This window comes from Callorhinchus milii, unplaced genomic scaffold, assembly GCF_018977255.1.
Source record: "Callorhinchus milii isolate IMCB2004 unplaced genomic scaffold, IMCB_Cmil_1.0 Scaffold10, whole genome shotgun sequence".
Lineage (NCBI taxonomy): Eukaryota > Metazoa > Chordata > Chondrichthyes > Chimaeriformes > Callorhinchidae > Callorhinchus > Callorhinchus milii.
In genome coordinates, this window is record NW_024704751.1 from 13,978,871 (window position 1) to 14,106,370 (window position 127,500).

General features: G+C 45.8%; 6 protein-coding genes, 2 long non-coding RNA genes and 4 other non-coding genes across 25 annotated transcripts; 8 read left to right on the plus strand and 4 right to left on the minus strand.

The window, feature by feature from the left end:
• Positions 1-16,056: 16,056 nt before the first annotated feature.
• LOC121849790 lies at positions 16,057-16,883 on the minus strand. Its single transcript, XR_006085352.1, has 2 exons — positions 16,800-16,883; positions 16,057-16,247 (listed from the first exon to the last, which is right to left on the minus strand). It is a non-coding gene; the product is annotated as an uncharacterized LOC121849790 (long non-coding RNA).
• Positions 16,884-38,404: 21,521 nt separating this feature from the next.
• Positions 38,405-46,356, minus strand: ptafr (platelet-activating factor receptor). Of its 6 annotated transcripts, none has more exons than XM_007894779.2 (3): positions 45,556-45,605; positions 44,016-44,151; positions 38,405-39,922 (listed from the first exon to the last, which is right to left on the minus strand). In XM_007894779.2, the coding sequence occupies exon 3, from the start codon at positions 39,899-39,901 to the stop codon at positions 38,834-38,836; it is 1,068 nt and encodes a 355-aa protein (XP_007892970.1). In that variant the 5' UTR covers positions 39,902-39,922; positions 44,016-44,151; positions 45,556-45,605; the 3' UTR covers positions 38,405-38,833. The 6 variants fall into 6 exon arrangements, with proteins under 6 accessions (XP_007892970.1, XP_042194771.1, XP_007892968.1 ...); XM_042338837.1 differs by lacking the exon at positions 45,556-45,605 and adding an exon at positions 44,684-45,177; XM_007894777.2 differs by lacking the exon at positions 45,556-45,605 and adding an exon at positions 44,711-44,780.
• A 5,513-nt stretch (positions 46,357-51,869) lies between these two features.
• On the minus strand, positions 51,870-64,587 carry dnajc8 (DnaJ (Hsp40) homolog, subfamily C, member 8). Of its 2 annotated transcripts, none has more exons than XM_042338814.1 (9): positions 64,453-64,587; positions 61,727-61,828; positions 60,591-60,647; positions 59,037-59,103; positions 58,329-58,423; positions 55,037-55,108; positions 53,171-53,262; positions 52,774-52,849; positions 51,870-52,415 (listed from the first exon to the last, which is right to left on the minus strand). In XM_042338814.1, the coding sequence occupies exons 1-9, from the start codon at positions 64,531-64,533 to the stop codon at positions 52,296-52,298; spliced, it is 762 nt and encodes a 253-aa protein (XP_042194748.1). In that variant the 5' UTR covers positions 64,534-64,587; the 3' UTR covers positions 51,870-52,295. The 2 variants fall into 2 exon arrangements, with proteins under 2 accessions (XP_042194748.1, XP_042194749.1); XM_042338815.1 differs by having other exon boundaries at positions 52,348-52,415; positions 55,015-55,108.
• A 2,134-nt stretch (positions 64,588-66,721) lies between these two features.
• atp5if1b (ATP synthase inhibitory factor subunit 1b) lies at positions 66,722-70,387 on the plus strand. Its single transcript, NM_001293154.1, has 3 exons — positions 66,722-66,814; positions 69,560-69,672; positions 70,052-70,387. Exons 1-3 carry the CDS (start codon positions 66,749-66,751, stop codon positions 70,191-70,193), a joined length of 321 nt encoding a protein of 106 aa, NP_001280083.1. The 5' UTR covers positions 66,722-66,748; the 3' UTR covers positions 70,194-70,387.
• Positions 70,388-73,029: 2,642 nt separating this feature from the next.
• On the minus strand, positions 73,030-73,101 carry trnaw-cca. The gene has a single exon. It is a non-coding gene; the product is annotated as a tRNA-Trp (tRNA).
• A 178-nt stretch (positions 73,102-73,279) lies between these two features.
• Positions 73,280-77,535, plus strand: rpl13a (ribosomal protein L13a). Its single transcript, NM_001292870.1, is given in 8 exon segments — positions 73,280-73,313; positions 73,833-73,905; positions 74,310-74,375; positions 74,862-74,963; positions 76,251-76,336; positions 76,526-76,585; positions 77,028-77,150; positions 77,406-77,535. Coding segments are annotated over 8 exon segments (618 nt in total). The 5' UTR covers positions 73,280-73,292; the 3' UTR covers positions 77,493-77,535.
• LOC121849802 lies at positions 74,502-74,576 on the plus strand. The gene has a single exon (XR_006085361.1). It is a non-coding gene; the product is annotated as a small nucleolar RNA Z195/SNORD33/SNORD32 family (small nucleolar RNA).
• LOC121849801 lies at positions 75,080-75,153 on the plus strand. The gene has a single exon (XR_006085360.1). It is a non-coding gene; the product is annotated as a small nucleolar RNA Z195/SNORD33/SNORD32 family (small nucleolar RNA).
• On the plus strand, positions 76,379-76,454 carry LOC121849803. The gene has a single exon (XR_006085362.1). It is a non-coding gene; the product is annotated as a small nucleolar RNA SNORD34 (small nucleolar RNA).
• Positions 77,536-81,426: 3,891 nt separating the features above from the next.
• Positions 81,427-94,441, plus strand: LOC103179472 (heterogeneous nuclear ribonucleoprotein R). 8 transcript variants are annotated; one of them, XM_042338421.1, is made up of 11 exons: positions 81,427-81,457; positions 86,005-86,176; positions 87,675-87,793; positions 88,156-88,263; positions 89,332-89,445; positions 89,652-89,828; positions 90,094-90,229; positions 91,733-91,938; positions 92,265-92,414; positions 92,922-93,043; positions 93,136-94,441. In XM_042338421.1, the coding sequence occupies exons 2-11, from the start codon at positions 86,017-86,019 to the stop codon at positions 93,749-93,751; spliced, it is 1,908 nt and encodes a 635-aa protein (XP_042194355.1). In that variant the 5' UTR covers positions 81,427-81,457; positions 86,005-86,016; the 3' UTR covers positions 93,752-94,441. The 8 variants fall into 8 exon arrangements, with proteins under 8 accessions (XP_042194355.1, XP_042194360.1, XP_042194356.1 ...); XM_042338422.1 differs by lacking the exon at positions 81,427-81,457 and adding an exon at positions 82,398-82,451; XM_042338423.1 differs by lacking the exon at positions 81,427-81,457 and adding an exon at positions 82,596-82,713.
• A 6,201-nt stretch (positions 94,442-100,642) lies between these two features.
• LOC103179473 lies at positions 100,643-104,963 on the plus strand. The gene is made up of 2 exons (XR_487979.2): positions 100,643-100,802; positions 103,297-104,963. It is a non-coding gene; the product is annotated as an uncharacterized LOC103179473 (long non-coding RNA).
• A 5,176-nt stretch (positions 104,964-110,139) lies between these two features.
• On the plus strand, positions 110,140-111,215 carry LOC103179607 (5-hydroxytryptamine receptor 1D). The gene is given in 2 exon segments (XM_007894982.2): positions 110,140-110,320; positions 110,323-111,215. Coding segments are annotated over 2 exon segments (1,074 nt in total).
• Positions 111,216-127,500: the final 16,285 nt, after the last annotated feature.

Consider the following 127,500-nt stretch of genomic DNA (forward strand, 5'->3'; position numbering starts at 1 on the left):
GCTACTTGAAGAGCTTTGAGGCAGCTCAATGATGCGCTACAGCAACAACAATTGCATTTTTGTAGCGCCCCTTCATGCAGGATAGCGTCCCAGAGCGCTTGACAGTGGCAGAGCACGACGCTGAGCCAGGGGGAGGAGAGAAGTGACCGTAGCCACGGTCAAAGCGGAAGGTCTTCAGGTGCTATATCTTTTCGAGGGCACTATAGCAATTGCAAGGATTATTTTTAATGCAGGGCTTCTGCCCCCCACCGCCCGACACACACACACACACACACATACACACACACGTGTTGCACTTGTACCGGAGCATCAACTTGAACTGTGAGCTCAAAGTCCTTGTGTGGAGTTTCAAACCACAAGAGTTTGACCCAGAGGCGAGAATGCTAACAATTCGACGGATCTGACAACTTAACCTTAACCCAGTGCATTATGCTGACTGCTCTTGTATAAGGGTGAGTTGTCGCAAGTGCAAGGTCAGATTTCGTGTAGGGAAAGAAGCGGATGTGAATTTCCTTCTAAGCAGCAAATGTTTTCAACACTAATAGTCTGGCCGGCTCCCATCTTCACCCTGTTATTTCTAGTTTGTTGGCGTTCGTCAAGCACAGGGTAAGTTCCGAGCTGGTATAAACGGCTCAACAGATTCCTGTGTCGCTGTGTTTACACCGAGTCTCATTCAGTAAACAAATCCATATCAGCAGTTCCCATTTAAAACAAATCCAAATCTGGTCGGGCTGTTTCGTTTCAAGTCTGTCCCATGTTAATGCTCTTTGAGGATTGCAACAGAACGGATTACAGAGCTGGGATGCTGTGCACAGCTGTGTGGTTTAGACAATAACACATCGGTCGTGCTACTTAAACCAGCTGAAATCGTGTGTGTACTGGAGTAGAGAGTTGGCAAGCTGCGTCTGTCACACCTGCCGCAGATGTCAACCCACAACCGACACAGTCACTACACTTTGCACTGAATCCTGTGAAGCGCAATGAAAGACGCCAAGTCACGCCTGCCGTTTCCCTCAGGGCAATCAAATCCAATTGCCCTCTGCCTCACTCTCACCCTTGTCTCCTGCACAGAAGACCAGTCTCCAAGGGATGGGTTGCTTTCCCAATCAATCAATCAATCAATCAATCAATCAATCAATCAATCAGTCAGTCAGTCAATCAGTCAATCGATTGACCGATTGACTGATTGACTGATCAATCTATTGATGATAATAATAAACCTTGAATTTGATCTAGCATCTTATCACGTCTTCGAGACGTCTCAAAACGCTTCGCAGGATATACTTTAAGTGGATTGAATGTGTATTTTGTGGGCGAAATGCGGCTGCCAATTAGGCGCAGCAGTGTCCGTCCCAGAAACAGCCATGATTAACTTTATTTGGGGGAGAGAGAAAAACTACTTTCTCTTTTTGATTAGCGCCATGGGATCTTTAAGATCCACCTGAACAGGCAGACAGGACCTCAGTTTAACGTCTCATCCGAAGGACGGCACTTCTGACAATGCAACCCCCACCCCCCCAGCACTGCATTGGAGCGTCATCTTAGACGATGTGAGTCCAAGTCCCGATGTGGGGGTTTGAACCCACAACCTTCTGACTAAGAGACGACAGAGAGAGAGAGAGAGAGAGAGTCCTATCACTGCGCCAGGCTGGCACATAATTGCAGTGCTCTAAGGGATGTCTGCCATGATGGAGGGCTGACTGTAGTGCTTGCGATGTAACAGCTAATCTCGAGGCTGGAAGGTAGATCGCCTGTAATGTTACTCCAAAAAAAAACCTGGTGTGATCTAATTCCTCTGCTGCTTGCCACATCTTTGTGGCATTTGGCATTTTGCATGCGATTGAATTTATACGTTGCTGCAAAATTTATGAGGATATTTATAACCGTGTATTGCACAGGCAGAAAACGATCACCTATTTTCCATTGATAGCAGCACACAATTCATCATCCTCCTACACGGCGATATTAACTCTCGGAATCTTAAATGAGCTGAGCGCACGTCGTTGCATTAGTTTGCGGAATAAACTATTTGCAAAATTAAACAGCTTAAATTGTCACTTAGGCCAATATTGTCAGCGAGTGAATGATACCAACTGCACAACTGCACATTGCTGGGACATCATCATCATAATAATAATAATAATAATAATCCTTGCATTTGATATAGCGCCTTATCACGTCGTCAAAGCGTTTCACAGAATATACTGCTAAGTGGATTGACTGCGTATTTTGTGGGCGAAAATCAATTGGTAACGGGAGATTATTCCACCGCTGAAAGCCACCACTCTGCTACTGCTCTGGAAGCTGGTACCTTGTCTCTATTTACTCTGACAAACACCCCTCGAGTCCATTCTTGTGCCTGCAAAGTCGAGACGTCTCAAACCGCTTCACAGGGAGTTGTCGGCAAGTGATCGTGACTGTGATTTTGTGGGCATTGCAGTGGCCAATTTGCACATAGCAACGTCCCCACAAACAGCCAGTAACGATTATTCTTACCCGGAGGATTGTTGGCCGGGACACCTGAGATTTGAATCACGTTGCTGGATCTTTGACGTCCACCCGAATAGAGCGCAGACCTGACGGGGAGCTCAGTTTAATGGCCCATCTCATCCGAAGGACGGCGCCTCCGACAACACTGGGTTCCCCCCAGCACTGTGCTGATGGTCAGTCTGGACTGCGAGCTCAAAGTCCCTGACGTATGTGTGTGTGTGTGTGTGTGTGTGCGTGTGACTCAGAGGTGAGAGAGCGCCACTGACTGAACAAGTTATCCTTTATCGCATTTGAGGACGATTTAATGCAATTTTAAAGCACAATTTCATATCTGATTCCAGACTATTTATCCAGTTAAATAGATAACAATGAAAGGAATTCTAGGTCAGTAGCTTTGCTGGATCTTTCTTGCAAGGCTGATTGCCAGCTTAGCCTGATCTGCTTTGATCTGTGCTTGTAGCTCGCAAAACACAAATCTCAGGGACGAGCGGGCAAGTTTAGAACAATAATTTGTAATAAATCCGTACAATGGGATAATAAGTGTTTATCAAATACCAGGGCCCGTTACTCCACACGCTTCTGTTCATCTAGCGGAGAGGAGGAACACGGTTGTTAGTCAATTGGCGGATCTCTTTTCGGGGCGCTGGGGTGGGGGTGGGGTAATAATAATCACTTTTAAATAAAATGTGGTCACTCAATCCATGACTGTTTGTGAGATGTTGCTGTGCCTCATTTCGCTCGCACCGTGTAAAGTCAATCCACTTTACCGTCTATTCTGCGAAGCGCTTTGAGACGTCTCAACAACGTGATAAGGCGTTGTATCGAAAGCAAGGATTATTCTTATAATTTTCAGTTTTATTGCTGGTCCTGAGAACGTGTGTAAGTGCATCTCTCTCTCTCTCTGTGTGTGATGCCTTCTCTCAGGACCACGTTTTTCGGATGATGTTTTTGGAATTCCTCTCGGACAAGCTGACGAGCTGGAGCCACAAAAACAAACTTTGGGGAGGACGTTCCTGCTGGAGCTGTCGCCATCGGTGTTCTGGTTGCCGAGAGTTCCTCTGGGGAGCTGCGTGGACATGATAAATGCAGGCGCCAGAAGAATATCACTGTGGATGGTCACAGGGGAGCGTCAAGGGGGGCAAAAGAATCAAGAACTGTCGTCCCGTTCTGAAAAATCTTAAGATGGATTGCTTCCCCAGCGTCTCGGCCCCAGCGCTCCTGTAATTGTCCCCAACAGTGTGTTAGAAATAACAAACAACGGAAGATCGAAGTGACAAGTTCCATTAAAGGGGAACCTCGCTGCATCCGCCCACGAAACACACACAGTCACTGCACTTTACTGTAAATCTTGGGAAGCGCTTTGAGACATCCTTCCGATCGGTGTGAAAGGCCCAGAACCAAAATGTAAGGCTTGGTATTATAATTATCATAAATATTCTTATTATTAGGGTTCGGAAATCGCTCCCCGATTACCCTTCCTTCGGTTCATGAGATCCACATTGAATTGCCCTGAGACACCAACCCACGTAAAGGCGCTGTGTAAATAATAATAATAATCCTTGCGTTTGATATAACGCCATATCACGCCTTTGAGACGTCTCAAAGACCTTCACAGAATATACTGTAAAGTGAATTGACTGTGTATTTTGTGGACGAAACTCGGCAGCCAATTGTGCACAGCCGTTGTGGATTGCGGGACCAATTTATTATTTATTTATTTTTGAAGGAATTATTACCCCCGGAAAAAGCCATCCGCGAATCGACTAACCACCAGGTTCCTACTTACCGAGAGTTAACCTGAGGTGTGTAGAGTAAGGAAACTGGCCCAACATTTCGCCCAATTCAATCCAGATCTCTCGATTGAGAGGCGAGTGCTCTAACCACCGAGCTACAGGACCGCAATGTAAATATAAGTGCGTGTTGTTGTTGTTGTTCTTGTTGTAACGCTTTCGGTAAGAACTCCAGAAAGTTCAATGAGAAGTGCCGCGATGATAGACCCATCTATCGACCGAGCAGCGGGAACAAATCCTTTCCCTCAGTGGCTGAACCCACACAATGGAGGGATTTAAAGGTGACAAAATGCGGGCGAGCAGCGGTTTGTGCAAGAGAAGACACGGAACAATTCTGAATGTGCGTGGATACAGTTTAGCCATTGAGAGAGTGAGAGAGATTAAGAGCGAGAGAGCGAGAGAGGCATCTAAAACGAGAGACTCCGGTCGAACGTACTCAAAGTGAAAGGGAAGGGCGCAGCGACTGAGCCGTGTTGGTTTCAAACGTCTTAATTATTCTTTCAAATGACTTTCGAAGCGAGTCGATTTTTTAACAAAATTGATGGGGCAGTTTAGCACAACAAGTAATGAATATGCAAAAACCCGCTGAAATGGTAATGGGCGCAAAACTGTTAAAACAAACTCAGTCTGGTGCTGCATGAATATTCAATTGCTCTTCAATTATTAAGTCACCGCTCAAGCAGCCGATGTTTAAACTTTCGCTTCTGTTTGTCTTCCCAGTCTCACTACACTTCCCCACTGAGCATAGTAATAATATAATAACGTGATATAGTAATCCTTGCATTCGATACGGCACCTTTATATACAAGGGAGTTTCTCTGCCGGTGTCCTGGCTGACAATATCCCAAATAAAATTGGTCATTAATAACAATCCCTCCAAAGAAATTGGCCACTCAATTCACGACTGTTTGTGGGAAACCGCTATGCGCAATTGGCTGCCGTGTTTCGCCCACAAAATACACTTGGCGATATATTCTGTGAAGCGCTTTGAGACGTCTCTGCGCCCTGATAGAGCGCTACCTCAAATGCGGGGATTATTATTATTATTATGAAAGCTGGTTTCAAGGAGGCAGCTGAAAAGTAAGAGTCTACTTGAGGGTAGGTGGGGGGAGAAGAGGGAGAGACGGAGAGTGCGAGAGAGAGAGAGAGAGAGAGAGAGAGAGGCGTTGGGGAATGGGAATAAAGGAAAGGGGTAGTTTAATTACATTCCACCCACGTCTCCAAGATCACTACAAGGCAGCCAGGAGCAAGAGAAAAAAAACTCACACAAGATCCCAGGAGAAATCAAGTTACTGTCCATAAATATTAAAAATTATTGATTGTCAACAACCAGCAATGATGTGCACGGAGTGTGGAAGTGTGTGGTGGGGGGTAGGAGTGAGCGGGAGAGCGGGGGGGGTGGGGTGGGGGGGTGGGGAAGGGCACCTGATACTAACTTTATAATCATCACGCTGCAGGGTGCAGATATTTACAAACGCACAGAGAGATTTTTTAAGGGGTCAAAGTAACGGACTGTGGATTTGGTATTTAATACGATGCCGTTCACGTCAGGAGAACGTCTCAAAGAACTGCACGACGCACGGGAATTTAGAGTGACTGTGTTGGTGGGCCAATGTGGAACGCAATTCGCACGATGATCCTATTCCACCCGATACATGAAGTCGACTCTTTCACAGAGAATCGTTGCCAAGTGTAGTGACTGTGTGTTAGGGGGCGGATGGGGAGGTCAGTTTTTGCACAGGCAGGTCACACTCGCGCGCGCACGCGCACACGCACACACACACACTCACACACACACCTCCCCACCCAGAGCGAAATTTAATTTATCGCTTAATATTAAATTATTCGTGAAAACTTTTCGAGACATTCACAAGGAGCTACAAAAATGCTGGCACTTTATTAGAAACGTAGCAACTCCCTCGGCCTTGTAACGCTTCTGCTCTCTGCTGATGGAATAACGCCAGCACATAACTGACATTGCGACCTGCAATGTTTGCTTTAGAGCCACTGGAGGTGACACAACCCCGAGAGCAGCCACAGAGATTCTGTGGCGATATCAACAGGTGAACTTTGAGCCAATCTATCTCACGTCACAACGCAGCCCACGCGCACTCTTACGCCTCAGCCTGGGCGCAATGGGAGGTCTCTCGCCTCGAGTCAGAAGGCTGTGGGTCCAAGTCCTCCGTCAGGACTCGGAATCACACAGTCCAAGCTGACACTCCAGTGTAAAACTGGGGTGGTGCTGCGTTGTTGGAGGTGTCGTCCTTTGGACGTTAAACCGAGGCCATGTCTGCCTGTTCAGGTGGATGTTAACAATTCCGGGGCGCTGTTCGAAAGGAGAAGGGAGAGTTTCTCTCTCTCCCGGTCTCCTGGCCAACAATTCCCCCAAATAAAATGAATCACTCGCTCCGTGGCTGTTTGTGGGACGCTGCTGTGTGCAAACTAGCTGCCGCGTTTTGCCGCCATCGAAAGCGATCGATCGGGCAGGGAGGGTGGGTGGGTGGGGAGAAGAAATAACGATTCCAGCTGAACACTCGGAAAAAAATATATATATTTTTTGGCAGGAACTCCTTTCAGCCGAGTTGCAGGATAACGCTAAGTGTTATAAAGGGAGCTATCTGGACATTTAATGGTGACTCGGCAGGTCTCCCAGTGTTCCTGTGTTTTTATGCCCTGAAATTGCTTGTTAGCAGCAGCTCAGAACGGATGATCATCTCAGCTCCCGATGAGGCTGTTGAGTCCTGATCCAACAACATTGACCGAAGCTCCTGTCCTTGGCTCCCCCTGAGCCAAAGGGATCGGACACACGGCGTGGTATTGTGGTCAGAATTACACCAAGAAAGGAACAAAAAAACTCCCAGGTTATATATTCCGCGAGTTTGCCACGTCTATAAATCTGTTGGATTTTTCTTTATTAAAAAAGACACCAAGAAACAGAAATTTCTGGTTATTCTGGGCTTTATGTGAGATCAGTTGCCGAGGTGAAGAGGGATATTAAGGCGTGGACTTTATTGCTTGCGTATGATGTAGCGTCTTATCACGTCGTTGAGAATTTTCAAAACACTTCACGTGATAGACTGTAAAGTGGATTGACTGTGTATTTTGGGGGAGAAATGTGGCAGCCGCTTAAGCACAACAGTGTCGCACAATCATGGAGTGAGTGAGTGGCCAATTTAATTCGGGGTGGTTTGTTGCTCAGGACAGCAGGAGAGAGAAACTCCCTTACAGGAGATTCCCTGAAGGGTTTCCACGCATGACTGGCTGACACCCAGCTGATCAGAAAACAAAAATGGATTATTTTTAATATAACTGTGACGATTGTGAAATTCGTTCCAACAGGAAAGTCAGTGAGGGAGAACGTCTCTCCTCATTAGCCTGACTGAGTATTAAATTACCGGTTAATGGACCGCTCAGACCAGCTCTTGTGGCATCAGTACGTCTTTCACGACGTCTCGAGACATCTCATAGGAACAGGAGGAGGCTATTCAGCCCCCTCTTGCCTGTTCCACCATTCTGTCGGATCATGGCTGATGTGTACCTCAACTCCGATTACTTGCCGTGCTCCTTGACCTAACAAAAACCTATCCACGTCAGTCTTGAAAATTTCAATGGATTCACAGCCTTTGGGGGAGCGATTGCCGCTACTCTCAGCTTCTTAAGACATTTCTGGCTAAAACGAATGCTCCTTTCCACCAAGTTAGGAGTTTGAGATCCCAGCAATCGTTCAACCTCCACCACCCGCCAGGAAAGGTGGTTGAGGCCAGGAAACTGGGACTTGTTTCACAATGCACCCAACAGATGTGGAATTGCACTGAGCGTCAAGAAGTACAGCATTATAGTAGTAATAATAATCTTTACATTTGACGCCTTTCCTATTAGGAGGCTGTCTCAAAGGCGCTTCACAGGATTTCACCGAAAAATGCAGTGCCCGTGTGTTGAACGTGGCGGCGAATTTGCACACAGTGACGTCCTGCAGTGAACAATGTAAAGAAAACAAAAACAGAAGTCGCTGGGAAACAAGAAGGGAAACAGAGAGAAACACAGACCGTAAAGAAAAGACCGGTTAATCCCTTTCCCGTGACATATTCCGTGCAGGGGGAGGCGTGGAGCAAGCGATAATATGTGATAACAATCAAAGGTGATAAAAATGAATCCTAGTCCCTCCCATTGTTTTTTTCCTCTCCTTCACGCTCTCTCCTCTCTCTCTCTCTTTCTCCTTCTGTCACTGCATAACTCGGAGCCGGTGTGAAGTGACCTGTTCCAGCTCTCCGCTGAATACGTCCACTAATGTGCCGGAGAATAGGACCGCTCGGAACCCGGCAGCCTCGGCACTCTCATTTGTGAGCACCAACCCTGATTAAGCACTCTCATTACACTCGCTCATCTCTGTAATTAGCCGTAATCACAGTCATCCTGGAAACAGAACACTTCCACATGGCTTCCTGCTCCAGCTCCCAACCAACCTCCTCGGGTAATGGAACGAAACCAAACGAAACGGCCTCGGGTTAGCTCTTCCTCTGAGCCACACGGCTTTGCTCGCTTCCTTCGCGCCAGCACCGTGTGGGTCCCTTTCACGCATGCATACATGTACGCATACATATACACGGAGAGACACACGCGCGCGCACACATACGGAGAGAGAGAGATATTCACACACGTACACACGTATAAAGAGACATACGTACACTCACACACACACGCACACAAGCACACAGAGAGGCGTGCACATACAGAGACACATACACACGCATATACACACGCGTGCATATATACACACAAGCATATATACACACACACGCATATATACACACACGCATACATACACACACACACATACATACATATATACACACACGCGCATACATACACACATGCGCATACATACACACACACGCATATATACACACACACGCATATATATACACAAACACACATATATATACACACACACGCATATATACACACACACACATATATACACAGACACAGATGAGCCACACTGTGCGCTGATTTACTGGGGTAGATATCCTGTGCACCCGGTGACCCACGATTTGATATCGAGCTGCTCTTAACAGTGACACAGAAACACTTTTATTCGGGGAAAAAAAAAGTCACAGGAAAGAACAGCAAAAGGCCTTCTGGCAAATCGCAACGGTGATAAAAGCGTTATCATGTCAGGCTGCTCAGTAAATCTATTCACTTGTTTGCGAGCGAGATAGCGGGGAGTCTTTAACCCGCGTGCTCCTCACAATCCATCACCTGTCCGATGAGGAAGAATGCAAAGTGGATCCTGCACGTGCCGCTGGCAGGCTCCGTTACCCGCGAGACACTTGCTCCGACACTCATTACATCTCACACCGCGCCCTGTCATGCCTGAAGGATGCTTTAGAGCGCTTCCCAGGATTTTACCATAATAATAATAATAATAATAATAATAACAAACCTTGGATTTGATATAGGGCCTTATCACGTCTTCCAGACGTCTCAAAGCGCTTCACAGGATATACTGTCGAGTGAATTGACTGTATATTTTGTGGGCCAAACGCGGCAGCCAATTGTGCACAGCAGCGTCCCCCCGCACAGTTGAGCGACCAAATTATTATTTGGGAATTATTGCCTCCGGAAAGCGATCCGCCAATCGACTAACAACCGGGTTCCTCCTTCCTGCTAGATAAACAGAGCGCGCGTGTGTGTGTGTGTGTGTGTGTGTGTGTGTGCAGTAAGAAAACTTGCTCAAGGTTTGGCCCCTGCCCGGGAATCAAACCCGGGTCCTCTCGATCGCCATACAACCACACAGTGACCACGGGTTTGGCAGGCGAACACGGCAGACGATTTGCAATGTCCCGGCAAAATAAAATCTGCGATTCAATTTTTAGTTTCAATGTAATAAATTGACGCTGGATGTGATATAAAACCTTGCCCCCAGCCCGACCCAGCCCAGCCCGGCCCGGCCCGGCCCAGCCCGGCCCAGCCCGGCCCGGCCCAGCCCAGCCCGGCCCGGCCCGACCTGGCCTTCAGCAAACGGCTCGGTGAAATTACCGTGCAGTTTGTTTCACGGAAAAACTAATATACAGTCAATTTACTTTACATTGTGTTCCGTGAATGTAACGTCCTCCCGACGTGAAAAGCGCTATATCAAATGCAAGGATTATTATTATTATTATTATTATAACTGCTTGAGACAACTCTAGGCATAAATTCGAGACGGGGTATATCAAAGCCCCGGGATCATTCGCTGCGGACATTTGTCATCCAGTTTTCAAAGGTCATTAAGTTAGTCTAAACGTGAGTTATTTCTCATACACAATGAGAGTGTATATGAGGGAGGAAGTGTTTAGCAATGCTCCGGCATCGCAAAGCAATATATTTTTCTAACACTGAATGAAGGCTAATGCAATATGTACAGGATTTGCATGCAGAGTGGCTTTACCGGCAGAATGGACCAGCAGTGTCGGATTATAATGAACTGCCTTGTCAATTCCTCACAACGTCAAGTGAAGCGGAGAATATTTTTTCGTTCGTTTTGTGGGGTGGGGGGTGTTTGGGGGAGAGGGGAGAGTTTGGTGAATTTTCCCACTCGGTTTTTCCGCAGCTCCATTTTTTTTAAACGGGCGGAGAGAAGGGGAAGAGGAGAATCTTTTTGTTTCGGGGTGGGGTGGGGAGGAGGGAAGGGAGATATTGGCGAATTTTCCAATCGTTTTTTGGGGGGAATCGAACCCGTTTTTGTTTTTTTGTGGGGGGGGGGGGGGGTGGGGAGGAGAGGGGGGAAATCGCTTACGAGGTGAACCCTCTCTAAGGTTCCCCGTTCGGAGGCAAACTCTACCCTTTGCCTCCGCGCGGCACGGCTGAAAACTTCCATCGAGTCTCAAGAGAGTGTTTGTCGGATGTAAATCGTTCCGCGGTCACAGGGTATTATTAAAATGTAAATGAGAGTTTTTTGGGGGAGAAACTCAGAAAAATTAATTACCGTATTATGGCCGTTTGACTAAACGGTGCTTTGAGAAATGTTGACCATTTCGGAGCTGTGCAAATGTAACACTCTGGAAACAGCAGAGTTGTCTGAATGTCGTTTTTAACATTTATTTGGTGGCCGTTAAATAAATGAATCTGAATTATTAACCATTCCAGTCCGTCGTGCTGTCAGCCTGGCTCAAAGCACAGCGCTCTCATTGCCCAGTCGAAAGGTTGTAGGTTCAAGACACATGTCAAGGGAGTTTCTCTCGACCCGTGGCCTGGCTGACAATCCCCCCCCCCCAACCACCACCCCCGCCCCTCAAAAAAGTTGTCTAACCAGGACGTCGCTGTGCGAAAATTGTCCGCCGCATTCGCCTGCAAAAACGCACAGTCACCACACTTCACTGTGAAGCGCTTTGAGACGTTCAGGAGTGTGAAAGTCTCGCGATTATTATCGGGATTATTATTAATAAGGAAAAATCCTTACCTTAATCTGATGGAGACGGCTTGCCATTTATTACTCTTGCCTCTGTAATAAAAAAATCCTTTTTGTTTTATACCGTTCGATAAGATTTATTAGCAATTTCATCCGAATGTGTAAAGTGTTCAGCACTCGGATGCATCTAAAAGCCTCCGCGGCAATTATCTTTAATTATCTGATTGTCTCACATCTCTCCCCGGCCCCACCCCACCCCCCCCCCCCCCCACCAGGCATTCGATGAATAAGAAAAAGGAATTTCTCCCTTTTATAGTGACAATGATCCTTGCATTTGATATGGCGCCTGATCACGGTCGTCGCAATGCTTCTGAGCGCTTCACAGAACATACCGTAAAATGAATTGACTGCATATATTGTGGGCGAAATGGGAAGAGGGGAGTGGGAGAGCGGGTTCTTGGTTCTTGCTTAGTTTGCATTCTGGGCTTGGCTACAAGACTGCAAACACCCCTGACCTCAGCTATTTAGCTAATTAAAGGGTTTGACTCACAGACTCGGGGGCCCAGTGGCTGAGAATGAAGTGATAACAGTAGCCCGACAAGCTGTGGGCAGCCATGTCTGTTATCAAAGCCGGGCTTGGACACAAGGTTTGAAATAAGTCCTCATAAAAATGGAAATGGATGGTTGGCGAGAAAGCTTTCTCGGGAGCATTGCTCTGACCCTTTCATCTCGGCAGAGCGCATAATTTAATCATTAGCTCGGGAAAGCGAGGCAGTCCCCCTGGGTAATGTTTATTGCGCTGTATTACTAAAATACTCAATCAAATTAATTGATGAGCCCAATCGTTTCTGTGCTGGCAGGAGATGGAGCTTTCTGTATGAGACCCGGGTTAATAGGGTCTAATGGGCGGCGTTCCTTAGCGGATTTCTTGTTAAGAAAATGCGTGATTATCGAGTTGCTCAAAGGCAATTCGTGTTCGTCGGCACGTGCGATGTTTTGTGCGTCAGCCTGGCTCAGACGCTCACACGCTCGCCTCTAATCGCAAGGTGGGTGGAGACGTGGAATCCACACAGTCTAAGCTGAGCCTCCAATGCAGTGCCCGGGGGTGTTGCACTGTCGGAGATGCTGGACGTTTAATGGTATTATTCGAAAAGAGAAGGAGGTTTCTTTCTCCCGCTATCCTGACCGACAATCCCCCAAAGAAACTCAGTCGCTCACTCCATGGCTGTTTGTGTGACGTCACTGTGCGCAATTGGCTGCTGTGTTTCGCCCGCAAAATACACCCTCTCTCCACTTCCCAATGCATTCCGTAAAGGGCGTTGAGGTGTCTCAACGAAATGATAGGGAGTTACACGAGGATTATTTATAAACACGACCACGCACATCGCGAGCCTGAGCTGGTTCGGAATTCCTTAAATTATATTTCGTGCTTTCAATGTATCGCGTTAATCTCTCGGTCGCTGTAAAAATAATAACGGTGGTCGTCATTATCATTTTATCGCTCTGTGTGGGTACTTGATATTTTGCTTACTTTATAACAAAGCGCGTTTGATTAATTAAATCACCTGGCCTCGGTGATAATGAATATGTCAGGCTTCCCAGAGCTGCCTCAAATCATTGCTACTCTCTCCTGTAATTAAACTCAGAGAAATCAATAATGCTCCCAATCGCTTGGTCTATCTGTGGAGCTGAACTGCTGGGCTTGGGACTTTTATATGATGTGTAAGTCAACACTTCGTTACGATTCAATATCCCCCCCGTCAACAGAAATCGCCAGGCAACTTTGTTTCGCCCATAAAATGTGTTTCGGAGAAAGAAACAGCTGTGCGCTATTTGGCTGCCGCCGTGTTTCGCCCACGAGATATACAGTCAATCGACGTTACAGTATATTCTGTGAAGCGCTTTGAGACATCTCAACAACGTGATAAGGCGCTGCAGCGAATGCAAGGATTATTATATAGCGTAAAAGGTGCTATATGAATGCAAGCTGCTGTTCTATGTCAAAGACAGGATTATTAATCTAATTTTTCTGAAGTGTAGTGACTGAGTGATTTTCCAGACGAGCGCGGCAGCCAATGTGTGTCCTCAACAACCAACCCCAGCTGAGTGTGAAAATCCCAAACGTTATTTATGTCAGACACTGAAGGCAAAAGGAAATAGATAAACAAAGGTGGATAATAAAATGAAATGAAAGATGAAGATTGGGAACATAAAATCATTTCCAGTCATTTACTGAAAAAAAAAGTTTGATCTTCCGTAAGTGCTGATCAATATCAGTTGGATATTGGTCTCCAAGGAAATATGCTCCTAAATTTGTTTCTGTCTTAATATATAAAACTGCCCGTCAGTGTCCAAGTATCATCGAAAAAATAGAGCACTTGCCTGGTAAGTGAGAGGACCTGGGTTCGATTCCCGGAGGGCAAAACGTTGGACAAGTTTCCTTACTCTACACGCCTCTGTTTACCCAACATTAAGTTGTTAGTTACTTGGTACTTGGTTGTTAGTCGATTGGCGGATCGCTTTTCCGGGGGGTAATAATTCCTTCAAAAAATAAAAATAATTCGATCGCTCAATCCACGACTGTTTGTGGGACGCTGTTGCGCGCAATCGTATCGCCCACAAAATATCCAGTCAATTCACTTTACAGTACATGCTGTGAAGCGCTTTGAGACATCGTGAAGACGGGATAAGGCACTCACTGTATCAAATGCAAAGGTTATTGATATCGCAAGCCCAGAGATGGGTCCTCTTATTATAAATACAGATGTGAAATGGACAGTCACGGCGTTGCTGAACATCTGCAACAGAAACCCTCCGTTATCAGTTCAGTCCTCCCAAAAATAGTGACAAGTTTGGCGTGTATGTTTAATATGATGCATCTTGAGTCAAAGTATCAGACAAAGGAGGTTTGGAGAGTGTTTGACAGCTACATTACTCAAACTATAGCACAGCATGAATACTTTACCAGCTAATCTATTATTCTACTCCTGGTGGGAAAGGGAGGGGTGGCAAGGCCAAAGTGGGAGAGACGGATCAGGGACCAGGAGAAGAATAGAAACTCAGTAACCTCCAGGATTCGGTCGATTAGTTTATCTCATAAACGTCCTACAAAGGGCGAGTCCAACGGAAATACTCCCGGGACTTTAGCTGGGATACCTTTAAAGGTCCCGCGACACTGTTCGAAAAGAGAAGGGAGTGCTTTGAGATGTGTCGGTCACTCGACAGGCGCTGTATTAAATCTGAGATTTGTTATTATTATTATATGACTGCATTCAGCACTGCAATATTTACAGGTTGCTCAACAGCAACAGGAACAAATTACATTTGTTATCGCGCCTTTCACATCAGGAGGACGTCCCAAAGCGCTGAAAACCATCGTGTAATTTGACTTTTAGGCTAAAAGCGCCGGGAATTTCAGGGTTGAGAGAGAGAGAGAGAGAGAGGGATCCTTGTCCCAAACTTAAGTATCGTATCCACAGAGCTTTCGATGCTCTCACAGAAGGTAAATACCTTCAGTCGTGTTGTCAGAGATTATTCTAATTGATTGTCCACAAATTGGATTTCCCTGGATTTGTCAATTTGAGTTAAGCGAAGGGCTGCAGATTGCTCGATCAATAAAAACTCGCATCTGGTCAGCAATCGGCCTATCTGCAAGGCGACTCCTGTGATGTATGTCTTGGGACGTCCTCCCGATGTGAGAGGCGCTACACAAATGTCATTTTGTTGTTGTGCAACGCAGCCGGTAACGGGGGCGCAGGGGGTGGTGGGGTTGGGAGGGGGCGAGGTGGGGGTAGGCATCAACAACGAGCGAGGGAGCAGTCAGGTAACAAGAATAATGATATCACCGGCATTGGATACAACGCCTTGATCGACGCGTCTCAAAGCGCTTGAGAGGATTTGTAGGCAAAATGGGGGGGGGGGGGGCAGCCAATTTGCGCACAGCGACGTACCACAAGGGAAGGGCGGGGGTTGTTGGGATGGGGGTGGGGGGGGGGTGGCGGGAGGGGGTAGGTGGTGGGGGGTGGGGGTGGGAGGGGGGGGCGGTTGCAGAACAGAATGAACTGTTTTGCACCGGGGCTGCGTAAACGAAACCCATTCGCTCAAGTGTAATCGACAAAACCGCTTCACGGACCAGACGGAAGAAACCCAGCCTCTCTTAAACAAAAAAAAACCTTTCCATTCGCAGCTAATTAAACGCGACACTTTCTAAAAGGTAAAGAGAGAGAGAGAGAGAGAGAGAGCGAAAGCTTTTGTTCGAAATGAAATTATGCCTGATTTCATTTCAAATCCGATAAATTAAAAATGATCTTTTTTTCTACACGCGCGCGTACATCGTTTTCACGAGAATAGCTCCGCGAGAACAAAGTGCTTACGGCACATGACGTCTGTGAACAGCAAACGGGTTTTTATTTCACGCGCACCCCCTCCGTGTGCTCCTCCCTCGCCTAATTACCTCCGAAAAAAAACCTCAGACGTTTAATTTGACACATGCCGTTTTCGAAACCTCTTTTCCCATTTGCTTCCTCTGGAGATGTGGAAATTGCAGTGTTCCGAAGCAGCGGGAATTCTGCCATTAACTGTAACAGGGAGAGGATTAAAAATAAATATTTCATGCCCGTGGTTCGACTGCGGCGATTTTCTTTTCTCTCCGGGAAGAAAAGCGTGATTTTACTAAACAAAATATAAATGAATGATGGCGGACCGGCTTTTTTGTCAATTTATCTCATTCACCGGATAGGGTGATGGTGCTCGGCAGTTGCACTGAGATGCCGTTCGAAGCGCTTTGAGACGTCTAACGATGTGATAAGGCGCTATGTCAAATGCAAGGATTATTACTATTATTATTCAAAGCAGTGGGTCATAGATACAGACGAGCCTGAGTACCCTATCTCCCCCAAGACAGAGTGTCAGCCCGGCCTCAAGCGCTCGCGCCTACGAGCCAGAAGGTTGTGAGTTCAAGCCCCGTGTCGTGGAGTTTGAGCCCACAGTCTACGCTGACCCTCCAATGCGTTTCCTACATGAAGGCGACCCCACAAACAAATACAAGTTGTGGTGGTTGATTTTTAACCTATTCTGGTCAGTTCTGCTCTCACAGTCTTAGGCAATGATCCACTTGCATCTCCGCGTACCACACGTCAATGTAACAACATGATTACTGTCCTCTTGCCTCAACCTCCTGCCCGCTCCTTTCCCTCACCGACTCCAGCTCTGAGCGTCCCTTCCTATTAATAACAACAACAACTTTAGGGCCAGCGTCTCGTCTTATCATGAGTAAGACACATTGCCGTACGATTTTGGCAGCTCAGTCTATTTTCCAAACACTAATCTGCCTCAAAAAGGTCAAACTGCAGAGTAATTGCTTACATCTCTTTGCCTGGACTGGAGGCCTGTGGACACAGAGAACGATACAGTAAATGATAACGCGTTAAACTTTCTGCAAATGTCAGGGCAGCTGCTGAATGCCGAGCTAATTAATTGGGAGCCATTGGCCCGAAAGAGGAAGTGAGCCCAAGTGGCTGAACTCTTCACTGGGAGGAAGGTTTGTTGCCACTAAATTGATTCTGTTTGCTGTTGTCTGACGTGTGATTTGATCGTGGAGTCCTGTAGCTCAGTGGTTAGAGCACTCGCTTTGCAAGCGAGAGACCTGAGTTCAATTCCAGGCAGAGGGCGAAACCTTGGGCAAGTTTCCTTACTCCACACAGAGCCTAATAATAATCCCTCCAAAACCAAAAACAATAATAAATTGGTCATTTTCAATCTACGACTGTTTGTGGGACATTGCTGTGCGCAATTGGCTGCCGCGTTTGCCCACAAATATGCAGTCAATTCACTTTACAGTGTGTTCTGTGAAGCGCTTTGGGACGTCCTCCCGACGTAAAAAGCGCTATATCAAATGCGAGTATTATTATTATTATTATTATTATTATCGTCCCGGCCAACTCCTGTTGGACGCCGTATTTCCTGGAGATGTGAGTCTCAATCACACAGAGTAACAATGTCACAGGATCTCTAACGTCTTCCCGCACACACGCTCACACAGACGCGCACAAGCACGCAGACGCGGGCGCGCATCACACGCGAGCGCATACGCACACGGACAGGTCGGTAACCCGAAAAAAAAAATCATTCGGAGGGTGAATAGCGAAAAGGAAAGAGCATTTGCAAACGAGAGACGTGATTTCAGTTCCTCAACGGCTGCTGTTTATGTTCAATCTTTACATAGATGGTCTCAAAGCAAATGTTAGACATAAAAAAGATGATTGGCATTTTACACCCGCCATTTAGACAATGATTTCATTTGCACCAAATGGCAATTTATGCTGAATATATAAGAGGCACTGTAAAGCCAAGACTAATTTAACATGTAACTCAGTTCCACTGTGAAATGAAAGGGGAATGATGGATGAAAATGGCAAGAGACAATTTAAATCAAACAGTTATTACTAGTGCGGTGATTCAGCAAAGTCATTTTTACAGATGAAAAGAGAGCTTTGCTTTTCACATGGAAATTACTCCAGATTCTTGGGCAATTGAGAGAGAGAGAGAGAGAGAGAGAGAGAGAGAGGGAGGGAGAGAGGGAGATGAAACATGTGCTTTCTTAATTGGAACATTTTTAATAGAGGCAAACGGTTATGGGTGACGTTAAATTCCTCAAATCGTTTGGGTTTTGTGGCTGGCGATTTCTTCTATCAACCCTTGCGAGTGTCCGGAGCAATTGTCCCGGCCCTTTTGGTCCATTCAGTCACTGAGCCGCCTCCATCCTTTGATTCATTCACCTCCGCTCTCTTACATTTCTAATCCCACTTCCCCGCTTTTTCTCCCTCTCCCCGTCTGCGCCCTGTTCAGGTGGACGTTTAAAGGTGGGTGTTTCGCCCACAGAATACGCAGTCGCTTCACTTTACGGTAAACTCAGTGAAGCTCTTTGAGACGTCTCAATGATGTGATAAGGCGCTATATTAAATGCAAAGGTTCTTCTTCTTATTAATAAACTTCCCGCGGTGCTGCTCGAAAAGAGAAGAGAGTTTCCCTCTCCAGGTGTCCTGGCTGACAATTGCGTGTTCTCTCCATGGCTATTTGCTGGACTTAGCTGTGCGCAAGTTGGCCGTTGTGTTCGCCTACAAAACACTCAGTCGCTAGACTTTACAGTCTATCATGTGAAGCGCATTGAGCTGCCCTCTCAACACAAAAGGCTCTGTATCAAATGTAAGGATTATTATTCTGATTATAGTCTTCCTTCCTCAGGACCTAGCCACCTCCCAGCTGAATGGATAAAACTCACAACCATTTATTTGAAGAGATAAATTTGGAGATCGTTTCAAATCTGCTTAAGTCCCTGTCTCCCAATCCCCTACTACTTTGTCTCTGTCCATTTCCCTCTCGTCACGTGAAAGAACCTCCAACCTCAGATAGGCCACTTTTCCTGAAGATCAGGAATATCAGGGAATATCAGCCTTTTGTCACCGCTAAATCTCTGGACTCGTGCAGTAGATCCCGAGGAAGGGAGGGAAGGGAATAGGAGTGGGAAGAAGGAGAGAGAGTGAACGAAAGGAAGAAATGAATGAGAGAGAGAGAGAGAGAGAGAAAAATACAAAGGAACGCATGGAAAGAATTTTGTTTCGACTGAAACAATCCTGTGTTTGTGGTCCTGGGATGCAGCTGTTCATCTGGAGCGTAAAATCACAGAACAGGGGCGGGGAGTGGACACACTGCAAACCATGTTCGAGACACAAAGACGTAGCGTCCAACCTCCCACTCGATTCCTTGGCGATGGGGAGTTTGCACGGTTCTGAAGAAATGAAGCCAAACGAAGACAATTATACATTTTGCATTCCACCCCGCATCTGACGTCTCCGCTTACATACCGTACATTCCAGCAGTAACAATGCCCTTTCTGTGTGTCCGTGTCTTTGTTAACGTGCCATACGGGCAGCAAATCTCGCTGGAAAAGGGCAGACTTCAGAATTACGGGAAAAAATATCCCACTGGGAGCAGGGATTCTTCCCGCACTCGGTTCCTGTTAACCCTGCAAGCCAAAGCCCTAACGGACTGTCACCGAAGCTTTCCCGCTGCCTGTCCTAGCAGGAGGAGCAGCGGGAAAGCTTTGCAGACAGTGATATCAATGGCAAGCTATGCTGTTGTAGCTGGTTAGACTCCAGCAGTTATCCCTACGCACACTCTGGAGTCCCCAAGCCTTGGCTCTTGCCGACTTGTGCCTGATGCTCTCTGGAATTAGGTGAACAAGATGCGTCCATCCAGGGAGAGAGAGAGAGAGAGAGAGAGCGCATTCCATTTCAAACACAGGGAACTTTCCATGTGTGTAAGGTGGGAGGCATGGAATTCCCAGCCTGGCTTGGAGACTCTGAGACACGGTGATGGGTTTCCACGCGTAGCAGACGAATAAAAAAAATTACAGAAAGTGCGTGTTTGTGATGAACGCTCATTGGGATTTGTTCACGGTGATTAGGGCGCTGAGTAATTAATCACAGCCACGGAGAAGCTCTGCGGGTGGTGAGAGACGGTGACTCGATGGTGGAGTCTCGCCCGAGTCTGAAGGACTCGGAGATTTTGGTTCGAAGTCCGGAGCGTGAAATAGGGTGCTCACTGCACCGGTCGTTCATCAACTGACACCAGTTCTCTTCAATTAATAAGAAAAGAACACACAGGCTGATAGAACATCGAACATGGGGTGTTTAGACACCCAACCACACCCACCCACTCATCCCACCTACAGTAAACCTCACATAAGTCATATCAGTTGGGACAAGACACTTACACCCTGCGAGCGTAGCTTATCGGTAATAAAACTGCTCTGACCTTGCAATGCTCCTCTCCTCCCACCCCACCCACACCCCCACCCTGGAGCATCAGCTTAATATAATAATAATAATCCTTGCATTTGATATAGCGCTTTTCACGTCGGGAGGACGTCCCAAAGCGCTTCGCAGAACACACTGTAAAGTGAACTGACTGTATATTTGTGGGTGAACGCGGCAGCCAATTGCGCACAGCAATGTCCCACAAACAGTCGTAGATTGAAAATGACCAATTTATTATTCTTTGTGGTTTTGGAGGGATTATTATTAGGGCTCTGTGTGGAGTAAGGAAACTTGCCCGAGGTTTCGCCCTCTGCCTGGAATTGAACCCGGGTCTCTCGCTTGCAAAGCGAGTGCTCTAACCACTGAGCTACAGGACTCCACAGCTGCAGCTTGGACCGTGAGCTCGAAGCCCCATCGAAACAAGGGCTTGACCTCACAACCTGTTGAGCAGGAAGCCAGAGCGCGAACGGCTGAGCCCGGCTGACACTTTTCATTCACGACCGATGAAAAAAAAACACAAGCAAGTTCCACTTTTAGAGCAGTCGCTGAGGGCAGATACACGTCTGAAAACTGAAAAATCGCCACAGTGAGAGGGAACTACAGCGAATGTAATTTATAATTGGAGTTCAGACACGTTTCTGCAGTGTTTGGATGAGTGTGAAATTAACATGGGTTATATACAATCATTTATTATACCACGCCTGATTTATGATTTATAGGCTTTTGACTCAGACAATAACTCAAGCGCTGGGGAAAAAAAAATGTTTCGCCCCATTTCTCTCGCTCCGTCTGTGTCTGTGTATTTCTCTGTGTGTGTGTGTCTCTCTCTCTCTGTTTCTGTGTGTGCCTCTGCGCATGTGTGTGTTTGTCACTGTATGTGTGGATTTGTCTCTCTCCGTTTTTCTCTCTCTCTGTGTCTCTATGCGTGGGTATGTGGGTACGCACGTCTCCGTGTGTATGTGTTTGTGTCTCTGTATACATGTGTCTGTGTGTGTAGTGACTGTGTATTTCAGAGGCGATCACCAATATATAGGCAGCTGATTTGCCCACAGTATCTTCCCTGCAAACAGCCGTGAAATGAATGACCAGTTTTATTGGGGAATTGTTGGTCAGGACAGCGGGAGAGAGAGAAACCCCCTCTACTCTTCCAATTGGCAAAAGGTTTTATTTGGAAACGAGTGGAGGGGGCGGTGGGGGGGAGGTTTGTGGGGGGAGGGAAGAGGGGCTCACAATTCCTGGTATCTACCTTTTGGACCTTCAGAACATCACTGGGATAAAAGAAAAGATTCCTTTCTGTTTGGCCCTGAAGCTGGACGGAGTTTTAAGATCCTTCAACAGGAGGAGCTGGAGGTGACCTTGCAGCAAATGGGAACCTGGGATGCAATCAAACTCTCAAAGGAGAATCATCATTAAGCCATAAATTACAATTAATAAAGTAACTGAACTAATCATTCTTCATGAAGTGCGTGGCTGGCAATCGCTGCCGAGATCAATGCTCTTCGGCAGGAAGCGGGAAGGTGACTCGGGAGCAGAGCTGCAGATGTACGCAACCCGATAAACACAAGCACTTTGGATAATCGGAATCAAAGCCGTGATAACCATCAAACCTGTGGAAACCTCAAAGCCGTCACCGTTTGAAAGCATTCATGAGGGGATGGTGGGGAGTTGGGGAGGATTAATTGAGGTCGGGACGCAGGGACGAATTTTGCCGTCCAGACTTAATATAGACTAATAATAATAATAATAATCCTTGCATTTGATACAGCGCCTTATCACGTCGTCGAGACGGTTCAAATTCTCAAAGAGCTTCACAGGATACACTGTGTATTTTGTGGGTGAAAGTCAGCAGCCGATTGCTTGTATCAGCTCCTTTGGGACGTCCTCCCGACGTGAAATGCGCTACACAAATGTAATTTCGTTGTTGTTGCTGTCGTCACTTTAAAAGTCGACGGGATCAGGAGATTCTGTGCCACAGGAACATGGTTAATGCTTGACGAACAAAGACCAAGGTCCATCCAGTTCACCTTCCACCATCCGAGCAGTCTCTTGCACATGTCATGTCCTGTGCTATTCATCTACTGTACACCCGAATTATTTCCTAAAAGAAATCTGTCTCAATTGCCGTTGAAAGAATCCACCGTTTATCTCCCTAGGGAGCCTTGTTCCGTTGATTTACCACCCACTCACTGAATTAGTGTTTTTGCAGACCACCCCCCACACCCCCCCACACCCTCTCTTTCAATCGCAGAGATAGAGACAGGGCAAAGTTTCAAGTTGCCCTCTGGTTCTACTGTTCTGAATAAGTTGAAACAGCTTGTCATGGTCGACGTTATCTCGTCCCTCAAAAATAATAATAATTTGGTCATTTAATCCAAGACTGTTTGTGGGACGCTGCTGTGCCCAATTTGCTGCCGTGTTCTCGGCCACAAAATGTACCAATTCACTTCACAGTATATTCTGTGAAGGGCTTTGAGACGTCTCGAAGACGTGATAAGGCACTTTATCAAATGCCAGGATCATTATTATCTCGTCCCTCGAGAACCTTGAAAACAGCAATCATATCACCTCTCAATCTGCTCTTTTCCAGCGAGTGAGACCATGCCTCAGTTTACTTAATCGATCCTCATGTCGTGGAGGGGGTGTGTGGGGGGGGGGGGGGGGGTGGGGGTAATGATTGGAGCATTCTGTAGGCTTTTTGTATCATTCAAACTGACCTTCAATCACAATAATGTAACGATGGCTGAATGCTTCGCATTGTTTGTGAAGGAAGAGACTCTGAGAGTGGGCAGTGAGGGAGCAAAGCAACAGATCAGCATGATTATACAGATTGAGCTCCGAACACGTTCAGCCTTCACTCTGCCAGAGTTAGTCAGTGTGACAGAATTATCATCGGCCGTTGGGAAAATGGCCTCACCCTCAGCACACTCTGCTGATGTTCGAAATGAAGACAGACGTCGCTGGGAACACTCAGCAGGTCAGGGAGCGTCCGTGAAGAGTTCTGACAAAAGGCCATCGGCCTGAATCGCTAACTCGCTTTCCTCTCTCCATAGACGCTGCCTGATCTGCTGAGCGTTCCCAGCGACGTCTGTTTTTATTTCAGATTTCCAGCACCTGCAGTATTTTGCCTGCTGCTAATATTAGACTCTGATCAGTCAGCGTCGGTGCGAGAGGAGAGAGGGAGGGAGAGAGATTGAGAGGAGGGGAGTGTGCGAGTGAGCGAGATAGAGAGCGAGAGTGAGGGGGAGCGTGAGGGAGCGAGGGAGGAGTGTGGAAGAGAGTTGGAGAAAGAGAGGAGAGGGAGAAGAACTGTGTGTGAGTGTGTGAGAGAGAGAAAGAGGGAGGGATGGGAGTGTGAGAGAGGGAGGAAGAGAGTGAGAGCGCCGGAATGCCTGAGCTGTTGGCGGTATGTTTCACGGTTGAGGGAAAATGGTATAAAGTATAAAAGCCCTGTTCCTTGTTGCCCCCCCACCCCCACACCCCCACATCAGTGTAATGTAGGCCATCTAATCTCTGACAGACAGACAAACAGCTGAGCCGGGAAGTGACTTTCAATGACAAAGCCTCGAGGGCTGTAATTAGTCCAGTTTCTCCGACAGCTGAAATCCAGACCAGGTCAGACAGGACATGAGTTTGGATCCACTGTGCCCACAGCGTCAACACACACTGATATCTCAGGATTCAGAAGCCCCTCTCTCTCTCTCTCTCTCTCTTTTTCTCACTCACTAATTCAATCAATCACTCTCTCTCTCTCTCTCACATGCCTCTCACTCTTTCTTTCTTTCTCTCTCACTCACTCTCACTCCCTCACTCAATCATTCGCTCGCTCAAATTCCCTCACCCCCCCTCTCTCTCTCACACATTTCTTTTCACCCGCTCACTCTCTCGTTTTCGCTCCCACACTCCCTATCTCTGTCTCTGAATCCCTCGCGCACACCCTCGCGCTCTCTCACTGCTCCCACCCCCCAACTCCCAACCACCCCCAGCGCCAATCTCTCTAGATCTTGAGGAGTTTCATTCGGGGGATTGTCAGCCAGGACACCAGGAGAGAGAGAGGACCTCCCTTCCCTTTTCCAATAGGGCCGCGAGACCTTTAACATCCACCTAAGCAAACAGGGCCATCGTTGAACGTGTCATCCAAAGGACGACACCTCTGACAATTCAGCGCTCCCCCAGCACTGCGCTGGAGAAAAGACAGCCTTCTCGCTGGGCTGTGGGCAATCAGGACTGTACTGTTGATGCGGGCGTGATGTGACATCTCTGTCACAGAGCAGAGATAGAGACAGGGCAATGTTTAACAGCAAACGACAGCTGAATTTGCTTCAGATATCGAAGCCCGAACAAGGGTCTACTCAATCTCCTGCAGCTTCACATTTTTATGACAAGTCCTCGCAAGTCTTGCGTTCAATATCCTCTGGGTGGTATGCCTGGAAAACAGCCCCTACTTCCCCCCCCCCCCGCCCCCACCACCACCACTTCCCCACCCACCACCGCCCTCAGCTCCCGCGTTTTCAATCGCTATCAGGTTTTAAGATAACACGATGTGTCAGTGTGACAGGTGAGGTGATACGGGGGCGCTCTGTTTCTCTCTCTTTTTATTTGGGTTTTATTCATCAGCCTGGCTCGGTCTGCAGCCCTCTCGCCTCCGAGTCACAAGGTTGTGGGTTCAAGCCCCCACATTGGGGACTTTGAGCTCACAATCCAGGCTGATGTTCCAGGTTCCAGGGCTCGGGGGGGGGGAGGGTGGGGGGGGGGGAGGTGGGAATGCACTGCTTTTGGTGGAGTGCCGTTCTTTGGATGAGAAAAGCGAGCTCAGATCCCGTGGAAAAGAGGAAGGAGTTTCTCTCTCCTGACCGACAACCTCCTTGATAGAATCACTCACTCACTTCACGGCTATCGGCAGGATATTTGCAAATGGCGTGCAAGTGGGCTGCCGGGTTGGCCAACAGAGCAAATGCACACAGTCACTACGCTCTCCAGTGAAACCGCGTGAAGCACTTCGAGACATCTCAACGAGGTGATAAATGCGAGAATTATTATTGCTGTTATTATTATTATGATAGTTAGTGTTGTTATTTATCTCCGTTACAGAAATATACATCTTTTTCTCGCATACATTACGGCCGAGAAGTGAAGGAACAAATTCATCATTGAGAAAGAATTTTACGTGGGAAAGGAATAATGCAGAGAGGAGGGGTGGGGGGGGGGAGAGTGGGGGTGGGGAAAAGGGGTGGGTGTTGGTGGGGGGTGTGTGGAAGTAACACAATCCTGAAGTATAAGCCTATACAGAATGACATCTGATAAGAGCCTTTGTTCCGATGCATTTTTTTTCTAATAAAGACAAAACAGCATTCTTGTAATTCCAGAGTTTGGGGGTCAATGAATTATTCATGTGTGGGGCTCATTAAATATTCATGTTCATTTGCAGTAAACTTGACCGAAAAGATTAAAATGATGACAAAGAGCTTCGCATTAATTGAAACGGTGGCGACACCGACCGATGAATCATTGCCACAGCCACGCAGTTTGGAAAACGAGACCGCACCCGCCGCGCCTCCTCTCCTTGCCTTGTCGGCGCGGGCTCAGCGCCAATCTCGTCGGGTTGAACCCCTTGTGGCAAATCAACAGCAAGCAGCAGCGACTTATTATTAATAACGACGATGGTCCTCGCGTTTGAGGCGGAGCCCCCCCCCGTCGCGTCGTTGAGACGTCTCGAAGCGCTTCGCGGAATAAACCGTAAAGTGGATGGACTGCCTTGTGTGGGCGAAACACCCGGGCAGAGTCTTGGAGCGCTTAGCAATGGTATAATTTGACAGCGAACCGGGTGGGGGTGTGGTGGGGAGAGGGGGGGAGGTGATCGTAGGCACGGTCAAAGAGGCTAATCTTCTGGTGCGATCTGAGGAGAGGGCGAGAGACTGTGACCAGTGACAATGCACCTTTTTTCTAATATAATTGTAAGAGTAATCGGCGCATTCGACACGTCACTTTTCACGTGGGGAGGACGTGTCAAAGTGCTTCGCCGTAGAACATTTTTTGTGTATTTTTTGTGACGGTATTTTTACATTCAAGCCCTCCGATCAGTCAGCGGAGGTTGATTTGAAAAGAAATGGCTCAAAACCTTATTAAAAGGCTCCTTGGAAGTTTGGCGTGGCCCTACAAGACACACAGTCACTACACTCTGCAGTAAAGCGCTTCGAGATGTCCTCCCGACGTGACAGGCGCTGGGTCAGATTGCAGGGATTTTTACGTGCAGTAATTGTGGTAAAGCTGATAATTGTTCTCATTGTTATTTCTTCAGTAGATGAATAAGGAAAAAAAAAACTACCCACAGTAACCCTCGGGTTAATAGATTAACCGCATTAAAAACAGCCATGAATAATGGATAACAATTTGTACATTGTTGGATTTCATCCAACCTCCGTGACAACATTGAAGAGGACGTGAAAAGGCCACTAACACACAGAACGTCAGTTGCGATGCTTTTCAAAGAGGGAGATTGTGGTTCGCAGCGGAGAACGAACTGTGCTAAATGTGCTATGTGATCGCAGTCGCTGACTGCCGAGCCCGAGATGGTGACAATGATTTGGTGGTTTAAATCCTCGGTTTGGTTCTCCCTCCCCCGCCCCCACCCCCACCACCGCCGCGGAATTTCACAGCACCGAAGGAGGCCATTCAGCCCACCGAGACTGTGCGGGTTCCCAGGTCCTGGCTCTTTCCCCCTTTCCCCCCCTCCCCACTGCGCTCTCGACACGAATCCTCCACCGCCCTGCTTCCCGGCACCTAGAAAGGCACAATCACTACACTCCCCATTAAAACTCCGTGAAAAATAATAATAATCTTTGCATTTGATATAGCGCCTAACCACTTGGTTGAGACGTCTCAAAGCCCTTCACAGGATACGCTGTAAATTGGATCGACCCTGTGGATTTTTTTTTTTTGGTCGAAGTCTGTCCGAGAAGTTTGGCCGCCGCGTGGCCAAACTGACTGTAAATTATTACCGTTATTATCTTTGAAAGGGAGAGCGATGCCGTGAGTCACCTGAAACAAGCTGCGGACGCGGTGACAGCTGGGCACGGCGTTTTGTTGGGCTAAATACGCGGCAATCAGTGTTTACATGGATGTAGGTGATACTTAATTGAATCTGAATTGGAATAATGTTGATTTATGTCTCGTTGGCAAAGCCCCGGTCGCAACGGGACCTGAACCATCGAACAACCGACCAACAGCAACAAGCGATTTTATACGGCGCCCTTCGTGTGGGTCGGGGTCTCGGAGCGCTGGGAGCGAAGGCAAACAGGAGCGGACAGGTAACCGAGTGAGCTCGACGATATACTTGATCGGGAATGTGCGACGTTCCAGCAGCAGGGATGGACGTGGAGGGGTTGGGGGTAGAGGGGGGCGGGGAAGGCAGGAGATCGATGAACGTTCACTTCACGCACGAAGGACCCCCTCCTCCAGTGCCGTGAGGTCGGGTAGGATGTGGGGGATGGGGAGGGGTGGTCTGTGCGGTGAAACCATTGCAGTTTAACAAACAGATTGTCCAGCCTCTAGTAACAAGCCCTTCCTCTCTCTCTCTCTCTCTCTCTCTCTCTATTCCCCCTTTACCAGACTCCGCTTCCCAGCGCCAGGCTGCCCGCCTTTTTAACATTAGCCGCCATCTGTCCAAGGTCCGCTACCAGCCTGCGTTACCACTTGCGCTCAATGAGCCAACAAATTAGATCGTTATTGATCCACGCAGGCAGAAAGGGAGCGTGTCGGCCCGGCTCCTCTAGCCCCGGACACGTCTTTGCTCGGCGGACGTGCTCTGGTTCGAGGGCGGATCGATTTGAGCGTTTCCCCTGAAGACTGACTTGTTTCGCCGAGCACAGAGCAAAGCTCGTCCTTAATCAAACAAACAAACGGGAACAACTCGAGGTCTGCGATCCTCGAAATCCTGGCCTTCGATACAGGGCCTTATCACGTCATCGAGACAGCTCGAAGCGCTTCGCGGGTTACGCCGCTCAGTGGAGTGACTGTGTGTTTTGTGGGCACAACGAGTCAGCCAATTGCGCATGCAATGCCCCACAAGCAGCCGTGGAGTGAACGACCGACTTTATTTGGGAGATTGTCGGCCCGGACACAGGAAGAGCGAAACTCCTATCTCTTTTCGAAGCACAGCACCTTCGGAGGACGGGGAAGCGAAAATTCCCAAAGTATTTTCTACCTACTGTGATCCGCGGAGAAGCTGAGAACAGGTTTGGAGGGGCTGACTGGCCTCTTCCTGCTCCTTCGCCAAATATACATACATAATAAAAAACGCTCACATCCTTCCTCGGGTCAACACATCTGTCAGCAACTGGACAGACCGATTTCCTCTCGCACCCGCTGGCTACCAGTAAAGAATCAGACTCATTGCTCTTATCTGCCTCGAACCAAACGGGAAGCTCAAGCTGTTCAGCTAAATCCACATCCTGTTGTCGAGGTTCCTCTCGTTCCATTGTCAAAGCCCCCGGGACAGTCGAGGAGGTCTTTTTTTTTGTGGGGGGGGGCGGTGGGAAACACACAGTCACCACATGTCACAGCGTATCCTGTCAAGCGCTTTGAGCCGCCCTCCTGAAGTGAAAGGCCCTGCGTCGAACGCGAGGATCGTTATTAAGTGCAGTGACTGTGCATCTTGTTGGAGAACGTGGCAGCCGATTTGCGCACAGTAATCCTTCTCCCCCCCCACCCCCCCGTTGCGCACAGCGGTGTCCCAGCTTTACACCTTAAACAGCCATGGAGTGAGTGACCGATTTTATTTGTTGGCTTGGAAAGCGAAAGAGAGAAACTCCCTCCTCTTTCGGAAATAGTGGCACAGCCATCGTTAATGTCCACCTGAACCGGCAGATGGGACAGAAATATTTCTGATTTGTTTATATTTTCTGCTCTGTAATATACATCATTTGGCCCCGGGGCACAGACTGACATTAACGCTGCGGCCAAGGGCGATGGAGGGGAATAATGAGGTGTGAATCTGACCTGCCTTAGATGCACCCTGAATGGATTAACAGTTAGGATAGTAAAAAATAGAGTAGAGCAATTAATTTGCAACTTAAGCACTGGTGTGTGGAGACCGGAAACTCTGGGCAATTAAGATGAAAACTGATCTTATTTCACATCTACCTCTGATGCTGCAAACTCCCATCAATACTCATTAGAAGTGTAAGAATACAATCCATTGAAACCACGGCACAGTTTTACAATATGACGGAGTCTTCATTCGCCGTCATGTTGTGTCAGCCTGGCTCAGTCGGTAGCGCTCTCTCTCTCTCTCTCTCTCTCTCTCGCCTCTGAGTCAAAAGATTGTGGGTTTAAGCCCCCACGTCAGAACTTGGAACCACATAGTCTAAACTGACGCTCCAGTGCAGCACTGGGGGGGTGGGGGGGGGAGTGTTGCATTGTCGGAGGTGCCATCCTTCGGATGAGACGTTAAACCGAGGTCCCATCTGCCTGTGGACATTAAAGATCCCACAGCACAGAGGGAGGCCATTCAGCCCACCGAGACTGTGCGGGTTCCCAGGTCCTGGCTCTTCCCCCCCCCCATTCCCCCATTGCCCCTCCCCACTGCGATCACCACCCGGAAAAGAGAAATGAGTTTCTCTCTTCCCTGTGTCCTGGCCAACAATCCCCTGAGTAAAATTGGCCGTTCTCTCCGTGGCTGTTTGTGGCACATTGCTGTGTGCAATTGGCTGCCCCATTACACCCACACAATACACTGTCAATTCACTTTACAATTCATCCTGTGAAGCCTTGTCACATTGCCAATGAAGCCTGCCTGCAATGACCCTCTCATATTCTACAGTGTGAAGGCCCGAGCTTGTCCTGAGTTTTAAGTTGGCAAAATGGCAATGGGCTACTAATTCTGAGCTTGTCTCTGCGTCACCTGCCTTACAAACCTATTCCCGTCGGTGTCGACCTCTTCTAACCAGAGCTTTGCTGCTGCAACCGCACTTTCCTCTTCAATAATTCAACGCGATTAGATGACAAATGCTTTTAGAAAGGTGTGAGAGTGTTCTCCTGTCCAGACATCAGTTAGGCGGTGTTCACAGCCCGAGCTGAGTGAGCGCACAGAGATTACAGCTCTGTAGTCTCCCATTCCATCTCCAGCTGTTTGCTCAGTGACATGTTCTGCAAACAGCTGGTTTTTTTATATATATATCCTGGCGGGATCAGAAAAGAAGCAACGTTGCATTTTTATCACCAGCGCCTTGGGATGTCCTCCCGACATGAAAGGCGCGATACAAATGTCATTTTGTTGCTGTTGTTGTTGTTGAATACATCTCAAAGCGCTTGAAGGCAAACAAGGCAGCCATTTACAAGTTAATGTGGCCATCTCTGTTTCTGTCTCTCTTTCTCTCTCTGTGTGTGTGGAGCCCACTCTTCCCACTCAGCTCCTGTTAACCCAGCAAAAGAAAGCCCAAAAGTTGTTGTCCAGCCTGGTTTGGAGACTCTTAAACACTGTGCTGGGTTTCCGCGCGTGTCACACACCCTCTCAAAAAACACAGCAGTAACAAACAGGGGTCCTGTAGCTCAGTGGTTAGAGCACTCGCTTCGCAAGTGAGAGACCTGAGCTCAATTCCCAGCAGGTCAGGGTGAAACCTTGGGCAAGTTTCCTTACTCCACACACCTAATAATAATCCCTCCAAAACCAAAAACAATAATAAATTGGTCATTTTCAATCTACAACTGTTTGTGGGACATTGCTGTGCGCAATTGACTGCCGCGTTGGCCCACAAATATACAGTCAATTCACTTTACAGTGTGTTCTGTGAAGCGCTTTGGGACGTCCTCCCGACGTGAAAAGCGCTATATCAAATGCAAGGATTATTATTATTATTATATTCTGCGAAGCGCTTTGAGACGTCGAGAAGATGTGAAAAGCGCTGTATCAAACGCAAGAATTATTACAATTATTAGATACAAACCACTCACACGCCTATTCCTGTGGGGAGGAAATGATGCTTGAAACAACTGACACAAAGTCTAATGACTAAACTAATAATAGTTCATTCAATTTTTTTAAAAAAAAACACTTGGTATAAATTCAACAAAGAGCCCCGAGTAGATTCAAGGGAACACGGACAGACCCATCGCCACACTCGTGCCTTCCCCTCTCTCCTGGATTTAGGTGTGTGTTTTAATTCTGCATTGCAATGGAGCATTAAATTAGATTTTAAAATAGAATTTTTTCCTCCTGGTCATGATGAAGGGGAACGAGGACCAGCACAGACACAATGGGGAGAGAGCAGGAGAATGGGGTTAGAGCAGAGAGCTCCAGTGGGGGAGCGAGCACACACTACACAACAATTACTATCGTAACTTATTATTAAAAGCTTAGTTTCAATGCTCATAAGGTGAGCGTATATGTACCTCTGGCATGCGGAGGGAGGCGGGGAAGAGGGAATGAACAGCCACTAGCCTGCTAGAACTGGGCAACAGTTGCCCAGATAAAAAGCTGTAGTGCGGGTTATTTTCTCCCTATTCTTTAATCAGGATTAAATGGACAAGAGATAGATGTTAGTTACCGTTGAGCCTTAACGCGATAATGCTGTGAATTGCAATGAAACGGCTCTCAGTGAAGGGTATTGGAATGCGGTTTAGTTGTTTGATTGGATTCTGGCGCTGTATTTCTGTGCTCGAAGATTAACAGATTACAGGCAGATCCCTGATGTACACTAGAAGCTATTACACTGTCTTTCCATGTGGGATTTCTCTGACCTCTGTTGGCCAGGCAGATGGTGAGAGCTTTTCTCTGGATAGATACACACGCGCGCGCACGTACACACACACACGCACGTACACACACACACACACACACACGTGTACACGTACATGTGTGTACACATACACACAGGTACAAACATATGTGTACGCACTTACAGCCAAACACGTACACACACATACACACTCGCACACACACATACACACACGCTTGCGACACACAAACATGTACACACACACCAGGACTGTCTCACTCCCTGTGGTGCACAAACCAGTTGATTGAGGTCAGACGGTATATTTTGAAACTGTCCAGATTTAGTCTATTTGGGGTGTTTCAAAGCAGCTCAGGATATTTTTTCTCTGGGGGTGGTGGTGGAAAGTGGTGGGGGGGGTGCTGGTGGGGGGCGGAGAGTTGGCGGGGTGGTTGGGGGGGGTAGAGAGTGTGGCGCGGGGCGGTGAATGGGGAGAGGGGGGGTGGAGAGTGGGAGAGCATCTATTTGAAGATGGGTTGTAACTCTTATAACGCAATAGGAACTTACAGCGCCTTTCGTGTTGGGAAAATAAACCGTCCCAAAGCACTTGGACCCAAATTCTAATTGAACAGCAACAACAACGTGCATTTTTTTATAGAGCCTGTGGCGCAGCCTAGCGTCTCGGAGTGCTTTGATAATAAAACGTCAGCACTTTACATTGGTGCGGGACACTCACTTCGCAAATAAATAAATAAACCTGAGAAGCGCTTTGAGACGTCTCGTCTCACGGTAAGGCGCTGTAGCAAATGCGGGAGGTTACTTTAGCCGTATCCAGTTCACATCCACGCAAATCAAATTGCATCGAGTCTCAGACCAAGAACTGGAGGAAAATAATCAGTAGGACAGAGACAGACGGAGACAGCCCTGGGGCTCACCCAATGCAAATAGATTGCAGCAGAAGTAAATCACGGCTTGCATTTCTAAGCTGTATCGCTCATAAATCCGCCCTGCGTTCTAAGTGAGACACTCATAAGCAGTTTATGGAAGCATTGGAATAATCCCGGCAGCCGGTAATTCTATTCGGATGAGTTAAATGGGATTGAGCGAGCTTTTGAAATGTATCAGAGCAGAATCGAGTTACAGAATATTGCAGACGGGGAAATGCTCTCCTTTGGGCTTCTTTGCGAAAGGATTAAATATAATAAACAAGAAGAAGAATAAGACCGAAATAACAATATTCCTCGCATTTGGGCAAGCGTGGCTCTTGTAGCCTCCAAACATCTCCGAAGAGTTTCACGGGGGAAGCGATTGGAGTGAGACGTTCGACATTAAAGGCTCAGTTATCGTTCTTAATAATCGTAATAATAATCCTTGCATTTAATATAGCCCCTTATCCCATCACCGAAACATCTCAGAGACAGAATATACTGTAAAGTGGATTGACTCTATTTTGTGGGCAAAACAATTGCGCACAGCAGTGTCCCACAAAGAGTCGTTGATTGAGTGACCATTTTTTTTTGTTAGTCAATCGCACGTGAACCCAGTGTTACGAGCGATGTCAGTGAGACGGTGACTGGGTGTAACGTGCCTCTCAAGAGCGAGAGATGCGACGAGACATGTTAATGATGTGCGTTAATCAAGGGGTTGGTATTAGCTGTGACAAGTTGTGAAACGTCGAGGAGGCTCAGAGATCCCCTTGGCATCGTCTCCGCTGAGCCGAGTGGCTCAATCTACGATTGGCGATGAGATTATATCATTTACGCTGCTCACAATATCATAATCCCATTAGGGCCCTGATGTTCCCAGTTAAAGCTCCTGTCCAGGCCTCGGGGTCTGTCGCAGACGCTGGAGGAAATCAGGAGTGAAGTTTTAATTAACTGACAAATACTCGCGTATCCTCGCAGTTAAACAAGTGGAAACGATGTTCTGTCTGAACCGTCGTTCTGAAGGTCCTGCGCCATCACTCACTCTGGTTTTACCCGAAACTCCACATCTGTTCAAAAAGCCGTGTGTCTGTTGCATACACATGGAAAACCATCGCCGTGATCAGCCGGGTGTCTGACGCACCCACACTTGGAAATCCACCACCGTGATCAGCCGGGTGTCTTGTCTGTCTCTCACTCTCTCAACACACACACACACACACACACATACTCCCCCCCCCACCCCCCAACGCACATCCCCACCAACCCCAAAAAGCGCTGTGATGGAGCGTCAGCCTGGACTGTGAGCTCAAAGTCTTGACGTGAGGGGAAGGTGGGATATATAATAATAATAATCCTTGCATTTGATATCGCGACGTCTCAAAGCGCTTCACAGGATATGAATCAACTGTGTATTTTGTGGGCGAAACATACAAAAATACATATTATATATATATATATATATAGAAGGAAAAAAAAGTATATGGAGGTATTTTGGGTGTTGATTCACCATCTTCCTGCCACCTGCTCAGTCTCTCTCTCTCACAACTGCTATGTAATATTTACTTGTTGTAAATCTCCTCTCGTTGATCTGTTGCAGCTGTAATCCCCGCAACTCTCAAAGTGTTTTGCTAATTTATTTTTGACCCGGCGTCTCTCTGACGGAATCTCTCCCCACCCCCTCCCCTCCCCAACATCTGGCTCAGATGTGTTTCTTATGAGGGGGAGTGGAGAGCATCGGATCATCATATCTTTGATATGAGACATTAAAAAATAAGCTCCCCATCTGTGCCTATTCATATCCTAATCCCTGCTCAAGGAGTATTACTATTCCCCTTCCCTCTCCCCGCCTGCACCCCACTTTCCAACTGTTACGTAACACCTGCCCCGACCCCCCCCCACCACCCCACACACACACACTCTCGCTCTCCCCCTCTCTGTCCTGACACAGAGATTCATTTTGCGTCTAAAGATCAGTCAGCGTCACAACCCGCCATGAAACTAACGGCCAATTACAAGGAGGAGATTGATGGCTGGGGTGGGCAGGGAGACCATATTTTGTAAACCAAATCAGGGGACACGTAGATAATAATCCCCCACACACCCCCCAGCACCGCACTGGGGAGTCAGCCTGGACTGTGAGGCTTGTTCTTTGGTGGTTTATTTATCGCCTGGTCTGTAATGAGTCTTTAACTCGATTCCAACCGTCCCAGTACCAGTGACAAGGGCCTGTCAGGAACACAGAGCTCTGAGTTAGCCGAGGCTGGGCAAGGGTGGGCTGATGAACTGATTGATTGTCAGGCTGAGCTGGTGTTCGGAGGCAGTCTGATTTAAAAGGCTGTTGCTTTTACTCATTATATTAACTCACTGTTTTACTCAGCTCAGCAAATAGCTGTGTCAGTCATTCCCGCAACAGCCTACCCCCCCCACACCCCAAACAGCGAGCTCCGCAACACTAAGGTTAGAGACATTTCCACACAATTAGCCGCGGAACGGTGAAACACATCGGAGCGGAACACGTCGAGAGCTTCTGCAGAAGGACCCAGGGGTTCGATCCCAGCCCAAAACAGATGGGGTTTGAAAAAGCTTCTTCTCGCTGTCAGAAATGAACGGTTTCAATCGAGCTCCACTGGATGCGAAGCCCAGTGATACAAATCTCTCCTCAAATTGGCACAAATCGGGTCCAATTCATCAATCGCAGCCGGAGAGAGAGGGGGGGAGGGAGAGAGAGAGAGCGAGAGAGAAAGCACGCAAAGATAGGTCCTAATAAATAGAAATGTCAGTGTTACTGTTACAGTGGAGGATTTGGAAGCACAAACGTGTGTGCGGTGGTGGGCGAGAATGGGAAGTGTGGGGGGGGAATATAGAGAGAACATCACACACGAGCATTTATAGATTTATAGAACGTACAGCTCAGAATGTCACAAGCCGACAATGATAGATTGTGTTGAACCAAAGCTCGGGGTCAACCGTTAAAATGAACAGGGACAGAAAGAGGGAGAAAGGGAGAGAGGGAGAAAATAAAGTGGTTAACAACACAGAACATTCATTGTTTCGTGGTAGCGGAGTTAAGAAGGCTGAGTCTTTGCTGAAGCTGGCTGTGTGCCTTGAGGGGGGGAGCTAGGGAGGGGAGCTCGACCATTAAAACCACACCAGGCTCCACAGCCCTTTTATTTACTCTTTTGGTTTGTAGCTGGCTGCCTGAGGGCATCAGGCAAGGCGTTGACTGTGGAAGGATCACCCCCGTGTGTGCATTGCCGTTCACTGCAGCTGAGAGGATACAGCAACAACAATAATAATAATAATAGCCCTTTCCATCTGATACAGCGCCTGGTCACGTTGTTGAGACGTCTCAAGGTGCTTCACGGGACATATCGCGTTGCAAAGTGGGTTGACTGTATATTTTTTTTTTGGTGGGTGAAACACAGCAGCCCAGGTTGCACACGGCAGTGTCCCCACAAAGAGTCATGGAGTGAGTGACCAATTTTATTTGAGGAGATTGTTGGCCAGGACACCGCGAGAGAGAAACTCCTCTTTTCTTTTCGAATGGAGCAGTGGGGTCTTTAACGTCCACCTGAACAGGCAGACAGGAGCAATAAAGAGCTTTGAGATGTGGACACGGTGAGGTACATGACATGAGAATTGCTAGACGGAAAAAGACCAAGGTCCATCTAGTTCGCCTTCTACCATCCTGGGAGTCGCAGGCTACGGTAATGGAGATGTTGATAGCAATTCATTCCGTATGGATTAGTCTACAGCGGAGTGGAAAGTGTTGGGAACCTTAGATCCAAAATAGACACAAGTCGTTGTTTCAGCAAACAAACAGCCTCGGCTCGAGCTGTAAAGAAAGCGACTCACCCGCAAGACAGGAGCTCGATTCTCCTCAAACCCGTGGCTGGGAGTCCTTTGGTTTCAGTCCTCGCCCACGAAAAAAATATAATTTGCAACAGTCACCTGTGCTGAATGGCAGAGCTCATTGAGTCCTAACCTGATGTGGTTAACGAGGGACATGTGTGTCTTTGTGGGTGTCAGTGTGTGTCTGTCGGTGTGGACTCCCTGTTAAGTGACTAATGAGTTGCAGGTTCAATACAGAGTCAATCCTGTTCAAGCCCAACATCCCCCCACCCACTCCCCGCCCCCCCCCCCTCATTCAGCAACCACCCGCTGTCAATAACCACCCTGGAACAGCTCCGGAACGATTTCCCACAATAAACGACCTCTGTTCAGCAACCACCTGTCCAACGCAACCAGCAGCCGATGCTTTTTTTTTTAAGCCTCGTCACGGGTCCGGATTGGAACCTGTGAAGTATCTTTCTGGCCTGACATGACCACATCTGTCCACCAGGAGGCACTTTTTCCCGCAGGGCTTTCAGAGCCCCAACGAAGCAATGGAACCATCATCAACAACAACAACAACAACAACAACAAGATTACATTTGTATAGCGCCTTTCACGTCGGGAGGACCTCCGAACCGCGGGGCAGAGTGCAGCATTTCATCACCTGTTGGAAAGGGGGAGAAGGGAGTGTCTCTGTATCTTGGCCACGGTTAGTTGCTTCATGGCTGTTTGCAGGACCTGGTTGGGTACAGTATAACCGCTGCTGTCGCCTTGAACGGGCAGAGGTTTGTTCCGAGACAAATTAGATTGAAGGTGACAAAGATTGTTCCTTAAATTATCAGCCATCAGAGTGGGACCAATTAATCGGAGACCGATTACCTTCCCCGAGAGTAGAGTCAACATTGTTTTGCATCAGAGGCTGATTGACGGGTCAGTCGTTTGACGGCTCGTTAGGGATCAATCAGGAGGTCTGATTGTACAATCTTCATTGACGTTGGGGAGGGGGCTTCGGGGAGATAATTGATATGCCGTAATTTCCCATTAAGTCTCCCGCTCTCGATGGGGGCGGTGAATCAGCAATCAGCGCGGATTGCACAATCAGGTGTAAGTGGGACAAATCAGGTCCCTTCGGAATCGGTGGGGATGCAAATCGCAATCACCCCTCGTGCACGTGGACGGGCAAATGGTCGGAGCATTTGGCTGGTCAGAGATCCGATGAGCGTAAATTGAGAGCTTACTACAATCACCTCGCGCTGTGAGTTGCGACCACGCGCCGTAGGGGTCGATAGAACCCTAGACGTGTACAGCAGAGAAGGCCCTTTGGCTGGTTGTGTCTGAGCCGCTCTATTAAGAGCAATGCTTTCAGTCCCGAGCGCTCCGGGACACTACCCCGCACGAGGGGCGCTATATAAAGGCAGGTTGTTGTTGCTGTTGTTAGTGTACTTGCTGGTGGTATTGTCGGAGTTGCCGTCCTTCAGACGGAGACTGTGAGCTCAACTGTCCTGACCCGGGGTTCTGCTCGATATCCCTCGGCTTCCACTAAGTTCAGTTCTCATCGAAATCGAAGCGATTTGTGATTAAAAAGTAACAGTATTCGCCGGGTGCGTTTATAATAAGAAAAATAAATTTATTTCGGCCAAAAAACATATTACAAACAAAAACGCGGGCGATGCAGGTCGTAAAGCGAACAGAAACCTTCCAGCAGTTTGGTACTTTTAAGCTTCAAGCATGTAAATGACAGCTCAATAAAAAAAATAGCATTTGAGGTCCACTGTGCAAATTGACTGCGGTAAACGTTAAAAGTTCTAACACACACACACACACACACACACACACAAAAACAAGTGGCATGGAATGAAAGAGAGCGCAGTTCCTGGTCTCAATGCTGAAGTGTTCCAGTGGGGTTAAGGCCCTGGAAGATCATATCCCCTTCATTGTTGGTGGTCACGGTGAAGGACTTTCGTGAGGTTCTCCATGTGCTCAAGCGTTTGGTGAGGAACCTCCTGAACTTCTTGGTCAGGAAGCAGTAGATAATGGGGTCCAGAGCGCAGTTCAAGCTCATCAGACACAGCGTGACCTGGTGTGCGTCATTGACCGCCTGGCGGAATTGACAATCGTCAACCCTCCACTGCTCCAGCACCGTGAGGGTCCAGGGTCCCTGCACCACGTGGTGGGGCAGGAAGCACAGGCTGAACACTACCATCACAGCACACACCATGCGGAACGCTTGCTGCTTGACCGAGTGGTTGGTGTTGCCGGGCTGGATGGTCTGGGTGGACAACAGCCGGAGGATGTGCAGGTTGCACACGACGATGACCAGGAAGGCGAAGAAGAAGGCGGTGATCAAGACAAAATTGCTGATCATCACTGCCATCGATGAGTCCTTGTCGTACCCTTCGAAGCAGTGGGTCTGAGTCCCCACCTGATTGGTACTCTTCATGAAGAGGAACGGGCTGGCGCTGCACAGGATGATGAACCAAATGGCGAAGGACACGATCATGCCCCTCTTCCTGCCGCTCTGCTGGATGCTCTCGATGGGTCGGGCCACGGCGCAGTAACGGTTGTAGCTGATGGCGGCCAGGAAGGCGATGGAGCAGTAGGTGTTGATGAAGAACAGGCAACCGACCATTCGGCAGAAGAACTCCGGGAAGACCCAGTTTCCGAGACCGCAGTAGTAGACGATCCAGAACGGCAAGGTCAGGATGAAGAGCAGGTCGGCAATGCTCAGGTTCACCATGAAGATCTTGACCTCGTTGATGTTTCTGGACATTGACAAGTGCTTGAAGACCCAGAGCACATAGCAATTGCCCATCAGCCCCAACAGGAAGATGATACTGTACACGACCGGGAAGAGGATGTATCTGAACTCAGTGTCCACAGTGCAGTTGCTCTTGCGCTCGCTGGAGTTGCTGAGAGAGACGTTACTTGGGGAATACATGGCATCCATGAGGATCAGGCACCCCACCACCTTAGAAGAAGAACTCCGTTAAGGCTCAAGGACCACGTGCGGGGAGGGAGGAAAGGGGAGCTGGAAACTAACACTCACGAAGCTCGGAGGAAACTCCCCCACCCCCCACCCTCAGGGAATACGAGGAATCTAGCAAAAGAAACAAGAAGAATTTGAAAATCAGCGCCTTTCAATAAAATAAAATTGTGAGAGTCTAATTTAATTTACTAATTTATCAATTCAGCCACCACGCCCCGAAACTCTGAAACTCTCTCCCTCAATCCCTCCGCCTTGCCCCCTCCCTCCTTCCCCATCTTCAGGAGGGGTTTGAAGAACTTCCTCTTCGACCGTGCTTATAGTCACCTCCCGACCTCCCCCTCCAGAACGGCTGGGCTGGGCTCCCTGCTGTCTAAGTTCAACTGCGCACGGTTTTAGGAAATAAGGCTTTCTCTTACTCAACAACTACTTGTAATCAGTCGTGTTCCTCGCACTCGTTATCATGTTGTCGAGGGAGTCACATAATGCATTTCGTTGCTGTGCGCAATTGGCTGCCACATTCCGCCCACAAATATACAGTCAATTCACTTTACAGTGTGTTCTGTGAAGCGCTTTGGGACGTCCTCCCGACGTGAAAAGCGCTATATCAAATGCAAGGATTATCATTATTATTATTATATTATCATGTCTCAAAAGCAGAATAAGGCGCTGTATCAAATGCAAGGATTATTATTATTATTACTACTAATGCCCCTTCCCTTTATCAAGCTACCGGCCCATCTCCAACCTCCCCTTTCTCTCCAAGGTCCTGGAAAGAGTTGTCGCCTCCCAACTGCGCTCTTTCCTTTCCACCCATTCTCTTTTCGAACCCCTTCAGTCAGGTTTCCGTGCTGCCCATAGCACAGAAACTGCCCTGGTCAAGGTCACCAATGATATCCTGACCATCTGTGACCAGGGCTCCCTCTGCCTCCTCGTCCTCCTCGACCTATCGGCAGCATTCGATACGGTCGACCACGCTATCCTACTCCACCGCTTGTCCTCCCACCTCAACCTTCAAGGCACTGTCCTTGAGTGGTTTAGGTCGTACCTTTCTCACCGTCTTCACTTTGTCTCGACGAATGGCTTCTCCTCCACCCCCCGTACTGTCTCATGTGGTGTCCCTCAGGGCTCTGTCCTCGGTCCCCTCCTCTTCACCCTCTATATGCTCCCCCTGTGGTGACATCATCCGCAGACATGGGTTAACTTCCACATGTATGCGGATGACACCCAACTCTACCTTTCCTCCTCTACTCTCAACTCCACGACCCCCGATGTCCTGACAGCTGCCTGTCCGACATCGAGTCCTGGACGAGAGACAACTTTCTTCAGCTCAACGTGCGAAAAACCGAGGCCCTCCTGATTGGCTCACGTCAGCGCCTCCGCACCTCAGGCGCCATCAGCATCCAAGGCCGCACTCTCCACCTCTCAAAGCCAGTCAGGAACCTCGGGGTTCTGTCCGACCCTGAGCTGTCCTTTCTCCCTCATATCCGCACCACAACTGGCACCGCCTTCCATCACCTCCGGAACATCGCCAGACTACGGCACTACCTCACCCCTCACGCTGCTGAAACTCTGGTCCACACCTTTATCACCTCAAGGCTGGACTATGGGAACTCTCTCCTCGCCGGCCTTCCCGGCACCTCCCTCCACACTGCAGGTCATTCAGAACTCTGCAGCTCGTGCACTGTCGCGCACCAGACACCGCGACCACATCACTCCCACCCTCGCCCTCACCCTCGCTCGCCTCCACTGGCTCCCCATCCCCCAGAGGATCGAATTCAAGATCCTCATCCTCACCTACAAGGCCATTCACGGCCTCGCTCCCTCCTACCTCTCCAACCTACTATCCCCCTACCTACCTGCCCGTACCCTCCGTTCCTGCGGCTCCGGTCTGCTCCACGTCCCCCGCCCCAACCGCCCTACTATCGGTGGTCGGGCCTTCAGCCTCTCAGCCCCGAGGCTCTGGAACTCCATCCCCCAGTGCCTTCGCCGCTTCCTCCCTTTCCTCCTTCAAGGCCGGTCTCAAAACCTTTCTCTTTGACCGAGCCTTCAGCTCCCCTCTCGACTCTCTACCCCCTCCTCGCTCCCTCCCTTCCCTCCCCTCACCCTGACCATTTCCCCCCTCCTCGCTCCCTCCCTTCCCTCCCCTCACCCTGACCATTTCCCCCCAATGCTCGGGTCATGACTCAACTGTGCAGCGCCTTGGGACGTCCTCCTGACGTGAAAGGCGCTTTATAAATGGAATCTTGTTGTTGTTGTTGTTGTTGTTGTTCACGCAGGAGAGCGTCTCGCAGCTCAATGCATTCAGAGTCTCGAAGATTACAGGAGTAAGTGTGCAAGCCAGATCTTTTCGTCGCTTGGATAAATCATACACATGTGCCTGTTTCCAGGCATTGTTGATCCAAACAATGCTTTGGAAAATGGTTATGAGAGCCTCTGTCAAAATTAGCAAATGAATGCCAAAACAAACCCTGGCAGGTTTAAGAGCGGTTTCTGATTTAACAGTGAAAGAGATAGGATTCAGAGCTCGTGTTAGTTCGTTAAATGTAACTTGGGAAACATGATGTTCTTCTCAAAATGCCTCTTAAATCTCATCTGCCTGACCATGCCTCCGGCCAATGCTGTTATTAAGTCCCTTTCCCGCTCCTCACCCTGCCTCTGCCTCATTCCTCGCTTTCCTTGCTATTGAAGTGCTTCAAGAGGTCCTTTAACACTTGAAAGGCGCTGTGTTAAACGTAGGTTATCATTATCGTACCGGACAGTACAGACATCGGAAAGCAAAGAATGACCAGACAACAATATTCGTTATAACAAAAATTTGTGTGTTTTGTAAGCCGATACAGCTTAGCATTGAGAGCACTGTCCGTCAAGCTTCCCGTTGCTCATCCAGCTCGGAGAACCTCTGTCCCTTTAAGCCGTTGACTTTGGCTGGCAGACTTAACAGGGAAGAATTCCTCCTCCCAGGGTGACACGGAATCTGTTATGGGACAGCGCACACTCCCAGGCAGGAGGTGGGTCACCATACTCAGATTTCCCAGGAAACACTTACTCAACAGATTAAACAAAAGGCTTAAGCGGAAAAGCACTCCTGCCTTAGAAATGTGTCTGTTAGACACGCAGCCCCAACGTGTGGGAGCTCTGCTTTGCTTTGAAACCAGCCCGAAATTGCTTGTAGCTACAGGTATCCATCAGATCATCACAACCCGTACAACAAAGACAAGAATCAAGCTGAGACAAGTCTCAGTACACACAATGTATGTCAGCAGGCACCCGGCACTCAGATATGTCTGAGTTCCCGCCCGATCTCAGCCTGAGAGACAATTTTGCCTGTTCTCTCTGGCACGACACACGTCGAGACCGCAATAGTAGATTCCACGTTTCGGAGACCTCCAGACCAGACTGCGAGTTTCGCGCATTGGATGCTATTTCACCTTAAAATTTAAGAGCGAGCAGAATCTTTGCTCGTTTCCGCAGTTAATAATAATAATAATAATCTTTACGATTGGCACAGCTCCTTTCACGCTGAGAAGACAACAACAACATACAGTGCCTTTCAAGCACGGTAGCATCTCAGAGCGTTTACGTCCCAAAGCACAAATATATACTATAAATAATAATGGGCCTTATCGCTTCTTCGAGACGTCTCAAAGCACTTCACAGAATACGCTGACTCCATATTTTGTTTCCCGGGCAGGGCCATATCTTAGGCAAGTTTCCTTACTCCAGACGCAGCTGTTTACTGAGCGGTAAGTAGGAACCTGGTTGTTGGTCGATTAGCGGATCGCTTTTCCGGGGATAATAATCCCTTTTAAAAAATAATAATGATACTAACTTGGTCACTCGAACCACAACTGGGACACTGCTGTGTGTAATTGACTGCCGCATTTTTACCACAAAATATCCAGTCAATTCACTTCACAGTATATCCAGTGTAGTTCCTTGAGATACCCAGAAGACGTGATAAGGCGCTGTATCAAAGGTCTACATTATTATAACTCAATATCTCCGACGGCAATAACACACAGGGAAAAAATCCTCACCTGAGTATTGTCAAAGGATCTTAAATTAGTTGATTCACCTCTATCCTGTGAACTGGGAGTTTCCGAGGACTCAGAGCTAGAAGAGTTTCTCTGTGCTGTCTCACCGCTCGGGAACTCTCTCTGATCTCTTCGTCTCCTTTGGTTGAAACTCTGAATTTCCGCTCTATCACAATACTGAGCAGGTGGTTGAGCAACGATGAGTCAGAGAAATTGTCAGGAGGAAATAATGCAAAAGTTTCTTTCAAACTGAAGCTTTTTTTTCCCCCCTAAGTACAAGCTGGCTAGAACGAGGGGCCAAGAAAAAAACCGCAAGCAATGAAGAGACAGCGAAGGTTAGCTTTGTGAAACCTGTATGTTTAACACCTGCGTGTTACCCCAGGAAGCAGCGAAACGGGTTTGTAAAGATCGTAAGTAAGGACAATAATCCTCTGAAATTACAAAACTGCCTCAGTTATTCCCCGCCTCGCTTTCACCCCCTCTTCCCCTCTCTCTCTCTCTCTCTCTCTCCCACCCACCCACACAGGACCTTGCATTCCATTGCACAATCAGCGAATTCTTACGCAATATAATTCAGGAAGACACAGGACATCACTTCACACAGCTGGCTAACCCAGGGAAAAGAGAGAGAGAGAGAGAGAGAGCGCAGGAGGGTGTGGGATGGGTCGGAATAAGGGCTGGAAGCACTCACTGATCACAGTTCACTCACTAAACAAACATGAAGTAAATCTCTTACAACAGGTTCGAAGCGACACAGGGCACCGCGTGCAAGTGGGACTTCTTTCTCTTTTCGAAAAGTGCCGTGGGTCTTTAATGTCCACCACTCTTCAAAGCAAAGGCGCCTCTGCCAAAACAGCCCCCGTTCTTCCAGCACCGTTCTGGAAGATCAAACTAGATTGCGTGAAATCATCACTGCCCACAGCTCATTTGCGCTCCACCACTTCCTTTGCTGCTGCAAACTCTTTTAGCTGTACCCACAAGCCTCCTGACGACATCTGGAGTCAAGCCCATTACCGTCCTTGTCCATCTCAGGGCCCAATAACTAAACAAGAAATTTATTTTCCCCCCTTCCTCTTATGTCAAGCACATGCCAGATGCCCCCTCCGCTCTCTCTCTCTCTCTCCCCTTCCCCAATTCTCAATTCCCCACTCAATTTAATCACTGCTGCCCCACCCATGCTCACCAGTGCCATAATCTTGCCATCCCCAAACCCTACTCTTTATAATAATAATTATAATCCTTTCATTTGATTGATATAGATATATATATATACAAATAAAGTGAATTGACTATATACTTTGTGAGCAAAAAGTGGCAGCCGATTGCAGTGTCCCACAAACAATCGTGGATTGAGTGACCAAATTATCTATTTGTTTGTTTGAAGGGATTATTACCCACCGCAAAGCGACCCTGCTAATCGACTAACAACCAGGTTCCTACTTACTACTAAGTAAACAGAGGCGCGTGGAGTAAGGAAATTTGACTACGGTTTCGCCCTTTTAGAGTACAATAGAGGCTGAGAATAAAATTGGAAATCACCTTTGTGTATGAACTCGGAAAAAACTTACAACAATTTCTTACCCTTCGGTGCGTGGACAGTCGGCGTCTGAACACGACACTGCTGAATGGACTTTGTCAGATTAATTAATTACTCGGAGAGGTAAACTTCCTGTAAAACGATTCCCATAATCTTCCCGCAAACAGACCTCCTCTGTAATTATCGAATTGGTTCTACTAAACCGCAGGACAGTTTAGCATTTCTCATTCGGAAAAAAAAAAAAACCCTGTTTCTTTCAAAAGCGAACGTGATAGGTTTCTTTTAGGAAATAATATCTAAATGCAATATTTACACAACATGTGCACGTGCGACTGCCAGGTCGGTGGAAGGCAAGCTGGATGGACATTTGTCCTCTTTCATCTAGCAAATCGTACGTTCTAAAGAGCATTACCAAACTTACCAGCCTGGCTCCTCGCACTGTCAGTGGGGCACAAACTCAACTCAAGTTGGTATAACAGGCCTCATTGATCAAGGATTACAATCACAATATACAACCACATATGTTTCTTCTACAGAAGTCTTTCCTCGCTTCTAATCTGTCCACGTCTCAAAAGCACGAGTAGCAACTGCATAAAACATTCTCAAGACCTTTACCCACATAATGCCTTTCATCTCGGTCTTCTAAACCATTTCTCTTTTCACCAGTCGTCCTGCGATTGAAGGCGGGTAAATTCAGAGCGAATCTACGCAAACCCTATTTCCGGGAGCGAATACTAAACCTGTGGAATAGGTTCCCTAACGAGACATCTGAAGCAGGAAATGTTGATTCTTTCCAACACAGATCTGATAGTTTCCAGATCTGATAGCATCATGGGATACAGTACATAGGTAGTTCGGGATATATGTGCAGGCGATCGCCAGGAAGGTGGAAGCCGAACTAGACGGACTTTGGTCTTTTTCTCGTCTAGCATTTCTTATGTTCTTTATGAAAGGGAGAAGGAGTCAAATTTGGGCAAGCAAGTGAAATTCCACATGAGCGAGGTCCCGCGTTTAGGAAGTGAGAATAGGAAACACGTGCATTGCAACGAGGAAGCCGAGAGAGGCTCAAGGGTTGACTCATTGGCTGCTGTGTTGAAATAGTCTGAACGAGACAGATAGAATGCTGGGCTTTGTTGCCTAATCAGTTGAATTTATGTCCACAGAAGCATAGGATTCTGGTAATGACACATGTGGAGTACTGGATACTGTTTTAGTCCCATTTCTACAAATAAGAAATGTGTATAATAATTTACACTACAATAAAATAACCTAGTAATAATTTGGTCACTTAATCCACGACTGTCTGTGGCGCACTGTTGTGCAATTGGTTGCCACATTTCGCCCATAAAGTCAATTCACTTGTGACCCAGAAAAAAAAATCTGACACACCAAGTACTGGAGGATGTGAAGAGCAAATTTGAAGCTCACAGGAAATATTTATTTACACAAAGGAGAATTAATGACTGGAAGGGGGTTACCATCAGTCAGGTCGCTGGACACATTCAAGAAACAAAAAACAAATTACATTTACACAGCGCCTTTCACATCAGGAGGACGTTCCGAGGCGCTGGACAGTCAGGGAACCACATCCAAGCTGGTGGAAAGAAAGGAGGGGTAGGAAGGTGACCAAAGGTGTGAGCGAAGAGGAGGGTCTTGCGACAGGCCTTGAAGGAGGTAAGGGAGGGGGTGAGGAGGAGGGACTGTGGGATGGAGGATAAGGGTCTTCTTTATCCCATCCTCACTCGTGATGAACTTGTGAGAAGAGGAGTTAGTGTGGAGTCAATAGTTGTCTCTTCTTTTATCCAACAACTTGAGAGCCAACCTTCACCACCTCTTTGTTTTCAGAGCTGGAAATTCCCTGGTTGTGGGGGGCGGGCAGGTGGTGAGGGTGAGGTAAGGTTGAATGACGCAATGCAATCAGGCAACACTATGAATGTCAAATTTTTCATGGTCGATTCGAGTTATTGCACAATACGTCAGTTCAATCCCATTGATAGACATTTTCCTCCGCGTTATTGCGTTGCAATGGGAAAGGTGCATCGATGTTGATCATTTGTTCTGCTCTGGATTGGAAGAATGATGAAGGAGACTCGATAATAATCCTTGCATTATTAATGCACTCCTTGCATTATTCATACTTATTAATTCTTATCCTCCATCCCACAGTCCCTCCGCCTCACCACCTCCTTTGCCTAATACACTGCTGTGCACAATTGGCTGCCACGTTTCGTCCACAAAACATAAGGTCAATTCACAGTACAGTATATTCTGTGTGGCGCTTTTGAGACGTCGCGAAGACGTGATAAGGCGCGATATGAAATGTGAGGGTTGTTATCCCAGCTTCTGTACGACGCGCTTCGAGAGGGCTCGGCGAATATCGAGGGCTCAATCGTTCCTTACTCTCTTAAAAGTGTTTCCAACTTTCTCCGCTTACAACTGAAACAAACAGCTTCACACTTTTCTCTCTACTCATGTTATTTCATGAAAAATGTGACAGTAGCAGTAACAAGTAACACGTTTAAGACTCTCTTCTGAACAAGGGGACTGGAAATGAGGTGGTGGCACTGCTTACAACTGAAGCAAATGCTCTTACATATTTCTCTGTGCTTGTGTTATTTTTAGGAAATGTGGCAGAATTGTACTTGTTCAATTTAAAGGGTTTCAACAGAGAAGTGTGATGTGTCCTTCAATTCTAAAGCGCTCATTCCCAGTAAACGTGGTTAGGAAAAAAAGCGGATTGCGCACGCACACACAGGACAAGGGGCATCTCGGAAAAAATCCATAAGAGCTTTTAAAATGGAATTATAATAAATAATAATAATAATAATAATCCTTGCATTTGATATACTGCCTTTTCACACCTTCTCAAAGCCACTTCGAAGAATATACTCTAAAGTGAATGGACTTGTTTTTGTGGTGGGGCGAAAAGTAAGTCGGTGACAAATATGGGCACGACCACGTTCTATTTTGAAGTAGAAATCGGAAGCTGATGAAACAGCTGAAGCTGAACCATGATCCAGTTACTTTGACCACAAGCTGCGTTTACAGAGCCCCAGTGTAACATTTCAAAGTGCTTTCTCACCCAGCAGGAAGGAAAGGGGGTGTGGGGCGGGGGGGGGAGCGGGGGTTGTAATGTTATTGAAAGTAGTCAAAAAGATAAGGCTTTGAGGCCGGCTTTGAAAGTGGACAAGGAGGGAGCTCGAGAATGGCGTTCCAGAGAGGTGCGGGTGGTGGAGGGAGAAGTGGGGCCGCACTATTTGTAAACTAGTTACCAACTCCTAAGCAACTGTTGGATGTTCCTCATACAGACTTCGGCAATGACTGAGCAGCTCAGTTTAAAACCACATCCGGTCAATCAGCCAGCCAGCCAGTATCGAACCAGTTATGTATAATATAAAATTTCTACACCTAGGGTCTTGCAGACAAGTTCCGAATCGAATTATAAAAACATTTTCCAAATCATCCATATGTATAAACGGTTGTTATTAACTCACAGAGGTCAGTAATAAGATTATTTAAATTTACCCAGAGTCGGAGAGTACAGGGAGGGTGGTGAAAGAAAGCAGAGTGTGTTATTGGGAGCAAAGTACATTAAAGCCGACACTAACTTAATATCATCCTTTCTCATTTACGTTTCCCAAACTTTTTATCTGCTCTCAGGGTACTCCAGGCTGTTGTTGAGCTCCACGGAGTTCTGGACGAGCAGATTATTGCCGAACGCTGCCAGAGGGAGAAAGCACAAGTCAACAAACAAAGCAATGGGCAAGTGGGGTTGTCAGAATCTGATTGAGAAGCTAATTATTCATTAGTTTTCATTGCATTTCTCTGCATGTTGATGGCTGGCCACAGGTTACATGTTGCACTTGTATGAGGCATAGCGTTCATTTTCCTCGCTAAAGTCTTAAAGGATACTTGGGAGTCTTATCTTAGTCTTATGCCCCCACACACCTGTGCCTAAACTTCCCGAGCACCAGGTGTGGGAGAACACGATTCAACAAGAGTTTGAAAGCCGAACTTCCATCAACGGGAATCGATCTTTCAACAAATGTCTCAGCCTGAGGGTACGCACAGCCTTTGTCTGATCCACTTGCCCCACCCCTTACCCCCAAATCTCCCTGGATCATGTCCTAAACTGCCTGACCCCTGCCCCATTGATGGAGATAAGCAGGTTTTGAAGTACAAAACGTAATATTATATTAAATGAGCAGAATTGGTGAAGGAGGTCACTGTCAACAAAGGGAGATCGGAAGGGCAGATACAGGAAAGCTCCCAACTTCCTATCGGTTAGAAATTAAGCCCATTCAAATGGACTACATAGTCTTTAATTATTGGTGGTGTACATGTGGTTCTTTCAAAATATCAGATGCAGTCTCTCCTCGTTCAATCCCACAAAATAGCAAGTGCTGAGAATCAATATGTACTTTTTCAGAGGAAGAAGAAGCCAGGAACGGCGGCAGACAACAACAGCAAAATTACATTTATAGAGTGCCTCTCACGTCAAGAGGACGTCCCAAGGTGTTGGACAGTCAAGGGTCGGGACCCGAACACGAGGGAACGGTGGGGTAGGGGTGAGGGAAAGCAGAGAGGTGGGAGGACAACTGAAGGCACGATCGAAGAGGAGGGTCTTGAGACCGACCTTGAAGGAGGCAAGTGAGACGAAGGGACTGTGGGATGGAGTTCCAGAGTGTGGGGGCAGAGAGGCTGAAATCCCGGCCGCCAATGGTAAGGTGGGTCGGGCAGGAGACATGAAGCAGGCCGAAGCCCGCTGAACGGAAGTGGTGGTAGGCAGTGCTGGTCATGGCGCGTATGTGGGGGAGAAAGGATAGTTCAGGGTCAAACAAGTTTCTGACTGGCTTAGTGAAGTTGAGTGATGCTGCCAGGGCCCGAGGTGCGGAGGCGCTGGCGCGAGTCAATCAGGAAGGCCTCAGTCTTGCTGACGTTCAGTTAGAGAAAGTTGTCCCTCGTCCGGGACTTGATGTTGGACAGGCAGTCGGTCAGGACGCCAGTAATCCTGGAGTTGAAGGTGAAGGCAGAGAGAAAGAGAAATTTACCCCACGACTGCGGATGTCACCAAGGGGGAGCATGTAATAGTAATAATAATCCTTGCATTTGATATAGCGCTTTTCAAGTCTTCTCGATGTCTCAAAGGGCTTCACAGAATAGACTGTAAAGTGAATTGACCGTATATTTGTGGGCGAAACACGGCAGCCAATTATAGAGGGTGAAGAGGAGGGGACCGAGGACAGAGCCAGGAGAGGGGTGGGGATGGGGTCCAGGGAGCAGGTGGTGAGCTTCATGGAGGAGATATGGTGGTGATGACAGAGAAGGGGGTGATGGGTTCAAAAGTGTGGAAGGAAGGGATGGGTAGTGTTCGGAGTGTAGGTGGGGGGTAGGGAGGGGGTGGAAGTTGGAAGGGCAGTGACAGCTGAGAATAATTCTCTCGATTTTGGACTCGAGGAAATCCAGCCTTTCCTCGCAGTGGGAGTCGGAGGAAAGAATATGCGAGGCGTGGCGAGGAGAGCGAAGGAGCCGGTTGGTAGTGGAGAACAGGAGCCTGGGATTGCCCTTCGCCTCCAGGATTAACCTCGAGTAGAAGGATGATTTGGCCAAGGCGAGAGCGGAGCGGTAGGTCTTGATGAGGTCCAGCCAGATGTGCTGGTGGAACGTTAGGCCGGATTTGAGCCAAGTGCATTGAGGGGCCCGCACCTGACCCTTGAGCGAGCGGAGATGGCTGGTGAACCAAGATGAGGATCGGGAATAGGAGGCAGTTCGAGAGGTAAGGGGTGGGGGGGTACTGTGGATGAGAGTAAACGCAGAAGATGGGTTGGTGCAGGAGGTGGGCCAGAGGAGTTCAGAGAACTCCAGAGCAGCGGAGAGGGATTGCGGGGAGATCTTCTTCCACGGGCAGTAGAAGATGGTGGTAGGTTTGGAGGCAGTGGGGAGAAGGATGTAGGGGTTGAGGAAGATTAAATGGTGGTCAGACAGAGAGCAAACGCAGTTTAAAACAGAGAAACAGGAGCTGTGAGATTAAGCAGAAGTGGTGTGGTTGACCTGAACATCCTAGAGATCTAAAAACAAGAGAGTGGTGGACAGAGCGATAAAACTATAAACACAGTGATCCCGGGTACAGTTAAGAAGGAACAAAGTATTAGAATGGTTAGCCAACGACTAACCTTCAAGACGATAGAGGCGACTTTAAATTGCGTCTACATACAAATCACCTCGAACGGGCATAACAATGTAAATTGCAGTGACTGGGTATTTTGTGGGCGAATATTGCATGCGTACAACACACACAGAATCTGAATCCACTCACACAGCCTGCAACGATAAAAGTACTCACAACTAAACTCTCCAATATTTCCAAACACTATTTTAATGATCACTTCTGATGACCAAAGATAGACAAATTGTTCATCACAATACAAAAAGGGTACAAAATGTGAAATTACAGGGCTTAAAAATTAAAGGTTTTCAAAAGATACAAGGTCGTACTCAACCTCTTATACTGTACATTTACATCATATTGTCTCAGAATTGATAAGCAGTAAAGCCCTGCTGTGGGTGTATGTGTGTTTGTGTTTCCTTCGGGATAAAATTAAAAATAGCAACAGCAAGAACATGTACGAGTCAGTAGAATGGTCAGGAAAATAAACATTTCTGCCACCATATTGCAAACACTAGCCTAAGTGAAGAATTCTTTCCTGGGATAAAGACTGCTTTGAAGTTCTTTTGTGTTTATCATTTTACCATCGTGTGTAAGATTCTCTCCAGATTTCCCCTTCTATCGCTGCTCCATTTTCACTTTGGGAGGTTTCAGAAAACTTCTCTGTTTTTTCTCTTTTTTGCCCTTTTTGTTAGCCTGGAAGTTTCTCCAGCTGTCGACCCGCCCGTCTCTGCTCTCCTGCGGTAGGTAGCGAAAGGCACAGGGTTAATCAGTCTGCGATCGGTAACTTTTCAAAAAAATGTGTAATTAAATCAACATCTCTGGGTTTCCTGTTATTCCTCCAGGACATGAGCCTCGAGTTTGTGGACTGGCCACGATGTTGGAAAGTGGTGGGATAGACTTGAAGACTCCACACCAGTCTCCACCCATTCCTTACTCCCTCCCACACCCTTCTATTCCCATCTCCCTCAAGTGAAAGTCTAGCTTCCGCTTGAATGCATGACAAACAAGAGTAGGAATTTCTCTCTCCCCTCTCCCCCCACCCCCCACCCCCACACAAACTCTGTAAAAGTATTTAAAAACGACTTCTACAAACCTCAAAATTTTTCTGCCACTCTTTATCCCGTTTGGCTTTTTCTTCTGCTTCGATCTCCTCTTCTCTTTGTCGTTTCCTACAGTCAAGGTGTAAAATATAAACAAATAAGATTTCTTTTTCTCCGCTTGGTTAACGTTCAGGTTAATATTGGGACACCCAGATTTGCCTTCATCGCAGCTTTGGGGGCACAAAGTTTGAACAACAACAATAATAATAATTAATCCTTGCATTTGACATAACGCCTTACCACGTCTTTGAGATGTCTCAAAGGGTATCATAGAATACATTGTAAAGTGGATTGCCTGTGTATTTTGTGGGCAAAACGCGGCAGCCAGCAGTGTCCCAGAAACAGTCGTGGATTGAGTGCCCAAATTTAGCATCAATAAAAATGTCTGACCTCTCGTGCATCTCTCTGGCTTCCCGCTCCTTCCTCTTGATTTCCAGCTCTGCAAACAGCTTCATTGTTTGTTTGTGTACAGATTGTTTGAACTGAAAGATTGAAGTGATCATTAGATCTTATCATCGATTGAACTGCAAAACACAGAGCTGAGCTGGCATGCAACTCATTGTGCATTAAAGCAAAGCAAAACCTGTTTTTGTTGTTCAGTCTGCCTAAAGCAAGACAATTCATGGGATTCATGAAACCCTCCCCAAATATTCGTCCAAAGTGCTGCACAACGTTCTGATTGCAATCCGTAGAGATCAACCACCACCATTACAAAAAACTTGCATTTATATAGCGCTTCTGACGCAGGGTAATGTCCCAAAACCATAGGCCTGGCTTTACAAAGATTATCTCTGGGCTGGTTGAGCCCCAGGGCGTGCTCTCCCACACCCACACCCTCAACCCCCCACCTCAACTCTCTCTCTTCTGAGCGACACGATTCGAGTGGACTCCTAAACGTTTTATGTACATGAACAGATCTCGCTCCTAAAAAAAAATTTTCCAAGCTCATATCTCTGCCTCTCCCATTCTTGTCTCTTCTCTACTCAACACCCGCCCTCCTTATCTGCCAGCAAACTGGCACAAACTAAAAACAATTCAAACTTTCAGTAGTAAGGGGGGGAAAAAAAACACCCATTTCCCTTTCCAGTCTCTGAACTTCCCAATAAGAAAGTTGAGCAAAGGCAAACTAGATTTTAAGAAAATGAAAAGTGTTACAGGGGTTTGCCATACTACTTTCTCCCCCCTCTCACCCCCCGCCCCCCACCCTCCCAACCTCAAATGCGTTGGAATCTAGACTGAGAACGAAGGATTCAGCATATGATTGTCTGAAAGCACACTATACAACAGCCTCAATGCACTTTCCAGTGGTTGAACCTTGGGACGTCCTCCTGACCTGAAAGGTGCTATACAAATCTAATCGTGTTGTTGTTGAACCACCTACGGCAAAATAAACTTTTCTTAGAAAAAACATACAGTTGCAAGTTCAGAAGATTACTGCACACAGTGAAAGGGGGCGAATTACCACCCTGGCAGTCACTTGACATGTCATGTCCTAAACTATACCCCGTATACTGAGATACTATTTTCTAGCAGAAATCTAATTTGTTAATTTTCTTGAAAATAGACGACAAGAAGAGTGTGAGCATTACTGAATTGGCAGAACAAAACAATAACAAAATTGTATTTATACAGCATCCTTCTGATGTGAAAGGCGCTAACTATATCAATGTAATTCTTTTGTTGTTTTTGCCAAGTATAGACACACTCGGCAGTTTCCCTAATTTTATTATGACACGACAAAAAGCATCTTATCCTCCTTCAAATGCAAAGACTACATAAACACCGGCATGGACCAGTTTAATAATACAACAATAATCCTTGCATTTGATACAGCGCCTTATCACGTCTTCGAGACATCTCAAAATGCTTCACAGAGTATACTGTAAAGAGAATGGACTGTATATTTTGTGGGAGAAACGAGGCAGATAATTGTGCACAGCAGCTTCCCACGAACAGTGGTGGATTGACTGACTACTTTTTTTATATAAAAGGGATTATTACTCCCAGAAAAGCGATCTGCCAATCAACTAACAACTGAGTTTCTACTTACTGCTAGGTAAAGAGGCATCTGGAGTAAGGAAATTTGCCCAACATTTCGCCCTGCCCGGGAATCGAACCCAGGTCCTATCGTTTGCGAAGCGAGAGCACTGACCACTAAACTACAAGGCAATAGGTGATGGCTTATTTCCATGCCCACGATTCCAAGTAATTCTGTGCAAAAAAGGTTCCTTTACCATAAACTTCTCCCTCTCTTACCACATCCTCATCGTCCTCCTCCACGAGTATTGGCTTGCCTTCCTTCTTTAGTAACTTCCTTTTTTCTTTCATCTTCAAAAAGGAATAAAAGAAGATTTCAAAGGGTTGAACTCATTTATTCTGTTTTTTTATTTTAAAAAGAGGTAAATGCTGAAAGCAAGAAGAATTTAAACGATTACTCGGGGACATACTGCATGAGATTAAACAGGACATTTGACTCAATATCTGATTAAGAAGTTCAGGAATCGGAAAAAAAATTTCACACTAGGGGATCCAAAGGCAAAAACTGAACAAACGAATCGCAAACTTAGCTTTCCAGATCCATTTGTTTAATCCGAAATAATGTTTTTGGAATAAATAATTCTTTTTAAGAGATACGAACAAGATAAGAGTATATTCGCACAATATAATAATAATCCTTGCATCTGATATGGCACCTTATCACGTCGTCACGACGTCTCAAAGTGCTTCTACTGCAGAAGAAGAAAGAACAAGTCGTTACAAATTGCCCAATCTTTAGCAACTGGGATCCTGATTAACTCACAGTGGTGGCCCATTAGAACGTGCTCGGTCGGAGCCCGTTAAAAAAAAAACTTGTCTTAAGTGGACATGTTAAAAAATGGCCGCAAACAGGTTATACTGACATCACTTCTTGTGCATGGACGTTACGTGTGACTGTGCTTCTAGCAGACCATCGCTTTTTCCAGCCTGTGATAACTGAGTCCAAGTGTATCGCATTATCTTCCAGCAATGTCATGACATCATGTGAAGTTATATATAACAAAAAAAATTCCATGATCAACTTTTCTAAAATCATTCCATTCTCTAGCTCTTTCCACACATTTCTCAATGTTTTTAACTGTTCAGCTGCTTAATCCAGTTCCCCATTAGAATGACTGTATTGATTCAGCCTCAAATCACTTCTTGTGGTGATGAACTCCACACCCCAACAACCTTCTGAGTGAAGAAATTCCATCTAACCTCTCCCCTGAGTCTTCTGCCCCAAATCTCATGACCGTGACCCGTTCATTCCGCCACTGAAGGAAATGGAATTTTCTTATTTAACCTGGTTACGTCCCCTTCCGGACCTTCAGCATCTCTGCCAGATTCTCACTGCAACTGGGGTCAGACATTTAAGTCACCAACAATATGTGGGCCAAGTTTCAGTTCCCATTTCGGTCATATTTGTGTCACAGAGATTAAAATCAGGTTGCCACAGGAAGAAGTGAAACTCTTCCTCTTCCCCCTGGCTCGGTCCCGGGACCTGTTACTGTAAAGCGCTCTGAGACCCCGTCCAGCGTGGAGGGCGCTATAGAAATCCAAGTTGTTGTTGAACAAAGTTGCATGAGGAAGCAGGAAGTGTTTCCTTGACGGTTTAACACTAAATGCATCATCCATGGAGGAGCAAAACTCTACTTCTGGGCAATGTTCAGGTCGGCTAAGTTCATCCAGGGTGCTGGGAGAGACGCTAATACAGGTCTCAGTGGCCTAGATAATAAATAATAACAATGCATAGGCCTTTCACGCCTGCAGGAGGTCTCAAAGCGCTACACGAGATATACTGTAAAGCGGAGCGTCAGTACACTTTGTGGGCTAAAGTCAGACAAGGTTCCTACTGGACAGTGATTCCTGCTCGAAAGTGAACAAATGCATGTTTTTTTCGGTTAAGACAGTTGTCTGGCATATGCAGAAACACATCACCATGTTTATGCGGATCCAAACCAAACTGAGAGTTTCACGCATCCTACCTATACATGGAAATTCCAGAGATAGTTGGTGGAATGGAATGTGCACTCTCTCCCTGGAGGGACACATCCTGCTTACCTAATTTAGGGAAGTATTAGCTGCAGGTTGACAAAAAAACAAGGCTGGGGAAACCAGCCCGTATGCTGGGGTACTGCTGGAGTGTAACCAGCTAAAACCACATAACTTGCCACGTGGTTTGGCTTGCAGGATTAATGGGGGCTGAGTGGGAAGAGTCCCAGCCACTGGTGACTGGTCTGCCCTTCAAAGTCCTGCCGATGAGTCAGGCTGGTCTGTGCTGAAATCAGCAGTGCGCTGGAATAATGTGGACCCACTTAGCTCAGGAGCCAGACCACAGAGACCGCCACAGAGCGCTCGACGATTCTGACACTCCATTGCCAAACATGTCACCTTGGAGCCAGTTCAGTGGAGCTTAAGCAGCAGCTGTACGAACGTGCGTTCACAAACTCGGAACTTATCAATTGGAGGCCAGGGTCGGGTTCAGTTCAGCTATTAGAGGTCTCACCTCGGAGGCAGGAGCTGTGGCTTAAAGAAAGAGAACGCAGAGCAAATCCTCTGGATTCTGAGAAGGCGTTGTTGAAACGCCGATTTTGTTTATTGTGCAGTGCAACAGAGTTACCTAGCGGCAAAGCACTGCACTGCAAGGACAGACGCTTTTGAAGGAGGTACCAAAGATTGCTTCTTGTCTCTGCTTGTTGATCTAGTACAAGGGTTTGGTCACGTAGCTCTGTTAATTGCACGTCTGTGCTTTGAAGTGTGCATTCAGCCACTCAGTGGCATTGTTGAAACCAGCTGAACAGAGTTGTCAAGCAAACAGAAACAATACAATTTACACGTGCGCGGCGCCACTCACGTCACGAGGATGTCTCGAAGCGCTTGACACTGCTGGATGGGCAACCGAGCTGGGGGCGGGTGACGAGGGGACTGGGGAGGGAGGGGGAAAGGATGCTTAAAAACAAGGTTGAAAAGGTACGCTTTGAGGCATGGCTTGAACGAGGTGGGGGGAGAGCAAGTGACTCAGGTAACGGCCCAGTAAGATGCATTTCAACACACCAACTCGGGAGGGAATTTTGCCACAGTGCCCTCCAATGGCAAGAATAAGTTACTGAGTCGAGCACACCAAATTCTCAAAAATATATCCTATAAAACCCCAATTTGTGTGCCAAATAATTTAAATGAGCAAGCAGGTACAATAATAATACAATAGCGCCGTTCACAGCGGGAGGGTGTCTCAAAGCACTTGGATACATTTAACTCCAACCGTCCATAAACAGTGATCTCAAAACACTCGCGATATTTTTGGCTTAATGATCGGGGCAGTGTCAAACCCAAAAGTGCTGACCGCAGCTATGTACAGACTGTAACTTGAGCTGGGTCAGCAAATCAGCGGGGAAATCCACACTGTAATCAAGTGTCCATTTTAAATCGGACGTGCTCTTGAGCAGATGTCATCACTGATAAAAGTTACCAACCGAGTCTGGTGTTCAAGATTATGTCCTAAAAATCGTTTACTTTCTCGGCCACTTACATTATGTTCTATGGTCTCCCTCGCCGCTTGGATCACATCGATAGCCCGCTTTTTCTGGTCTCCCTCCAGCAGCATTTTGTAGGCTTTGTCAACAGCTATTGCAGAAGCAAAAATAACCAGACGATTAATGTGCGTAGAAATGTCATATGCGACAATGAATAGAGCGAACGGTTACCAAAGAGGTTCAATTCTTCCTAGTCAAATAATAATCCGTGCATTTGATATAGCGCCTTATCACGTCTTTGTGACGTCTCAAAGTGCTTCACAGAATATACCGTAAAGTGAATTGACTGTGTATTTTGTGGGCGAAACAAACCTTAGTTTAACGTCTCATCCGAAGGACGGCACCTTCGACAATGCAGCACCCCCCACCACCCACCAGCTTAGTGGGAGTGTCAGCTTAGGCTATGTGATTCCAAGTCATGCTGTGGAGTTTGAACCTACAACCTTCTGACTCAAGAGGCGAGAATGCTACCACTGAGCCAAGCTGACGAAACATAAACCCTTTCTTTCCAGCCACACTTTTGGTTTCCCTCAGTCAGTTCTGTGAAACGCTTTTTGTTGGACTGTACAAGTATCATTTGTGGTGTTTTTCGATGAAAGGTTCATCTGGAAAGATTTGTAAATCGCTGTGTGTTCGTTGTTTTTTTCAAAAGAATTGTCACATAGAAATTGTAAAAAAGCTTACAAAACCCATCACACACTTACCTTCGAAAGCCTTCTGTGCTCTTTCAGGATCATCCTGATTCTTGTCTGGATGCACCAGGATGGACAGCTGAAAGTGTACAGAACACAATTGTGGCACTCGCACAATTCAACAAAGAAAGAACTTCAATAGAATTAAGTTCCAACAACATCAAGCCGAGCAGCAATTTTCATGTGAAGGTTTTCAAGTTAAGAGGATATTTGGGGCATTATTTCCCCTCTCCCACCCCTCCTCCTCAAGAATAGAGCTTTTTCCTCTTCCAGGATAGATGCTCTCCATTTGATAACTCACACAATGTTAGTAGTAATCCTTGCATTTGATATAACGCCTTAAAGCTTTCCTACTGCTTGTCCAGCTAGGACCACCCGACTGCTAGGACTTTGGCTTGCAGGGTTAACAGGAGCTGAGTGGCATGATTCCTTGCCCTCAGTGACTGGTCTGCCCTTCCAAGTCCACCCGATGAGACAGGCTGGCTGTGCGGACCCTACTGCGGACGAGCCTGGCTCAGGAAACAGACTGCCAAGGCAGCCACGTAGGGTTGACTCGATTCCGACATTTCGTTGCCAAACATGTCAACTTGGGAGCCAGTTTAGTTAACTTAAACTGAAATAAAGCTACAGAGATCTCAGGTGTGCTGTACCAAACTAAGACTGATGAACACCCCCTCATCCAGTACTATAAATGGAAATATGCAGTTAGTTCAGGAAACAAGTGTTCATATGCCCTTGGAGACTAAAAAGCTACTCCTTGATCTCAAAGTCAAAGCACCTGGGCAAGTACAGAAACAGTAATGATCATGAAAATGTTAAGATGCAACTATAACATATTTAAGTGCATAATTACAATAGCTTCACATCATGCACAGAACAGCTAAAGCTTACAACCAAGCTTACACAAGTGCATTTTAATACTTACACAAGAGTAAAACAGCAAGTTTGCTTTTTTCCTTTTACTAAAAACATGAGCAATTCACTCTTGTATCACTATAAGCACAGAAAACATTGGAGGAAAAAGGCTTACAACTAAAAGCAACTTGTTTCCAGCCACCATCAGTAATGTCAATTCCTGTTAAATGAACAATCTGTTTTCATTCCTCCCCCACATTTCACTGACCAACAATTCAGTGAAAGATTGGTAACATTTGGTAATAATTTTCTGTTGGGACGTTTCATTGTAATTTAAGATTTTTTTTCTCCTCCCATCTCACCGCCCCCACACCCAGTTTCATGCAATTAATTAGCTGCAACCACATGGTAGACCGAGGAGATAGCAAACATTGGTGATGCTCTACACAGAAGGCAATTGACCATGTGGAAGTTGAGAAACTGAACGTGGCAATTTATACCATCTGAAACGAAGGAGTCGTTTCAGCATTTAAAAAAAAATAAAATTCAGTTAACATGGATGAATATAATGAGTGTAGACTGAAAATGGTTTGGATTTTTTTTCCAATTTCTATTTATTTACAGCAGAAAATTTTCACTTAAGTGGAGTCGACTGTACCTAAGATTTTCTGCTACCTTAGCCTGTAGCATGTCAAACAGAGATGTTTCTACCTGTCTGAACCTCTTTTTCAGTTCTTCATCTGTTGCTTCAGGATCAATCTGTAATACCTGTGCAATAAATAAAAACCCACGTCAACTCTTACAATGCGTCAAGAAGACAGTGTTGTTAGGAAATGACCACATCTTTTAAAAGACGACTTCCAATTGACGGGAATAGTGGCGCTTTCTCATCCATTATTCTCTGCATAGAAATTACCTCATGTGCCTCTATGGTGGGAGTTTTGAAATAAGCAATCCCTCGCCCCACCCCCACAGGTCTCCCTCCTGGATCCCATTTCATTCTAAGAAAGCACATCTAGTGTGGATTCATTCCAATAACTTTGGAAATAGAATATGCCTGCTAACCAGAACTAAGACTGGAAGAGATCCTGGTTTATATAAGCCGTTATCTTCTGTAGTGTATTAATAATAAACCTTGCATTTGATATAGCGCTTTTCACGTCTTTTAGACGTCTCAAAGCGCTTCACAGAATATACTGTAAAGTGAATTGACTGTATATTTGTGGGCGAAAGGCAGCAGCCAAATGCGCACGGCAGCGTCCCACAAACAGTCGTGGATTGAGTGACCAAATTGTTATTGCTTTTTTTTCTTGAGGGATTATCATCAGGTGTGTAGAGTAAGGAAACGTGCCCAAGGTTTCACCCTGCCGGGAAACGAACCCAGGCCTCTCGCTTGCAAGCAGGCCAAGGTCAAATTCCTCTAACATGGGACTGGCATTCAACCAGTCGGCCTGGTTAACTTGGTAGCACTTGCTTCCCTGCTTCAGAAGACTGTGGGTTGGAGACCCCACTTTGAGCCCAGAATTCTCTAAGATGCCCCAGTATGTTGGTGAGAAGCGATTCATTTTCAGTTGGTGCCGTCCATCAAACATGACGTGAAACCAAGCTCTCATCTGCCTGTTCTGGTGGACGTTAACAATCCCGTGACATTATTTAAAAAGAGAAGGGAGTTTCTCCCGGCATTCTGGCCAATAATTTCCCAGATAAATTGGTCTTTCACTCTGCCAGTCAGTGGGTTGGGGTAGTTTATGTGCAGAATGAGTCATTGCCTCTAGGAGAGAAAACAGTTACCTCCTCGTTTCCTTCAGGAGAATACGTTGCAGACTATTACTCCACTTGTCACTTACTTCGAACGGATTTAAATTGATGTAGGAGGATCCTGGTCTCGTCAATCTCTCGATTTGCTGTATTGGAGTTAGTACAGAGTCCCTCTTCTCAATTTGCTTAACCTGCAGGAACACAACACAATGTTGTAACTAAGGGCACTGCTTATTAAACTTTACTTGTCACATTACAGACCGACCCTCTTGCACGGCAGTGGCTTAGTTCCATAAACTCAGACTCTATGTTGTAATGGAGTGTGTTGAAAAATGGCCATCGGTAAGCATTTCCAGATTGTCAGGTTGTCTGAGGTGAGTGTGGGGTAAAACAGCTTACACTCAATTGCACAGGAAAACAAATACCGGAGGAAGAGAACAGCGTGACATTTTGTTTCACTGGAGTACGTGAAAGCATTGAAGAAAGGAAAAAGAATTACAAAGATTCAACAAATATAATAGATAAGAGCTATACACTGTAAATGTACATTATAACTATGTAGCAGAATTAAATCAAAATATCAAGAGTAATTAGAATTCTAGTTTAGAATAGATTACAATCTAAGATTGCGAGGCTATGTTAAACTGCTGAGATTCACTTACTGCCAGAATAGAACAGTGGACAGATGCCCATAATAATAATAACCTTTGCATTTGATATAACTCTTTTGCACGTCTTCGAGACGCCTCAAAGCGCTTCACAGAATATACTGTAAAGTGAATTCAAGATCGAATTCAAGATCCTCATCCTCACCTACAAGGCCATTCACGGCCTCGCTCCCTCCTACCTCTCTGACCTACCTACCTGCCCGTACCCTCCGTTCTTCTGGCTCCGGTCTGCTCCACATCCCCCGCCCCAACCGCCCTACCATCGGTGGCCGGGCCTTCAGCCTCTCAGCCTCGAGGCTCTGGAACTCCATCCCCAGTGCCTTCGCCGCCTCCTCTCTTTCCTCCTTCAAGGCCGGTCTCAAGACCTTTCGCTTTGACCTTCAGCCTTCAGCTCCCCTCTCGACTCTCTTCCCCCTCCTCGCTCCCTCCCTTCCCTCCCCTCACCCTGACCATTTCCCCCCAATGCTCGGGTCCTGACCCAACTGTACAGCGCCTCGGGACGTCCTCCCGACGTGAAAGGCGCTCTATAAATGGAATCTTGTTGTTGTTGTTGTTGAATTGACTGTATATTTGTGGGCGAAACGCGGCAGCCAATTGCGCACAGCAGTGTCCCACAAACAGTCGTGGATTGAAGTGACCAATTTATTATTGTTTTTTTTGAGGGACTATTATCAGGCGTGTGGAGTAAGGAAACTACGCTCAACCCGAATACCACCCAATAGAACTTGCACAATTGTTCAGTACAGTCCCAGTATAACATGCTTTATTACAGCACAAATTTAGCTGGACTGTGGACCCCGGTCATTGTGCACGTGTGTGTCTGTCCCGCTTACGTCTTCAAGATGTCTCAAAACGCTTCACAGGACTGCGGAACGTACTGACTGTTTATTTTCGTAACTGAATACTAGCAATATTCTCGCGAAGGGATCAAGCCGAGGAATTAATGCCATTGTCCTATGGTCATTGTCCTGTGTCCCGTTTATTGAACAACAATAAATAATAACAATAATAATCCTTGTATTTGATACTGCGCCTTTCACATCGGGATGATGTCTCAAAGTGCTTCGCAGAGCTTACTTTAAAGTGATGCGACTTGTGTATTTTGTGGGTGAACGCGGCAGACCATTCGCGCACAGCAACTGCCATGAAGTCAGTGACCGATTTTATTGGGGGGGGGGGGGGGGTGGTGGGGGGGGAGATTGTCGGCCAGGAGCACCGGAAGAGAGAAAAAAAAACCCTTTCTCTTTTCAAATAGCGCCGCGGGGACCTTTAACATCCACAGGCGCGGACGGGGACTCGGTTTAGGGCCTCACCCCGAGGTACGGCGTCTCCGACAATGCGGCGCTGAGCCCCCCCCCCCCCCACCGCCGCCGCTCATCGCCACCCACCCCCCACCCGGCACCGCACTGGGTCCTCAACGGCCTGGACGGTCAGTTCGAGGTGCTGACGCGGGGCTTGAACCCAACGACCTCCCGGCTCCGGGAGGCCGGAGCACCTGCGGCAGGGCTCCCTTCAGTCCATCTTCACCCCCACCATCCCCAACCCCCATCCCCCCCCCCCCCTGAGTATCCAGGTCAGTTTGCAGACCAGCTCTTGCTCCTCGGGGCAGGGGGCGGTGGTGGTGGGGGGGGACACGGGTGTCAAGGAGCAAAAAAGCTCCAGCAAAGAAAAAAAACTGCCCCCCCACACCCCACCCCCACCCCCACCCCCCACCCCCCACCCCCCACCAGCTGAAGCTCTGAAAGTCCCCCCAACAGCCCAACCCCTCCAAACCCCTCTCAATGGTCCCTCCGCGGTTACTCAGCGCTTTGGGGCCACATTTGGCGGCACAGCCCCCCAGTGCCCAGTGCCCAGTGCCCGTGAAGCAGCCCCTGACCCCCCCTCACCCCCCCCCCACCCCTCCCCCTCCCCCACTGACAGGAGGGCTTCTCCCACACACTCAAGAGGCCGAGTCACTCTCTCTCTCACTCTCTCTCCAGCCCCGGGGCCTACCCCTCAGGCTCTCCCCCCGGGGGACACTTTCCCCACCAAACCCGCTGGGGGTGCCCTGGGAGTGGGGGGGAGGGGAGCCTCGGCCCCCGGTCTCCCCCCTCTCTCTCCCCCTCTCCCCCTCTCGGCCTCCCCCAGGCGGAGGCGGCGGCTGGTACCTCGGTCAGGAACACTTTGAACGCCTCCTCGCCGCCGGGATCCTTCTCCTTCTCCTGCGCCGCTCCGCTGGAAGACGCCATTTTCCTCCCCGGCTGCCCACGTGACCCCGGAGCCGCGCGTGGCCCCCCTCCCCTCCCCTCCCCCACTCCCCCCCTATGGATTCCATACCCTTCCCGCCCACCCTATGGGTGCCGGGCACTCTCACCCTATAGATCCCCCCCACCCTGTGTGTGTGTGTGTGTGTGTGTGTGTTCCGTGCATTCCCACCCCATATATAACGCCTATATCCCATACACCCCCCACCCTATATGCTCCAAACATTCCCACCCTATATAATGCCTATATCCCATACACCCCACCCTATATGCTCCAAACATTCCCACCCTATATAATGCCTATATCCCATACACCCCCCACCTTATATGCTCCAAACATTCCCACCCTGTATAATGCCTATATCCCATACACCCCCCACCCTATATGCTCCAAACATTCCCACCCTATATATAATGCCTATATCCCATACAACCCCATCCTATATATATATATTCCATGCATTCCCACTCCGCATATGCCACGCGTTCTCACCCTATAGATTCCACACACACACACACCCTATGTGTTCCGTACACTCCCGGCCTACACGCGCCGCGCAGGCTCACCCTATATACTCCACGCATTCCCACCCGATGTGTTCCACACATTCCCTCATGGTGTATATTCCAGACAGTCGCATCCTATCTATTCCATACATCAACCGCCCTATGTATTCCATACATTCCCATCAGCATATATGCTCTATGTATTTTCTCGCCCTATACATTCCACGTGTACCCTCATCCAATATACTGTATTTCCAATATATACCCCCATCCTATATATTCTCTCACTCTATATACACAACACCCACCTCATATACACTCCCCTCAACCTATACACACCACTCACCCTACATATACCCTATTCAATAATGTGCATTCTCTCAACCTATACACACTCCCCTCATCCTATAAAACCACACTAACCTTATATACACTACACTCTCTCATATACACTGTATACGCCGCTCTCACCCCATATACACCTTACAGTAATATCCTGTGAATGCAATGATCATTTCGCAGCATTCATTCGGGACATTTCCTTTTAGGAAAGCTCATTTTCAGCATACGGAACAATCCAAATTCTTGACCTTGGTTTGGATATAATAAGTAGAATTGTTCTGTTGTAACATGTAGCAGGAAGATAAGATATACCGAGAAGCACTGAAGCGGATTTACAGATACTTAGTTTCTGGGAGGAAAATTGCGATTGTGTTCAATGTGGGGACACAAAGATGCGCACATTAGTGCTCGGGAAAAAAAACTGGAATGGTCTGTTTGGTTCACAGTCGGTGGCAACCAACGCGAGCGTCGCCCCCAACGCTCGTTCCCCTTCCTTCCGCCGTACCTCAACGCCAGACGCAACGGGACGGGGACGATGACACCGCTTAACGCCTGTCGCGCTCCCCTACAAAAAAAAAACACGCGGCCGCGACACCGGACGGTAAAAAAATCCCGCGAAGCGCTTTCAGACGTCTTGGCGACCGGACGAGGCGGCGGAGCCACATGCCATGAGAGCATCAAATGATTATTACTGCAGTAATGCTCCGTATAAGTCACTGAAGGAGCGGAAATATGTGGCTTCAAACCTGTGTGAGGTGAGGCAAGGTGTGTGGGCGTGTCCTGGGGGGGGGCGTGTCCGGTGGGTCGGGGAGGGGCGTGGCCTGATGCGTTTGGGGGCGTGTCTGGTGGGCGGGGCGTCGGCGGCGGCATTTGAAAGGGGGCGTGTCTGCGGGCGGGTCCGGAGGGTTCGCGGGGCGTGTCCGTTGGCGGTCGGGCCAATGGGGGGGGCGTGTCGGTGGGCGGGTCTGGAGGGTTCGCGGGGCGTGTCCGTTGGCGGTCGGGCCAATGGGGGGGGCGTGTCGGTGGGCGGGTCTGGAGGGTTCGCGGGGCGTGTCCGGTGGCGGTCGGACCAATGGGGGGGCGTGTCGATGGGCGGGTCTGGAGGGTTCGCGGGGCGTGTCCGTTGGCGGTCGGGCCAATGGAGGGGGTGGGGGCGTGTCGGTGGGCGGGTCTGGAGGGTTCGAGGGGCGTGTCCGTTGGCGGTCGGGCCAATGGAGGGGGTGGGAGGCGTGTCGGTGGGCGTGTCGGTGGGCGGGGCTTGTGGGGAGTGTGGGCGGGGCCGGGTCACCCACCTACTTACCGGGCGCGCGGGCCGGCAGCCATCATTCGGTTGCGGGGCAGCGGGTGGAGGATGGCGCGACTTCTGATGAGGAGTCAGTTGGCTCGGCAGCTGCGCAGTTACTCCGATTCCAGCCAGGTGAGGCAGCGAGGCGCCGGCCAGGCCTCGGAGACTCACACCCTCGGCCCCCCCCCCCACTCACCCCGGGGCCTAGTCCTCAGGCTCCCCGCTGCAGTTCAACTCTCACCCGCTGTCTAACCGCCCACTTCTCTCTCTCTCTCTCTCTGTCCTCCCGTCAGGTGAGGCGGCCTCGGGCACCCGGGTGTCTCGGTCCGGCCTCAAGGTCAGCGGCGGGGCCGCAGCTCTCCACCGCCTGACTGACCCGCGGCCTTCACTCAACCTCCAGCCCTCGGGCTGCCCTCACGGTGGTTGTTGTTGTTGTTGTTGGTGGTGGTGGTGGGGAGGGGGTCTGACCTGACGCCCCGGCACCGCAGAGCCGGGGGTCGCGGTGGCCCGGTGTCCTGGTGGAACAGACAGGTTTGTGGGGCTGGAGTTAACCACAGAGACTGAGAGAGTGCGGGGGGGAGGGGGGCGTCAGAGCGATAGAAAGTCAGAGAGGGAGGGGGCAGAGAGGCAGAGGGGGAGGAGGGGGGGTGTCAGAGAGACAGAGGGGGGGTGTCAGAGAGACAGAGGGGGGGTGTCAGAGACAGAGGGGGGGGGTCAAGACAGAGGGGGGGGGGGTCAGAGACAGAGGGGGGTGTCAGAGGACAGAGGGGGGGTGTCAGAGAGACAGAGGGGAGAGGTGTCAGAGAGACAGAGGGGAGAGGTGTCAGAGAGACAGAGGGGGGGTGTCAGAGGAGAGGGGGGGTGTCAGAGGCAGAGGGGGGGGTGTCAGAGGACAGAGGGGGGGTGTCAGAGAGACAGAGGGGGGGTGTCAGAGGCAGAGGGGGGGGTGTCAGAGGCAGAGGGGGGGTGTCAGAGGCAGAGGGGGGGGTGTCAGAGGCAGAGGGGGGGTGTCAGAGAGACAGAGGGGGGAGGTGTCAGAGAGACAGTGAGGGGGAGGTGTCAGAGAGACAGAGAGAGGGGGGGTGTCAGAGAGACAGAGGGGGGGGGTGTCAGAGAGCAGAGGGGGGGGTGTCAGAGAGGCAGAGGGGGGGGTGTCGGAGGCAGGAGGGGGGGGGTGTCAGAGCAGAGGGGGGGTGTCAGAGGCAGAGGGGGGGTGTCAGAGGCAGAGGGGGGGGGTGTCAGAGGCAGAGGGGGGGTGTCAGAGGCAGGAGGGGGGGGGGTGTCAGAGGCAGAGGGGGGGGGGTGTCAGAGGCAGAGGGGGGGGTGTCAGAGGCAGAGGGGGGGTGTCAGAGAGACAGTGAGAGGGGGGGGGTGTCAGAGAGACAGTGAGAGGGGGGATGTCAGAGAGACTGATTTCATTTGTATAGCACCATCCACGTCGGGAGGACGTCCCAAGGCGCTGGTTAGTCGGTGTTTCAGACCCGAGCTGGGGGTTGGGATTGGGGAAGGGGGAGGGCAGGGGGGAGGTCGGGTGATTGAAAGCTTTGTTGAAGAGGAGAGTCTTGAGATCGGTCTTGGAAGGAGGCAGCGGGACTGCAGATTGGAGTTCCAGAGAGCGTGGGCAGAGTGGCAGAAGGCCTGCCCGCCAATGGTGAAGCAGGCTGGATCCCGCTGAGTGGAAGACGCGGGCAGAATGGTAGAGGGTTAGGAGGTCACAGAGGTGGGGGTGGGGAGCAAGGCCATGGAGGGCTTTGAAGGTGAGGATCAAGATATTGAACTGTATCCTCTGTGTGATGGGAAGTCAGGAGAGTCGCGCGAGGATAGGGGGCGGTAGGGTCACGGAGCCTGGTGCAGGAGAGGACATGGGCTGCAGAATTCTGGATGATCTGCAGCTTAGAGAGGGAGAAGTTGGGGAGGCCATCAAGCAAGGAGTTTGCATAGTCAAGCCTTGATGTTATAATGCGCGTGTGAGCATTTTGGCAGCCTGCGGTGTGAGGCAGCGGTGGAGCCGGGCAATGTTACGGAGTTGGGGGAAGGCAGAGTGGGTTACAGCACCGACGTGGGGTAGAAAGAATAGTTGAGACGTCTCAAAGTGCTTCACAGAATATATTGTAAAGTGAATTAATTGTATATTTTGTGGGCGAAACACAGCAGTGTCCCACAAACAGTCGTGGATTGAGTGACCACATTTTTTGTAAAAAGGAATTATTACCCCCGACAAAGCAATCTGTTAATTGACTAACAACCAGATTTCTACTTACTACAAGGTAAACAGGGGTGTAGAGTAAGGGTGAAATGTCGGGCAAGTGAAAGGCAGAATTGTCAGCAATGACGGACTTTCACATAAAATAATTTTTTATACAACTGGAAAGTCTAAAGACAAGCAAATTCGAGTCAAGCTGCAACAAGTCACTTGTGAATTTAGTTTTAATTCAGGTCTGTGTTCACGCATGTGGCACCGTAATACTGATCCATCACCACTGTATTTCTCTTGCAACTTCACTTAGGGGGTCGCCCTCTCTTCCTCGTGAGGCTGCCTGAAGCAGTTTGACGCAGGAAAGACACATCAGAACACAACTGTGTAACTTGCAGGACGCTGCCAGTTGGATGGGAGTTGGCTGTTTATATGATGCTTTTGGGCAGTAAGAGCAAGAAAACCGTGCTGATCCTTGCTCTTGTCGCAGATCCATGGCTGTGTGTATGCGGTGTCCAACTTTGAGCACAGGATTTGGTCCCACTTTGCACATGGTGGTGTAACAGGGAGATCCTGGCTTGTGAAATACGTTGGGAGGTTTTTGCAATCCAACTCGTACACAGTTGTAGTTATTTGTTTCTGCTTTTTTTTTTAAAATGTGTAGTTTTCTCTCTTGATTTTAGATGGGCGATTTGGGCTCTGGTGCTGGAAAGGGCGGTGGTGGAGGAGGTTCCATCCGAGAAGCTGGTGGTGCTTTTGGCAAAAGGCAGGCAGCACAAGAGGAAAAATATTTCAGGTAACAAATGTCTACCCAATTGTCATGTTCCCCCTCTCCACTACCACCACCACCTCTGATTGTTCTTGTCGCATCTCCAAAATGTTGACAAGTTCTGCTGGGTGGGGAGGGGGGGAAATGAGATAATGTTTAAAATGCTGAACACTTTGGATTTGGTCGGACAAACACTCAGAAACTGATGGGCTTTCCTTTGCACGAGGCGGATCATCACAAATTGAAATTAAAAGTCTAACTTGCGTTATCAGTGCGTTCACTGAGGATGTCTGCCCTGAGATCCACAAGAACATCCTCGGCATCTCCTCGAACGGTGGACTTTTAAAACTCGTGTCATGGGAGTGTGAGGCACTAAACTTCTGTCGACTTTGTTTGATTCTTTCAGGGAGCAGGAAGCTAAGGCGCTTGAGTTTCTGAAACGGCACCATTACGACGAAATAAATATCCAGGAGAAGGAAATCAAACGTTTGCAGAAAGAGATTGACCGTCGCCAAAACATCCTCAAGCAGCTGAAGAACGATGACTAGATTCCTTCCTAGCTTTGCCCAGCATCCTTGTGTTGCCCAGCATATCTCAATCATGCAACTCGAGGACATCACCTTCAGATGCACGTTGATTTCTACAATCAAATTATGCTAAACATGCATCGATTTGTTCAGTCAAATACTGAATGTAGATGCCTAAATATACATCAAATAAAAATACAATGAGTTCATGATCTAAAGGTGAACTTGTCTTATTTCCTCCTTTATCTCAACTTAGTATACAGTGTGTCTGAGGTGAGTTGGTCATTGTGCATCTGTGTGCGTTGGCTGTAGGGAGAATCGCAGCCAAGCCCGAGCTCTTTACCCCCCACCCACCACACACACAAACACACCACACACGTGCGCTTATCCGCAAATACATGATTACTGCAATGGTGAAATGCATTGAGACGTTTTAACACTAAAAGGTGCTACTTGTATGTCAAGTACAATTTTCATTATTGTTTGGCTTGCACTATTGCAGGTTACACAGAACCCGTAGACACAAACTGAGGAATTTTCATAGTCATGTTTTTTTTTGCATGTTATTCATCTTGGACACCCAATCTTAGGAAGGATGTGCCAGCCTTGGGGGGTGTCTAGTACCAGATTAATGTGTGGGCTGAAGGGAGTTCAGCTATGATAGGAGGTTGGGTATACTTGCGTTCTTTGAAGCAGAGGAAGTCAAGGGGTGATTTGATTTAGATGTTTAAAGTATTCAAAGGGATTGACAGCAGGTAGTGGATAAATATTTCCTTTGGTAATGGAATCTGTTACAAGGAGCAGAGTTGTAAAATCCAACCAAGAAGTTCAGAGTTAAGATAAGGAAGCATTTTTTTTGCATAGAGTTGTGGAGATTTTGTTGTTGTTACTGTCTAGTGCCTTGGGACATCCTTCTAGCATGAAAAGTGCTATATCAATATCATTTGTTGTTGATGTGGGCTGTTCTGCCACAGGAACAACAACAAGATTCCACTTATAGAGCGCCTTTCACGTCGGGAGGACGTCCCAAGGCACTGGACAGTTGGGTTGGGACCGGAGCAGTGGGGAAATGGTCAGGGTGAGGGAAGAGAGGGAGCGAGGAGGGGGTAGAGAGTCGAGAGGGGAGGTGAAGGCACGGTCGAAGAGAAAGGTCTTGAGAAAGTAGATGAATAAGAATCAATGGGGATGTTCAAAAGAAAAACAAGACGCAGTACTTGTGTTGCAAAGATATGATAGAGTGTTGCAAAAGACCAGGCCATTGGGATTTTAAAAAATCTGTCAAGGTCTAATAATTCTGACGGAACGGGCTCGGTGGGCTGAATGGCCTCTTCCAGTTCCTATTTTTCTTATGTATTCATGTTGTATCAAAATGGGAGCGATTGGGTGTCCATTTCAACTTCGAAGGCGACAATGTTTCCCCTTTCCATTCAGCAAAACGTTTGAAGCATTTCTCCAATAAAACCCAAACAGATAACAAGAGATAACAAATAACTATTTGGTGTTTTGGGAGATACTGTAATTGTTACATTTCTGTCATTCTGTGATTTATAGTTCAGGATGAGAGTACAGTGTTACAAAGGTATTTGTTAAACAATAATAATAATACACCAGCTTTATTATCGGCTGCAACAGAAAAATGTTGTGCTGTTATTCAGTGATGTTAAAACCCAGATTTATATTAAATTGGATTGGAACATTGCTATAAACAGGATATTTCTTTGCAAACCTCTGCAAACACGACTCTTTCAAATGCAGTTGGGTAGAATGTCCACCTGGGTCTCCCTTTAATTCTATTTATGCAGAATTTTAGATGATCCAGAATTTGGCAATTTTGTTCATTTTGAAAAAAAAAAGCATTCATTTTCTGCAACTTTCCTTTACGTGTGAAGGGCAAGAAAACCGACTTGAAAATTAAGAGTGATTCTCGGGATATAACTGTAAAGTGTTGTACACTTCCACATAATAATAATAATAATAATAATCCTCGCATTTGATATAGCGCTTTTCACGCGGGAGGACATCCCAAAGCGCTTCACAGAACACACTGTAAAGTGAATAGACTGTATATTTGTGGGCCAACGCGGCGGCCGATTGCGCACAGCAATGTCCCCACAAACAGTCGTGGATTGAAAACGACCAATTTATTATTGTTTTGGGTTCTGGAGGGACTATTATGTATTATTATTATGTATGCAGATGACACCCAACTCTATTTTCCCACCTCTCTTTGCGACCCCCAGTCCCCTGATGCTCTGCCTGTCAGATCTCAGGCACTGAATGAGCGCAAACTTCCTTCCGCCGAACGTTGACAAGACGGAAGCCATCCTCTTCGGCTCTCGTCAACGCGTCTAAAACCTCACGTCTCCCACCGACCCGACCTCCCGCTAAAACCCCCCCGAAACCCGTACGCAACCCAGGCGTCCGGTACGACCCCCACGTCCCGGTCCCTCACCGTCACCGCTTTCTTTCGCCTCCGGACCCATCGCCTGTCTCCACCAATGCCTCACTCCAAAAGCCGCTGCAACCCCGGTCCGTGCCTTTGTCGCCTCTCGGCCGGACTGCCCCTCGCCCCCCTCCGCCGCCATCCGCAAAATCCAAATGGTTCAAAGCTCTGCCGCCCGCAATCCCACCCGCGTGAGACCCCCGACCCCCCGCCCCCAGTCCTTGGCCACACGGCGCTGGTTCCAGAGGCGCTGAGTGCAGACGGGTCCCCAATGTCTCGCCTCTTTCGCAAGACGGGAAATAAAACAATCCTAATGGCAAAACAACAATTATAGTACCACGCAGAGATAGATAGATATCGATAGATAGAGACACTGCCTTTTATTTTGCAATTTTTTTTAAAAAAAAAAGGGTATGACCCCGACGTGATTTGAACACGCAGCCTTCTGATCTGGAGTCAGACGCGCTACCGTTGCGCCACGAGGTCTTGCGGACGGAAGGCCGCGGGGAGAGCTTATGAAGGGGTGCACGCATGCGCGGGCTGGCCGGGGAGCCGCCGTCAGTGACTGCGAGGGGAGGGGCGGGAGGGAGGGAGGGGCGGGAAAGCGTGATTTCCCGGATGTGCCGAGCCCTGCTATTTAGGCGGGGAGACCCCGTTCTCTTTCCTTTTCGGTCGTCATGGCGGACGGCTTCAACAAGGTGCAGCTGCGGCTCTGCTCGGCGGCGGCGGCGCCCGCGCCCTCCCTCCCTCCCTCCCTCCCGCGGTGTCCTTTCCCCCGTGCCTTTAAGTCGTGAGCGCGCGCGACAGTCCGGGCCTCCCGTGTGTGTGTGTGCGCAGCGGCCGTCGAACCGCCAGTCGAGGCTGAGGCCTTGCGGGGCCTCGTGGCTCCTGCGCCGCCCGCCCGCCCGCCGTGGCCGGTCAATCGCCCGCCAAGCGCGTGGCCTCCGTCTATCCGAGGAGGAAGGGGGGGGGGGGGGAAGGCGGTTGAGGAGGAGGAGGAGGAGGCCGTTGGTGGGTCCGGAGGCTCGGTGGCCGAGTCCCCCCCCCCCCCGTGGGTTATTACAGCGGCGAGTGGTGGGGGTCGAGGTTAGACCTCGAGTTGCTTTTATAGCGTCTGGTTTTCTCGGTCGGGGCGGGGGCTGGTGCTCTGATCCTGACCCTCCCTCACTCTCTCCCTCACTCTCTCCCTCACCCTCTCCCCCTCACTCTCTCTGCAGGTTCTCCTCCTCGATGGCCGAGGACATCTCCTTGGCCGCCTGGCCGCCATCGTGGCCAAGCAGATCCTGTTAGGTATCCGTTCGCTCATCCTCGCCTTTTTTTTTCTCTCTCTCTCTTCTTCGTCGTCTTCTTCTTCTTCTTCCCCCCCCTCCCCCCCCCCCCCAAAAAAAAAAGAGAGCTGAGCTGCCCTCGGCTCGACTTCAACCGCGTCGGTGGCGGTGATCGGGACCCGTCTCCCCCTTTTTTTTTAATTCGCCTTCGAGAATTTTTCTTTCCTTCCAACGAGGAAGACTCACTCGCACGTCCACTACCCATCTCGAGGCCACACACACACACACACACACTCTGTCTCCTTCTCGCTTGAATGGCTGTGGTCTTTATCTAAAATGTGCATTTGTTGTTGTTTTTTTTTGTTTGTTTGTTTCGTACTCGTTAAACCTGAACAAAAAAAAACCACACACACCACACACCCGCAGGTCACAAAGTGGTGGTGGTGAGATGCGAAGGGATCAATATCTCGGGCAACTTTTACCGCAACAAACGTAAGTGATTGACCCGTCCCTTACCTGTTCTGCACCCCCCCGCACGTACTTAAGGATGTAAGGCAGTATTGAGTGTGATGCACTGGGGTATCATTAGGAGTCCACTGACCCGAACTAAGATTAGATGATGTCTGTGATGAATTTCTGTGATCCGAGATTTCTCAATGAGAATACCTCACATGCACTACCATCTGAGACGTATACGTGTTCAAAAGCTGCACACATGGTTTCCCTATCTATAGTGGATCTTGTGCCTGTGAGCGCTTTGTATTTCAGCGCCTTGGGATGCCCTCCTGACACGAAAGGCGCTCTGTAAATGTAAATTGTGCCTGTGTTGCTTTTCAGTTGAATTCTATGCAATACTGCAAGTGGGAGATGTAGTAATGGGAGTTGAACGCTAATCTGCTGGAAGGTCAAGTCAGCTGTGTGTCTTTCTGTTTTGCAGTTTTGAATTCATGGCAGTTATTTAGTCTTTTATTTTTATAGTTAAATATCTTGCTTTCTTGCGCAAGAGGATGAATACTAACCCTTCTCGTGGCCCATATCACTTCAGAGCACCAAGCCGGATCTTCTGGAGGACTGTAAGAGGTAATTTATTTATTTTCAGAGAGGTGTACTTATCCTAGTTCTTGGGAATGTAAGGAAGTATTGATTGTAATGCACTGGTATCGTTAAGAGTCCACTGACCCGAAATAAGGTTGGATGATGTCTGTGATGAATTTCTGTGATCGAGATTTCTCAATGAGAATACCTCACATGCACTACCATCTGAGACGTACATGTTCAAAACCTGCACAAATGGTTTCCCTATAGTGGATTTTATGTCTATGAGCGCTCTGTATTTCAGCGCCTTGGGTTGTCCTCCTGACGCGGTTCTCTTCCCAAATGAATGTTTTATATCCATTTGCTTTAAATTGCTACTTTCCAATGCAAATTTATTTGGTAAGCAAAATTATAACTGGTCATGTTCACACTGAATTATTGGCATTTAGATACTTGATATCTCATCAGGTACATGAGTGACATGTCCCTAACCTTGCATTTACCTCCCACTAAGCAACTTCAGGATATTTAATATTCCCATTATGCCCATGTCTGAATTAATAATATTGAAATCCCATTATAAGCACTAACAGTCTTGTTTGACACTCAACTGTCCTTTGTCACCCTACATCCATGCCATGTCCTATTCTGCCATCCCCCCCATCTCTGTTACATTGCCTGACTCTGCCACTGCCTCACCCCTCAGGCTGCCGAAACCCTCCTACAAACCTTCATTACACCCAGGCTCGACTATGCTAATGCCCTGCTTGTCGGCCTTCCCAACGGTTCCCCCACAAGCTGCAGATCATCCAGAACTCTGCAGCTTGTGTCCTCTCTGGCACCAGGCTCCGTGACCCCATCGCACCCACCCTCGCCTGACTCCCCATCCCTCAGAGGATTGAGTTCAAAATTATTGTTCTTGCCTTCAAGGCCCTCCATTGCCTTGCCCCTCCTACCTCTCTGACCTGTTAACCCCATATCAACCTGTCCGCTCCCTCCGCTCAGCAAGCTCCGGCCTGCTTCATGTCCCCCAACCCACCATCAGTGGTCAGGCCTTCAGCCTCTCTGCCCCCACCCTCTGGAAGTCCATCCCACATTCCCTCCACCTCACTCCCTCTCTTCAAGGCACACCTCAGACCCCTCCTCTTCAAACGTACCTTTGGCTATCCTCCCCCCCCCCCAGCTCAGATCCTAATCCCTGACTGTTAAGCGCCCTGGGATGTCTCCTGATGTGAAAGGCGCTTTACAAATGTAATTTTATATTATATATCAGGTAATGTAACTACTGTGTTTATGCTGCAATAAAGATTTTTTTCTGATGCTGTTTTTAAGGTATGTTGCCACACAAGACCAAGCGTGGTCAAGCTGCCTTGGACAGACTGAAGGTCTTTGATGGTGTTCCACCTCCATATGACAAGGTATACCATAAACATGATACAGAAGAATGTTGATGTCTTTTGTTCTATCAGTGATGAATTACTTTTACCTACATTGCTTGATCTATATATATGAGAAAAACACATTACTGAGATAGGAAAAAAAATGCTTTTCAACTGGGAAGCTTTCTCCTGTTCAGTTCTTAAATCCATCTTAAATTTTTGTTCCAGAGAAAACGTATGGTTGTTCCAGCTGCCCTGAAGATTGTGCGATTGAAGCCAACTCGCAAGGTAATTCTGAGTACTGTTCTGGGTGGACTTCTTATTTTGGAGGGGAATGTTAACTTCATTTTGTAAGAGGAATTGAAGTGTGAAAGTTCCCTGCTTAGAAGACTGGGAAGGGGAAAGGATTGAATCAGTTTTAACTATCACGTTCGGATCATGATGTTCGCATCAGCATGATCATTGCTGATCTGGGCTGCTGCTCTGGATGATAATTTTGACCTGTCCAGCCATTGACCTGAGTAATTTCTAGTACACTTCCAGGAGTGGGAGTAATGGTGATTCCTGCTTATCCCAAAAGCAGCCATACTTTCTTTCCAGATTGAGTCATTGAACATAAATTAAGTTCACTTTGACCTAATAAATTCATGAACAGAAAAATGAGCAACTCTTTAGCTTCTAACTGCGCTGTTGGAAGCCAATTTGTAACCATATCTGCTTTGTCTTGCAGTTTGCACTTCTTGGTCGTCTAGCCCATGAGGTTGGCTGGAAATACCAGGCCATCACAGCCACTCTTGAGGAAAAGCGTAAAGCAAAAGCCAAGCTTCACTATGTGAAAAAGAAGAAAGTGTTGGTGAGTTGATGATTGGTTGATCTGAACTTCTTATTTGGGGTTTTCTGGTTGCCACTCAGTACTCTCTGGACCTGTTACTATTTGCCAGTATTTCAACTGACAAAAGTGCACAAGAAATTGGGGCTGGCTATTGATTTGTAATAATTTAATATTCTGTTGACGAGCACAATTTTGAAGTTTTGCTCTGAACTTCTAGTACAATGTTTTTTTTTTCAAAATTCCAATCTGTTTAAATTCTGCAAATTCTCTTCACAGAAACTGAAAAAAATTGCTGAGAAGAACGTTGAAAGCAAAATTGCGAAGTACACAGATATACTGAAGCAGTATGGAGTACTTGTTTAATATATTTTCCAAAAAGTGACAATAAATGGCTAGCTAAAACAGGATTTTGATTCTTTTTGCAGTTTGTTTTCTGGTTAGTACTGATTTTAAGCCCAGGGAAGCAAGACACCCGTGCTTCATCTTTCTTCAGTATCTTGAGGTACTGTACATTCAAGGGGTGTGCAATGCTAACTCGGATTGGAGGAGCCAAGATGGAACTCTGAGCAGTTTTGGGGTTCTCAATCAGATCAAGAAATTGCTAGAGGAGCATTGGCAGAATTTATGGATGGGGATTGCTGCCTCCATGATACAAAAAACAGTTGATGGTTACAGCATCAAGTGATGTGTCCTTGCTTGCGTATGATTGACTTTTACAAACCTTCCCCCCCAAATTGGAAGGAACTTTGGATTCTGTCATCAGTAATCAGAAAACCTGATGCTTTTATTGATTCTTAGGTTGTACAGCACTCAACTATCCTCCCTGTAGTCCAGAACAGCTCAGGTCTAGCAGTGTGAGGAATCCATGGGCAAATGATGCCCGTTTACTGATTTAGGCAACCAGTGAGGCTGCGTAATTTCATCTGTAGGTAAAGGATTAAGTGAGGATTTGAGTGAGAAAACTGGAGATTGATATTTTGTTTTATGTGCCATATCCAAAGTAATTTGGGACCCCACTCACCTAATTAATTCTTGGGACAGTACAATTTTATTTTTTAACCACATTTATTTTGTATTACTGTGATTTCTTAACAGCAGACCACATGCCCATAGGTAATACTTTATGAATACAAACTTCACTGTATTCCAAAATAATTACAGGATTCGAATAATTTCTTAAATGAACCAATTAAAAGATTGGTGAGGTGGGATTTTGCCCAATGCTTTTTAAAAAAAAGATTGCATTTATATAGTGCTGTTCACGTCAGGTTTGTACAAGATGTTTCCTGGATGTCATTTTGCTCCTTAGTTTGCTTGCACACTAAGTGTAAATTGGGATCCAGATCAGGTGCAATCTGCTTTAGGTGGATTGTATATACGTGCAAAACACATGGAACTCACCTAAGCCATTTCAGTGTGCAGTTTATGAAGTTAATTTGACCTGTAGATGTGTTACTGTCTCTTTGACTTGCGTGGTTTTCAAGCTGGTGAAATGTCAGGGATGCAATCAAATGGTTTGCACATTTCTTATTTGTACATGTCTGTTGGCAGCACAGCATGTTACTGCAGTGGCTGCCATTCTTGCTCTGGTGTTTCTGGGCTTTGACAGGTGAATTTTAAAGAATGAAAGTAGCAGTTATGTAAATGTTGCACACATTCAATTGCTGTAGTTGCAGTCCTTTTGCTTTCCGTTTGTAACCCAATGGTCTGTAACGTGGCATGCTTGGATTGTTTTAATTTGGAAAACTGTCCGTGATAAAATCCGCAGACAAGGAAAACTTATGCCCAATGCTCCTTCCTGCACAATTCTAATTATAAGTGAAGCTGCCAACCCTCTTAAGTGGTTTGTGCATATGTGTACATAACTACCTGTTATTGTTGATGATTGTCAAAGTATATTTATTCCTTATTAGAATGAAGTATGTCCCTAGTCCCTTCCGCTCCATGACTGGCAGTCGTGTTGGAGAAACTAAAACCAGGGGTCACAACCTTAAGATCAGAGGCAGCCCTTTCGCACTGAGTTGAGGAAGAACTTCTTCACTCAATGGGCGGTGAATGTATGGAACTCACTACCCCAAAGGGCTGTTGACGCTCAGTCCTTGAACATATTCAAGACTGAGATAGATAGATTTCTTATTGCAAAAGGCATTAAGGGATATGGGGATAGGGTAGGGTCAGGTTATTAGGTGGAGTTGAGATTAAAAGATCAACCATGATTGAATGGCGGGGCAGGCTCGAAGGGCTGAATGGCCTATTCCTGCTCCTCTATGTTATGTCAGACATTACCCCCTGAAACTCTTCCATTCCCTCTGCCTTGCCTCCTCCTTCCCCAGCTTCAAATAACACCTGAAGACCTCCGCCTTTGATCACACCTTTGCTCATCTCCCCTGCTTGGTGTCGAGCTGTGCCACTTAAGTGCTCAGACGATACCACGTGTGAAGAGGCTCCACACAAAATACGAGTTGTCACGCTCAAACTTCTGCATCTTCCATCGAAATGAAACGGAGACCTGCGCTCCTATTCCTTGAAAGACGTTGCTAGCACAGAAAGGTTTTCTTTTAAACCACGTATAAACCCGGTCATTCGATTCACGGTCGTTCTTGGGACTTTCTTTTGGTTTTGGTTTTGTTTCTTGGTCTTCCTACGAAATGCAAGTCGCCGAACTGCGCGGCACATGCCGGTGGAGCGCTTTCAGCCATCCTGGAGGTGACGCACCCCGCGTCGAAACAAAGGCCGAGGTTTACAAGGCGGACCCAATGGGCAAAAGGGCACGTCTATAAAAGCGCAAGAGAGAGNAAAAAACCATCCCCATGCGAAAAACGCACTCGGGCCGGTGAAACCATTGGCCGTAATGCCCCGGCCTCGGCGCAGCGAGCCAACCGACCGCCGCTTGCCGGTGTTCTTCTGCGCCGCGCTTCGCTTCTGAGACGGCGCGCGATGAGACAGACGCTCGACGGTAATGGCGGTGGCAGCGCCAATAATCCCCGCATTTTTGACGTGAGCGCGTTTCGCCTCCCCTCGACGGCTGCTGCGGAGTGGGGCCGTACGTCTGTGGGCGGAGCGCGGCGGCCGGCGCTCAAAACTCGAATCGCGAGGATTAATATTACTATTATATTGTGGAGTCCTGTAGCTCAGTGGTTAGAGCACTCGCTTTGCAAGCGAGAGACCTGAGTTCAATCCCAGGCAGAGGGCGAAACCTCGGGCAAGTTTCCTTACTCCACACAGAGCCTAATAATAGTCCCTCCAAACCCAAAACAATAATAAATTGGTCATTTTCAATCCACGACTGTTTGTGGGACATTGCTGTGCGCAATTGGCTGCCGCGTTCGCCCACAAATATACAGTCAATTCACTTTACAGTGTGTTCTGTGAAGCGCTTCGGGACGTCCTCCCGACGTGTAAAGCGCTCTGTCAAATGCAAGGATTATTATTATTATTATTATTAATTAATTACTGTAACAATTAACACCGGTCGGTGGTGGTGGTGGTGGTGAAGGCAACGCCCCGCCCCCCTCCCCATCTGCACTGTCACTCTCCCTGGTTGCCGAGCAACCGCCTTCCCCGCCCTCCCTCCCCCCGCCGGCGTTGCCTAGCAACCGAGCCCGCCCCTCCCGCCCCGCCCCTCCCCGTCGCTCTCGGCAGCGTTGAGGGGCCGGCCCGTGCAAGATGCTCGCGGGAAACCCCGTGCGCGGTGTGCGCGCGAGCGCGCGTGCGCGGATTCGGCGCGAGCGCCCATGCGGGCAGGGAAAGGGGAGGGGAGAGGAGGAGGAGGAGGAAGGGGGGGGGAGGAGAGGCGAGAGAGAGAGAGAGAGAGAGAGGAGGTTGCGCGCCATTTTAGTTGTCAAAGAAGCTGGCGCCGGGACGGTCCTCACGGCGTCGCCCAATTGCGAAACAGCCCTGTGGTGTTTTTTTTTAAAACGCTCGCTACTACTACTACTACTACTATCTCTCTTTCTCCTTCCCTCCCTCCTCTCTTCTTTCCCCCCACCCCCACTCCCTCCCCCCCCACCACACCACACACCTCCCTCCCTCCCTCCTCCCTCCCTCCCTCCATCTCTTCCCAACTCGCGCACGTAACACACACACACACACGCACGCAAACAGTACACATATACACGTACATATATATATATACACACATACATACACACACATAAGGTTGGGGGGGGGTTGTCTTATTTTTTTTAAAAAAAATACTCCACACACGCACACACACACACACATATATATATAAAGAAAAAAAAACACGCACAAAAACTTCTCTCTCTGTCTCTCTCTGTCTCTCTGCTCTCTCTCTCTCTCTCTGTGTGTATATGCCTGGAGACACGGTAAGAAAAAAAACGATACCCCCCCCCCCCCAACCCCTCTTTTTTTTTCCCCCCTCTCCTCCTCCTCCTCCTTTCCCCCCTCTCCCCTTCCCGCCGCCGCCGCCGCGTGTGTTATCCAAAAGAATTAAAAGAGGGAGAGAGAGAGAGAGAAGAGGGGGAAAAAAAAAGGCTCGTGATAATGGCTGAGGCGGCGCGGGCGCCTGGTTCTCCACTAGGCCTCAGTGCATCACTTTGTCCTTTTTTTAAAAAAAATATCTCATCTCTATCGATCTCTATATAAAAAAAATCTTCCTTTTTTTTTCTCTTCTTCGCCGCTCGGAACTCCTGCCTTTGCGCGTCGAGTGTGTGTGTGTATGTGTGTGTTTTTTTTCCGGGGGGGGGGTGTTTGGGGGTTCGTGTTCTCGTTTTTTTTTGCCATTTGCAATTCATTTCCTACGTCTTTTTTCTTTTTCTTTTCTTCCTTTAGGTCCTTTTTTCCTTTTTTTAAAAAAAAAAATCGCGTGGCAAAGGTTTGTTTTGGGGGGGGGGGGGGGGGCGTTAAAAAAAAATGTGCGCGCGTGTGTGTGTGTGTCTGTGTGTATATGGAGATTATAAACATATAAATATTTCCTTCTCGTTCCCTCTCTCTCTCTCTCTCTTAAACCCCTCGCCCCCCTTTTCTCAACCCCCCCCCCACACCCCACCAAACCGACTACCTCGACCCAGATGATATTTGAAGGACATGCCATGCTCTGCACTTCCCAGAGCTTTCTCTCCCCCCCCCCCACTCTCCCTCTCCCCCCCTCTCCCTCTCTCCCCCACTCTCCCCCTCCCCCCCCCCCCCCCCCCTCTCCTATACAATTTCCTCTCTCCTCCATCCTTCTCGGCGCCCCCCACCCCACGCCCCCCCCAGGTTGCGTTTACGTCGGGTAAAAAAAATAACATGTTATTGTGCGGAGGCGCCGTGTCTACGAGCCTCTGAATATTATTATGAGGATGGCGGGGGAGGGTAGAGGTATGGCGCTGTGTAAAATGTATTCCATCACTTGCTTGATCCCTGTGTTGTGTATTTCGAGGAGCGTTGCTTAACGTATAAATGTATAGATGTATAAACCGTCATATCTATATATATATATATATCTGGGGGGGGGGGGGGAGGAGGGAGGGGGCCAGAAACCGCGTTGCTTGTGATACTATACTGGTGGCTGCAGCTTTGTTCTTGACTTGGTTGATGCAGCCTCTGGGGAATCTGTGTGAGAGAGAGATCAGCCAACAAGGTGTTTTTTTTTGGGGGGGGGGGGGTTAAAACTCGTTCAAACGGTGTGTGTGTTTTTTTTGTGTGTTGCCATATGCGTCCGGAGTCCAGAGAGAGAGAGAGAGAGAGAGATGTGTTTTTTTTCTCCCCATTTTATTTTCAGTTTTGGCCTCGTGGCGCCAGGACTCAGACTCGGGGTAGGGGGGGGGGGGTTTGGCTCTCATTGTGAATTTGCCCGCGTTGACTCTTAGCTTTCTGTCGAGGAAGGCAGTAAAATGGCCATGAGTGTGGGGTTGATTTCGGTGATGGTGAGGGGGGGGGGGAACAGTCGATATCATAAGGTATACGTGGTTTACGTTTCAGGAAAATGTACTTAGATTTTTTTTTCACCATCAAAGGGATTGACTTCCAACGCCATGTTAGTTTGGTGTGTGTGTCTGTTAGTTTTGTGCGCCCCTATTCGTCCTCACATTCACAATTCGGTTCTGCACCGTTTTTGGACCCAACAATGTTTTGTTGTCGGCGGTAATGGAGTATTATGTGTGGACTAAATGGAGCGTTGGAAATGTACTCCGCGTGGTTTAAATCTCAGTTGAGGGGTGTACATCATTTCACTGTGTGTCGCTGTAAGGACTATCATCAGAGGCAGCTTCCAATTGCGAAGAAGTGTGATGCTTTCATTCGGTTTTCTGTTTTCCTGTTAATATTTGAATGTGTTAGCCTTCCTGAGCGAATTGTGAAACAAAGTCTTAAAGTCTCAATTGCGTTTGAGTGTGAACTTCGAAGCTGAGTTATGAGTAGTTAGTTACCTGGTGCGGGTTGCAGGGAGCACTGAGAATTTTGGAATAATGTTTTGTAGCCGACACAAGAAGCAAATTACCACATGGTTCTGGGGTACATTATGGATGGAGGTACTTAATATTTAATTGTATTCTAATATTTAATTGTAAGGAATATTGTGAATGTCACTAACTCCAAAAAGCTGTCAGATGTGCTTGTTAATCTAAATACGGTTTTGAGGTTTTAGTGCTTATAACATCCACCTATAATATACTTGACCAGAAAAGTATTTCTCTGCTTTGCTGATCGTTTGCATGGTGATGGTGCACGTAATGGCTTTGTAATTTGTTTCAGGATTTTTGAATGACTGATGTACTGAATTTCTGGGTTATCTTAGTCCAGAGCACAACATTTTTCTTAATCCAATGGATGTTATTTTTAATACATGGATTACCACTGATATGCAGCTGTGTGATGTTTCCAGGTGTTGAATTGCAGTTTGAGTTCCTGTAGATATATTCTTGAAACATTTCACACTATTGAAATTCATTCTTAATTTAGTATATAAATTCTGTAATTTGATGTTTCAGTGCTTGTATATGACTGACTTGTTTTTGGAAATCCATTGGAGGCACAGGTATTCTTTAAAGAATTTGCTGTCTGTTGGCGTGCGCTCATTATTTATAAACGCCAGTATTTTTATTGATAATACGTTCAAGGATTTCATCTTTTGCTTGAGCTAAATAATATACAATTACTTCGTTTTTTTGTAATAGTATAGACTATAGACCTGCGTTCGGTGCTTATATAACATCAATCACGTGCATGAAATGTGTATCGTGACACTATTGGTGCTGTTTATGCAATATAATATCTGATTTTCCTCTTGAAGGCAATTGCTCCTGTATTGCGGGCAAATGTTGATGGGCTTTTCCTCTTATTGCAACAAAGTTTGGGCAGAGCTTTCTAATGTGAAACCTCAGTACCAGTGGTACCGTGAGCATCTAATTGATGTTGACTGTTTTTTGCCTTTTTAAATGTGTATCAGTGAATATATTGTAACAGTATTGTACAGATATTGAAGTGAGATTTTCAAACTATGTATCTCTGTTGGACTGTGTGTGGAACATGAATATGATGGTCTTAAGTGGTTTAATGTTGATAAGATTCCTTTTTCAAAAGTTATATTTAATCTTGATATAGGGGAGCGCACATGATTCAGTCATTTGTACCTATCTAGAAAAGGGGTTTGAGTTGTTAGTGAGTTGTGATGTAACATATTGGCCAGAGAATTTCAGAACTGCAAAGTTACTTCTATAGAACTAGCAGGTCATAGATTTTGTTTTCTGTATCTGAAATGTTTGGGCAGCTCCTAGGGTTGCAGTTGTTCGGAAGGTTTCTTTGCAGTATTGAAGCATTCAATCAAAATTATGTTTGTACTCTGTGCTCCATTTACCGAGGTGTTTTTTCATCATAAGAATAAGCTGAATGAATTAGCATTGGTTAAGTTGAATTAGTGTTTAGTACCAGTATATAACTAACTTTTAAACAAAAGACAAAATACTGCAGATGCTGGAAATCTGAAATAAAAACAGAAATTGCTGGGAACAGGCAGCATCAATGCAGAGAGGAAAAAGTGTTTTCAGTGGAGAGAGGAAAATGAGTTAAGGCTTCAGGTCGATAACCTTTCATCAGAACTGGGGGATGTTGGAAGGGAGCAAATTATAAGGACACAAGCAGAGAAAGGGGTGGGGAAAGAAAGACGAAGGAAAAATTTAGGTGGAGGGCAGAAGATAACGAGATCAGAAGTGTTGATGGTGCAAGACAAAAGAAGGCAATTTTTATTTTATTTTTGTTGTGTAATTTGTTCTTATCAATGTGAGATACCACAAGGATGGTAACCATGTTTTTTTTTGACTAGACTTGTAAACAACCAGAAGGCAAGTAGGTTTGAATTATAATATTATGGAGGCATTTACTTGAAGAAATCTGTTTGAGTTCATTAAGTTGTCTACAAAGGGTGTAAAATAATTGCTTTGAATCAATCTCTGCTAACAAAAGTGAGTTTTACTCTGTACCAAGTACCAGCATCTTGCACCACCAGGTCAGGTATATTGTAGGTCAGCTCCCTCCACGTTACCATATTGTTTTAATTTCCAAGCTCAGAAAATATCCCTATTACACCAGCGTGACATTTCCATTTCCCACATTAGCCATCTTTGTTTCAGAGTGAGTTTGCCCAATTAGTACTGAATAATGGGCAGTTTTTGTGTTGTGGACTTAAAATTCCACTGGGATATATACCCAAACTCATTTCACTTAGGGCCGTTAAACATCATAGGAAAGAAGAGACTTTCATCTCATTTGTCTGGGCTGGATTTAAACTCAGGTCGCAGAGGTGAGGAGACAGTGTTCTAATCCACTGCATCACCTAGTCCCTGTGTTTAACTAGCATTTTGAAATAAAGCCTTGTGACAATTTGATATGCAGAGGGAAAAAATTGTCTTAAATAGTATTATTTTTTTCATTCCAGCTGTAATTAGAAATGGCTACTGAGGTCAATGGAAATGCAGCACAGGTGAAGGAGGAGGAAGAACCCATGGATACCTCATCTGCTGTCTCCCATTCAGAACACTACCAGGTGCTATTAGATGCTGGCTTGCCACAGAAAGTAGCAGAAAGGCTAGATCAAATCTTTCAAACAGGTATAATATGCCCTGACCTGTGGTTTTGGTGGTCCAAACTATTGATATAAATGGAATATAATATGCTGTATAACTGGCAAACTCCTGACTGTTTCTTTGAGGAAGATGGATTTGTATTTGCTGCATCTGTGTATTGCCTTATTTCTGCCAGCATTTTTGTAGTGGCATTGGTAGTGCTTTTTTGTTTACATCAGTCATTTGTGTTCAAAAGTAAGGCAGTAGAATCACGAGTGAGCAGGGTACTCATAGAGAAGTTTGTAGTTTTAAATACCACCAGCTTAATAGGCTCAAAAAAACTAATGTGTGCTGGAACTTTTTCGCAGACCTTTGTTGGAAGTTGTTTGCAAAACAAATGGGATTTTCTTAGCAGTTAGTTGTGCAGAATGTTAGTATATGCTTGCGGGTGCACAGTTTAGTGAGAGTATGTTTGTGTTGGAATGCACTCACTGGTTTATTGCACCAGTCATGCTTCCACAGGCACTGGTCCATTGCTAAATATGATGGTCTTGATTTAGTGATTCTTTTTCTAATTATGAACCCTAGGAATGATACTACTAACAATTATTCTATTTAGGTGAAATTCCTTTTCCAATAAAGTTGAAAGTTACAGAATCCTTTCAGAAGTAGTTTTAAGTTTTAAAATTATGAGATTACATCACATATTCAGAGATAATAACTGACTGCTGTAGGTATTATCCTAATTGCAGCACACACATTTGTCTTCTGCACCCGCACATTCTCTTTCTCTCTCCCCGTCCCCCCAGTAAATGCTGACACATCGGTTAAATCCTAAATCCCCATTCGGTTGTCATTTGGTACTAAGTATGTGATGCAACATTTCAAAGTGCATTATGTGACAACAAATGAATGTATTACTAATTTGTATTATGAAAAATACTTGGTTGAGGTAGGTGGAGACTGAATAAAGAAGGCAAATCCATTTCTAGCTCCCGAATTAATTATGCACAATATATTTAAATAATAAAAGGCAGTCCATATAAAGCACTCTTTGTGAGCATATGTGGCAAATCGTCTGGAGTTTGTGCATAACTGCTGAGTATTATACTTGAATAGATTTGGTTCTGATTTGATTATGTAGGTGCTACAGGTTACTGGCGCTGTCTTTGTTTTTTGAAAGCAATCTAATGCCTAAAGTGGGCATAAAAGAAATCTTCCCTCATCTGTAACCTCTTAAATTATGACCAGAACTAATCAGAAGATGAGGGGTAGTTAAAATATCTTTGAATTTTTTTGCATGGCACAGAAGACGAGAATAAAATAGAAGCCCTAATTAGACTCATTATATGCATGCACCTTCTATATCAATAAAATGTTTGGTTTTCAGGGAACACTTTAATGCAGGGTCTGAATTCTGATTATATTGTCATGGAATCTATGCATCTAAATGTGCAAATGAATTGTAACGGGTAACACGTAAAATTTTCTTTTTTGTGTTATTAGCTAGACATTCTATTTAAATGCTACACTCTGTTTGCAGGGTTAGTGGCTTATGCTGATCTTGACGAAAGAGCCATTGACGCCCTTAGAGAGTTCAATGAGGACGGAGCACTGTCCGTATTGCAACAGTTTAAGGAAAGTGACCTATCGCACGTGCAGGTAAGGTGAACTGTAAGTTTTGCTCTATTTGTTGTATGATAATTTGTTCTAAAAGTGGAGGATTGAGAAATGGCAACTTTCTTTGATTTGACAATACTGTAGATAAATGAAGGACAAGAAAGAATCAACGGGTAATATTTGAAATTAAAATATTAAACTAGGACATGAACAAAATAGCGGTTGGTTAGTGACAGGATGATGAGATATCTGCAAAAACTGAAAATAAATTTGAAATGAGGACCAGTGCATTAGTTAAATGTGATAATTTAACAAAACCCTTGTTAATTCCAAAAAATCAGCCAATATTTAATGGTTTGCCTAGATATACTACTGTCTTAATTGATAACCATCCTTTCTTTTAGAATAAAAGTGCCTTTCTGTGTGGAGTAATGAAGACCTACAGGCAACGGGAGAAGCAAGGTAGCAAAGTGCAGGATGCTACAAAGGGACCAGATGAGGCAAAAATTAAGGTAAAGGTATTTGGCAATTGAAAAATGATCTAGGGGAAATTGTCAATCTGTTGCTACATCCTATTTATTGCACAAAGCATTACTTTACTACAATTGGCATTCACCACCATTACATACCTATTTTCCCAATACTATGCTTTTGTTCCCAATGAAGATGGTAAACTTATTTCAAATTAATTTATTGTATTTTAGTTTGGACTGTTCTAAGTGCTTTATTAACCGCCCTAACTTTTCACAACCTTTTACCTCTCTAAAACTCTTGTCTATAACTTTTAAAACGTTATTGTTCAAGATTAAAGTTAGAAATTATGGTAAAGCTCTATTACATTTAGCACCAATTTACATTTAGACAGCAACTTTCATATCGGGAGGTTGTCTCAAAGCACTTCGCAAAGCCTGTATATATTAGAATTAGTTTAACTTTCTGGGTTTTCAATATTTTTTTCTTGTATTGGTACTGATGTTCAGATGGGATCATTGTCTCTGCTTTTTCCTAATTTCAAAATGTATTTATTATCCCAGTGTGGAACAGTGGAATTTTATGGTAGAATAGTCTCACTTGCTACACTTGAATAATTTATGTCAATGATGTGTGGGTGCAGCCCACAATTTTTTTATTAAATGTACACATGGTGCTGCTGCCATGATCAGCTCTCATTTTTTCTACTGAAAGTGTGTGATTGTTGACTAAAACTTATTTCTCCGATAGGATCTGAGACAAATTTGAATCTTAAATGTTTTCTGCACAGTGACTCAGAAAAGGAATAGCAAAATATTTAGCATATTTATTTTGACTATCATAAATCTGTTGGGATATAGTAGGTAACAAATTTGGATTAATCCAGCCATTCCACTTCCAGTAGTTATTTGTTTTTCGTTGGAAAAAATGCTAACCTACTCAACTGATTTAATTAAAACGACGGCATCTCTTGCTTCAGTGGGAGACATTAATTTCACCTTCATCTACTTGACCATTTCACATTGCAAAAAAGTAACGGCTGCTATTCACTTTGGATTATGTCGCATGTAATTGTGCAGAATTCACATGAATTATTAACATTATTTCAGGCACTGCTGGAGCGAACTGGCTACACTCTGGATGTAACTACAGGTCAAAGGAAATATGGGGGCCCTCCTCCAGAAAGTGTGCATTCAGGTCCACAACCTGGAATTGGAACGGAGGTAAGTCATTTGCTTTGATGCAATGTCAGTACATTAAATGATTGAATTTTTCAGTGATGCTCAGGATGTATAGAAACTTGGGAGAACAAATCTGTATGCATGACCGCTCACATGTAGAGGGCACCAAACAGCAGTTGCTCTGCTACGGAAGGAAAGAGGGATGTTTATGGCTGACGATGGTGACTTAACTTTGCTGTCCTACTCAGGTATTTGTTGGGAAAATACCAAGGGACTTGTACGAGGATGAGCTTGTTCCATTGTTTGAAAAGGCTGGTTATATCTGGGACCTGCGACTGATGATGGACCCACTGTCTGGTCAGAATCGTGGCTATGCTTTTGTGACTTTCTGCACCAAGGAGGCAGCACAGGAAGCTGTCAAACTGGTAAGAAGCTTTTTGGTTTTAATTTTCCAAAGACAATACTAAAAACAGCTCAAAAGCCTTAAAAAAAATTTGAACTGTTTTCATTATCGTAGCCTTTCATGTGCATTGCAGTTTTATTTAACCCTTCCTAACCAAAGTGGTACAAGAAAGGTTGCAAGTTCCCATTGAAAATGATTCCTGAAATATCTGGGTTGGGAAGGGTTAACCTACAAACATCACACAAATATCCCATTGAATTTATACATCTCTTGATTTTCTTTCATAGTGCGATAACTTTGAAATCCGGCCTGGTAAACACATTGGAGTTTGCATTTCTGTGGCCAACAACAGGCTGTTTGTTGGTTCTATTCCAAAGAACAAGACCAAGGAAAACATCATGGAAGAATTTGGCAAAGTCACAGGTTAGGATAAAAAACATCTGGGTGATTTATTTAACACAGCCGAAACCCATTTGTATCTTCAAAAATATTTTGAATTTGTTTCAAATCTGTAGGGTTTATTTTTGAAATGGATGTTCATCAAATGGTTGGGTAGAACATGTGTGATACTCTGTTAAAAACGAAAATTGATTTAAAAATAATTAAAAGGCACACGAGACATTCCTGTGTAATCTTCAGTTTTGTTCATTTTTCCAGTCCACTACCATTCTCACCATATTACTCTTAGCTCATGTAGAGCAAGTCTTCTCTGTATTCTATTTTGAAGTTAACTGCTATGAACATGTTCTTCACAAATCATGGAAGATTAAAAATGTGTTACTTTTGTTCTGATGTTTTTAAACTAAGTTATGAATGTTGTATCTTCTGTAATAATATTTTACCACAAACTTTTGGTGTCGTACAAATCTCATAGTGTTCATATTATTTAAAAAATGTTCTTTAACCTGTATGTTAAATTTACAGAATGAGTAACGCTATGAATTTCCATATTATTCCGGACAAATGATTCTTTCTACGAAATTGCCAAATTTCAGTGCAGCATAAACTGGTAATTTATTTGGTGAGATAGAGAAATTGAAATTTAAAAAAAATCTCAAAACACATACAAGGCCATTCAGAAAATATATAAACTTTCACTCAGGCAAAAAACTCTTGCCTCAATTTTTTTGTCCCAGTACACAATAAAATAGTTGCCATATAACCTTCAATATTTTCAAAACTATGCTCATCTCCTTGTTTTTAAATGAATCATTTTTTTTTAGCATTTCAAGCGCTTAAGATCATGCATCTGATCAACAAGAAATTCAGTTCTGCCAGTATGTCCTTATAGCTTGACCGTTTGAGTCTATAGTCAGTTATCTTAGCCACTGCTGGACCTGAGGTCAAAGTGGTCCTTCTGTCGGGGCAGTCACCGTCTGTGGACAGAAGCTACATTAAAATTGCAGGATAAGGCCAGAATACAGCATTGACTGGCGGTTAAATGCATCAATTGATTGAGAAAGATCCTACATCCTTTAGGCTGTAGAACATCTGACCTGCTGTTAAGTGCTGACTGACTTATTTGTAGCAATGCAAGATGCAGTTGGACAGTTTTTATCCTTTAGAGTTGAAATCCTGTGTTTGTAGCCTTCTATCATCTTATTAATTGCTATGAGAGGCTCTATGCCCTTTTCCTCCTTGGCATTTAACATTAGCAACCCAAATCAGTCTACAGCAACCTATTATCCTAGCAAGAGATGATCAGGTTATGATAATGAAATCTCATTTATTGCATATGAAACCTTGAAGTTTCCTTGGTGTGTATCTTTCTATGCAATAAAGCTTTCTGCTCAGTTTGAGCTTGTGGCATGCTGGGATGTTTTAAGCAAATACAAAGAGTTTCTGTATTGTGGGAGGATTCTAGCCAATCTTTCTTTGGTTATCACGTATCTGTTCCTATATCAGAATCACTTTTTTTTCTTACAGAGGGTCTCACTGATGTTATACTTTATCATCAGCCTGATGATAAGAAGAAAAACAGGGGCTTCTGTTTCCTCGAATTTGAGGATCATAAATCTGCTGCACAGGCCAGGCGAAGGTTAATGAGTGGCAAAGTTAAAGTGTGGGGAAACGTAGTCACTGTTGAATGGGCAGACCCTGTTGAGGAACCAGATCCAGAAGTGATGGCAAAGGTAATGTATCCAGAACCAAAGAAAGGTTCGTCAATAGCGAGACAGTGGCTCAAATGTAAGTGAGATGAAGAAAATGATACACAATAATAATTTACAGTCCACTTCACCTTTATCTGTCACTTTGTGGTGCAGTTTAGCATGCAGTTTAACTGGGACAAAATCCATAAGGCTCAAAGACCCTGTGAGGGAATGTGAAATGAATATGCATTGTACATTGAAATTTCACTCCCATCCACCAGAGATTTACCATTTGTTAATGAAAACTCTTGTGTCAGTCTGGTTGGCATCTCAATTAGTAGCATTGGTTCATTTTTTTTTGTCTGCAGGTCAAAGTGCTGTTTGTGAGAAACCTGGCCAGCTCTGTCACTGAAGAAATCCTTGAGAAAACATTTAGTCAGTTTGGAAAGCTGGAACGAGTGAAAAAGTTGAAGGATTATGCTTTTGTTCATTTTGAAGATCGAGATGCAGCAGTAAAGGTTTGTATAAGATCGTTATACAGCATAGTTTGTTGCAAGTACTAGTGTTATTTCTGTTAAACTTTCTTCAATGACTTGCATTTGATGGGTAAGATGGAAGTTGTTGCTCCTTATTAATTAAATAAAAGTGTGGATTCATGGAAGATGTAGTGCAGCCCATCCAATTTTTAATAGCTCTGTTTAATGGATATGTAAAATAAATTAAGGGGCGATTACCAAATTAAGAGGTGAACATGCATACTTTCCTCGTCTTCATTTTTGCGTGTCCTGAAATGAAATGATATAACTGGATACACTTGCATTGGTCAAAACTGGAACTTCCACTGCTTAACTTTGGGTTCAAACTGGGGAGTGAGTTTATCAACTGAAGTCTTTGGAAGAGTTCTCGACTATTTTAATTTTTTTTCATATTTGTACTCTTTATGCAGTAGATTTAAAGTGACAATTTATTTTCAGTTGGTGTTTGTACCCTTTGTGTTGATCAAAGTTTTTTTTTTCTTGTGGCAGGCAATGGATGAAATGAATGGAAAACCAGTGGAAGGAGAGGCGATCGAAATAGTTCTTGCGAAACCACCAGACAAGAAAAAGAAAGAGCGTCAGGCTCAAAGGCAGGCCTCAAGAACCCAGGTGTAAGTTAATTCATAATCGGGGACTGAAGCAATTAATGCATAGCTCTGTTGTTTTCCGCAAACCGAACTAATAAAGCTTGTTTCATTCACAGGTATGAAGATTATTATTACTACCCTCCGCCCCGTATGCCACCTCCAATAAGAGGTAGAGTCCGTGGAGGTAGAGGTAGTTATGGCTATCCCCCAGATTATTATGGCTATGAAGATTACTATGATGATTACTATGGTTACGATTATCATGATTATCGCGGGGGTTACGAAGATCCATACTACGGTTATGATGATGGCTACCCAGTCCAGCGAGGAAGAGGTGGACGGGGTGGTAGAAGTGCACTCCCCCCTCCGAGAGGCCGTGGTGTGCCCCCACCCCGAGGAAGGGCAGGATATCCTCAACGTGGAACACCAGTAGGACCTCCGAGAGGTACTAGGGGTAGCAGAGGAGGAGGAGGCCCACAGCCACCGCAGAGAGGACGTGGGGCCCGCGGCGGGAGGGGCAACCGTGGTGGCAACGTAGGAGGAAAGAGAAAAGCAGACGGATACAACCAGCCAGATTCCAAGAGGCGTCAGACCAACAACCAACAGAATTGGGGCTCCCAACCCATCGCCCAACAGCCTCTCCAGCAAGGTGGTGATTATTCTGGTAACTATGGTTACAATAATGACAACCAGGAGTTTTATCAGGATACTTATGGGCAGCAATGGAAGTAAGCAAATGGGGGTTTCAGTGAGTTTGTTGAGACCCGCTGGGCTAAACTCTGCATCCTTCAAATCTTGATTGGCTTAACTCTACATCCTTCAGTACAGATTGGCTGCCACATGCATTTTGCTGATATCAAGAATCACTATTGTATATACCAGATTTTTTTCATAATTGCACTTGGACATTTCTGGCTTACATTTTCCCTTAATAATTCTTTGGGGGAAAAGGTGCTTTTATTTGTTTTAAGCGACTTTTTAGCAGTTTGAAAGGAAACTTTGGACTTTGCTTTCAGATGTTGGGCACAATTTCAATCATGGTTTTGCAGAATTGACTGGTATTTGGACAGTTTCACTGGTTTGTGGCTTTGGGATTAGACTGCCATTGGAGTATGCTGTATATACAGTAAACGCTAGTGTTTTTGTCTTAGTATTTTTAAGATAAGCTTGTAGTTTAAAACATTTTTTAAGTTTTCTTGTATTGAAAGTAACATTTAACTGTGTGTTTTGCATTTGTAGAGTAGGTAAATTGTGTTTTTAAGAAAAAATGTTAGTAGCTTCACACCTTAAGAATCTGCCCTACAAAAATTTGGTTTGGCTTAATCGTACAATCCGTGGCGTTTTGTTCATTGATGTGATTGTATTTACAATTTATTGTTCATGTCAAATTTCAATAAAACTTAAAACTATATTATCCAAAAATTCATGATTCAAATTCAATTGTGTTCTGCAAATTTGATAAACCGTGATTACTTTCAAACCAACAGCTTTCCCCCAAAAAACTGCTTATGTGAGTGATCAAATCAATAGTTTGACTTAATTACAGCTAGTCTGGTATGAAGGGGACAGGTGAAGGAAGAATAGGTTTTGTAGCCATTGAATACTTTTCACCTTGATGTCAGATTTGCAGTAGTCGTGCCTGTTTAATATAACACAATGCTGTTTTAAGCCTTAGTTACTCTTCGTAGGGTTTCTCACAGTTGTAATTCTGTTGAACATAATGTCTTCTTAGAATGCAGTAGATGGTATGTTCAGAAGCTTAATGGGTCTTAATGGTCTTATAGAGGGAGAATCTCTACTATCCCTTTATTTTAAAAATGATTTTTTTTGTGACTAACATCCTTTTTTCTTTTGCTTTAAAAAGAATCTTCAATCGTGTGAATTGATATCCTCATTGGGGAATTGGCTCGGACTTGCATGAAGTTGAAGTACTAATTCAAGCAGTTAAGATTTTATTCTGAAGACCAGTTCTGGCTATTTTAACTCACGTACACCGTCCAGCTCCAAAATGGCTCTCTATTTCCACCAACGCCCCCCTCCATGTTATCAGCAATTAATATTCCAAAGTAGGTAGGAAAGGAACGCTAAAACATTTTTTTAGAATAGATTGTTCTTTTGGATAGGGTAGTGTTGGGGACTCCCTCTTTAAATGAAATGAGTTCAGATAGTCCTATACCAGCTTCCAGTGAACAAGTCCACAACAAAAAATTGTCCTCAAATTTAGCACTTGGGTTTGAAATCGTGAGGGAAGTGTGAACAGTTTGTTGCCTTCTACTAAAATAGAGTTGACAAACCTGGGAGAATCTCTGCATTGTATCTGACCTCAAGCATCCCTGAGTTAAACACACTTTCATCAGTCGTGGCAGAGTTTATCCCACTGCCTCGTGATGCTTATTTTGCAATAATGGGGTGGAAGGGGAGCTGTTCAGCATGTGTGAGTGTGTGGTGGGAGGGGGAGAGTGACTCATCACAATGTGAAATTATATATTAGGGGAAGGGTGAAGCACTTTGAGATGTTTCAACAAAATATAAGGTGTTATATCAAATGTGTTTTTGTTGCTCTGATTATTATTATGCTAATGAGAGCTTTAAGTGTTAGCCTCGTCTTAGACATGTGCCCATTGTTAAACTTTACTGCTTCTACAGCTGTAACATTTAACTCTTTCAGGAATTTATAGCTGCTTGAAATTCAGTTCAATCTAGGCATTAGGGCTGGTGCTCCGAATTATACCGTGCAAATTACATACTTTATGTAATTATACATGTGGCTCATTGGCCGATTTATTGCCCTGTCGGCCAGAAGGAACGTGTGGTATTTTAGCACATGCAGTTTGTTTTAGGGCACATTTAGCCTTCACCCTCCAGTTTTTACTATTTTTAACAGTATTAGACTTAACAACACAAGCTATTCCTTAGGTATTTTTAACTGATCAATTTTTCATCAGACTTGTGGCTCGCAAAGCTAACTACTTCTGGGGAAAAAAACCTCCCCATTATAAAGATTTGCAATAAGGTTACGCAAGCTGGCCATGGCAGAAACTATTCTAAGTACTTGCCATAGAATAGACTATTGTCACCAGTTTCTCTTGCCACCCCCACACAAAAACATCTCCATTGTTAGCTTTTAATTGAGAAATCTAGTGCAGTGCTGTTTAGCTTTCTGAAATTGTATGTATTCAAGGTAGAATATTTGACTTAATTAGTTTCCAATCTTCAAGAGTTCTGACTTGAATCTGAAGCACACATTCACACAAGTTGTTGAGTGAGTCTTATGAGGCAATAATTGAATGTTCGGGACCCAATGATCTCATCGAGAGCACACAAGTTATTTGCATTGTTGCCGGAAAACCTTATGATTTGTGTATCATGCTTGAATTTGCTCTAAGCCCTTATAATAATTACTTCAAAAAATAATAAATTTGTCACTCAATCCACGACCGATGGTGGGACTGCTGTGCCCAAAATATACAGTCAATTCACTTTATAGTATATTCTATGAAGCGCTTTGAGATGTCTCAAAGACGTGATAAGGCGCTTTATCAATTGCATAAATTATTATAATGATGAATTGTTTTTACAGGTTAAAAAATCCTAATTGACCTAATAATTTGTTACACACATTTAGTGTTGTCGCTGTTTTAGTTTTCTGAATACAAAACAGTTTTTTTTTTGGAGTGATGCTTTTTGGAAAAAAATGATCCCGATAAAATGGTAACTAGACAGGGTCGTACTATGGAATTGCAGTGTGAATGAGGTTCTTCAAACTTCTTGGTGTTTCTCTTTAACCGCCCTCCTCACCACTGTCAAAGCTACTGTTGGGCAAGACATTAAATTAGTCTAATTCCATGCTAGAAGGTGGGGGACAATGAAAGGGTCAGGTATCCTGGACTATAGAGAGTGCCTGACTTCAGAATGACATTCATACACTGAAGTGAACTTTGTCTGCACTGTCAAATCAGGATTAGTGTGTGGGCCTTGGCAATATGCAAATCTGGAAAATAGAGGTTATCGTGATAATCTTTACTCTAGTCTTAGCGTAGATGTTTTGTATGGTTCTAGTGTTATCCATTTAAGAGATTTAGACTTTAGAATTACAAAAAAAGTTAACCCTCTACTAAATGCTAAGGTCTCTTATTTAGAGCCCCCGTGTGATAATGAGTCACACTGGTCAAGAAGGTCCAGAGTTCATCCCAGCCTGTGGTGAATTAGTCACTTTCACCAGAAGGCTCTAAATTAGAAATTGGCATCAGCCTCCCTGAACTAGGTCAGAGAGAGAGTCTGATCCAGTTTCTTGTAGGAAATTGCTACTAGTGACTCCTACAAAGAGCATTTGAAGTTGGTCTTGGCAGTGATCTTTCCCATGATCAGGTAGCCCGATGCCGCTTGTGTGGTAAGTACCAGTGAACAGGTCAAATCTCTTGAGTTGCTGACTGGCCTTCAGCACTCGTAACTGATCTCAAATCCTCGGCATACTCGTTGCCCTCAGATTTACATGAGACTATTGCTGCTTGTATCTGTTTCAGTCTTTGCATATTTTGAATGCAGAATATAGATCACTATAAATAAACCTGTGGTCAGTTGGTACAGCTCTATGTGATATGCTGGAGTGCAGCTGCGTATGTTAGCCTGTTTATTCGTATTATCGTATGTTTAAACAGCTCAAGTTGTAAAGCTGCTACCCCATGCAACTGATAAATATATTGAGGTTTAATGGCCTGCTCAAATATATGGGATTTGCTTTTGACATCTTTAACCTTTCAACCACACACTTAATATTTTGAAACATTTCAATATACGTCCAATTTGAGAATATTAAAAAGTAGACATTCCAATCCAATCTTGCATGCATTGACATGCCTGGACAGTTGTCACCCCATCTTGGACTGTTTAATCTGTCACTGTTCAGCAAGTCCCTTTTCTTCCTCACTTACGCATTTTGATAAAGCTGAGCCAGTCATCTTAATCGTGCGTAATACTCCAGGGCTGAGATTAGCAATGGCTAACTTGAGCAAAGAGAGTTCACAACTAGCTTATCTTTCCGATTCCTCAAAAGCAAAGTTGTCGATTTAGTTTTTAGCACTTTAGCCACTAAAACATACTGTTGTGGAGTCCACATAGAATTATTTGGAAGAGATTGATCTCATCAAGTTGCAAGAAAATGTCTGACCCTATAGGCCGATCAAGGTGGGCGTTTCCTTCTGTTTGAACTATCTGAGCTCTCGTTGTAAGGTATAAATAAATATCCCTTGTATTTGATATAACACCTTCTCGTATTGAAACTTCTCAAAATGCTTTATTGAGTTAATTTCTGTGAAGTGTAAGGACAGTGTGTAGGCAAGCGCAGTTGACAATTTGCCCAAACAGCCGTGAAGTGAACCACCAAGAAAAACTCCTTTCTTTTCCAATAGAGCCACACGGGATCTTTATTGTTCATCTGGCAGATGGAATCTCGATTTACCAATGAGGCTGCTATTATAAAGATTTAGGTTCTCCTATTTGGGAAAAGCTGTGATGCAGTCTGGAACAGGAATATTAGGTTATTAATCCTTGGGATTTACAAAGGAGAATGGAGTGGGAAGTGGACTATTCATCTTCCTTGTTCTCAAAGGGTGGAATTTGATTGACATCTTGATGCTGGTTCACACTCACATGGGTGACCACCAGGAGTATACTGAAGTACAGTCTTATGAGAAATAATCTGTTATATTTTATGTCTTAATTGTAGCCCTATCTATTTAAGCTGTGAACTTGAACTATAGGGAACTCCAAATGGAAATAAATGGAGATGCATTTCCAGCCAATTTAAGTAATAGTTGTAATGCACTAGTCATTGATAGATGAGAACTGACATCGTATAGGAAGGCAACGTAGTTTATTAACGTTTACAACTGAGTATTGCTTCCACTACTCGGGTTTATTTTAGTGTCGGAAAGAGTTGACTGACAACTCTTTTCCGTCCTTAACCGAACAACGTATAGGAAGTTGCCAGGTTTCTCCCAATAAAAGTTTCTAAAGCCTGGCCTTCCGATGGGCTGCTAGTCTGTTGTAGATGGTACAAAGGGGGAATGCAACCACAGAGCATCTCATTTGTTCTCAAGGCAGCCTGAGGTATAGGTATGTTTTACCCCATTGACACTAAAATGCTGAAAATGGTCCTGGATGCCAAATGTACAGTTTAACTATGATGATGTTACAGAAATATATAATTGTACAAACTATTGTACTATTGGCTTTCTGATCTAATGGCGAAATTATTTAATTGCATTAGTTATCTTGAGTGGTTTAAGTTTTGTGAACTTTTTTTCTGTCAGTTTCTACTTTGTAAACCGTTACCGCTACATTGAGCATAAAGCAGAGTAGAATAAAGCAGAGCAAACTAGTGTTTGCCTTAAACACCAGCTGTGTCCATTCTGTCACTGAGTTACTTCTACCTTTCCAAATATATGAAACATTTAGACTACCTCGTTTGATCACTCATTTACAGCAGTTTTAATTTTTTTTCTCTAGCTTGTTGGTAATGGAATGTAGGCTGTTTCCGAATTGACTAATGAATCTTTACAATATATGCATCTTAGAAGAATCCAATTGGTTTCATGAGATATGCCAGTGCAAAAATAACATTGGTTGAATGAATGTGTTAAGACTTTTTAACCTTTTGACCTTATGAAACTCTTAATTTTATCAAATACCATTGAATGTTGATCAACTAAATATGTGCTTTGGAAAGTAACTGTATGTCTCTTGCTTAAATGGTGCTCCTAGTTAGTGCTATTTCTGAACCTGCCAGTCACCAGTGCTGTACTACTGAAAAATTTCCTGGCAATTTTAAATTACCAAATAGGGATGTTGACTTTTTTTTTCTAAGAACAACTAACACAAATCTAAGCTTCTTGCAGGTACTGTTGGTACGATCTATTCTATATCTTTTCATTCCCCAGTAAAGGTCCAGCTTACATTCAAACCGATGTGAACATGGAACCAAAAACCTTTTGTGCTGGTGATATTTGGCAAATTGGTCATTTTGCTGCCGCTTCTTCAAAATTTGTCTATCTGAGACGAGAGCTGACTGCTGATCATCGGTTGTGGAAAAAAAAGATTCCTCATTATATACAACCTTTTGGGTGTGCAGAACCAACAATGCTCATTCCGTGAGAAATTGTACTACATATAAAGATTTAACATCATGTTTGTCGCATCCCTATTTACAAGGTTTGTTAGTACAGTCATTTCTGTACTTCATTCATCAAGTTGAAAAAAATTGAAGATTTGTTTTGCATTCTCCTAATGGCGTTTCTGTCACATTTTGGTTGGATATTTTAAAAAAAATACTACCAAGTTACAAGATGGTAAATCTGAATTGAACATTCTCTCCTCTTACACATTCCTCCCCCACCAAAAACTAATTGCTCGTTTGCAACAAAAAAAAACATAACAGCTGAAGAGCCATCTACTTCAAACCACAAGTACAGCATGTGGCACAGATGTGCGGTGTGACCTGTTCAGTGTGACACTTACTACTGATGTAAAGGTCTGAAATATTTAGGTAGGCTGTTGTTTGAAAGGTAAACTTTAAACTTAAAGGACCAGAAATTTCTTTGTATTGTTGATAAATATTCTGGTAAATAGCCGCAGTTTGTAATTCTGTTCTAGTCTCTTACGTTTTAACAATTATCCTTTTGTCACCTGACTATCAGGGAAGCGTGATTGAGGCTGGCCCTGACCTTTTGTCTTGACGCCAACATCCAGGTGGGGGCTGTACCCGAAGCTGCTGTTGGAGTATATGGTAAGACAATTTCTGTGCCAAGTTTTCCCCCGCCACCCCCCCCCCCCCCAAGTTAGTTGTACTATATTTGACCTTACATATACATATGGGACAGGAGTAGGCCATTCAGCCCTTCGAGCCTGTTCTGCCATTCTATTAGATCATGGCTGATCTCTACCTCAACTCCCAACTACCTGCCTGTGGCCCATATCTCTTGATACTCTGACCTAATAAATATCTATCCATCTCTGTCTTGAAATGTGAATGGATCCAGCATCCACAGCCTTTTGGGGAAGAGAGTTCCAGATTTCCACTATTCTTTGAATGAAAAAACTGCCTCCTGATTTCACTCCTAAAGGGCCTACTCAAATTTTAAGATTGTGTGTCCTTGTTCTGGATTCCCCCACAAGAGGAAATAGTTTCTCTGTATCTACCCTATGGATTCCCTTTATTATTTTAAAAACCGGAATTATTATTATTCAGCCATCCAGGGAATTGGTGGCTGATTATGGTAAGAAGAAATCTCACGGCCATAGCAATAATGGGTCTTGCATTTCCTGAAAAGCTCTTCTTAAAGAATTTGAAAATCGATCTTTGATGCAGAACGACTTAATGGCATTGGCGCAGATGTGTAAATCGCATGTTGCAGTACTTTGTTTCCGCATGAGCAATGGAATGTGTGTTCGAGCTACCATGAGATAGGTATTTGTTGTATAATACAACCTTGGTTCAAAAACTATTTGAATGTAGCATTTCCATATGGTAAAACAAATAACATAAGACTGGCCTAATTCAGGGGCTGAATACTGTCAGAACCTGTGGTGGCAATGTTAGTAAATACTGAGACCTGAAATCATTCCTTTCTGTTGGATGTAGAACAGTACCTGACACTTTTATTGGTATTTAAGTGTGTAAGATGTATTTTGGGTCAAATTCCTGAGCAGATTTCTGCAGCTGGTACAGTTTCCTCGCTGTGGAGCAATAAATCTATTTTTGATTACTGTAGGATTACAGAGAAATGATCTAAAATAAATGCTTTCTTTGAATAATAATTATCCTTGCATTTCATATTGTGCCTTATCACGTCTTCGAGATGTCTCAGAGCGCTTCACAGAATATACTGTAAAGTGAATTGACTATATTTTGAATAAACTGTACCAATTTTAGTTTGCAACTAAATTTCTGTTTTTCAGCATATTACTCTACTCGCCAGGTTTTTCCTGAAAATGCTCATTCTTTCTTGAGTCCCTGCTCCACAGGCTCCCTCTGGTATTTTGCCCACATTGCCTTTCTTCACGTGTGAACCTAGACGGAGAATGTTGGCAGACTTGTGGAGCAAACTCATTACTGTCCTTGCCCAACATCCACACATCCACAGCTACCAGCAGGTGTCACAAAATACAAATCGACAGCAGGCACCCTGACTGATTTGAAATCTTTATTGGATGCCGTGTTTCGCCCACAAAAATTACAGTAAATTCACTTTAGAGTATATACTCTGTGAAGCACTTCGCAATCTCTAGAAGAAGTGAAGAGGTGCTATGTCAAATGAAAGGATTATTATTGATTTTTTGTTTGACAAAAAAAGAAATCCCTTTTAGCATTTTGCTGATTTTCACATTCTTCAGGAGCCGAGGACTTGGGTTCTGTGTCTATTTTAACTCCCCATCACTGTCAAAACTGAGTTAAACTATTGTTAAGCAAGTACTTCTAATCAGTGGAGAGATGTGCAAAACGTGTGAGTGTGTGTAACATTGAATTCTCTTTTCTCCTCTCTCCCCCCCCACCCTCCCCACCACAAAAAAAAATTGCAAATGTTTTCTCCAATAATAAACAAAAGCAAATCTGTTGTGTTGATAAATTAGAATGTTGTATGTCCAGTGGATGTCTTTCCACCACATGGGTTTCTGGTCTAGAACCACTCTCGGACAACACGGCCCGCTGAATCTTATTGCTGTCTCTTTCTGCCTACAGGCATAACTAGTGAGGCCACAATGTAAGGTGTAAGACAGCAAATACATCAACTTGTGTTTATATAGCGACCCTCAACACAGGGTAGTGTCTCAGACCGCCAAGGCTCAACGGTTTAGCGATTGCAACACAGGCAAGCTTCCTTACTCCGCACACATGTTTATCAAGCAGTAAGAAGGAACTTGGTTGTTAGTTGATTAGCGGATCGCTTTCCGGGGTGGGGGGGTGTAATAACACCTCCAAAAAAGATTTGGACGCTCAATCCACACTGTTTGAGGCTGCCACTTTAGCACTCTACATATCGGGGCAGCTGAGATTGGGAGTTCAAACAGCCTAGTCACTGAAACCTGAACTCCTCTATTATTAATAATGTGTACAAATTTCATATGTTCTCCACGGAACAGGACCTTCTTCATTGTTAACACATTGTGGGTTATTGTAGGCAAATTTTAGCCAGTATTGGAATTTCAGATGCAAATGTTTTTAAAGGGCAATAATGCAACCACCTGTGCTGAATATTGATTTGATTTCTGTTTTAACGTAGACTAGTTGTATCTGGCTTGTTTGAGCAGATAAGCAAACGACTGTTGCCGTACAATAGACCAGTTATGTGGAACTTGGCAGGTAAGTTTCACGTCATTTAATTCCCGTTTGAGTACACATCACCTGTTAATGATGACTTGGATCGTTGGGACCTTTACACCACAGCAATGCATGCCCATTTTCCAGCCTCGGTGAGCCGTTATTACAGGTCTCCTCGCCCAACATGACTGCAAAGCGCACCTGCCACTGGAACAATGTAGAGATTCTAAATCATAGAAAATGTGACGCGTTGTCTGATTCAGTGCGAGCTGCCTCTCAGAGGGCTGCAATGGTATCCCTTTTAGAAGACGAGATAGGGTCCGTAAAAAAAAAAAAAAGAAAAAGAAAAATTCCCAACCTGCCTTATTTATAATGGGGCACGATCACTGTTTTGTGCTTCAGCATTCACTTGCGCATTCATGCAGAAAGCCTGTAGGCTTCCCATTCCCAAAACGTCAGGTCATCGACGACTTCGCTTCCGCAGGACTTGATTTAGAAGTTGTTCATTTTGGCTTCCGGTGTCGGCTGGCCTTTTGAAGCACTGACGGAGCCGGCAAGTGCAAGTAAATGCTGGGGTCCACACCCAAACTCGCGAAGCTGGGTTATAACAAGGTGCATTATAACGGGATTCTATTGCATAGGGAGAACTTACCCATATAAGGGGGGAGGGGTCTATTTTTAAGGAAATTTATTCACACAGCAGTCTTAGTCTGCTTATAAAAATGACCACTTACAGCTGACTTGACAAGTTAATACAAGCTCTTCATAGTTATTCTGACCATCAGTGTACGCTTTCTCTCTCTTTACAGTACAATCGAGCGTGGCTGGGCTCTTTTGAAATGTTCCTGAGTATTTACCCCCATGATAGATTCTGTGTAAGTATGTAAATGTGTGGCTGGAAATTTGCTTCTAAAATATGAATTCCTGCAAATCGTTAGATTTGATTCATCTAATTCAAGTCTCATTTTATCAGTGTTTGGGGCCCTTCCTTGAATTTAAAACATTGCATCCGTCTCTTAAGTCTATCATTCGTTTTATATGTTTGGAAAAGTTCCACCAATCACATATTTTTGTTATTAGACAATAGCACAGCACCTGTTGGGAGTAGCTTTGACGTACATTTTTTTTTCTTAGGAGATAAATGAGCAGTCAATTTTTATAAAATGTACATTTTACTGCCCGCAGGAAAGTTTTCCTTAAGTGCTTGAATTTGTCAAAGAATAATTTTAGTGCATTTTGTGTCCGTAAGGACATCTTCGATATTTCTCAGGCATTTTTGGTACGCACCTCAAAATGTCCCATCAAATTTTAGTTGGTACTCATGTACTTTTCATGTTTTGAAACGCAGAGTGGCCAAGCTCCATCTCATCCTTAAATGTGCGGTTGCAATTCCAACTGGATGAGTTTTATTCCTTGAGTATAACGTAACACTCGACAAGTTCCTGCTCGAAATTGGAACAGGATTGGAATGATTGTCATCCTTATTGGTGAATAAATGCATCGTTTGGGCTGCGTGCAGGAACAAATTTATTTATTTATGTTTCTTTCACAGTGAATGTTTTTTTTCCAATTCACAGGTTGTGCAAATTTCGTTCCAAATAAAATAAAATTCTACCAGTTGGCTTGGGAGCAGAATCTGTCTGTCTCTTTATTTGCAACAGTCGCATATTCAACACCCCTGGCGCTTTTCACGGTGCGTCGCTGTGTCGATTCTCTGTTTGCCGGCAGACACGGTCACTACACTTTACAATAAATCCCGCAGAAGCTCTCTTTCGGACATTTTGACAATATAACTGGTGTTTCCCGTTACTGAATGCCTCAGCGGTGAACTGACTTCACCACACGATGGCAGTGTCTGTGTTCATTAAGTTTTCAGAAAAACCATCAATGGGGCTTGAACTGTTCAGGTTCCTGGTACAGTATTAGTTTCATAATCAAAATTGACATTCATGTGAATAAACTCAAGATCATTTGTGCGTGAGGACAGGTTGAGCCCCCGGGTTTCGTTAGTGACCTTAGCCAGCATTTCAAGACTGAGGTGGACAGATTTTTCTTAGGTAAGGGTTAGGGGGAAAGAACCAATAACTGGAGTTGAAGTGCAGATCAGCCGTCATCTTACTGAATTGTCGGACATGCTCAAGGGGCTGAATGGTCTACTTCTGTTCCTATGTTTCTGAGACAAATATTGTCTTATTTCTAAAATTGGTGTGAGCGTCTATCCGACAGCTTATTCAATCAGGGCCTGAATAGAGAGAATCATTGCAGAAAGATCTACAGCCCTTTGTGCTTTGTGTTCCAGGCATCTTTTCAGGTAAAATACTTCACTGTTGAACGTAATGTTCTGAGTGAATAGTGCAAATCAGACCATCTTCTGATGTCTGCAGAGCACCGCCTCTGGTGGAATACTGGACATATATAATTTACATGCACTGAGGCTGTTGACTGCCAGGATCACAGCTGTCATTATTGTGACCGCCAATTGGTTGGTCATTTCATGGCTCTTTGCGGAACTGTACAGTGTGGAAATTGGCTTCTGTGTTTGCCTACAAAATACTGTGTTTTATGGGGAAAAGCTCAAATGCTTTGAGACCCACAGGGCATAAGTCACTGCATCAAACACTAGGATTATTAATGAGAACAGAAAATGGAGGCACAGATACCAGAAGCAACGTCATGCACAAATAGACCATAATGTTGGGGAAAAAATGATTGATGATTCTTGTGCAGTCCTAGTTTTATGGTGCTTTTTGTTTCCATTCAGCACATCGCTCCTCCCGAGGAACACGGATGTGGTTTAGTTGTCTTGACAGATTTTGGTCAGCGCTCGTGCTCATTTGTAAAAATAAAAACCTGCTTTTTTTTTAAAAAACAAAAACAATTAATTTCTGACTTCTTGTAACCTGAAATGAGAATTCTCAATTCCCGGTAATTGCGAAGTTGCAAAGGGAGGGTGAATATTTTCTTGTGGAGTAACGCAAGCTGTTTATGCTGAAGTTTTGTAACCTCGAAAAGGGAAACCTCAGTCTTTGCTGGTCCCGACTTATCCAGGCGGGGATTCTGAGACCTGGTGGCTGTAATTTTCACATTGACCCACGTGATGGCAGTACTTGTATATAATCATCCTAACATTTGACATTATAATGCCGTTGAGGTATCACAAAGCACTTCACGGGACGTTACTGCGGAATTGTTTGGGAGTGAATCTTTTGTGAAATTTTTATTGGCAACTCCACAATCCTCGGCCACATCTGTAACGACAAAAAACATCTCACGACTCCGCACAGGGAATTCCTGTCGAGTGTAATGACTGCGCGTATTTGTAGGCAAACGTGCTATCCAATTTGCGCTCAGTTAGGTCACAGACTGAGTGAATTGTGTATGTTGTCCCAGACATTATACCAGATGCTCAGCATTTTATACAGCAAAGAAAATATGCTCTTCTGGTTTCATATCAACCTCAGTTAAGGATATGAAACCTCATTTACGGTGATAACAAAACCCAAGTGTCGGCTATGCGACCTGGGATCGTGCAGTATTTTTTTTAATGCCGTACTGCAATAAAGTAGTAATTGCTGAATTAAAAGATATTAAACGAGTCACATGTTTCATTACGGGTGTGCTTTCAAATCAGACGTGAGCCTGACTAAATCATCAGCAAGTGGGAATCCCAAGCGAGCTGAAATATTTATTTTCCGAAGATCCTTTTACAGTTTCTCATCCATTTCCCCTGTGCCGTTATTTTGTGCTGCGCGCCTTTCGTTTTTTTTTAACTGAATTAAAAACGTCGCTGCTCTTCGAATATTTTATTTACTTGAGATGGGAATCGAGTCACGTCAGCGTTGTCTGGCCGCAGGTGAGAAGCTGTACGTTTCATGCAATGATTGACTCTGCAATTATTTGATCAGGTCACTGGTTGTGACCTGTGTATCTGCTTATTAATTGATACCAATCTCACACACACTGCTCCACAGCTTCCGAGGGGCAGAGCATTCCACGTCTTATAATAATAATAATAATCCTTGCATTTGATATAGCGCCTTATCACGTCTTCGAGACGTCTCAAAACAGAATATATTGTAAATTGTAGTGTAAAGTGTGTAGAAGAAGATTTACACAGGATGATGAATTTTCTCGTTGGGCAGCGCTTTGGGGAATAAAGGAACGGACAAAATAACTAACTGACTAACCGCTAAGACTGTCACGAAGGTGCAGCCGGAATAAAATCATCCTAAACCAGTTAAGGCAAAGTTAAGGAATCGGGAACCCAAGACCTGGAGTTGTTTTTAATTAAAACTTTGTGAAAGTCTCGTGAAAATAAATGTCCAGTGAAAATTTCTTGTGAAACAAAACACAAAATGCTGCAGTTGATGGAATCTGAAACAAAAACAGAGAAGAGCTGGGAAAACTCAGCAGGTCAGGCAGCGTCTATGGAGAAAGGAAAGTGAGTCAACCTTTTGGGTCCGCGACCCTTCGTGGGTCACAGATTGAGGCTTATTTGCTTCTCGAAGCTCATTTCAGAAATAGATTGAACAGTTGACGCTGACTTACGTCTGACACTGTTCCTGCCTTCACACTAACTCTTACAAGGCGTCTCTGCTACAAATGTGAACCCACAGTAAAGTCGCAGAAAGTCAATAAAAACATTGCTTTAAATTACTAAAAAAAATACAAACGGGAATAATTCCTAAGATGATAAGCTATAATAATATTCCTTGCATTTGATACGTTGTTGAGACCTCTCAAAGCGCTTCACAGAAGATACTGTATAAAGTGAATTGAGTGTATATTTTGTGGGCAAAATGCAGCAGCCAATTGCACACAGCAGTGTCCCATAAACAGTCATGGATTGAGTGACCAAACTTAATTATTAATTCTTTCCTTTGGAGGGATTATTACCCCAGATAGCGGGCAATCGACTATTGCGGCTAGCTAAACGGAGGCGTGTGGCGTAAGGAAACCTGCCTAAGGTTTAACGGGGATGGATAATAATAATAATAATAATAATCCTTGCATTTGATATAGCGCTTTTCACGTCGGGAGGACGTCCCAAAGCGCTTCACAGAACACACTAAAGTGAATTGACTGTATATTTGTGGGCGAACGCGGCAGCCGATTGCGCACAGCAATGTTCCTCAAACAGTCGTAGATTGAAAATGACCAATTTATTATTGTATTTGGTTTTTTTTAGAGGGATTATTATTAGGCTCTGTGTGGAGTAAGGAAACTTGCCCGAGGTTTCGCCCTCTGCCTGGAATTGAACTCAGGTCTCTCACTTGCAAAGCGAGTGCTCTAACCACTGAGCTACAGGACTCCACAATGCGATAAGGCGCTAGATCAAATGCACAAATTATTATTATCCAACCCCGTGAAACACTCTGAGATGTTACCCTATGTGACGTATTGTTTTTTACTGAGGAGCCAGGGGTTCGGTTTGTCTGTGGCACTGACCAGAGCCTTGAGAATATTAAGTGAGGCGTAGTCTGCCACTCCCAGTTGGGTAGAGAGTTTGTGATTACAGATGCGAATAACTGTGGAGCAATAGTAAAACCAGACAAACAGCCGGGAGAAGCCAAGTGCCCATCTTTAGAGGCAGAGCTACACCTGAGGAAAGGTGAACAAGAGGGAGGTAAGGGGCAAGAGAGAAAGTGTAAGGTATGAAGTGCAACCAGTGAAAGAGAATTAACAGGAGAATCAAGGTCGCTCAGGTAGGGAAATAGGTGGAATAAAACCATTGTTGAGTTGTATATTTTACTAACTTGTACTGTCTGCTGTAATGATTAGGTTATGTTTCACCCACAAAATACACAGTCAATTCACTTTACAGTATAATCTGTGCAGCGCTTTGAGATTTCTCGAAGAAGTGTTAAAGCGCTATGTCAAACGTAAGGATTATTATAGAAATAACTTTAAATTCACATCCAAACCAACTGCTCGCGACTCAAATTAAACGCATAAAGTACCTCATTGGTTACTTAAATTTCACGTGGCTTATTCACGGCTCGGATTACAGTGATTTCTATTATGATAACAAACATACAGTCAGAGATAAGCAAGACTCATTTATTTAAAGTTTTATATTTCAGTGAACTGTTTGTCTGATGAGCTAACTGACAAGCAATTTATAATAATAATAATCATAATCAGAATAATCGTTTCATTTGATTTAACCCCCGGAAAAGTGATTCACCAATCGACTAACGACTGGGTTCCTACTTATGGCTGAGTAAACCGAGGCATGTGCGCGGAGCAAGGAAACCTAGCCAAGGTTTCGCCCTGCCCGGAAATCAAAACCGGGTCAATAAATAAAACTTGATCATCTTATATCAGGATTTGGCACTGAGCTTTTTCGATAGGAACAAATAAACGATCTCCTTTGCCTTATCACATCGTTGAGACATCTCGAAATGCTTCACAGGGTTTCCCTGTAAAATGTAGCAACAGCGAATTTTGTGGACGAGTGTTGCAGCCAATTTGAGCAACGGGCCGACTTGCACACAAGCTGGAACAGTCCGGCAAATACACTACTTCTGTTACTTCTCCGTGCAAGATTATGGAAAACCCTTGTTCCTCATTTCACAAGCTGGTTACCACAAGTCTGCTCTTCAGCTAGTTTTCTTGATACTTCTTCTCTCATTGGTCCAGTCAATAGTGTTATAAGTCCCCGCCTTTGCTCTGCTATCATTAATCAACCGATCGATCTTCTTAACGCACCAGACATATTAACTCACAAAGCCCGATTCCCGTACTTGTTGGGCTTGCAAAGGCTGTTATTTGATACCTTCTGCAACGCAATTGTGACGCATTGATGATGGACCAACAGAACTTCTCAACGGCAGCTTCTGAATATAACACAATGTCCAGCGCTTGGGACCTGTTGGGACTGAAGGTATCACTGTCCGTGGTCATGGCCGTCATCACCTTGGCCACCATCCTCTCCAATTTGTTTGTAATCGTTGCCGTCTGCCTCACGAGGAAGCTCCACACACCGCCAACTATCTCATTGCTTCCCTGGCTGTCACAGACCTGCTGGTGGCTCTGCTGGTGATGCCCATCAGCATTGCCTTCACTATGCAGAGGACCTGGGTATTGGGTCAGGTCATGTGTAATATCTGGGTGTTGTTGGACGTGACACTTTGTACCGTGTCGATCTTGCACTTGTGCATCATTGCCCTGGACAGATACTGGGCTATAACTCATGCCTTGAAGTACACAAAGCACCGTACACCCTTCCGAGCAGGACTCATGATAGCCGCTGCATGGGGTATCGCGGTCTGTATCTCCACCTCACCCCTGTTTTGGATATCGTCGCGAACACAAGAGAAGCAAGATGAATGTGTGTTCAATGAAAATGTTTTCTACTGCATCTTCGCGACGTGTGTGTCCTTCTACATCCCCAGCCTAGTGTTGGTCTTCCTGTACGCCAAGATCTATTTGGCTGCTCGGTCGAGGATCCTCAGGGCACCTTCGACTAAAGATAGCAACATTCAACATCCCGAGCCAACATCATCATCCCAGTGTTCGGTCAACTACAACAGCCAAGACATGCTCAATTATTACGTTGAGCAACCAGACAGACTTATCCACATCAAAATGTCAAGCAACTTTCTGCAGAAGAAAAATATCTCTGCAGCCAAGGAGAGAAAGGCCACCAAAACCTTGGGACTAATCCTAGGGGCTTTCATTTTCTGCTGGCTGCCTTTCTTCACGACAACCCTGGTGATTACCATCTGCCAGGAGGCGTGTTGGTCTAACCCTGTCCTCATAGATTTCTTCACCTGGCTAGGCTTTGTGAATTCACTCATCAACCCAGTCATCTACACGATTTTCAACAAGAACTTCAAGCGAGCCTTCCGCAAGCTGGTGCTTTCCAGACTCTGCTGACACTGAACTGATCTGACGGTCCTGACCGACTGTGTATGTGCTTTTACCGATAATTCAAGCAGCTACTGGAGTCCAGTAGCTCAGTGGTTAGAGTGCTCGCCTTGCAAGGGAGAGGACCTGTCTCGATTCCCAGCCAGGAAGAAACATTAGGCAAGTTTCCTCACTCCACATGTGTCTGTTTACCTAGCAGTAATAATATAATATAATAATAATCCTTGCATTTGATATAGCGCTTTTCACGTCTTCGAGACGTCTCAAAGCGCTTCACAGAATATATTGTAAAGTGAATTGACTGTATATTTGTGGGCGAACGCGGAAGCCAATTGCGCACAGCAATGTCCCACAGACAGTCCTGGATTGAAAATGACCAATGTATTATTTTTTTTGTTTTGGAGGGATTATTATTAGGAGTGTGGAGTAAGGAAACTTGCCCAAGGTTTCGCCCTCTGCCGGGAATTGAACCCAGGTGTCTCCCTTGAAAGGCGAGTGCTCTAACCACTGAGCTACAGGACTCCACGTAAGACTTATAAAGCGCCCTCCACGATTATTATTATGATTAAGGTTGACACTGTATGATATATTCATTAATTCTCATTCCGAAACTATTATTCGAATTTTTTATCCTCTTTCTGAGATATAATACTCATCTGTGTTATACCTTGGCCACTGAATGTTTTAATGCTTTGATCAGTTTCTCTTTTTATATGTATATCTTGTGGCTGGTGCCATCGCAGAATATTTGGTGAGTCTGTCTGTCAATGCCAAGTGCACCAAACACCAAACTTGTTTCAATAAAATCTCTCTACGTGCATGAAAATTAAAACAAGTGAATTGTAGTGAATTTCAACCGAACTTACTGTCACCTCCTTGAGGGACGCTATATAAGTACAAGTTGTTGTGGTTGAATTGCCGCGACGCTGAAGTCGAACAAACATTCAATCTTTCGAAAGTTTGATCCATTGGATATTTTCTTTTCCTTTTAAAAATCCTTAAACGTCTCCAGCAAATACATTGCTTAGGACGCGATGCAATATGAAACTTATCTGGTATTAAAAAAAAGCAATTTTGAGATTGATGGCACTAAAGTCGTAGAAGATACAGACTCACCAAACATTCAAAAGTCATAGAGATTTCAGCAACTGTGCAACGAAACTGTGAATACTGGTGCGTGTGTGTGTGGTGTTAAGCGCTCTGAGACACTGTCTAAAGATCATCGTGCAAATTAAAAGGTTTAATTAAAAGGCTTGTGGCTGTGTAATATATTCATTAACTCTCAAATTTTTATTCCGTTTTTTTATACGAAGGGTATATATAAAAAAAAGGTGAGAGGATGACTGAAAGCAACAGTCAAAGAGGAAGCTCTTTCAGATTCCTGAATGACTGCAATTTACTTTCTGTTCCTCTAAAGATGCAGAAATCCACAGAGCCAATCATTGTCTTAAAACAAGGCACAAAAACAGTGTTCATCCCCCGGTGTCCTCGAATAAAAAGATCTGAAATTCATTTCAGGGTTACCTTGTGTCGTTCCTTTACACGAAAGGACACATCACTGTATCCCATTCTTTTAAGGGATGGTGATGATAATAATAATAAAAAAATTAAACCTTGCAATATACCTCCTCTCGCATCATCTCAAAACCCATAATATAGGATGTAAAGTGGCATTCTTTTTGTAGGCGAGTTTGGTAACCAGTTCCCGCACAGTAACATCCCTCCCACAAACAGAGGACACAGTGGGGAAAAAGTACCTCCAAAGTCAATGTCATTGGATTCATTATAATAATAATAATAATAATAATTAAATGCTGGAGGGTCAGCCTGGGCAAATATTTTCAAATCTACTCATATAAAGCAGTAAAATCAACTCTCCTTCAATCATTTTTTTTGTGTATAAACCAAAAAGCCACACAGCAGAGCATCACGAAAATATAGACCGCTCAATCCTCCAAACCTTTGTCATGACTTGCTCAATTCCGCCTTGTGGTACATTTTTCATCAGCTACTGATGTCTCAACGCTTTTCCTGTGCGCTCTGCTATTCCTAAAGCACACGATTGCAACGGACAAATCATCTCAATGGTTAAGTGCTCAGAATTTAGGAACAGAGGAACAGGAGGAGGCCATTCATCCCCTCCAGCCTGTTCCACTATTCTATTAGAACATGGCTGATCTGCACCTCAACTCCAATTACCCAGCTTTGCCCTATAATCCCTTGATTCCCTGACCCACTTCGGTCTTGTTAGTGGGCAAATTGCCATCAGGAGCACATGATCGTCACCTTCTGCAGGGCATCTGAGGCTGCAGCCAGGATTCGCCTTCAATGCCGATCACCTCACCACATTTACTACCAAATTGTCGTAAGGGTTCGCCAGAAAGAGACTTTACGCAATGCAGGTGGTGTGAATTGCACATCTTTTAATATCATGACACAATTCAAAGGTTAAAGCGCTAGCGCATACAATTATTAAGTCGTCAGGTAACATTAAAGCAGTAAGATTCAACGAAACCGATATTAACTCGGTTCCACAACCGGCTGTTCACAACTGTTCCTCCTACGATGATTCCGACTATTCCAAAGTTACATCTTTCTTTTACGTGTTTCTAACTCCATCTCCCCCTCGATTCAGAGACAGCCCCCCCCACCCTTCGCAAGCCCCTAGCTGTCTCTCTTGAGCAGGCTCTTTTCGCATGGGAAAATAACTGATAAGGAGAAAGAAAGATGGATAGCTTTTCAGGAGATTCTGCCATCTCCCTGTTTCCTAGTCGTGAGATAAGCAGATGTCCAGGAAAGCACTTCTCCCTCTGAGCATCCTTGTTTTCACATCCGCGCTCAAGGACGTGATTGCTCAAGTCGCAGATGGGAGGATGACACGGGACCCAGGCACCCAGCGAGGGAAAGTTATCAGAATCTGACCTCAGCCGGGATCAAGCCAATATACCTTTTCCTTTGCTAGCGCTAATTGGCACATGTGCCCTCTCAGGGGCCTTAAGTTAATCATTAAAACACAAAACCTTGTCCCTGCCCTATTAACCGAGCAATGCTAAACTAAAAAGATTATAAGTATTTAGTTACATTGTAAAAAAATATAAAGACTGATTAAAAACCTTAAAAACGATAAGCATCACAAGCATAATCCCTTGTAGATATCTTAAGACTGTGACCACGGGTCAGAGACACACCTACCAGCGGAAACAGCTTTTCCCTATCTCGCCTGTCGAAACCTTTCATGATCTTGAAGACCTCTATCAGGTCCCCGCGTAACCTTCTCTGCTCTAATGGGAGAAGTCCTAACTTCTCCACTGTCCTCATAGCTAAGCTTCCCCATTCCTGGTATCATTCTCGTGAATCTCCTCTGCACCCTTTCCAGTGCCTTAATGCCCTTCCGGAAGTAAGGTGCCCAGAACTGGACGCAGTACTCCAGCTGAGGCCTAACCAGTGTTTTGTATAGATTAACCATAACCTCAATGCTCTTATACTCTATGCCCCTACTGATGAAGCTCAGTACACCAAATGCCTTTTTTACTGCCTTATGTACCTGCCCCGTGACCTTTAATGATTCACTTATTTGAACACCGAGATCTCTCTGTACATTCACCTTAAGATTGAGCTCCAAGTCTATATTGCCTCCTATCATTTTTCCTCCCTAAGTGTATCACCTCACACTTATCCACATTGAAATCCATCTGCCACATGTCAGCCCATTCCACCATTCTGTGTATGTCTGCCTGCAGTTGGTTACAGTTCTCCTCACTATTTACTACCCGACCTAACTTGGTATCATCTGCAAACTTGGAAATAGTGCTCCCTGTGCCCAAGTCCAGATCACTAATGTATATTAGAAAGAGCAGTGGTCCCAATACCGATCCCTGGGGGACACCGCTGCACACCTCCTTCCATTTAGAGAAACACCCATTAACCACCACCCTCTGCTTTCTGTCACTCAGCCAATTCTTAATCCAAACGGCTACTGACCCCTTAATACTATGGGCCTCTAATTTTTTTATTAATCTCTTATGCGGTACTGTGTCAAAAGCCTTTTTGAAATCCATGTAAATAACGTCCACCGCATTTCCCTCATCAACCCTCGCAGTCACCTCTTCAAAACATTCTATTAGATTTGTTAGGCAAGATTTGCCTTTAACAAATCCATGTTGGGGGCCTCTAATTACCTCGTGTTCCTCTAAGTAGAGATTTATTCTGTCCCGGATTACGGTCTCCAGTAGCTTTCCTATTACCGGGTTTGTCTTTCTGCCCCTTTTTGTAGAGTGGGGTAACATTAGCCACTCTCCAGTCTCTTGGCACCACTCCTGTGTCCAATGAAGATTGAAATATAATGGCCAAAGCCTCCGCTATTTGAACCCGTATCTCCCACAGCAACCTTGGGTCAAACCCATCTGGTCCTGGTGACTTATCAATTTTGAGCCCAGTCAATCTTTTCAGAACTTCCTCTCTGTCTATAGTAATCTGATCTATTTCCTCTGCCCTCTCATCCAATACTGCGGCATTTGGGGCATCCATTTCCGTTGTGAAGACAGATGCAAAGTATTCGTTCAGTGCATCAGCCATCCCTCTGCCTCCACAACAAGATGGCCGTCATTGTCCTTGATTGTCCCCACCCTACCTTTAACTAACCTTTTTTCCTTCATGTGCTTGTAAAATATTTTAGGGTTCCCCTTTATGTTACCCGCTAACCTCTTCTCATGCGATCTTTCAGCCTGTCTTATCGCTCTTTTCACTGACCCTGGAGGACGTCTCAAAATGACTCAGTGAAGCAGACAGCGTGAGAGAACATTTGCTCTGCAATCGCGGAGCGGGGGGAAATGAAACTCGAAGCTGACACTGAGACCATTCAAGCAAGTTGTCGGATTATTTTGGGGCATCCAGGAAATGAAAGGCTTTATCTCGTCGCTTCGTAAAGCAAGAGCATTAAGTGCCAAAAGTTCATGTCAGGGAAGCGGGTAACTGGACTTCCTCTTTGCTTATCTTTCCACTCACTTCATTTAAGAAAACAGACGTTTTGTCTAATAATCCTTGAATTATTGTACAATACAATACATAATTACAATTGTATAGCGCCTTTCACGTCGGGACGTTGTCCCAAGGCGCTGATAATAATAATGTGATATAATGTGAATTGAAACATACTGAAGCTGTTGAGCGTAGTGACTGTTTTTTCACTAGCAATTTGCGCCCAGCAAAGTCCCGCAAACCCGTGAAGTGAGTTAACTGGATTAATCTGGAGGGTGGCTGCCCAGAACACCGGGTTCAGCGCCCTTCTCCTTTCCAATACTGTCATAATATTTTCAAACATTCTCCTGAACAGACAGACGGGCAGAAACCTCATTGTAACATCTCGTCTGCAATGCAATACAGCGTCTGCCTCAGGACTGGAGCCTCAGCCTGAGACTGACTGTGTATCAGCCCAGACTTACACTAGAATACATTACATATACAGCGCAGAAACAGGCCATTCGGCCCAACTGGTCTGTGCCGGTGTTTATGCTCCACATGAGCCTCCTCCTGCCCTTCCTCAACTAAGCCTTCAAGCAGAACCATCTATTCCTTTCTCCGTCATGTACCTCTCCAGCTTCACCTTAAATACATCTGTGCTATTTGCCTGGACATCTCCTCGTAGCAGCATTTTCCACATACTCACTACTCTCTGCGTGAAGACATTTCTTCCAACTTCCCTATTTGATCTATTGGTGACTATTTTGTATGGACTATATAGTGACACAGCCTCGTAAATCAAGGGTATGACCGCCACACAGTGCCGCTTTGGGTAACTGCAGCTCAGTGACCTGGACCGTGCTCCGATCCAAACTGTCCGCCCAAACCACGATGGAATCTGCAGCCGAGGCTTCACGGAGACAGGTCTGGACTCGACACAGAGCGGGGTGAACCCAGGGCCTCTCAGGTCTGTGCGTCCGTGTGCAACGCCGAGCAACGCCTGCGGACCGGGAACACTGGGAACTGAACAGTTTTGGGGGAAACTTTATGCTCACGGTCTAGGCTGAGGTTCCATTGCAGTGCTGCGGGGTGGGGGGTGGGGGGGGGGGAGAGTCTTGGATTTTTCAGAGGCGCTGTCTTTCAGTTGAGACCAACATCCCATCTGCCTGTCCGGAGGGATGTTGAACAACTTGTGACGGTATTAAAAAAGGGAGTTTGTCTTGGTGTCCGGATAAAATCTTTCATTCGCTTCACGGTTGTTTGCGGGACGTCGCTGTGCGCAAGTTGGCCGCCACCTTCGCCTACAAAGCACACGGCCATTGCACTGTACGGTAAACCCCGTGATGCGCTTTGAGAAGTCCTCCGGACGTGTAAGCCGGTACAATCAAATGCAAGGATTATTATAGAATCATAAGACTCTTGCAGCACGGAGGGAGGCCATTCGGCCCATCCTGCCTGTGCCGGCACTTTGAAAGAGTTATCCCACTGGTCCCACTCCACCGCTGCCGACTCCATAGCCCTACAAAGTTTTCCTTTTTAAATAACTATCCAAATGGCTTTTGAAAGAATCGAATCTGCTTCCACCGCCCTTTGAGGCAGTGCATTCCAGACCGTATCAACTCTCTGGGTTTAAAAAAAAAATGTCTCCTCGTCTCATCTGCCCTCTGGTTCTTTTGCCAATTACTATTATGATCATTATTATTATTCCTGTTAATGGATGTTAAATCTCTGCTAAACAGAAAGGGGTCGGAACGAGGGGAGAGGGAGACGAGTCTGGGCTTCTACATTCCAGCAGCCGTTTGTCTCAGGAATTGTGGAGCCGGGAGATGCCAAGCATAGCTTCGCTGGAGCGTGTAAAGCCAGCTGAAAGCCCGTCTTTGTACACAGTGAACGAGACCATTTCAGTTATTCAAGAACGTTCGTTTTTTTTTTGTTCAAGGATAAACTCCTCTCCTTCAGGCAGGAATACAATGTGGGGGGGGGGTGGGGGGGGAGGAGAAAGTCTGTGTGCGTATCATTTTTTGAACACACAACCCACACGCATACACACACACACACACAGATGCACGCACACATGCACACGCGTGCGCAGACACACATGCACACACAAGCCCACTCTCACACACGTGAACACACAACACACACACACATATACTAGTACTAATATTAAAGCCTTGCTTTGGTGCAATAACAATAACTTATTTATATTGCGCCCTTCGCACAGAATAGCATCTCGGAGAGGTCTGGATTACTGGAGGAAAAAACGAGAGCTGTGAGCCGTGGTATTGAGTGAACTCAAGCTTCGCCCTGAAGGTTCCTTGGGATTAAACGCGGTGTCTAATATCATTAAGTCTGTTGCCTTGAATCCATGCCAGTTCTTCATACCAGGCCGGTGCGATGATGGATGTTAGCTTGTTACATATGCATAGCAGACATTCCACAGCCAGGCAAGAATGTTGTATCGTGATTACACAGGACAGGGAAGTTTCTCCCGGTTCGTTCAAGTCAGTGGAGGAGACAGGAATGGGCCGACCTTGACAATTTGGTACCACTGTGTTTTGTGCCCACTCCACCAGCACAGGGCATCACAGGCCCCTGTATTCTCCCTAATCTTAGCCCGCGAGTCTGCTTTGCTCCTGAGTGAAAGCTCCCAATCCTAATTTGGTTGGGGGGTGGGGGGATTTAACCCACCGTCTTCGCCACCCAGGGCGCTGGCAGCCTTCTTCATCCAAACCCTGACCTGGTGAGAGGAGAGAAGGACCGAGGAAAGGAACGAAAGGTTAAAAGAAGGGAATGGGAAGATAAAAGGAGGGAACTGGATGTGGCCTTGGCTGGGAGAGCTCAGAGCGATGAGCAGAGCGATCAGAGCGAGCGAAATTGAACGGACAAAACCTTCCAGAGGGAATGACACCTGAGAGAGTCACTAATTGAGCGGAAATCCGCGGCTTGCCATTAATAGTCTCCGTCCGTCTGTCAACAACCTCTTCGCACCAACCACACTGGGGGCTCGCGAGACTGATCTCACGCACCGGTGGCCTTGGATTGGGCTGTGTGTGGGGGAAGTGCGGGAGGGATTCTCCTTAATAATAATCCCAGGTATCGGCCCCCATGCTGGGGTGGAGGGAGTGGGGGGGGGTCAGTTTTGTGAACATTTCCTTCTTATTATGTTGGAATCCTGTAGCTCAGGGGTTAGAGCACTCGCCTCGCAAGCGAGAGGACCTGGGTTTGATTCCCGGCCGGGGCGAAACGTTGGCCAAGGTTCCTTACCCCACTCGCCTCTGTTTACCTCGCAGCAAGTAGGAGCCCAGTTGTTGGTCAATCGGTGGGTCGCTTTTCTGGTGGGTAATAACTCCTTCAAAAATAAATTTCAAAACAATTGGGTCACTCAAGCCACGGGTGCTTGTGGGGACGCCGCTGTTGGCAGCAGTTGGCTGCCGCGTTTCGCCCGGAAAATATACAAGTCAACTCACTCGACAGCGTATTCTGCGAAGGGCTTTGAGACGTCAGGACGACATGATAAGGAGCTGTTGTACCGATTGCAAAGACTAATATTTTTACTATTCTTATTATCAGCGAAGGGGCAGCATAGGGACCGAGGGTCTGACTGCATTGCTCAGACCCACCCGCAGGTGGTGCCCTCGAGCAGCCCCAGGGTAGACCATCGTGGAGACAGACGGACCTTGTTCTCAGACCCCCGGACGCTCGCAGTCCCCCGAGTGTGAGTCTGGGCATCGAGGCGGGTGGGAAACGTTCTCCATTGGTCTTACAGTCTCTTCCGGGGACTCTCACGACTCCCGGGTTAAACCGTCTCCAAACTGCCTGGAGAAAAATTCTTGAAACGCTTCCTTCAACGACAACCACACATGATATTTACGCAGCGCCTTTCAGGTCGGGAGGGTTGTCCCCGAGGCGCCGGACAGTCAGGGCTTCGGACCCGAGCGGGGGCTTGGGATCAGGAAGGGGTGGAGGGCAGGGAGCGTGGAGGGCAGGGAGGGCGGAGGGTAGGAGGGTGACCGAAGGCGCCATCGAAGAGGAGCGTGAGGGAGGGAGCGAGGTGAAGGGTACAATCGACGTAATTCTTTTAAAATAAGCCCCCCCCAAAGTTTTGCAAAAGTCAGGAAGGAAAGTCCAGAGGTTAGTGGGGGAGGAAACTATTCATGCATAAGCTTTGTTATTGTTACACCACACACACTCAGCTGCTCAGTGTAAGTTTATCGGTCTCACTTTAGTTTTTCTGAACAGGACGGTTCGGTTTTAAGTCACGGCTAAGTGGGAAACTGACAGAAAAACATCGAGACCTTCAAAACGTACTTTTATATCTCTCCCCGTCCGCGTGAAACGAACATCAAAGATTCACATTGACCAGATATGCACTGCCCTTAAATGCTTGTTGTTGGTCTTGTTGTCGTTGCTGTTGTACATTTATACGTCACCTTTCATGTCACGAGGACGTCTCAAAGTTTATAACTGGTTGGCACCAAACACGGGTGTAATGCGGCATTTACTCTCCACATTTACTCTATTTATGTTGCATTTCCTGGCGTCCAAGTTTGGGAACGTGTTGAATTCAGTCTCTCAGCTTCGAAAATCTGTCTTTTGGTTTCAAACTTACAGGGTGGGGTGGGGGAGCGGGGAGGGGGGGGGGGTGGTGGGATATGACAGCTTCTAAAATTACAAATATGTTTTATGAATTTGCCAATAGCTTGTCAGAGATTTAACGAAAGCATCACAAAATTTTGCCTCCCATAAAATACGCAGTCAATCCACATTACGGTGTATCCTGTGAAGTGCTTCGAGACATCGGAACGCAGTGATAAGGCCCTACAACAACAACAACTTGCATTTATAAGCGTCTCTCACGTAGGGTAATGTCCCAGAGCGCTATATCAAATGCAAGGATTATGATTATTATTATTATTATTAGATCAGCCCAGGAGGAGGCCCCTTGGATCTGCATTGAGGTGCTGTTGGAAATCAGTAAACAGGAAAACGGGAGGAAACACGCACACGCACACGCAAACAAACACATACACACACAACCAGAGAGGAAAGAAAAAGCAGACATGAAATGACTAATTTGATATGATCAGACAGCGACTGCAGTTAATCAAATCTGGATTAAGATGCAACACAGCTGATGTACAGTAAATTACTGTCTGGTCTAGACATTAACAGGCTGACGGAGTGGGTCTGAGCTATCGAGTGGGTGAGTTGTGAACATCGACGTCGAAGTTCACACGTAGAAAAATATCCATAAAAGTCTCTTTTCTTCAGAGATACATTATCTGCTCGTCTGAAGGTGGGGAGACGGGAAACATTCCACAGCCCCAGACCTGGTGCCGTGATCTCAACTTGACATGAAACCCTTTTACGTGATCGTTCCTGCAGTCTTATTTGAAAAGAGAAGGAAGTCTCTCTCTCTCTCTCTCCTGGATGACAATTTCTCCCACCCCCTCAGCCCGCAAGCCCTCCCCACCCCCCCCCCCCAACCTCCCATCTCCATCCCCCGTGATAAAATCATTCATTCGCTTCACGGCTGTTTGTGGGACGTCGCTTTCCGCCGAAGGCGCTGGCGACGATGAGGGCCTTGACATGTGCCTTGAAGGAGGCAAAGGGAGAGAGCGAGACGGAGGGACTATGGGATGGAGATCCAGAGGGTGGGGGCAGTGAAGCTGAAGACACGACCGCCGATGGTACCAGCCCCCAGTCCCACCGTGATGAGGTGGGGTTAGGGGGGTGGGTTTGGGCAGTGTGGGGGGGAAAGGGGTGGTAGAGGGGATCAAACCAAACCTTGTCGCTGGGCCTTAAACACAACGGAGCTGCGTTCGTTCAAGGGACGAGCTCAACAAGCACGGGACACTGTGCAGGGTTTAACGCTGAGCTAAACAATACGTAACCTTAAAGTGTTTCCGGTGGAATGTTTTCCAATAACAATGTTTCAAAAGGAATGTGTATGCGTCTAAATTCCTCCCGGCAGCAGAATGTTAAGTGTTTAGTCCCCTTCGGAGTTTCCCTTGGGTTCTTACGGTTAGTCACATCTGTGTGAATAAGCCCAGACTGACTGAGAGATACACTGGTCAGAACAGAGGTGGGGGTGTGACAGAGGGGTAATATGGTGTTATAGGTGTTACAGTGGGAGGTAATTGTGGTCAGAGTGGCAAAGATCACTTTAGGGTCTGGATCCAGTCAGAGATTTCAGCTCTCCAGTAATTTGGTGTCCAGGGAGTGACGGACCTGATGTGGAGCTCTCGTCTCTGTTAACATTTTGACCGAAGCCATTATCGCGAAGGCCATCTAAATCGGGAGTTGTTTGCACATCAAGCCTTTCGGCCACAAAATACACAGTCAGTTCGCTTTCCAGTGAGGTTCTCGAAGACTTGAAAAGGCCCTGTGTCAAATGCAAGGATTATTAGTGTTTATTTTTATGAGGAGCCTCTGCCTTGTCAGTCGCTGGCTCACTGTGGCCATCAGACGTTAATATAACAATAATCCTTGATACAGCGCCTTATCACGTGGTGGGGTCGTCTCAAAGCGCTTCACAGATTATACCGTAAAGTGGAGTGACTGTGTATGTTGTGAGCAAAACCCGGCAACCAATTGCGCACGGCAGTGTCCCACAAACAGTCGTGGATCGGAGTGACCACATTTTTTTGGGGTTCGGTGGGATTATTACCCCTGGAAATATCCTCGGTTTCCAGTGCACGTTTTGGTAATTTGATCCAATATCACGTTCGGGGGTTTGACACAAACCTGTGCGTTTTTATACATTAAAAAAAATAGCAAATTGAGAGCGAGTCCAGTGGAAAGGATAGGAATAAAGAGCGAGAGATATTCTGTGCACTCTCCTTCGCACTCAGAACAGCCCCTATGTAGGTCACACACAAAGGAAACTGTCTTTCCAATAACACATTGGAGTTTGGCAAAATGTACAAGAGCGCAATGCTGTCACCCAAGGCATTGGAACTGCAACAAGAGAAGCGGCAAACACAAAGAATAAAGCTTTCCTCTCCCTAAAGATACCGCGGGAACAGTTTGTGAGGCGAGCCCTGCGTGAAAGGCGTGATTGCAAATGCAAGTTGTTGTTGCTGCCGCTGTTGTTGATGCGAGGGTCTGGCTGCGGAGTTCGGAGGATTACACAATGGTTTGCATTCTTTCGCGACTGCATTTCGTTGGGTTAATTGGCCCAAGGAACGCGTTAGGAAATGCTGCAAACTTTATATAATATAATATAATATAATAATACTAAATAATAATAACAATCCTGGCATTCGATATAGCGCCTTATCACATGTCCCTCCAGGACATCTCAAAGCGCTTCGCAGATTACACTGTAAAGTGAATTGACTGTATTTTATTAATATAATATATATTTAACTTTACCCCTCGATGTTCCTGACACATTTTTCCACGCCGCGTTCGCTTACAAAACACAGTCACTGCACCGTACAGCACAACCTGCGAAGGGCCCGCCTGGCGCGAAGGGGGCTGTACCAAACGAAAGGTTTAATTATTGTTGCATTAATCGCCCTTCCCCACACACAGGAGAGGGAAAGCTCTGCAGGCTGGTCCCAGCGCCGCTAATCAGTTCAACCCTCCCACTCCTCCCAGTTGAACGATCAACATTGACGTCCGTATTAAATGAAAGCCACATTTACCTGGAATCAGACCTCCCCGGAAGGCAGTATTCTCTGACGGAATCTGCAAAGTTCACCTTCCAGCAGATTTCGCTTCACGAAATATACAGTCAATTCACTTAACGATATATTCTGGGAAGCGCTTTGAGACGTCTCGACGACTTGATAAGGCTCTAAATCAAATTCAAGGATTATTATTTATTATTATTATTATTATTGATCTCAGTCTGACCGATTTGCCAGAGCGTCGTTTGTGCGTTGAACAAAAATCTTAATTGCTGCTCAGAGGAGGGATTAACAATTTCAAGCTAAATTGGCCTTCAGTTATTAAAGGAGGATGTGTGTACGATCAAAAAATGTGCCTACGTCAGCTCACTGTTATTGTGGAATAAGGTGAGGCTGTCATAAAGTATCAGTGGGTGTGCAAGTGCCTTGTCCACACACAAAGCCTGGCTCATCACTGCTGTCCTGTTGCGTTTCAGTCTTTAATGTACAATACAAAATTATATTTCTATAGCGTCTTATCATTTCGGGAGGACGTCACAAGGGTCTGGACACTTAAGGATTTGGACCCGAGCTGGGGGGTGGGTTTGGGATCAGGGAGGGTGGAGGGTAGGAGGGTGGCCAAAGGCATACATATAATAATAATAATAATAATAATCCTTGCATTTGATATAGTGGCTTATTGCATCGTTAAGTCATCTCAAAGCGCTTCGCAGAATATATTGCAAACTCGGCAGCCAATTGCACACAGAGTGTCTCACAAACAGTCGTGGACTGAGTGACCCAAATACATTTTTTTGAGGGATTATTATCTCATTTGAATCTTTAATATATTCTTTACGGCGGGCGAAACTTTCTCCTTCTCCTCAACGGTTAAACAGCCGAGCTGCGAGCTCTCCGGATCAGCTTGTTTCAGATGACCCCGCGAGTGGAAGAGGGAGAGAGAGAGAGAGAGAAAGATAAAATAAAACGCTGTTTGGGCTATTTGTGAGAGCTGATTCACTGCACTCCCCCCACACCCCACACCCCCCCCCCCCCCCACACCCCTACACACAAACACACAGACTCCGTGGGCTCTTCCTTCCTTGTGTTATCTTCTCACAGATGTTTTCCCTTAGGCCTAGAGTGTGTAGCACCTCGCCTGAGTCATTGACGCTGCAGAAAAAACACCGGCAACACCCAGTCTGCTGTGCGGACGGACGCGGACGTATAAAGCAAGAGGAAGTTTTGGCATCCTCATCCAGAGAGAGAGAGAGAGAGGTCACTGGCCTCAAATTCCGCCTCGTCTTAGCCTGTGAGACGGTGAGACCGTTCCGCCTTAAGACTTAAGAATTAAGGTGGCGCGGAATTGTGGTTAGAACTTTATCTGGAGGCAGGTTCCAAGAGAGAGAGAGAAAGGTGACCGTAGACATGGGTCAAAGAGGAAGGTCTTCAAGCGAGACCTGAAAATGGGGAGAGAGGCGAAGGGTGTGAAGGAGAGAGTTCCACAGCTTCGGGGCACAGTGGCTGAATTATTATTAATACTAGTAATCCTTGCCTTTGATATAGCGCCTTATCATGTCCTCGAGACGCCTCAAAGCTCTTCACAGGATACACTGCGAACAACAACACAACAAGTTATGTTAAGTGAATTGACTGTATATTTGGAGAGCGACACAACACAGGGCTCCTTCTCCCCCCACCCACCCACCCACCCACCCTCTCACCACCCGCAAAAGCACTGCGCAGCTTTAACTGTGAGAGAGGGTTCAAAGGCTCAACCTCGTGCCTCGGAGCCAAGAGCGTTACAGCGACTGAGGTGTAGGATGTATTTTTTTTCGAACCCGTGACTGATGGAGATGGACTTTCGGGAGATGTCTTCCAGTGCTGTGCATTCCAGCGCACAGGATGAAAGAGATTTGAGATACAGTCCTTCACTTGTTTCTTTCCCACTTGACAGTAAAGAATCTGTGAATTTCGTCTTTGGAACACGTGATTTTTTTTTTTTTGTCCGCCTCAAGTTCTCCCAGTTGATGGGATTGTGCGAACTACTGTCCATTTTTTTTCCTCCTGTCTTTCTTTCCTTCCACGGTGACGTCGTGTGAGGAATTTAGAACTCGCCCTTTGATTTCGAAGGCTTCATTTTTTTTTTGCACAGGGACTAATGACCGGCCAATTAAAATATTTGATTTTATTCGACCGTGCGTTAATGCAGAAGAACAAAACGAGGTTACAGGTTGGTGCTCGAGACAGAACCACAGGAGCTGGTGCCAAAGTTATTGCAAGACGGGCTAAAACAAGGAGAAACGAAGACTGCTGAAGACAGAAATTGTCTTCACTTAAGGATGTCGCGTTGAGGTTTTAAGGGAGAGGGGGGGGCACATTCCATAATTATTGCTACTCTTCCCTCCCTCTTCTCCCACCCGCCCACTCCCCCCCACCCCCACCCCCAACCCCAACCATTTACCCAATAGAGGCGACAGCAATTGCATATCACAAAACTGCTGTTCGCAATTCGCTGCCGCATTTCGCCCACAAAATGCACAGTCAGTGCACTTTACAGTAGACTCTGTGGATCGCTTTGAGACGGCTCAATGATGTGAGAAGGCGCGAGATCAAATGCAAGGATGATGATTATTATTATTAATAATTACGATTACCGGTGTTACATGGTAAACAGCCAAACCTTCAGTTCAATTGATTGAGTCAGGTTCATTCCCAGGTAATAATAATAATAATAATAATAATCCTTGCATTTGATATAGCGCTTTTCACGTCGGGAGGACGTCCCAAAGCGCTTCACAGAATATACTGTAAAGTGAATTGACTGTATATTTGTGGGCGAACGCGGCAGCCAATTGCGCACAGCAATGTCCCACAAACAGTCGTAGATTGAAAATGACCAATTTATTATTGTTTGGGGTTTTTGGAGGGTACACACCAGGCAGATTGGCTCAGTCAGGAGCACAGCCACCTCTGGGTCAGAAGGTTTGGGGTTTGAGGCTCACAGTCCAGGCTGACGTTCCAGTGCAGTGTTGGGGGGCGGGGGCCAGGTGGGGTGGGGGATAGAGCTGCGATACCAGAGGAGATCGTCTTCTGATGAGACCTTAAAGCAAGGTCCATTGGACTTCACAGATCCTGTGACTCCAATGGGACTTCCTGCGGGCAAACTGGCTGCTGTGTTCAGCTACAGAATACACACCGATGACACTCGAAAGCGATTGCCTGTGATCACGGCCCTTTGAGAGATCCCAGTGTAAGGATTGATTGTTACAGTAAACTGATAACTCATTTAAGTCATCATGTTGTCAGTATCCCGGACGCGTTTATTTATTTATGTATTTGCACCTGGGCCTAACTCGCCTGGTGATGATAACTCGTCACTGAGTTGCTTTTCCCTCGGAGTCTATCAGACGTTTACAGCGTTTAAGGCTCACTCTTCATTAACAACAACAATAACAACAACTTGCATTTATGTAGGGCCCTTCACCCAGGACAGCGTCTCAGAGCGCTTACAGTCGAACGCTGACAGTTGCCGGCGAGGGGTGGGAGTGCAGTGGGTGGGGGTGGGGGGGTGGGGGGGTGGGGGGACATGTTTAAGGGCAACTAGGTCAGAAGGTTGTGGATTTGGGATCCTCTTCACCTCCCCCTCCCCTTCCTCACACACATTATGTCCAGCAAGCATCACCTCACAGTCACGCCCCTCTTGTGCCCCCTCC

Coding starts and splice junctions, on each gene's coding strand:
- ptafr (XM_042338837.1), bottom strand. Junction 39,923..44,015: donor TCCCAGTTCACAGGATAGAG/GTGAATCAACTA, acceptor TCTTCTTCTAAG/GTGGTGGGGTGCCTGATCCT.
- dnajc8 (XM_042338814.1), bottom strand. CDS start 64,533: ATGGCGTCTTCCAGCGGAGCGGCGCAGGAGAAGGAGAAGGATCCCGGC. Junction 59,104..60,590: donor TGAAAAAGAGGTTCAGACAG/GTAGAAACATCT, acceptor GTACACTTTCAG/CTGTCCATCCTGGTGCATCC. Junction 52,850..53,170: donor GCCAGAGAGATGCACGAGAG/GTCAGACATTTT, acceptor CCTTGACTGTAG/GAAACGACAAAGAGAAGAGG.
- atp5if1b (NM_001293154.1), top strand. CDS start 66,749: ATGGCGCGACTTCTGATGAGGAGTCAGTTGGCTCGGCAGCTGCGCAGT. Junction 66,815..69,559: donor GTTACTCCGATTCCAGCCAG/GTGAGGCAGCGA, acceptor TCTTGATTTTAG/ATGGGCGATTTGGGCTCTGG. Junction 69,673..70,051: donor CAAGAGGAAAAATATTTCAG/GTAACAAATGTC, acceptor TGATTCTTTCAG/GGAGCAGGAAGCTAAGGCGC.
- LOC103179472 (XM_042338421.1), top strand. CDS start 86,017: ATGGCTACTGAGGTCAATGGAAATGCAGCACAGGTGAAGGAGGAGGAA. Junction 89,446..89,651: donor AACCTGGAATTGGAACGGAG/GTAAGTCATTTG, acceptor TGTCCTACTCAG/GTATTTGTTGGGAAAATACC. Junction 90,230..91,732: donor AGAATTTGGCAAAGTCACAG/GTTAGGATAAAA, acceptor TTTTTCTTACAG/AGGGTCTCACTGATGTTATA.